Below are 108,080 nucleotides of genomic sequence, written 5' to 3' on the forward strand. Positions count from 1 at the left end.
TAATCAGTCAGTGTAGAGCAGCGGTTCTCAACCTGTGGGTCGCGACCCTTTGGGGGTTGAGCGACACTTTCACAGGGGTTGCCTAAGACCATTGGAAAACACATATACAATTACATACTGTTTTTGTGATGAATCACTATGCTTTAATTATGTTCAATTTGTAACAATGAAAATACATCCTGCCTATCAGATACTTACATGATGATTCATAACAGTAGCAACATTACAGTTATGAAGTAGCAACGAAAACAATTTTATGGGTGGGGGTCACCACAACATGAGGAATTATATTAAAGGGTCGCAGCATTAGGAAGGTAAGGTTGAGAACCACTGGTGTAGAGTCTGATAGAAGCTTTCTCACCTAATTAGCTCATAATAATTTAGTTCTCTGTCTAAATTTCCCCATCTGGAAAAGGGTGAGTTGTACTTGACTTCTAATGATTCTTTTCATGGCAGCATCATGTGATTTATGTATTTGTTGCTTACCAGTATCTATAGTCGACTATGCAAGTCACTCTGCCTTTCTGTATCTTGGTTCACTCCTTTGTCTTAGGTTAGGTTTCCTGAAAATAGACCCTGAGATACAGAGTCGGGGCAGAAAGTTTATTGAGGACAACTCCCAAGTACAGGGACGAGGAAGCGGAATTGGACAGGAGTTGACCTTCAAAACAGTTGCAACTGAGGCCTCAGCAGATCCTAAGGAGGAGCTGGGAAGGCCCTTCAGAATGACCCCCCACTGAGGCGAGGGGGTCTGGCCTCCACATCCCTTCCTTAGCCATCCTCTGCGGGGGTGAGGAACGGCAGCTGTGAACTGAGATCAGCTTGTATTCCCAGCAGCTGGGGACCCAGGGAGAGGCCCCCGCAGCATCCCCTTTACTGGCTGTGAGAACGTATGTTGCCCTTTCTCATGTAAAGGATGTTGTGGACTTGAGCTTTGGGTTTTATACATAGAATGGAGCTATCACCGTGAAACTGTCCCTGTTAGGTAAGGTAATTGCTTTTATTTTTTTAATTTAAATTCTTTATTGTTGAAAGTATTACATATGTCTCCTTCCCCCCCCCACACACTGACTTCTCCCCTGCGGTTCCCACCCCCCACTCATGCCCTCACCCCCTGTTGTCTGTGTCCATTGGTTAGGCTTATATGCATGCATACAGGTCCTTTGGTTGCTCTCTCCCCCTTACCCCCACCCTCCCTTGCCTTCCCTCTGAGGTTTGACAGTCTGATGGATGCCTCTCTGTCTCTGGGTCTGTTTTTGTTCATTAGTTTATGTTGTTCATTATTTTCCACAAGTGAGTGAGATCATGTGATACTTATCTTTCTCTGACTGGCTTATTTCACTTAGCATAATGCTCTCCAGTTCCATCCATGCTGTTGCAAATAGTAAGAGTTTTTTCTTTTTTACAGTAAGGTAATTGCTTTTAAAAGGTTGTATTTCTGGGGCTCTGGGTAGAGAAGGGAGGGAGTGGTGGCGCGGGGCTACAGGGGTCTCTTTGCCAGACATTTCTTCCTGCCCCCCCCCCCCCGCCTTGTCTCAGCCCTGAGTGCACATCAGAAGGGGGAGGGAATGTTCTGGGCTGGGACACACCCCGGACGGAGGGCACAAACTGGAGGAAGCGAGAAATGTCACCAAGGACCCAGGGCCCAGGGCCTTTTCTTCCAGTTCCCCAGCAGGGCCGGTCCCACTGGACACTCCTTAGCGCCCACTCAGACCCGGGCAGTCCCAGGGCTTACAGCCTGACCCCTTGCCCTGGACCAGTGGTTCTCAACCTTCCTCATGCTGCGACCCTTTAATACAGTTCCTCATGTTGTGGTGACCCCCAATTTCATTGTTACAAATTGAACACAGTTAAAGCACAGTGATTCATCACAAACACAATATGTAATGATATATGTGTTTTCCGATGGTCTTCGGTGACCCCTGAGAAAGGGTCGTTCGACCCCCAAAGGGGTCGCGACCCCCAGGTTGAGAACCACTACCCTGGGCACTTGCATGTTCCCTCTCCCGATGGCTGCTTCAGCCTCCACTTTGGGGAAGGCTCACTCCTACTTCCCTGGGGCGCCCTCCTCAGCTCTATGGCAGAGTTTGTGCCCCTCCTGGGACCTTTGGAGATGACAAACTTTTGAGTGGATAAGAATCAAGAGGAGCCGGTCCAGAGCAGCAAATCTTTCCTCACCTCCAGGCCTGCCCCAGCCCATGGGGGTGGAGTTGCTGTTGCCCCAAGGCCGTTGCTCTCACAGAGTGAGTGAGGGTCAGGAACTCACCTTAGTGCAGGGAGGTGAAGTCCGTGATGCCAGGAACAGCCCTGACCAGCCGCACCCACCGCCATCCACGTCTGCTCAGCAAATAAGGGAAGAGGCTCCCTGCAGGCCTTGGTGCAGCAGATGCCGAAGGCTTCCCAGAGCTGTTCCCTTGCCCCTCCCTGGCCTGGCTGGGCAGGAGGAACCCAGTTCACTTCTCCGGACCTGGAATGCCAGCAGAGCCCACAGCTGCAGCTGCCTCCTGGAGCCTCTTTGTTCAGTTTGCTGTGTGGTTTCTCCCTCACTTGGGGGTGGGGGTGAACAGGAAATGAAAGGTTGCCGTGCTCCTAACCCTTCCCCATTGCCCCCCAAGCCTTCAAGCTGCTGATGGCAAGGCCCGGCAGTTTCCAGCCCTGCTCAGAAGCAAGTTCACATTCTCTTCTGGGTAAGGGGGGCGGCAGATGCTCCTTCCTCAGGCCTCCCTTGCTCACTGACCCATTTCGAGGGCATCTGGGGGTCAAAACACTAGATTGCTTCCATTGGTGTATAACTAGCATTCCTGATCACACCAAAGACCGAGATTTCTCGCATCAAGGAAGAGGTGGGCCTCACCCCAACCTGCACTTCTTCTCTGGCCCTCAAACCAGTGATGATAAAGGTTTGGAGAGACGGAGGACTAGAAGGGGAACGTGCAGTTTGCTCCATGGAGAAATCAGTAGCTTCAGCTGGTCATGCCACCGATATTTATTTAGCATGTACTATGTGCAAAGCATGACCTCAGCCTCAGTTTGTCACGGCTGTCAAAAAAGATTCTTGCCAGTGTGAGGCTTCAATGAGTGTGGACAAATATATAAATAAACAAATGGGTGGCAAAAAATAAAAATAAAAGGTTGTATTTCTGCACTATTCTTTTTGTGACAGAAAAAAAGAATCGGAAGGAACTCTGAAAATGTTTCAAACTCTGTCTCAATAAAGGAGCCCTCCTCTACAATATCCTATATAATAAAGATGTAATATGCAAATGGTTATTACATAATGACCGACCAAGTAAGGACAGGATCACGGATCAGCAGGAGGGTGGGGCAGCAAGCTATGAAGGGTGGAGACGCAGGGGAGCTACAGGAGGGTGGGGCATCAGGTGGAGAGCTACTGGAGGGCAGCAGCGAGCTACTGGCTCACGGATTCGTGCCAAGGGCTACTAGTATTAGTAGAAAGATTAAAGTGGGTGAGGGAGGAGAATATGCATTTATAAGCTGGAGTCCAACATCTAAAGTCTTCAGGAGTTAGGCAGCCAAAAATGAGCAGCAGGCATGATACATCAAGAAGTAGTGGGGACTGTGGTTGACCTGGAGAGTATCTGTCCCTCAGAAAATCATTTATATTCAAATTCCTTTAAAAGATTGCTAACCAATCAAGACACATTTGAAGATTTTGCTCACATGTCCAAATTGTTCTCATCTCATAAATAAATGTAAGGCTTGTTTTTACATCACGTGAATAATAAAGCCTTTTCGTATGTCTTCGATTTCCTGAGAAACCAGCGCCAAGACCAGCAAGCATTTTGTAAAACTTCCTGGAGCAGGCAAGAAAGGCCTGGTAAAGGACAAAAAGAGAAGTGGGGGGAGACAGGAAAAAAACCCTCTTAGATCCGAAATCTCCCACAAGAAATAACCTGTCGCCCAGTGCTTGCCAAGGCAATGCTTATCTCCTACTATGTCAATGTCAGAATGGATGAGCAGTGCCGAAGTTTATTGGAAAAACTGCGTTCTCCCTACGAGGTAGAAATCACAACTTTCTTAGTGTTTAATCTCTGTTGACTATGACATAATTTCAGTAAGAAGGACATCAACATGGAATGAATTTTTTAAAACTATACTGATCACTACTCCGAGATGGTGATAAAATGCAAAGCATGTGCCTTAGCATAGAGCAGTGATGGCGAACCTATGACACCTCTGACACGCGAACTCATTTTTTGGGTTGATTTTTCTTTGTTAAATGGCATTTAAATATATAAAATAAATAACAAAAATATAAGTCTTTGTTTTACTATGGTGGCAAATATCAAAAAATTTCTATATGTGACACGGCACCAGAGTTAAGTTAGGGTTTTTCAAAATGCTGACACGCCGAGCTCAAAAGGTTCGCCATCACTGCCCTAGAGTCATTGGAGGAACTGGCAGGAAACAAAGGAAGGTATTGGGTAACAGGAACAATCCCCCTTTCCTCTATCAGAGCCCAGGGCTTGGTTTCCCCCCTTGACCAAGGCCATTCTCTTCGGAATTACAGTGCAGGTCTCAAAGTAACAGCTGGTGTGAACTAGTTGTCTTTGCCTGGATCCAGGTTTGCAAAGGCAGCTTAAGGGCCTCATGTGAACAAATTGGCTTGAGGGAACTTGGAATTCCTTCAAGGTGAGAGCAGGCCACTCAAGCAAGACTCCACTCCGTGCATGCATGACTCATACAAGACATTTATACTCCTTTATAGCCACACCTCAGTGGGAACCATGTTTGCCTATTTAATGGGCCTCAGATGTTTTCTAAGAACCACCAAGATCCGTAGGTGAAACTGGCACAGTGTAGTGGTGTGGGCGTATGCTTGGGTGGTGGGGTGGGAGCAAGAAAAAGAGAAGGGAAATGGCTGGGGAGGGGGTTGCTTAAATGTCCACAGAGCAACATGATGAGACATTTGATGGGTTGCTATCACCAAAATAAATAGGACACACCTGAACTTGCCCTTATCTAGTTGATAGGAAAATGAAGTAATTTGGGTTGTAGCAAACAAGCAGTTGCTCTTATTCATTGACCTTTTAGAATAGAAGCAGAAAGAAGGTACTTTTACATTTTTGTGAGCAGTGATTGCCCTGTATTTTTACAATCATTCAACAAATATTGAGCACCTACTATGTACTGGCAGGTACTACTGAGATTCAGCAGTGAAAAGACAGAAGTTACCTCATGGAGCACATAATCTACTGTAGATACCAAGCAACAAATTTGTTTAGGCTCTGGCCAGTGCTATCACAAACATAAAATACTATGAATGCAGGGGAAGTTTCTAGAAGGACATGAGATTTACGAGGAGGTTTCTAGGATCTGTCCTCAGACCTCTGTAAGTCACTGTGTAACAAGTTGGTAAGGACACTGCATAGGGCAGAGGAAGGAAATAAAAAGTGAGATGGTGTCTTGATCCATTTGGGCTGCTATTAACAAAATGCCATAAACTCCAGCAGATTTGGTGTCTGGTAAGGGCCCACTTTCTGGTTCATGGACTTCTAGCTTCCATCACATGATGGAAGGGGCAGGGGATCTCTGTGGGGTCTCTGTTATAAGGGCACTGATCCCATTCATGAAGGCTCCACCCTCATCCCCTAATCACCCCCCAAAGGCCCCACCTCTTAATACAGCGGTTCTCAACCCATGGGTCGCGACCCCTTTGGGGGTTGAACGACCCTTTCACAGGGGTCGCCTAAGACCATCCTGCATATCAGATATTTACATGACGATTCATCACAGTAGCAACATGACAGTGATGAAGCAGCAACAAAAATAATTTTATGGTTGAGTCACAACATGAGGAACTGTATTTAAAGGGCCAGAAGGCTGAGAACCACTGTCTTAATACCATCAACTTTGGGGTTAGAATTTCAACATACAAATTTGTGGCGAGGGACACAAACATTCAGATCATATCAGATGGCATGGCTAAATGTTAAAGAAAATCACAAGCATCATCAGTCAGTTCTGAATGTTAAATGCCATTTGCTCCATTGACCTTTGTTCACCCCTTTAGTTTCCTATTGTTCCTGTCTACTTAGCCCTTCTCTGCCATCTGAGATTTATCAACTGAGACTACCTCCCAGCCTCTTGTGTCAAGGAGCCGCCTAAATTTGTTTTAAAAGAGCGCCATCTTCTGGCCAAACACTGTTGTTTCCTTATGAAGGAAATCCTAAAGTATTCAAGTCCCTTTCATCCTTGAGGAAAGGAAACGAAGAGGTATCACCTCCACCCAGAATTTCCTCCAAACACATTTGCCTGTCCTTCTTACTTTCCAGTTGCAACATAAATAAAAACCTTAATATCTAATATCCACAGATTTTCCTCTGCCCTAATCTCCCAGGAAGATTTTTGTTGTTGTTAGAACTGCTTGGTTCCTCAGCTTCTGTTGCATCCAGCTGGGTAATGGGTGAGGGGGGAATCTGACATGCTCGGTCTATTCCAGTGATGGCGAACCTATGACACGCGTGTCAGAGGTGACACGCGAACTCATTTTTTTGGTTGATTTTTCTTTGTTAAATGGCATTTAAATATGTAAAATAAATATCAAAAATACAAATCTTTGTTTTACTATGGTTGCACATATCAAAAAATTTCTATATGTGACATGGCACCAGAGTTAAGTTAGGGTTTTTCAAAATGCTGACATGCTGAGCTCAAAAGGTTCGCCATCACTGGCTTAGGGGGACAGAAAGTTAGGAGGATTTTAGGCAAGTTTGGCTAGGAGGCATGTGGTGCAATAAAGGTCTACACTACTCTTTAAACTTTGGGCGTCAACATTGTATTTCTTTTAGACGCTATATTGTACTGGGACTATCCTAGATGTTCCACAAGCAGCCTATGTTATCCTGGGCTAGACAAATTCCGAAAACATATAGCTAATAGTTCCTGGCATCTTCCATGCTGCCTAAGAGTCCTGTAAGATTAGTTGAGGGATCTCAGTGGAACGAAGCAGAAAAGACCTCTGCAACTCTGCCCTGAAAAGACCCGCATCTAATCTGGGAAACCATGCGCCCCAAACTGGATAGACACGAAATAGGTCTGGTAGTGAATTTGATTTATTTTCAGAAAATGAGCAAAGGAGGTCTGCTTGTCCAGTATGTGTCTTCAGCCAGCTAGCATTTTATCAGCATCAACCAGTGGACATGGGAGATGCAGATGCGGGGCCCTTAGATGGGCCCAGTGAGGCTGCCAGTGTTAGATGGGCCTTGTATTTAGACTGGACAGAGCTGCAGTCCTAAAGGCAAGTTTACTGGCAGGTGGAAACAATTCAGACAGGCCAAAGGGAGTGAGGGCAGATCAGCTGCTTTCACAAGCAGCCCAACCACTTCTGCTATGTGAGCCATTTTAATGTATGGGCTGTATTAGTTTCCTATTGCTCCTTGTAACAAATTATCACAAACATAGTGGCTTAAAACAACACAAACTTTGGTATTTTATTTCTGGAGGTCTAAAAATCAAGGTGGCAACAAAGCCAGTTCCTTCTGGAGGCCCCAGGGGAGAATTCATTTCTTGCCTCTTCCAGCTTCTAGAAGTTCTGGCATTCGTTGGCTTGTGGCTACATCACTCCAGTCTCTTGCTACCATGGATGCCTCACCTGTTCCTCACTTTGACCCTTCTGCCTCCCTCTTATGATGACACTTGTGATTATGTTGGACCATTTGGGTAATCCAGGATCATCTCCCTATTTTATATTCCTTAATCATCCTGAAGAGTCCTGTTTGTCATGTCAAGTAATATGTTCATAGGTTCCAGGGTTAGGGCATGAACACCTGTGTCAGGACCATTATTCAGCGTATCACTCAGGCCTTGATGTTCTTGAAAACCAAGAGTTAAATGCCAGTATCAGCATGTCCTCAAATCCCTGTAATCACAGGCACCTAAACTTGGAGCAATAAGTATAATGTTTAATTATTTAAAACCATATAGGCTCTCCCCTGCTCCCACCAATAAATCCCATCTCCTCTACCACCACACACCTTAATAGAGCCTTTTAAAGTTTTGTCTGCTAGATACAAAAAGATTGAAATCTGATCCCCAGAAGCAAATGTATTTGTCTTACATAAGCAAAAAAGGAGACTCTAAATTTGCATCTAGAGAACAGAAATTTCTATTCTCTAATCCAAATTCCTTGGCACCCTGTACATGAATGTTGTGCTCTTTTTTTAAAAAATATATATACTTTATTGGTTTTTTACAAAGATGAAGGGAGAGGGCTAGAGAGTTAGAAACATCGATGAGAGAGAAGCATCGATCAGCTGCCTCCTGCACACTTCCCACTGGGGATGTGCCCGCAACCCAGGTACATGCCCCTGACCAGAATCGAACCTGGGACCTTTCAGTTCCCAGGCCGGCGCTCTGTCCACTGAGCCAAACCGTTAGGGCTATGTTGTACTCTCATATGAACCTTCTCAGGCTCCCCCTTTAGGAGTCGGAGCCTCAAAGTAAAGTATCCTATCAGACACTGGTTGGTTAATCCTTGACCTCCCAAAAGACTACCAGGAAACATGATCCAGGAAAGCTACTGCAATAAAGGGAACACCACATTGACCAAGTCTTAATAGTGGCTCAAACATTAGGAGAAATCAGCACAGGGTTTATAGGTTTATGAGGTTTCAACTTGGGCTGGGTGGTTTTTAAGGTCGGTTTTGCAAGGCAGAAAACTGGTCGGGATTGGCAAAATCTATGCCATAGTAAATAGCTCGGGGTCTTGAAGTGAATCTTGAGCAAGCAGTTAGTCTTGATAAATAATGAAGTTTTGTCAGTTCAAAGTTTTATATTCCGGAAGCAAGTATTTCTTGGTACATGTAGCCAAGTTATTTTGACTGGCTCCCATATTGTTTAGCTCAGGGATAGGAAAGTATGATGGTTTCAGTTCTTAGGCTCAGCACAGAACTAAAAATACTTATTATTGCTGCATCCACATTTACATTAGTCAGTCCTAAGAATTTTCTTTAGAAACAGATGATTCTTTGTTGTCATGCTCCTTTCTAAAAGAGCATACATGTTTTTTTTTTTTTAAATATATTTTATTGATTTTTTACAGAGAGGAAGGGAGAGAGATAGAGAGTTAGAAACATCGATGAGAGAGAAACATCGATCAGCTGCCTCCTGCACATCTCCTACTGGGGATATGCCTGCAACCCAGGTACATGCCCTTGACCGGAATCGAACCTGGGACCTTTCAGTCCGCAGGCCGACGCTCTATCCACTGAGCCAAACCGGTTTTCGGCAAAGAGCATACATGTTAAGAGCTCAGGTTTCTGAAGTCAGTTAGACCTGGGTTTGAACCTTGGTATTAAACATAAGATTTCTCAACTGTTAAGTGGAGCCTGCAGTTGTCCTCAGCATTCAGTAGGATAATGCAGGCAAAGCTGTCAGTAACAATAAATGTTGGTCTTAAAAAGGATTCAAGATCAGTTGATGGTCTACTATGACTCCTACTTCTAAAATACACCTCAAATTACTTCTCTCCTCTACTAATACCGTATATATTTGTTTAAATGATATTTCATGTCTCCCCAAATGATAGGCCCCACTGCAAAGGGGTTTTATGTGTGTGGAGATTTGGAGGCCATAGCTCTCTGGATAAAGGTACAGGGTCTTTGGTAGCTGGAGCCCCCAAGCTGCTCACTTCCAGGCATGGAGTAACCTTATCCAGTTACCCTTTATGCCATACAAATGAAATCCTGTTTTTTTCTGGGGAATCACTGCCTTAAGCCAGTATTTTTAGTGCACATGGAGATATTAGCAAATAAGGATCAAGGGTCGTTATTAATATTCTGCTCTTATATAAAACATCACTTGTAGGAGAAAATTAAAATCTACTGTCATTTCCCTGGACAACAATTTCATACAGTGCCCGGTATCCTAATGGTAATGACATAGCTTCAAAGGTATCCAACCACAAATTCAGGTTTGCTACTGTTTAATTATTTTCCTCCCATTGTAACATGTCCTCTAAAGAAGGAATGTAAATGAGCCAATTAGTAACCAGAGGTCAGTCTGGAAGAAGTAATTGACAGGACGAGTCCTCAGATCTCACCAGGGCTCCTTGGATTTAAATTGGAATCCAAGAGAGAAGCATTTATTCATTATTTATTTCACTCGATCATTTATGACATGCCCAGTCTCAAGGGGAAGCTGGAGATCAGGGCGAAATACAAAATTAACAAATCAGTATTAACAAGCACAGAAAGACAGAAATCCAGTCTCACTCTGGCTCACTTAAAGGGCTAGGACTGACACTGGGCACACCCAGGAAGGACACCCCTGGCTTCTCAAAGTTGGGCCAACTTTCTCCTCCATCCCCTGCACCCCTCCCTCTCAGCCACCCATATAAATCTGTCCACAGTAGAAATTTCAGGTTAGGTAAAGAGAAGACAGTATTGGGAAAAGATGAAGATTGTTTAGCATTAGATGGGTGATTTCAAGCACTTGGCAGATAACATCTTTCATGAATCAATGTCTAGGAAAACTGGGTCTGTGTGGTCAGTCCCTCTGAGACAGAAAGGAGCCTATGTTTGTCCCAATTCTGTTTCCTAGGTCAGTAGTCGGCAAACTCATTAGTTAACAGAGCCAAATATCAACAGTACTTCTTCAAAATAGACTCGGCCCAGGCCGAAAACTGACTTCTGTGCATGGGCCAGGAAGTTTCAATCGCACTGTACGTGTGTGCCCCCACGTGGTATTTTGTGGAAGAGCCACACTCAAGGGGCCAAAGAGCCGCATGTGACTCGCGAGCCACAGTTTGCCAACCACTGTCCTAGGGCATAGGCAATGCAATGTAGTTGGGTAGGCAGGGTGAGCAAAGGGTAACTATAGCCTAGGTCAGTGGTTCTCAACCTTCCTAATGCCGCGACCCCAACAATAAAATTATTTTTGTTGCTACTTCATAACTGTAATTTTGCTACTGTAAACAGTATGTAATTATATGTATGTTTTCCGATAGTCTTAGGGGACCCCTATGAAAGGGTCGTTCGACCCCCAAGGGGTCGCGACCCACAGGTTGAGAACCGCTGGCCTAGGTTGTCAGGGAATGTTCAGGGGGAAAGTTGGGTTAGCCATGCAAGAGTCCAGCCACCCTCGGTCTGGGTTTTCAGGGTGTTTCAGAGTATGGCAAAGGGTGACAGCAGGTCATCTGGATCAAGGACACTTTCAAGCTTAGGCAAGAAGGCCCCCCACCCAAGGAGCAGAGACTGGGCCTCTTCTGGAATTCCCAGGAGAATGCTGATGGCTACGGGACACTGAGCCTTATCCTATCCCCCTCAGGCAGACCCATCTTTGTGAGAGGATGAGGGCTGAGATGCAGTCCGTGGCTATTAGTCTGCATGGCTATTAGGGACCCTTAACTAAGCTGTTCTCACTACATCCCCCTATGTGGTAGGGATATAGTTGGAACCCAGGTGCTGTCAATCTCTTACCCTTTGCCCCCACAGCAACTAAATATGACTTTTCATACACCTGCCAAGGCCTAGGCCCCTGAATCCTCTGGACTAGTCTCCAGAGAACCTTGACTGAATCACCTGCCAACTTAACCTGGGATCCTGCTGGTTTGGTTCACTCACCTATCTGGGTTGCCCTATGAAGGCATGTATATTGTATGATTGGCACTGTGAACCTAGAGCAGTGATGGTGAACCTATGACACGCATGTCAGAGGTGACATGCGTACTCATTTTTTGGGTTGATTTTTCTTTGTTAAATGGCATTTAAATATGTAAAATAAATATCAAAAATATAAGTCTTTGTTTTACTATGGTGGCAAATATCAAAAAATTTCTATAGGTGACACGGCACCAGAGTTAAGTTAGGGTTTTTCAAAATGCTGACACACCGAGCTCAAAAGGTTCGCCATCACTGGGCTAGATGGATAGTGGTGGGGGAACAGCCTCGCTGGACCCAGCCGACTCTCCATTCCTTGGCTTCCTAAAGAAGGAAATTCTGGGGTTGAGTGGCTAATGACAAAACATTCAAAGTCTCCAGGCTGACAACAGGAGAGCATGCCCAAGGCCAAGGAAATAGTACTGCCTGCAGGTACAAATCCCAAAGGAAGGCTAGCAGGCCACAGTCCACCTTGGGCTTAAAAATGAGTTATATTCAGCCAATATCTGTCCTTGACCTGTGGACTGGGGGCCTGAGCGTTCGGTAACAATGGAGGTAGAGCAGGAGAAGAGAAGAGCAGGTAGAGAACAACATAGGACCAGAGAAGAGGTATGGGTTGTGGGGATGTGGGGTTTATGGCTCATGTCAGTTCTAACTCTCCTGAAACAGCTGGTGGTCTTCTTCCCACTGCTCCTACAAAACTGCGGAATTTTCTCCTTGGTTTTCTGTAACCTCGGTAAGATTCTTGTATTGAAAAGCTTTTGACAGCAGGTTAGGAAAAAGAAAATATAATACAATAAAATGGCCTAGAGGTAAGACAGATATGTCAAAGTAAAGAGCAAAAGTTCAGTACCACTCAGCATTTTGTCTTCCAGGGAAATGGATTTTCAAGGAGAATAAACTGAATCAGAATGCGTATGGAAGAAATGATTCATGGTTGAGATATAAAGAAAGCCGAAAGAAGTCAAAGAGATCATAGGTAGAGGCCAGAGTCTGAAATGTCATGGTATATGATTTGTCAGTGGCTCATTGTGTAGTCTCAGCAGAAATGACAAGAACAATTACATCAGAAAGTAGAAGCCAAGGGTAAGTTCAGGGTCTAATTAGATCAATTATTTCTAATACAGGAGCTTGGCCTCTAGCGTCCACAGACTAAAATGTCAGTAAGATCACTCTCTGGGAGAATTTTCAACTCAGATGAGTCTTCTTCAGTACCTAAAAATAAAACTTACAGGAAATAAACCACCACAACAAATCCATGACCACATTACACCAACTTGTCTATACAGTCCCCTAGACTCCAGAGCATTCTAAAATATTCTAGTGTGTGTGTGTGTGTGTGTGTGTGTGTGTGTGTGTGTGTGTGTGTGTGTATACCACAACTTTTATCCATTGATCCCTTGATGAAAACTTACATTGTTCCCAGGTCTTGGCTATTATCAATAACTAGAGGCCCGGTGCACAAAATTCGTGCCCAGGTAGTGTACCTAGGCCTGGCCAGTGATCAGGGCCAATCAGGGCCTTCCAGCTGGTGGTTGGGGCCTCCCTTCCCTGGCTGCCGGCTGCCCACCGGGCCTTCCTTCATTCCACGCCACCCCCTGGTGGTCAGCGCACGTCATAGTGAGCAATCGAACTCCCGGTCTCCTGGTCAAACTCCTGAGGGGACACTTTGCATATTATATATAGCCTTTTATATATATAGACTAGTGACACAGTGCACGAATTTGTGCACTTTAAAAGGGGATTAATTAGAGGAAATATTTTAATATTGCTATTTGCCCTTTCTCTATAATAGTAGTGCCAGAGATGAAAGAGAATTAGTAAAATGTATATGAAAATCTTCCTCCAGTCAGAGTCTGGGGTGCACCACAGGACACAGAGTCAAGTCCCTGCACACCCATGTGTGCCTTGAAATCACACGAGACCCCGAGCCAGCCAGCCCCACCCACATTGGGCTAGATCCAGACCTGGCTGGTCCCACCCTTGTCAAGCCCCACCGGGTGGGGGGCACAGCCTGAAGTCCCCCGTCAAGCTCTGCTGGGTGGGGGGAATTACCTGAAGTCCCCCGGCCTGGTGCCAGGGCAGGGGGTGTGGCCTGAGGCCCCCCATCAAACCCTGCTGCGTGGGGGGCACTGCCTGAGGTCCTCTGTCAAGCCCCATAGGGGAGGGGCGGGGCGCAGCCTCAGGTCCCTGCTGATTGCTTGTTAAGGCTCATTTCAGGAATTTGGCCTCTGCTGTGGGTACAGCCATCTTGTGTTACGGAAACCCCCGCCTCCGCTGTGGGTGCCTCCATATTTGTGGCAGCATGATGGTCAATTTGCATATTTCCTCTTTATTATATAGGATACTGACTTGAACATGGGGGTGCAGATATCTCTTCAACATGGTGCTTTTATTTCTTTTGGATATATTTTCACGAGTATAATTGCTTAATTACATGGTGGTTCTATTTTTAATTTTTTGAGTAACTTCCATACTATTTTTCATAGTGGTTGTACCAAATACACCCCCCCCCCCCAACAGTGCACAAAGGTTCGCTTTTCTCCATATCCTTTTCAGCACTTTTTTTCTCCCATCTTTTGGATACTACCCATCCTATCAAGTTTGATACCTCATTGTGGTTTTGGTTTAATTAATGTGTTAGAGTTAGTAATGTGACTACTTTAGGAAATTATTTTGGAGGGTAGCATGCTCAAGAAGACATCCTTATGTCAAGTTCATTACATTTAAAAATATATTTTTATTGATTTCAGAGAGGAGAGAGAAAGAGAGAGAGAGAGAGAGAGAGAGAGAGAGAGAGAGAGAGAGAGAGAGAGAGAAATATCAGTGATGAGAGAGAATCATTGATTGACTGCCTCCTGAATGCCCCTTATTGGGGATTGAGCCCGCAACTTGGGCATGTGCTCTTATGGGGAATGGAACCATGGCCTCCTAATTCATAAGGTGACACTCAACCACTGAGTCAGGGCAAGTTAATTGCATTTTTAGACAGATTCAAAACACAAAATTTAAAAAGAAAGTCTTAGTGGGTTATTTAATTTCCTCATTTTTGTCTCTAAAGTTCCTATAAATTCATGAATGTAAATGTCACTGTAAAATCAGAAACTCTATACTATGATTGATTAATTCTAAGACATTTCTTAAATTCCATTTATGCTAAGATTACTAAGCTTCATTTTCTAAGGGAGAGTGAAAGAATGGTCACTTATGGATTTAAAATATATCCTGATAAAAGCTGACTTTGGAAGTCAAGAGATATGAGTCCTTTGAAATAATATCATTTGAAGAGTAGTTCAAATAGACTCTAATGAACTGTGAAACTATAGTTTTAAATTAATAAGTGTACCTGGTAAAAAGCTTTGCACTGGTAAGTAATATGAAAGGTCAAATGAAATATTCTAATTATCTTAACAGTTAAAGCATCTTGCTTATTAATATGCCATTTATTTTGACAGTTCTTTTTTTTGGGGGGGGGGAAGATGAAAGTAAGGAACTGTGTTTTTTAGCATCCGTGTCATATCACTATAAATCATTTACCAAGTGCTCATAAACATACCATCCATGATGGATCACACAATCAAAATGCATCCATCATTTGGGCTTCAAGAAATTTTTGGCTAAATATGTTAAAGCCACAATTATATGCTGAATATTGTATTATGATTTAATCTGTCAAAACCTCAAAAAAGTCATTACTCAAAAAGAAAAAAACAACAGACATCTGGTGAATCAATTTTATTGCATAACAATAGTAGGAGTAGTATAGTAGTAGTGGTACATAACAACTTAGTACAAAGTAAACCCATTCAAGAAGGTGTCATCAGCAACCATGGCAGGGAGAGGGGAGGGTTATTGGGGGCATATAGACAAGGAGGTGGGAAAAGCAATGGACCTGCATTCTAGTCTCCAAAACATCAGGGTCTTATTTCAGACCTTGGATAATTATATTCCACCTCCCTCAGCTTTAGTTGGCTCAAGTCTAAAATAGAAAGTAGGGACTAGATGGTCTCCTAGGCCTACCACCTATAACAATACAGGATTCTAAGGACAAATGCAGAGAACTTGAAAGATGGGAATGGTACAGTTAAGAGGAAGGAGAAGCACAAAGCCACAGAGGTAGGGAAAAGCTATTTTTTTTGTGTGTGTGCATGGGCAATGTGTGTTGTGGGGCAACAAGGACCTTGAACAAGACTGGTTAACTACTGTGACATTTCTGGGGGCAATAAATTTGTAAAAGGGCAAGACAGAGTGCTAAGCCTAGCAGGGGACAATACGCAGGGACCAAATAGAGGAGGAGATACTGTTTCCTATGATCTGTAGTCTGACTTGTGTTGCTCCTCGCCTCACACTAGAGTCTGTATGTCTTCATGAAACTTTATTTCAACCCCATCCCCAAACCCACACACCAAGTAAAGTAAAGAAGATATGGTTACAGATGCCTCCTCTTTAGAGCCGCACAAGTAGCCCCCTTTTATGGGCCAGGAAGCCAAGAGCAGTTGCTGACAAGATGGTAGTCAATCCAATCAGCCTCAGCAGGCCTGGCACGGAGGGCAAATGTCTCTCCAAGAAGGTCGTGTGAATGGGCTGCACAGGAACATCCTGGGTGCAGAGAACATTTGGTGTCAGTACAGGGCTTGTGCACTTCACTCCAGAAAGTCTGCATTTCCTCCAGTTCTCTGAACATGACTCACTCTTACCAACCTCTAGACCAGTGGTTCTCAGCCTTCTGGCCCTTTAAATACAGTTCCTCATGTTGTGACCCAACCATAAAATTATTTCCGTTGCTACTTCATCACTGTCATGTTGCTACTGTGATGAATCGTCATGTAAATATCTGGTATGCAGGATGGTCTTAGGCGACCCCTGTGAAAGGGTCGTTCAACCGCCAAAGGGGTCGCAACCCACAGGTTGAGAACCGCTGCTCTAGACTGTTAAACATAACATTCCCTCTGGTCATAACACTCATCTCCCTCCTCCATTTGGCCCTTTCCTTAACTAATTCTGACTCATCCTTCAAGTCTCAGTTTATACTTCACTTCCTCAAGGAGCCCTTCCTGTGTCCCCAGGCTTTTAACATTCTCAGCATGTCATCTTCATCACAATTGTGCTTTCTGGTTATCATCTGTTCTCTCAACCACATGTTGAGCTCCATGAAAACACTGCTGTAGCCTTTTCACAACAGCTGGTGCAGAGTTGGTGCACCATAAATACTTGTTGAATTGAATAAATGTATGGTCCACTCAGCCCTCAATCCCATATGTGACCGGCAGTAAGAGAATAACTTGGACTGGTAGGGCTATTCGTTTTGACTTCATACTTAATAGAGGAATAACTTTGACCTTTTTGACCTTTGTCCTCTACAATGCATTTCATTCTATCTTGTATGTGTCCTTCCAATCAGGAAGACTTCCTGGGGTTTTATTATGAAAATAATAATGTATATATGAAAAAATAATTTTTTAAATCTAAATCTGCTCCATTTTATTCATCCCTTTGCCCCATGGATGGGGGATACTGCTATATCTTCCTTTCATTTTCTACCTCCTGTTGAGAATCACCAGATTAGAGATTTATTCAACAGGCATATGTTCAGTCTAGAACTCTCAGACCAAAAAGAAATATTTTTCCTAATAATATGTAATGACTGTGGCAGCTACAAATTTATAAAAGTTCTAAATCTCTCACCTTTGACCTAGCCCATGCCATTAAACATTCATGGGTTGAAACACTTAGGGAAAGGTATGTGAATATATACAAATGTACTCTTTTTGAAAATAATTGTTTTTATTTTTTTATTATTTTTTAATATTTATTTTTATTGACTTCAGAGAGGAAGGGAGAGGGAGAGAGAGAAACATCAATGATGAGAGAGAACCATTGATGGGCTGCCTCCTGCACGCCCCCTACTGGGGACTGAGCCCACCACCCTGGCATGTGCCCTTGACTGGAATCAAACCTGGGACTCTTCAGTCCATAGGCCGACGCTCTATCCACTGAGCCAAACAGGCTAGGGCGAGAATAATTGTTTTAAAGAACAGAGATTTGAATTCATGAAATAAAATATAACCTACCACAAACTCTGGTTCAGACTGCCAGATTTCATCCTCTGGAATCTTCCTCATGGCATGCAGGATCTGAAAAGAACGAATATCCTGATGAATAACAAAAGTAACACCATCTTTCTCCAAATCTGCTCTTTAAATAAAGGACTAAGTCTCAAGATATCTATAAAAAATACCAGAGTAACAGCTAACATAGTCCACTGAACCTTTAAAAGGTCCCAAAAAGCCTTTCATTGATGGCATAAGAGGCTCCAATCATCAGGCTCATCATAAATTGTATTTGTGAACATGACTTAATGCCGGGGTCCAGCCCCAGCGGGTCCAGGGGTCCCCAAAGGTGTGGACGGAGTCGGCGAAGAAGGAATGACACGGAGACAGCGTTCAGTTGATCAGCAGCCTAGCCAGGATCTCCAGCCAAGTTCTGGTCTTGATCTCCAGAGAGGCTCTGCTTCGGATCTCCAGCGAGGTTCTGTAGCCATGTTCCCTCGCTAGGTTCTCCAGCCAGGTTCTGTCCAGGCTCTCCAGTCAGGTTCAGTGTCCAGGTTCCAGTCAGGTTCTCCTGCCAATCTCTGTAGTCAGGTTCAGTCCAGGATCTGCTGCCATGCTCTCTCGCCAGGCTTTGCCTCCAAGCTCCGAGGCCAGTCCCTGTCCAGGATCCTCCGGCATGCTCTCGCCAGCGAAGTTCTTCTGTCTCTAGAGAACGTTCTGTGTAGGTTCTGTGCCTAGGCTCTGTCTCTCTTGGTCCTGTCTTCCAAGCCCTGTGTCCTTAGTTCTGTCTTATAAGTTCTGTGTGTTTCTGTCTTGTTACAACTGTATTTATACCAGTTGATTCAATCCTATCAATCTCTATTACAAAGGTTAGGGCGTTTCTTATCTCCATTCCAGGGAGAAAAGATTATGTAGTTTAAGCATGATTGTTCGTAGTTAAAGGGATTAATTACCCGCCTGGCACTTAGTTGAGGGTTTTATTCCCTCCCTAACTTCAGGGGAAAATCCCTACCTGGGGATTCAACCTTTCTCGGAGAGGTGACCTTGGTTAAAACACAGCGCCAAGAAGGTGAGCAAACATATTAAGAACCATATGCCATATATGCCAGGTCCCTTGAAACAGCAAGGATGGACCGGCTCCCGGCAAATTCCCCCTTTTTTATTTTTTAAAAGCAAGCATTAAAAAGAAAAACCTCAAATGCTCTCTTATATCCATTTTAAGCGTAGGATTGGCACTTTCTGCTATTACCTGAGTCCTGATCTATCACCCCAGGGAGAGCTTGCCAATCCTGCACTTTCCCAGGGTGGAAAGGCTGCAGTGGGGTTAAGGATAAGGCTCCTTGGGCCTACCTTCTCCCATGCCTCTACATTTACCTTTCCGGCACCTTTCCTTCCTCAGAAAAGCATGGACATATTTGTTGTACAAAACGTTCTGTCTGACTGGGAGTAACCTTAATTCCTCTGCTAGCAAGCATATGTGTTAAAAGATCAATACGGAGTCTTTTTTCTTTAGACTCAGTATGGCACATCTTCTTAATCTAAAGATCAATACAGAGTCTTCTTTCTTTGGACTCAGTATGGCACATCTTCTCAAACTAAGAATCAATACAGAGTCTTCTTTCTTTGGACTCAGTATGGCACATCTTCTCAATCTAAGTTCTGTACTATCCACCTTCTTACCCTACTTATCCTCTATAGGGGGGTCTGTAGCACCCTGGTGGAGTCCTATCCGTCCCGAGTGTGGGGGTTTTCAAGGGGGGGGGGCTTACCTAAGGGAATCCTGTTCCAGGGATTCCCAAAGGTGTGGACGGAGTCGGCGAAGACTATCCACCCTCTTCCTACGGTGGAGTCCTATCCGTCCCGAGTGCGGGGCGCTTACCTAGGGGTCCCTGTTCGGGCGCCATATGCCGGGGTCCAGCCCCAGCGGGTCCAGGGGTCCCCAAAGGTGTGGACGGAGTCGGCGAAGAAGGAATGACACGGAGACAGCGTTCAGTTGATCAGCAGCCTAGCCAGGATCTCCAGCCAAGTTCTGGTCTTGATCTCCAGAGAGGCTCTGCTTCGGATCTCCAGCGAGGTTCTGTAGCCATGTTCCCTCGCTAGGTTCTCCAGCCAGGTTCTGTCCAGGCTCTCCAGTCAGGTTCAGTGTCCAGGTTCCAGTCAGGTTCTCCTGCCAATCTCTGTAGTCAGGTTCAGTCCAGGATCTGCTGCCATGCTCTCTCGCCAGGCTTTGCCTCCAAGCTCCGAGGCCAGTCCCTGTCCAGGATCCTCCGGCATGCTCTCGCCAGCGAAGTTCTTCTGTCTCTAGAGAACGTTCTGTGTAGGTTCTGTGCCTAGGCTCTGTCTCTCTTGGTCCTGTCTTCCAAGCCCTGTGTCCTTAGTTCTGTCTTATAAGTTCTGTGTGTTTCTGTCTTGTTACAACTGTATTTATACCAGTTGATTCAATCCTATCAATCTCTATTACAAAGGTTAGGGCGTTTCTTATCTCCATTCCAGGGAGAAAAGATTATGTAGTTTAAGCATGATTGTTCGTAGTTAAAGGGATTAATTACCCGCCTGGCACTTAGTTGAGGGGTTTTATTCCCTCCCTAACTTCAGGGGAAAATCCCTACCTGGGGATTCAATCTTTCTCGGAGAGGTGACCTTGGTTAAAACACAGCGCCAAGAAGGTGAGCAAACATATTAAGAACCGTATGCCATATATGCCAGGTCCCTTGAAACAGCAAGGATGGACCGGCTCCCGGCAAATTCCCCCTTTTTTATTTTTTAAAAGCAGGCATTAAAAAGAAAAACCTGAAATGCTCTCTTGTATCCATTTTAAGAGTAGGATTGGCGCTTTCTGCTATTACCTGAGTCCTGATCTATCATCCCAGGGAGAGCTTGCCAATCCTGCACTTACCCAGGGTAGAAAGGCTGCAGTGGGGTTAAGGCTCCTTGGGCCTACCTTCTCCCATGCCATTACATTTACCTTTCCTTCCTCAGAAAAGCATGGACATACTTCTTGTATAAAACGTTCTGTCTGACTGGGAGTAACCTTAATTCCTCTGCTAGCAAGCACATATGTTAAAAGATCAATACAGAGTCTTTTTTCTTTAGACTCAGTATGGCACATCTTCTTAATCTAAAGATCAATACAGAGTCTTCTTTCTTTGGACTCAGTATGGCACATCTTCTCAATCTAAGGATCAATACAGAGTCTTCTTTCTTTGGACTCAGTATGGCACATCTTCTCAATCTAAGTTCTGTACTATCCACCTTCTTACCCTACTTATCCTCTATAGGGGGGTCTGTAGCACCCTGGTGGAGTCCTATCCGTCCCGAGTGTGGGGGTTCTCAATGGGGGGGCTTACCTAAGGGAATCCTGTTCCAGGGATTCCCAAAGGTGTGGACGGATTCGGCGAAGACTATCCACCCTCTTCCTACGGTGGAGTCTGATCCGTCCCGAGTGTGGGGGTTCTCAATGGGGGAGGGGGACTTACCTAGGGGAATCCTGTTCCAGGGGTTCCCAAAGGTGTGGACGGAGTCGGCGAAGACTATCCACCCTCTTCCTACGGTGGAGTCTGATCCGTCCCGAGTGTGGAGGTTCTCAATGGGGCGGCTTACCTAAGGGAATCCTGTTCCAGGGGTTCCCAAAGGTGTGGACGGAGTCGGCGAAGACTATCCACCCTCTTCCTACGGTGGAGTCCTATCCGTCCCGAGTGTGGGGCGCTTACCTAGGGGTCCCTGTTCGGGCGCCAGATGCCGGGGTCCAACCCCAGCAGGTCCAGGGGTCCCCAAAGGTGTGGACGGAGTCGGCGAAGAGGGAAAGACTCAGAGACAGTGTTCAGTTCATCAGCAGCCTAGCCAGGATCTCCAGTCAGGATCTCCAGCCAAGTTCTGGTCTGGATCTCCAGAGAGGTTCTGCCTAGGATCTCCAGTCAGGTTCTGTGGCCAGGTCCTGGTCAGGTTCTCTTGCCAATCTCCGCAGTCAGGTTCAGTCCAGGATCCCTGCCATGCTCTCTCGCCAGGCTCTGCCTCCAGGCTCCGAGGCCAGTCCCTGTCCAGGATCCTCCGGCATGCTCTCGCCAGCGAAGTTCTTCTGTCTCTAGGCTCCGTGTAGGTTCTGTCTTCTGAATTCTGTCTCCTGAGTTCTGAGTGTTTCTGTCTTGTTACAACTGTATTTATACCAGTTGATTCAATCCTATCAGTCTCTATTACAAAGGTTAGGGCGTTTCTTATCTCCATTCCAGGGAGAAAAGATTATGTAGTTTAAGCATGATTGTTCGTAGTTAAAGGGATTAATTACCCGCCTGGCACTTAGTTGAGGGTTTTATTCCCTCCCTAACTTCAGGGGAAAATCCCTACCTGGGGATTCAACCTTTCTCGGAGAGGTGACCTTGGTTAAAACACAGCGCCAAGAAGGTGAGCAAACATATTAAGAACCATATGCCATATATGCCAGGTCCCTTGAAACAGCAAGGATGGACCGGCTCCCGGCAACTTAATAGGCATGAGATCACAGGAATTGTCAGGAAATATAAAAATGAATTCTGAGTCCTAATAGAAACATGTTTGGTGCTATAATATTAGTCCTAGGTTATTTCTCAATGAGAGCCATAGTGATCTTTTGTCCAGTGGACTCTTTTATCTTGGCTGACATGATAGATATTTTCATTGTTACTTTTGGGTTAAAGTGTTCACTTCAACTGAAACTATTGTTTAAATTGTGTTTCGTGTGTCTACTGGAAAGTTGGGCTCCAAGATCTCAGACATCTTTAACCTACTTATCAGGCCCATGAGTTACCTCCTTCCCCACAACCCATGACTCCAGGCCCTACCTCTCGGGCTGCTCTCTCGCCAGCCTCCACAGCCCCCTCCATGTAACCACTCCAGTGTGTAGCAGTCTCGGTGCCTGCAAAATAAATCCTGCCCACCGGCTGGCGGAGTACCCTTGAAACAAAAGCAAAGAGGTAAAAGTGGTCAGTATCAGAGAACCAAAGAACCTTCCCATAATGACCAAGGCTGGTTGGTATCCTCAGATTCTATACATCAGTAAGTAGTACATTGTGAATTTTGGCAAAATGCTCACAGGTTCCTCCAGCTCTTGCATGATTCTTGTCGCAGACAAAGTCCACTCCTGTACCAAGAGCTTACAAGTAAAGGGACTAACATCAATGGAGCATGTATTTCCTTCACCTACATGAAGTCATGTGTAGCTCCTTCTATGGCTCACTAACTCTTTATAAGCTGACACATGCCCCAGTTCCTTACCTGGCAACTTTACCAATGAACTTGGGAAATCACTACTCTAGCTTCCCCATCTCTTCAAGGACACACTATGATGATATTTCTAAGACCTTTTCCATCAGTAACATGTAACAATATCTGTGAGTCCGAAACTACCATTCATGAGCACTCACCTCTACTAGCATTGAGTTTTATTGCTTTACATTACAAAGGTTAACAAATTTGGATGCCCAGCACTCTTCTAAGTGCATTAGCCCTTTTCAGAACCCTATGAGGTTGGTCCTATTTTTATCCCCATTTTGCAGATGACAATATAGAGGTACAGAGACTGTAGTGGACATTGTGATGCACTGCCCAGACCCCCTATCAAGAATGAAGGGCTTATTTTTAGCTGCTGGAAGTATTGCCAGAAGATGACCTTCTGATAGCAGTCCTCTTTGGAGATTGCCTCAGCTGAAGAAAATTGTCTTGCTCAAGGACATGCCTCCTTCCAGCAGCAGTTGCATTCAATGACTGATTATCATGGGGTATGAAGACTCTTGGAACAACTCTTAAGGGCCATCCCTAGCTCTAGAGCTCCCTGTGGGGACAGCTGAGGCCTTCATTGGAACTGTATCACAGGCCAACTTCTCCCTCTGCCCACTCCTGTTTCCTTCCTCTCTCACAGGTGTTGATACCAAATGCTGTCCCTAGCACATATCCTGTATGCTCTTTGTTTCAGAGTCTGCTTCCTAACCAGCACCAAAGACAAAGTAATTTTTTCTAGGTCACAACTAGTACGTGGGAGGTGGTATCTGACTGACCCTAGAGCACACAATCTTAACCACTTGTTTATATTCCCTTCCTTACTGAATTATTTCTTTAATCATTTCAATCAACTTTATGACATAGTGACTATTATCATTATCCCATTTTACACATGAATAAACTGAATATTGGAGAAATGTGTAGTGACTTGTCAAGAGCCACACTGTTAGCAAATAGCAGACTAACAAACAACAAAGACCTTGCTATCTGGCAGGCTTAGTTAACAAGTCACTATTGTTTTTTAAAATATATTTTTATTAGTTTCAGAGAGGAAGGGAGAGGGAGAGATAGAAACATCAATGATGAGAGAGAATCATTGATTGGCTGCCTCCTGCATGCCCCCTACTGGGGATCGAGCCTGCAACACAGCCATATGCCCTGACCAGGAATTGAACTGTGACTTCTTGGTTCATAGGTCAATACTCAACCACTAAGCCATGCTGGTTGGGCAAGGTCTCTGTTTTTATCCCCTATGTTTTGCTTAGTATGTCCAAAGCTAACACACATACAGTCATATATTGTGCACATCATAACACACTGTATACTACCAGGCCTTTTATCAGAAAACTAAACAGGCTGGCTTCATATAATACATTCAAGAATGCAATATCACTCAGAGCCTAGCCATGCAGAACCCTCCCCGCCCCCCGACATTCCATGAACTTGTAGGATTTCAAGCATTTGCTCATACAGTTCCTTCTGCCTAGAGTGGATTTCCCAATAGCCTTTCTCTGCCTTCTACAATCCTCAAATGAGGTGGGTATTATGAAGCCATTTTTATTTCTATAGGTAAGGCTAGAGTATCACTCCCTAGGTACCTCTGGTATTTGTATACTCCTCTACTAGAGTACTGACCATAGTAATTCGTGTCATTACCGTAGCATTAGAGCAATGTTTGATGTTCTCTTCGATCCCCATTCCCACCCCAGCCCCCAACACCATCAGCTCCTTCACAGCAGAGAGGGCTTTTCTTTGTATCAAAGTTTTTAGCACAAGGCTTGGAAAATGATTGGCACTTAGCCACTAAATGCTGAATGAACCTATTGCTATTCACATATTTTACACTCACCATATCAAAAAATTAACTTGTTGACCCAGTAACTAATCAGGTGTTCTCATAGATGATATTTGTTATCTTCAGAAAGATGATGAAAGGGCTAACCAAAATCATTATATACCTTCTCACAGGTATAGATTTTAATATTTCTTTGACTGGTTTTCATGAAGAGATCGATTAGTCATTTACATTTATTCACACTCTCTTTTAATTATACACTTTCAACAGCCTTTTACTCACTACTCTACATTTCCTATTTTGTTTAGATTGAGCTCGGCATTAAATTACTGCTTGGTTAAATATTACTCTCATATTCATAATAATTACTGCTATATCATTAATTCACACTTTGTTATCATCAAATACAATTAACTAAACTCCAATGAGTCATATTTGGATACAAAGCACTGTGAATGCTAATAATCATTGAATTATGCATTTTGTTTGTTTGGGTAAATTGTGGGGTATATGAATTAAATCGCAATAAAGATGCTAAAAAATAAAACTGATTATCAGTATACTGATTATTGTCTATTATATGCTATTTGTATTTTCTCACACACCCAATAAGAAAAGTGAGGTTCAAAGAGGTGAAGTGACCTATCCAGTATGACAAAGTCGGTTATTGATAGAATTAGGAGTGGAGCCCAAGTCCCTTCACTTTCAGTCTTGAACTCATTTTGCTTTTATAATGTACTCATGTTGGCACTTGTACAGTTCCATTTGAGGAAATTTTACTGAGCTGTAACCTCAGTATAAAGGTACTTTTTCTTACAATATAAGTGAACCCTCTGATTATCTAAGTTCCTATTATGATGCTGCAAACTTCTTTGGTTATATTGATTGGGGTTCTTTCTTCAAAGGACTTAAAGTGAAATGCAACCCCATGATGCAGAATTATGACTTCTTTCATGAGATTTACAATTTATGAACAAGATTATGGATTTTTAACATTCATAAGAAACAGAAGAGATACATGAACCTGTTTAGAATTTGGATTAAAATGAGCACACTTTTACTCTACCTTCCATATTGAGTCATGATCCCCGGGGGGAAGTAGGTCGTGTAGCAGCCTCCTGAGTACTGATCCTCACACCAGTTCTTCTCTTCATAGTGCACCGGCTGCATGGCAGAGTGACAAAAGCTCAAAGAAAACTCAAGGGAATCCACTCCCGAGTAAACCAAACACATTCTAATAAGCTTCATATTAAAGAACCATCACATGTCTGAAGTAGAGCCTTATTATCCTGATGTTTTTTAGAGATATGTCTTTGGGCAGGTAAATATCCTTGGTAATAAAATAAGAAATTTTGACTTCAGAACGTTTTCTCAGTTGGTTCATTCATATCTCAGGTACTGCTCCTAAGCTGCAACTGTTTAGTTCCATTTTAAAACTGGTCTTAACTATTAATAAGTTTTAGTGCTTATGGTTTCAAGACAAGTTTTAAAAAAGATTTTTGCTTCTGGAGTGGCTGGAGTAGAAAAAGCAGAAAAACATGTCTGTCAAGGAAAAAAGATGATTGGATTCATGATTTGAGCTTTCCTGAAGGAAGCTAGACAGACAAATTAATGTTTTCATGGGGTATAGGCAATTCTGTTGATGATACTTATTAACAACTGTTGGTCTAAAGAATGTCTGATGGCCAGCCCTCTGCCCTCTCTGCATCTGAGGGTGACAAGCACCACATAAACACCCTTCTCTGACTGTTTCCTGCCAATCAGAAGGAAGGGTGGACTTCATCTTCCACCTTTCCTTGCTCCCAGCACTTGCTTCTTTCTACACAATAGACAACAAAGCAAGCACAAAGCAGGGAAAACATGAGTTCTAGGGCCCTACTGATGGACAAAGCAAGATCTCTCTCTCTCTTAGGGAAAGGGTTGAGAAGCAGCCTTACCTGCAAAGCTTCTTGGGATCCCAGAACTTTTGCATAGAGCTCACAAAGCTTATTCAACCTATAAGAGGAGGAGTGAGAGCAAAAGTGAAAATGAAGGAAGTGAAACAACATGTGAAAGAGGCACCTATCCCCTCATTCAAAAAGACTGTGAGCCATTGCTTCCACTTGACATTTCATTTTAATTTTTTCAAAACAAGGCACTTGGTTCTATTTCAAATGTCTTAAATCAATGAGGTCACAAATAGAAAATAAAGTGAGGCATTGCCTGAACCACTGGGGGGCACACAGTAATTTGTTCATTCATTAAAAAAATGTTGTGTTCCTCTTAAGCAGTTGTTCTCAACCTTCTGGCCCTTTAAATACAGTTCCTCATGTTGTGACCCAACCATAAAATTATTTTCGTTGCTACTTCATCACTGTCATGTTGCTACTGTGATGAATCATCATGTAAATATCTGAAGTGCAGGATGGTCTTAGCTATCCCCTGTGAAAGGGTCATTCGACCACCAAAGGGGTCGCGACCCACAGGTTGAGAACCGCTGCAGTCTTAAGTGTCATTCAATCTGCTAAGCACTGGAGATTCTGGGAGGATGCAGATGTGATCCTTACTCATCCCTTTCCCACTCCACTGCAAAGCAATAGGCAGAGCGGAAAGAGAAGGGAGCAAGAAAAGCTTTAAATTCTGCTTCTATCTCTTATGAACTGTAAGGTCTTGAGCAGGTTACTTAAGGTCTCAGAATTTAAGTTTTATCAACAAACTCACATGATCTTTTCATTGATGATGTAAAACAATGTGATCCCAGCAGCAGCAGCAGCACCCAGGAACTTACTAGAAATGCATTCTCCCCAAGTAAATTTTTAGCTCCTGAGCTATATTCATTTTTGTATTCTCAGGTGATATGGGTATTATGTATTCTCCCTAACTTCTTTCATGGTATCTTATGTAAAATAAACTCAATAAATATTTATTTGAATACTTGATTCTTAAGTTATAAGCACTGTGCCCTTATACAAGATCCTTATAATTAACACAACAGACATGTAACATTGGAAACACGTATTTTCAGGCAGTATTTAAGTTAAAAAGTTAAGTAAAATGGAAAGGCAGTCAAGTAGACAGAAAAGAAGAGAGGGAGGCGAAAGGGAGGGAAGAGAGAGGAAGGAAGAGAGAGGCAGAGAAAGGAAGGAAAAAAGGAAGGAAGGAAGGAAGGAAGGAAGGAAGGAAGGAAGGAAGGAAGGAAGGAAGGAAGGAAGGAAGGAAGGAAAAGAGGGAAAAAGAGAAGCACGATTTTTCTTACCTTTCTTCTTTGGTAAGACGTGCCAGTTTTACGGTTTTGTGGGCAAGGATAAATCTAAAACATACAAACAAGCGAAAAAGGAGGAAATTAATTGCTGCTTTCATCTTGGCCTCATTTCTATAGCTACACATGTGCCTAGTGCACAAGTTAAAAGTAAAGCCAAAGAAACAAATTATACAGTAGTTATTTAATGTTTTGCTATTTACATGTTATATTCCAGACACTGAAATGCACCTTCCATTTTAGGGATTCGAGAGGCTCAAGATAGATGACTAGCTATAATTTCTGCCTATGGTAATACTATGGCTGACCCACTTCTCTCTGCATAGCTGGTGGCTAGCAAGAATGTCCAACGAAGTCATGTCTAAGTCTTTCCAATTTCATCCACCCCATTGTCCTTTGGTTCTATCTACCCAATGGTGTCTCCCTAGTGGCCACCCTTCTACTAGTAGAATCTGCCTCCATTTGTAGCTGTATGATCACTTTCCCCCTTGCAACTATCTTTGATGTCCCTCCTCCGATCCTAGACTAGTGATGGCGAACCTATGACACGTGTGTCAGAGGTGACATGCGAACTCATTTTTTTGGTTGATTTTTCTTTATTAAATGGCATTTAAATATATAAAATAAATATCAAAAATATAAGTCTTTGTTTTACTATGGTTGCAAATATCAAAACATTTCTATATGTGACACGGCACCAGAGTTAAGTTAGGGTTTTTCAAAATGCTGACACGCCGAGCTCAAAAGGTTCGCCATCACTGCCCTAGACTCTCTCTGAAATAAACTCATACATATTCTAGGGCTCATATTAATTTTGACTGTTCTAAGTGACACCTCTCTGGAACAGGTTCTGTCCCCCAAGATATGCTCTCATCTGTGCTGGTCTTCCCTGCCAAGATGGGGACTGGGCTGGTCTTGGCTCCTCTCTAGTGGGACTTGGAAAACCTCATCACTCCACATAAATACCATTGGTGTTCACATAATGGTAAAGTCTCCATAAGAAGCCCTCTTAATAAAAACCCTAAATCAGGTATTCGTATCATGCTTTCACAAAAGATAGCTTATGGAAATATATCAAGTCACAGCTTTACATAAGAAGCAGAAAATTACTATAGCAAATTTTAAAATGTTGCTGGTGTTATAATTTCTTTCTAAATATTTATTCATTGGAAGACAGTATTTATAAAAGAATTTTTCTGCCGCTGTATTGGGAGAATAGTGCTATTGGGTAAAAATTTATTTTTAGAAGTTTGGGACATTATCAATAGTATGGGAATACATTGTGAACATCCGATAGCATTCATACCACCATAACGGTGCCTTACCCCATTATGGCAGCATAGTTGCCATCAGGTTTGGTATCATCCAGCGTGTATGCAACTGGAGCTTCCTCTCCTTCAATAACCATGGTTCCACAATAATCTTGGAAGGACAGCAAAATGGAAAGACACTCATCACTCTATCAAGATCCCCATAGCAGTTACAATGAGCACACAGAGCTCCAAACCGTCATTTCAAACATGATCTCCAGAACAACTTGAGCAACAATTTCAGCTCATTCTGCACAAAGGACTTGTCTCATTCCCCTCCTGAACAAGATATATGCGATTTCAACAAAAGACTGTGAAATGGTGAAAATATCAAAGCAGAATCTAAAACGTTGTAACAATATCCTACTACAGTGCACCCTACCTCCTGGCCCATCATTTACTTGCAAATTGAGTTTCTTTGAACAAAATTATAGTAAAAAACTCTAAAACAAATGTACAGAAAATCCAATAAGATGGTTTCAAAATGAGAAAGAAAGAACAGAGAAGGAACTTTGAGGGTGTGCACCGCCTTGACCTGCATATGAGCAGACACTTGCTTCTCTCTCTCTCTCTCTCCTCCCACATCCCTTCCCACTGTGCATTCCTGAGAATCAACGTCCTCGTCAGCCACTGGTGTGCTGAGGCAGGAAAAACTCTGAGAAAAACTGAAAAGCTTAATGAAGTTCTTTACCAAGAGTAACAATGACAAAAGCAGTAACAAACTACAATCAAACAAACAGGAATGAGCTCTTAGAGGAAAATAGGTGACCTGAATCACAAGAGGAAGAAGTTTGCAGCATGTTCTTCATGGTGGGTCACTACACACTGTCCTTTGCAAAAAAATAGACTATTTGCTCAGCTAATTAATAGTAGCCCTAATGCACTAATTTAATAGTAGCCCTAAATAGGATCTCCTGCAAAGGTGGGGGAATTAGGAGACTATAATGTGGCTAGAAAAGGATATATACAGAAAGAACCACCCTAAGGTAAAACTGAAAATTTCTCTGCCTTCAGCATAATCTCTCCCTTTTCTGCAGTTTAGTTCCTATTTCAGTCCATCCTTCTCTTTACCCTCAGTCCCAGGTACTAACTGTTCATACGTGGCCTTCTCTCAGAAGAAAAATAGATGTGATAAGAGTAAATGTGATAAGACTCTAGCATTGTATTATCCAATACAGTAGCTGCTAACCGCATGTGGCATTTTACATTTCAATTTAAAGCAATTAAAATAAAATAAAATAAAAAAATGTGCCCAACCAGCATGGCTTAGTGGTTGAGCGTTAACCCATGAACCAGAAGGTTACAGTTTGATTCCTGGTCAGAGCACATGCCTGAGTTGTGGGCTCCATCCCTGTGTAGGGCGTGCAAGAGGCAGCCAATCAATGATTCTCTCTCACCACTGATGTTTCTACCTCTCCCACTCCCTCTCCCTTCCTCTCTGACATCAATAAAAATATATTTGAAAAAAGAGAAAAAGAAAAATGTGGTTCCTTAGCCTCATTAGTTGCATTTCATGTGTTCAACACCTACATATGGCTAATGGCTGTCATATTAAACAGAGCAGCTCTAGCACATTTCCATCATTCCAGAATCTAGCACTTTTAGTGAGCATCCCTGTAATATTTTTCCCAGTATCATAGCACACTTGCTGAATATATCTAAATGAATAAATTGATTTAATTTAATATAGTAGAATCTTGACACAAATGAGAACTTACCTGGAAATTTTCAGAATCTCCACTTTTGTGAATACCTCTATAAACTCATATTTTTTTAAAAAAATTCAATTACAATTTACATTCAATATTATTTTGCATTAATTTCAGGTGTACAGCATAATGGTTAGAATTTATAAAGTGGTGTCCTCAATGTTTCAAGTACCCATCTGGCACCGTATATGAAACTCATACTTTAAAAATCTGTATTAGACGATATTAATAACCTATTTTCACAAGATTTTGTGGGAGGATTAAATAAATTTTATATAGAATGAGAAAAAGACTTGGTCATATTCTAATGGAAGATAATTTTGAGTTTGTGCCAATATATTTTATCTGATAGAATTGTACTTAGAACCTGGACTAATGTTTTATGCCCAGCATTCTAATAAAAAGTTACATGCAAATGTGTGTCTTTGCACCAAGTTTCTTTGACCTTCTCCCCAAGGTCTTTATTTAAGGAAAGTACTCACTCTTTTTCCTCCAAAAGGGCTCTTTATAATAAACGATACACTTGATGACTGAACCCAAAGGCACACGAGTGATCAGCTGGTTTCTCATCATTGGCAGAGGAGGATTGAAATGAATCTTCATGCCCAGAGTAGGAGGAATAGCACTAATCACATACTTAGCCTGGAAAGGGGGTGGGGGAGTGGTTAAACATTGTTGGTGGGTTGTGCTTTTTTCCTAATGCTTCTCCCTCAATTAACTCCTCTCTCCACTTCATTCTCTTCTTAAGAGAAGAACTAAAAGGATATTGTTAAAACCAAAATGAGCCTTTATTGTTTCCTAGTTCAAAACCTCCAATGACTTCCCATCACACTTAGAGTCAAAACCAAGCTCCTCACGGTCACTTCCAAGACTTCCAAGACCATACAAGTCATCTCTGATCTCACCTCTTCTTATTCTTCCCCTCAATTCTCAATTCTGCCATTTTGACCAACTTGCAGTTCCTCCATCATGCCAGGCTTGTTTCTACCTCCGGACTTTGGCTCTGGCTGTACTGTCTATCCGGAATGCTCTTCCCTCAGAAAGTTATATGACTTACTGCCTCATCTCTTTTGGGTCTCTGCTCAAACATCACCTCTGAATGAGTCCTTCCTTGATGACTTATTTAAAATTACATGACTAGTTGTCCCACCCCACCTCAGGGCAGACTCTGTCCCCCTTCCCTGCTTGATTTTTCCACAGCACTTGGATATTTTAACTATATATTTGATTATGGACTTTCTCCTTCATGAGAATGTAAGCCACCTGAAGGCAAATACTTTTATCTGTTCTGTTCAATGTTCTGCTCCCAACTCCTAGAATATTGCCAGGCACATAGAAGGCACTTGGTATTGATCAAATAAATATTTTATTTGTTTTTCTAATTATGTAGGAGCCCAATACAGAGGGTTGATAATAAATGTTTTTATAACCTTCCTCCCCCCAAAATATTCTGGTTCTCTTTTTCTTTCTTTCAAATAGAGTTAGCTTTTCCACTTTCAGCAAAGGGATGATCTATAAAGTCTGTAACATTCTTGATTTTATTTAAGCTTTGGTTATCTATGGGACTCTGGCCTCTTTCCCTTAGTTTAAGGCTCTTGGTTACCTCATACACCTCATGATTTAGGGTCTCCACAAGGATATTTTCTCCTGTTTGGTCAATGTGAGTCACAGGCCTCTCCAGCTTCACTTGATCCCCAAGGAGGTCCATTATGCGCTCACACACTTGACCAGATCCACCCACAAATTTCCTCTCCTGCAAAGAAAACAAGGATTAAAAAGATAGGTAGGAAATATAGTAATGGGTATAAATTATTAGATTGGTAGTTTTTTCGCACATATCTTATTGTGAGATCATATATATATAAATTTTCATTTTGCTGTTGTGAAGTATCTTTCACCATTGCTGTCTAACTAGTGATAGCTGAATTTTGACAAAATTATAGGTTTTTCTAACAGTCACTTTCCAGGCTATGTTTTTGCAGATTTCCAGACTCCAACCTCAGCTGGACAACCTCACCCTGACCCCATGCCCTATCTGCCTGGTCACTATCCCTACTCTATGTATCATCTGCATCCTTTTATTGAGTTGCTGGGTCTGGTGAAGCTATACCTACAGCTGGACCATGACTTGCATGAGCCTATTTTTCCATCTTTGTTACTCAGGCTCAGAACCTCCCTGGCCCACTCATCCCCAGACCAGCCTACTCTCTGTTTCAAGCTGCCCATCTCATTCTGGGTCAGGTGCCTGCTGCTTCTGTGGCCACTGCACCATCTTTTCTGATCCCTGCTAAAGCTTCCAAATGTCCTACACAGTTGAACTGACTGCCTTCTCCCAAATTTTCAGTTCAATTAATTTTAATAAGTTTTTATTGACTTCAGATAGAGGAAGGGAGAGGGAGAGAGAGAGAGAAACATCAATGAGAGAGACTCATTGACCAGGTGCCTCATGCACGCCCCCTCCTGGGGATCAAGCCCACAATCCGGTCATGTGACCTGATTGGGAATTGAACCATGACCTCCCGGTTCATGGGTTGATGCTCAACCACTGAGCCATACCAGCTGGGCTCAGTTAATTTTTAAAAAGACTATTTCAAATAAGTTTAGAAAGAAAAGAAGGAGGAAAGGAGAAAGAAGAGGGGAATGAAGAGGAGGAAGAGGGTGAGGAAAAAGAAGGAAAGAAAAGAAAAATGACTACCAAGCAGATTATATAAGAATTCTAATCCACTTCTTACTATACCTAACACAGTGCCTTATACAATGCTGGGGCTCAGGAAATAGGCAATGAATGAATTAATGAATTCCACATGTGTGTGTTTTAAGTTAAATGCATTTCTGACTTTCCTTGTTGAATTTACCAAGAAGTGCTCATCATGTTCATCAGATGTCCTCCTATACATATATAAAAGAGAGAAGCTTAATCCTTTTAAAAATATATTTTATTGATTTCAGATAAGAAGGGAGAGAAATAGAGAGATAGGAATATAATGATGAGAAAGAATCATTAATTGGCTGCCTCCTGCATGCCCCACATGGGGGATGGAGCCTGCAACCTGGGCATGTGTCTTGATCGGGATCTGAACTGTGACCTCCTGGTTCATAGGTCAAAGCTCAACCACTGAGCCACGCCAGCCAGGCTGAGAAGCCTAATCTTAAAATTACATTGGCTGCTGGGTTCTTACATTGGGTACCTAACAGACTGTCCCTCATAAAAGTCACCTTGAGCTGCTATGATATAGTTCTGAGAGCCACACGACTGCCTCCTGATTCATCCCATCCATTCATGACTGAAGGGTGATGTCAGTCTTTCATTTTAGGCAGTGGTGATTTTCTGTTGAAATGGTGGAGGTATGGATAGGTACCTGCCCTCCATTGGTTGTTGAGATGATCCTGACTGTGCCTCCACACTGCTTCACATACCATAGGAACCACAGAGCAGAGACCTCATGGGTCTCTGCAGTGACACACAGGTTCACAAAGAGAGTAGCGAGCTTCTTTGCAGATCTACTCAGGAAGAAACAAGAGAAAAATTAGCAAATGCAAGAGAGCATCAACTTAATTCTCTGGAAATTATTCAAGAAATATATTTATTTGGCTAAGTTTGGCACAACTTAGCAAGTCACATAAAATTGTCACTAGAATCCTGTATTATTAAATACTAGAGGCCTGGTGCATGAAATTAGTACACCGGTTGGGTCCCTAGGCTTAGCCTGCAATCAGGTCCGATCTTTCCTGGTTGCCAGCAGCCGGCCCCGCCCCCTGCCACGAATGCCACTGGTTGCCCTCTGTGTGTGGGGCAACCAGTGGGGTGATCAGGGCCCTGCTTGTTCACACCCGCCTTGGTCTGGTGCCACCCGTGTCTGCCACCACCCACCCCTGGTTCCCCATTCCCCATTGGGTGATTGGAGCCTGCCAGCAAGGGGGAGGGATGGAGAGGTTGGGCGTTCCTGCCTGCTCGCCGGCCCCACCCACCACTGCCAGTCACTCTATGTGTGTGAGGAGACCAGTAGGGATATCAGGGCCCTGCTTGCTCTCACCCGCCTTGGCCTGGCACTGCCCACATCTACTGCCACTCACCCCTGGTTCTCCATTCCCCATCAGATGATCGGAGCCTGCTGGTGGTGGGGAGGGACTAAGAGGATGGCCAGCAAGCCCCGATTGGGTGATCGGGGCCTGCAGGCTGGGGGCAGCTCCTGCGTTGAGCATCTGCCCCCTGGTGGTCAGTGCGCATTATAGTGACCGGTCGTTCCACCATCCGGTCGATTTGCATATTACGCTTTTAGATATATAGATGATTGATTGATAGATAGATAGATAGATAGATAGATGACATCAGACATTTGGGGAATATGAGATTTACTTTCCCCTTAACCAAAATACCTTACACAGAATCAGCTTGTATTCCATTCTGTGCTGTCATGATTTCTCCCCACACAGTTGCTATGCTTCCAGTGATCCCCATCTCAGTAGAAGGCATCACCTTTCACCCAATTGATAAGGCCAACACTCTAGAAATCAACCTTAATTTCTCTCTTTCCATCACTCTCCCCTCATCTAATCCATCTGAAATTCTTATTGTCTTTCACCACATTACTCCACCTTCCTCACAATCAACTTAGCATAATTTCTTGCCAGGAGCATTGAAATGATCTACACCCAATCTACTCATTACACTTGAAGCCAGACGCTTTATGCCTCCCTCCATTCCACAGTCCTCTTTCAAAAGTGTAAGTCAAGTCATGACATTCCCTTGCTTATAACCCTCCAGTGGCATCTGATCATAATCAGAATAAGATGCAGATCTTTTACTGTGGCATCCAAAATCCTAAGTGATATAGCCCATGCCTACCTTCTCTATTTTTTTTCCTGTGCCCTCTCTACTTATTCTAATGTCTCCTCAGAAAGAAGAACTCTTATGTGTCTATGAAAGTGAGCATTAACTTCCATATTCCCAGCACCCTGGCATTCTCTATCATTTTACTATAGTATAGTTATCTTTATAACTCTTTTCATTGTCTTAAATTATCTTGTTATTTTATTATTTTTATTACTGTCTCCCCCTCTAGAATATCAACAATGACAATATAGATCTTAACTTTCTTGCTCACCATAGTATCCCCCTTAATAAAAGTACCTGGAACATAGTAACGTCTCAATAATTACTTGTTGGATGGCTGAATGAATGGTTGATGAGAAATATCAACTAAACTTTATTTTTAAATTACCTATAATACACAAAGAATAAACTAGGTGCTGTACCAAACAAGGAACTCGTCATAGTTATGTATTCATTCATTATACTGCTTAATGGGAGACAAGCTCAAAGAATGGATGAGGGGAGAATCAATTAATAGCATGTAGGTAGGTGAACTTTTGTTTGGAATTGTCAGGTAAATGTCAAGAGGTTATATCCTATCTGAAGGCATACCAGAAAGTGAATGGTTTCATATGATTCTAATGACCCAGTTATATCTAACACACCCGAAAATTAACCAGTAATATGTACTTTGAGATCTTTAAATAAGGACCAATCTTCTTTTTGACTTTTACATAAACTTTGTGTATTGCTAATCTGGTTATGTCCAACTCAGAATTTGCCACCTGGTTGTGCTGTTGACTATGGGTGGAATAAATAATACTGTGTTCTATTTATTGAACTCTTTCATGATTTTTAAACTCATTGTCTTATTGAATTGTCATAATACTATAAAATAGTTATTTTTGAATTTTTTTTTTACTATTTTTCCCCAGTTCATAAGTTCAAAACAGTCTCGGAGAGTAATATGTAGTACACAACTCATAAAATGGTACAACTTCAAACCACATTATGCCTGATTCAAACCTCATTATTTTAATACCTCAGAATGCTTTATTTGACTCATCAGGAGGCACTTCTCTATTCTAGTGTACCTTTACTTTGGAGATTTGTAGAATCACACATGACACATATACTAGTTACTGACAATGTTTGCAGCCGTAATAATCTGACAGAACTTTTGTGAAGTTCCCATCATTTAGTCAGCAAATAGTATAATACATATGTTGAAGTAACTTAGAGTTAGTTTTGTAAAATTCTCATGATAACTGGAGGGATGGAAATTGCTGACTTGTGGTTTCTTTGCAGAGGCAATTTGCGGCATCTATCTAAAGCAAATATCCAAATATTGGTTTAAAATTTTCAAAGTGAAAACACCCTTTGCTGTTTCCTGATGTCCTGTTTCTTGTATTCTTGTTTTATAGGTGAATTGAGGTGGCATAAGGTAAAGGGAATAATAAATAACTGAAACAATATTGGGCTAGCTAGACAGCCAATATTAAACATAAAAAATTGCTATGATTGCACTTGTTATTGCTGACAATTTGGTAAGAAAAAGTAATCCTGGTTTGAAATGGAGAGAGATCTAAAAGTAATTCTTTCTGGAGGGCCAGGCTATTTCTAATCCTTTATTTGATTTGCTCTGGAAGCTTTAGTGAGAAAAGAAATGAGAAGAACAATATTTGAGGAATAGAAGGTCAAGAAAGCTAGTGCAATAATTTTTGATTCTTTGTCTTGTTGACTTTTTAAAAGATAAATGTTATTATATTTTCTGCACGAAAAATGTATGCACATATAAAATTTGGAAAATTCACAGAATAAAAAATAAGAGAATGAGTATCTCCCATGTTTCTGCTTCCGTAAAGACAATCACTAGTCTCGGTCTGATGCATTTTTTTTCTAGTTATAGGTTTTAAAAAAGTTATTTACATTGCTGACCACATTGAAAATTTAATATGTGTTTCCAAAAAGCATTTTACAAATAATAACTCTAAGAATGAACAACATTGGTCTTTGAATATATGATTGTGCTTTTAAAACCAGAAAATATTTATCTTTTATATTTTGATTAGGAAAAGTTAGAAAATTACCTTGTTTTCATATATTACTAATATCTAGGCATGCTTTATTTTGTCAGACAGCCAACAACCTAGAATTTCACTAAGGGAAGGACTAGGCCAAGGACTATGATAGAAAAAGTCAGATCTCTATGATCTCAAAGGTACAAAATTAAACTGATCTTCAAAGAGTTTTGAAGCTCTCTGGGGAGAAAAGACTTAAATGAATTTATTGAAAGCTTTTCATAACATATATAGTCCCCAGCACTGCCAACCAGTTATAAAATGAATGCAGGTAATTAAATACCTGATTTTCTATGTTTAACATTAATATTTTGAAAATCTAGTGTATATAATCTAAAACAAATTCTGCAATTTCATTACAATCAAAATAAATTATATTACAAATTAAAATTTCAAAAAAGTGGTAAATAACATTAGATAAGTGTTTAAAAGATTATAATTAATAATAGACATTGACTTCATGACAATAAAAGGCTTTTACTATTCCAGAATTGGTTGCTTTCAAAGGTTAAAGACAGGAGAAGCACAGAGATTGTTTTCACAGGTAATTATATGTTAATAATAGTAACTAAAAACTAGAAGTAACCAAAATGCCCAACAGGGTGATATTAGAGAAATACATTACATTATGGTATTCCCTTTCCATGGAATATTATACAACCATGAAATATGATGTTTGATGAAGCATTTTTAAATATGTGGATAAAAGTTTATATTGTAATATTGTGTTAAAACATTTTGATGGATGCCTATTGCTTTTCAGTTCACATAGAATTTCTTTTTCAGAAACAAGAACATCCTATATAATAAAAGACTAATATGCAAATTGACCAACCAGCAGAATGATAGGTCACTATGATGTGCACTGATCACCAGGGGGCAGATGCTCAGTGCAGGAGCTGCCCCCTGGTGGTCAGTGCCAGAAGCTGGGCTCATGGCTGGCAAGTGCAATGGAGGTGGCGGGAGCCTCTCCTGCCTCCGCAGCAGCATTAAGGATGTCCGACTGCTGGCTTAGGCCCGAGGGCTCCTGGACTGTGAGAGGACACAGGCCAGTCTAAGGGACCCCCTCTCCCAGTGCGTGAATTTCATGCACCGGGCCTCTAGTATATTATATTGTATATACTCGATGACACCCTGATTTTCTATGTTTAATATTATGATATTTTTCAAGCCATTACATATTACTTTAACAACATAATTTAAAGACTGTAGAGTATTATATTTTTAGATGTCCATAATTAAAGCAATCTTCTATTATTAGACATTTACATTTTATCTTTTAAAAATAATGATTTGAATCCCCCTTTCTCTCCCTTCTTCCCTCCCTGTATGCCTGTCTCTCTGTATTCTTTTCTCTCTCTTTCTTGAAGCTAAATTCCAAGAAGCATGGAAGGACAGTCTCCTTGAACTTAACTTCCATTTTTCTTACTTCATTTACCACAAACTCACCAGGCCTATGAACTTATAACCCTTTCCATTTTCCTTGCTGTTCAAGAGCAGTGAGTGTCTTCAGTTGTCTACATAGATAGACTTCATAGTTCATATATAGTCCCCAGAACTGCCAACCAGAATTTAAAGCTTGGCTCATGAATAGTTGCTTTCAACACTACATGCTTTTCATTTAATAAAAGCAGTCAATCCAGTAATACATGTTTCCTCTACAGTTGTAAACTATACAGACATTCTCTAGAAATTCTTTTCAAATCCTTGAAGAATTGCACCCATTAGGTGTTTTCAACACATATGTTAATGCACCATCTCTACACTTGACCACAAGTAAGGAACACAAAAGTATTCCTACATCAACAACTTGATAAATCTTTAAGCTAATGGTCTTTAAGCTGTTCCAAGTAAAGGAGGTGGCACATTCTGGTCTGTTCTTGGTATTTTATGGGATAATACCAGGTTGGTGGTGCAAAACTCTGACAACTTTAGGGCAGAACCCATTTTCAATATTTTTCAGCATTCCACCTGGCCAAATGGCATGGTTTTAGACACAAAGTAGGTACTTGTCCCATTCGTGTTCAATAGGATTCTAAATTAACCTGAATGACAGTCACAATAAATTCCTGTGTCTAATGGAAAGTCTTACTCAGTCCAGCAGATCTTGTCTAGCAGCTCCTTCATTGTCATGTGGTCCCACTCTTCGGCAAGGGGTGCCTTCCATGGAGCATCACTGGGAATCTACATTCAGATGAGGATTCGGGAGGGATTTAATTTTATACTTTAAATAAATATTTCAATAGTATTAAAAACTCTAACTTAAAGAAGGAAAATGTAAGTTTTTCAAATCCCCCAATCGTGACTTTTGCTACAAATCCAATGCTGTCTGTGTAGCTTTTCTATTATTGATCTATATTTATGGATCTATATTTATGATCCAGATGATCTATATTTAATTTATGATAATACTTTCTGCACAGTAAATGAAGGCTATGTTGTAATCGGTTTGTTTCCAAATAGCAATTAGGAAGTTACTTATTTAGGGAGAACATTTATAAGTTCATCTCCTCAGTAAGGATTAGACAGCCATACCAAATCACATCTAAACCCGAGTTTCAGGTCAAGCTCTGTGTGTATTTTCTTGTGGGTTACCTGTTTGAACAGGGTGGTGACTCAAATACCTGGAATTCTTGTTTTGTTATGTTCTGAGGATTTTCTAGATTAGAAACATTATCCCAGGAAGGGAGAGTAATATATGATCTTCTCCCCTTTCACAAGAAATATACAAATAGCAATCTGTTGGGTATCTCATTCTTTAAGAGGTTAGAAACAAGTTCATGTTATTCATTTCACAAATCTTTACTGAGAGTTACTATGTGCTACACAATGTGCTAGGCATCGGTGATATGTTGCATCTCCTTTCTTTTAAGGATTAAACTTATGAAAAATACAAATGTAATCACAGAAGCTTTGAAAAGCTTTACCTCTTGTCCCATGTCATCAATTGTCCGCCAAAGGTTGTTATGGTCTAGGTAGGTAATTGGATTCCACATGGGTGGTAATGGGCCCCTGAATTTGTATGATTTGCCCTGTGAGATATAAAATATTTTTAAAGGAAACTGACTACAATGTAAAAGTAGTTAAATCTGCCAAGTAAAATGTCTGCAAGGAAATCATGTTATCAATATGTGATACACACTCCTTATGGCCTTAGAACTCTCCTTAACATTTTATCAGAGATTTCAAACAAAATTCTGTTAACTAAATAAACTTGAACCAGATGTGAAAGAGATACATAAAAATGCAGACCAATGCCACTCACTTGATTTTTTGTTTTAGAAACTTTTTTTATAAAAATATTTAAACGTGTAATAGAGCTATTACAGGAAAAGTATTCTCCAACTGTTCACCCAGCATCTCCTTGTCAGGGAAGGTGCTCATCCAGTCACCTTCTCTATCATGCCCTCTCTGAGCCTGCAGACCTGCACCCTAAACTCCAGCCTCAGAGAGCAACTCAGCTAATCCCAAACAACTGCACCCAAGTGTTAACAGAGGCCTGTGACTCCAGAGTTAGTCTGCCATTCTCTACAGAGAGATTCTCACAAAATGGCAATTTATATCCTTGAATTTATCCAACACAACATGTACTAGTTAGTATTCTACTCTTCATGAAATAACTCAACCAGTTCCATAGTTGGCCTCTGATTACCAGTAATACTAACTTTTCACTGCATATATTGTTTGGAGAAAATGTTTACTTTCTCTAATGGTACAAAAATGATGATTCACTTAGACGAGCTGGATAATTCCTCCCAAAGAAATTCAATGCTTTGAAATAAGAACTCCACTTTGAAAGAAATCAAAGAAGACTTTATGCATAAATAAAAAGGTTTTCTTGGCCTCAAAGGGAGCTTTGCTACTATGAACATTGATCCCTTGTGGTAAAATTGTGTTTATTTAAAGAAGAGTCCCTTGTTGAGGTGGTGAGAAAGGTGCTGGGCAGATCCCATTTAGAAGAACATTTTGTGGTCTAGTAGATAAATGACATAGCAGGATAAATCTTCATTGAGATCCAGATAAAGGAAAGGGCAAATCTGGCAAAAAGGCAACTTGTGAATTTTACATGTAAGATATCCTGGAGACACGTTAAGAGAATTCAAATTTTACCAACTGAACTAAGATGAAATGGATACTCCAGAGGCATCTGCTTACTTGAAACAATTATTTTTAGAAAGAAAGAGTTTTCAAAAAAATTCACTTAAGGGGTACTTTGGATTGATGCGCATATGCTTAAATTTTTTTTAAGGACACCATTCCAAAGGAGAAATAAAGATTGTAATAGGTACGCATCATATTCAACCATCATCAACATTACCACTACCACCTTCCCCATCACCATCAATGTCATCATCTTCATCATAGCTAACACTTTCTGAACATTTGCTCTGTACCAGGGACTTTTTCAAAGATTTTACAAATTTAATTCATTCATCCTCCTCGACAACCGTATGAGAAAGATTTATTATGTTCATTTTTAATATTAAGAAATAAAGGCACTCCTTGGTTAAGAATTGCGCTTTGAATCACACAGCCAGTAATTTGTAAGTTGTTGGAAATTCAAACCTAGGCCCTCTGGATTCTCACTCTATGATCCCAATCTCTATATTATTAAAAATGGACTAGTTGTTTTATCTTTTGACTTCCCCCTGTACATACACTTGATAATATATTTTTCAAGAGTATGAGGAGCTTTAAGATGATAATGGCAACAAGTTTTCCAGCTGCTGGAAGATATTACCAAAATACCATTGGGACAAAGGCTATTTCTTTCATAGTGAGGGGAGACAGTCTTTAAAATGTATTGTATAACAATTCATGGCTTCTCTTCAATTTATAAGCATTTACCTCTTTTTCCTTCTTAACATTATATTCAACTGTCTCACCTTTGCCATCTTCGAGTCTATATTTTATGTCCAGGAAGCCAGTTACGATACAAGTGTTTTCTTTTTCTTTGATCCGTTTCATTTAGACTCATTCAAAATTAATCTATTAACTTAGAAGGTTCCTAAGATACCTCCAACACCATTCTTATGCATCGCTTCAATTTTAAAATTCTATTCAAGGATATTATTTCCTATGATTGCTTTAAATTCTGAAATGTACATATATCAGTGTACATAGAATGCTATGAGCTTCAGAGCTGGAGAACAGAGCAGCATCCCAAGGATACTGTTCTCAACAATTAATAAAATGAAGCTATATAACTAATTGTGATGACAACTTAAGGCTTCACAACATGTGCTACATTTCACTTTTATGAGAAGCTCTAGGATTCAATGAACTATATATTCTTAAAAAATAATAGCATATGGCATTTTTATTTCAGCAGGTTTTTGATTAAATGCAGGAATGAAGAAAAATGATTGGTCCTTAATACAAAAAGATGTGTATTCTTCTTATGTATCTGCTCAAAAGAAAGAGCAGAATGATGTCTGGGGTGAATTGACATCTATGAAAAAGAAGAAATATACACATACTCATGTATTCAAGTGTGCACATGTACACAAGTATTTATTTACTCATGAGCAAACTTCCGTAGAATATTACTTTTAAAACAAAAGTCAGATCATGTTACTTCTCTATTAAAACCTTCCAGTAGGTTCCCATAACACCCAGAGCAAAAGCCTATAGGCCCCTGACATCTGGTACTGGATGTTCCCTCTCTGACCTTCCGGTGTTGTGTTGGGACTTGCACTTACTGGCTCTCAAGACCAATTTATTGTGCTCATCTCTTCTTAACTCTGCATTCAGTAATAATAAGTTGGTTGGTTGACATGAGCCATGGTGAAGTATTTATACCTTGCAAATCCTGCAGATGAGAGTTAGTTTTTTGGTGAAATGACACCTCTGTAGTGAGGTCCTACCTGACTACTCATTTGAATTTGGATCCCACTCTCTCATACCTCCACCCTCCCCCCCAATTTTCTATAGCAGTTAGGACCTTCTGATAATTGTTTATTTTTTTCAAATATGGCTGAAAAGATGTTTTGTTACACATTGCTTTCATGTATATGGGAGATTAAATAGGTCTGGTTCAAACCCTTTGTAAACATGGGAACTGTAACAGATTTTGAAAGCCAAAGCTTTTTGCATAATTCAGTAACATGGTAGTTAGTGGAATAATAATTCCAAAATATATTTGAAAATCAACTCATATATCCATTAGATTGAGAGTGTAAATTAAAAATTAACATTTTAAAATTTCAGGCAAAGTAATATATGAATGCTTGCTACATCTGAATTAACTTCATTTTAAGAAAATCCATATTTTATACCATTTTTTATTTTGCGTTTATCATATTTCTTGATTGTGTCTGTTACCACAAGTGGAAAGCAATATAAAATCAAACACGGTCAATTCCAATTCTATCTTAGGTATATAAATGTCTTATTAATATAATGTTTTATATTGATCACATGTTCAGATGATAACATTTTAGATATTCTGGATTAAATAAAATCTATTATTAGAATTAATCACCTGTTTCTTTTTTATTTTTCCATATGGTTACTAGAAAAATTAAATTACAAATGTGGCACATGTTATATTTCTGTTGAACAGTGCTGTTTTGAATTTTAATGGGTATTCCCAGATTTCATGTATATGTCAAAGGGGGGAAATGAATGCATTTTGATACCCTGAACTTAGGTCATTTTGAGATTAGTAAACTCTGACACCCCCACTATCTCCTGACAACTCTATGAGAGAGCCAGCACTGCCACTTAGTAACCAGGAAGAAATGGTCTCAATGAAGCTAAATAATAACCACTGTCCCATATGCAAGAGCTAAAGACATCAGAGTAGAGCTGAAGAGAAGGTAACACAACCAGAAAGGAATTTTTCTTTTCTCTTTTCTATTATCTGTTTACCCTGTTTGTCTGAGCATGTGAGTTTAGCTGCTGTCCTGCAATTTAAATTCTTACTTGGTAGTAAGAGTCCTCAGAGCCTGTTAAAATAGTTTTTTTTTCTAAAGAAAACAGACTAGCCTTCCTATAAAAAAATTCTTAGTATCTTCAATGTATCATAGCAGCCTTGGTAAGAATAATGTTAATGAATGTCTTCCATTATCATTTTTCTCTTTAAAAATTCAAAGCACTAAGCAGGAAAGGTACAAATAGCCTTCTTTTGCAAGTAAAGAAATCAGGACACAAAAGCATAAATGACATGGCCAAGGTCGTACAAAAAAAATCAAGGATGAAGCGCGGGCATGCGCCAGACAGGAAAAATTTTGCAGCTCAGTAATACCAGGATAAGAGCCTTTGAGGTTCTGCATTTGAACAGCTGCTTAGGGATATAGGCTGTCTAAACTCAAAGGGTCAGAGCTCAGTCACTAAGCCTGGCTGGAGGCAGTTTGGTTATTGTTAATAGATCTGTAATCAGGAGCCTGCTGCTCAGACAGGTGAGAATCACACAGATCTGCTGGAAACACTGGGCCTAATTTCTTCTCATAGGTCATAAATTCTCAAAAGTAAAGTTTGTATCTAATTATATTTTTTAATCTAAAAATGAGAGAAGCTTTCTATTAAAAAAAATGGAGCAGTACTAAAAACTACAAAGAAGGCAACAAATTGCCTTCTATTTCACCATCCAAGTTAAAAAAAAAAAGCTATAACATTTAGTGCATGACATTCCAGACCTCTTTTTTTAAAAAAAATAAAAAGATTTTTATTGATTTCAGAGAGGAAGAGAGAGGGAGAGAGAGATAGAAACATCCATGATGAGAGAGAATCATGGATCAGCTGCCTCCTGCATGACCCACACTGGGGATTGAGCCCACAACCCGGCCATGTGCCCTGACTGGTAATCAAACCTCCTGAGCCACACAGGCCAGGCATTCCAAACCTCTTTATAAGCATCTAGGAGATAGAAAGATGGATGGATGGATGGTATGGATGGACAACTGAACAAATGGATGATCAAAAGAGAGAGAAAGAAAACAGGAAGGAAGGAAGGAAGGAAGGAAGGAAGGAAGGAAGGAAGGAAGGAAGGAAGGGAGGGAGGGAGGGAGGGAGGAAGGAAGGAGAAAACAAATATCTGAGAATCAAATCATATTATATTTGCTCTTTTCAATGACCCATGAATGTCTTAATTTAATGGAAGAGACACGCTGAAGTGAAGAAGTGCTAAACTTAAAATAAAAAAGAGAAATATTTGTTCTTGTAAGAGTCCTATAGCATAAAGTCAAAAGATCATAAAAATCACTAATATATTTGAGTCTTTGTTTTTAAATTAGCTACAAGTTTGACTTTGGTATGGACTGATTCTATGCCATAAAAGAATATTTCAGTAGCATTTACCTTTCCTATACTTCTTCCCTTCTCACCTTCCATGCATTCTGATTTTATAGATTATATAATTTTACAACATGTAAAGTTTTTAAAAAATACATTCTTCAGTACATTATGTATTATAATCATAATTCTTTGAGTTCTTTATGGTTAAATCTTTATTTAAATGCATTTAATGTTTAACATCAATTCCACCAAAGCTTATCTATTTTTTAGTTATTTTGACTCATCATTTGATAATGCCTTGATGTGGAGTGCGGCTATGACAAAATTTTAAATGGTGTGCCATTGGCTTAGTGGACAGTATGCAGGTGGCCAGAAAAGAGATGTCACATGATTGAAAGGTGGAGAAATTGGTAAAGTGCTGGCAAAACTGTTGCCTGGCAGACCAAGTACTTACCAACCTTGAAGCTCTAAGAGAAATTGTTGGAATATTAGTGACTGTTGGCTTTTACTTGTACTATGTTTGCTTTCAGCAATGGTATAGCTCTGGGATTGAGCAGCCAGAGTTAGAAACCTTAAGTTTTCTTTGCCATCAATTTAAAAATTTTATTATCTAGGCTGCTGTCTTTTACTGGTTTAACTGTGGCATGGGAATCTTTACTTTTTAATTTAATTTTATTCAATAATTTCCCCTATTTTTGTTCATTTTCTTTTATATTGAGAAGAGGATCTTTGATCCCACAGTCCAACATCAAATGTACCCCAAATTGTCTCAAATTCAATTATCTAGTCCAGTGCTTTGCATAGTAGTAACTTATATTAAATGCTCAATAAATGTTGGATGATTTAAATAGGGTGTAGGTGTTTAACTAATAGTAACTGATTGGCAAAATATCCAATATGTTACAGTTTTCTTATAATGTTATATATCTATTTAAAAATGGTATCAATAAAGAATTTTAATGACTCTAGAAGATATTTTGCATACATAAAAAGCAGACATAATAGCTTTGTTTATGCAAAAGTATAAAAATAGGACTCCAAGAATGTTAAATATAAAGAAAATAAGCTATATATGTATGTGTGTTTGTATGTGTATAATCTTGAAGTACAAATAACAGAAGATTATGCACCCTACTTCTAAACAGGTTTTTACAAAATGTACTCAGGAAAGTGATGTGGATACAGGGGCCAGTGGTATAACTAGTCAATTGCAGAACATTTTAAGGAGAGGAGCATCTTGAACTGGGCCTTTCCAAGATGTAAGAGTGTACGTTTGGCACGGAGGAAGGAAGGCTGGTGCTCAGAAGGAAATCACAGAAAGCCTCCCATCCAGGGACAGTGAAAGCACTTGGAAGGTTCTAGATGTCGATCCCAAAATATTGTTACCATCGTTACAATTTTCTGTTTGCAGCAGAAGTCAAGAGAAAGGCCTGTGGCTCTGTGATCAACAGACACAGAATCATGTCTAAGCCTTTCCACGGGCTCCTGCTGCTTAGGGAGTGGCAAGATAGGCTGATACATTTTAGGCCACTTTGTACTCCCTGCCAATCCCTTGCTACTGCAAGCTGCTGAAGCTCTTTCCCTTATTAGTCACTCTCATTTGGTGACCTGGGTCCCTGTCATTGTATCTCCTTTGGACTACTTGGCCATCCCCCATGATAACATCGTGTAGACGCTGTAATAGTTGCACAAGATTTAAGCTACAGGCCTGTTCCTTTACTGAATTTCACTCTTATAACTGAATTCTATACATTCTTTGCCTTCCACCTCCAGCATAATTTAAAATTATTTCTGTTACCCAATGTACTCACTTTTAGGTTTATCCAGGTGTGTGTGTGTGTGTGTGTGTGTGTGTGTGTGTGTGTGTGTACAGAGACTATATTTACTGATTTTATCATAGTTTAAGTTCCAAATGGAAACTCTGGAGACCTAGAATAAATTCATCCTATATCCCAAAATATTTCTCCCAATCCAGCTATTTAAGCTTCAGAATATTCACGAGACAAGTGGATTTCACTTGCTAAAGAGGAAATTATTGTTCACATTTTTGGGGAGAAAATCCCCCATGATAATAAGACATATTTGTTTCCAACAAATAAGAAATGGAATGGGTGGGAGAACAAAGAAGGTTCATGAAGCTCATCTCAGCTAGGGCAGACTCTTGGAGACAGTTAGCTCTGTGTGGCATGTGGGAAGTTCATGTAAAATGGGCAGCTGTTCCTGGGTGAAATACAAGTGTTTGTCTAACCTGTTCCTGGAGACTCTGTCACCATGAGAGAAGCAAGTGCACCCTGTACTTTTGGATCCAGGCTCTGCTGGATTAATGGGATTGGAGAAGGAGATATTAAGAGCCTGAAGGATACTGGACGTTCTGGTCTCCTGATTTCTGAGACATATGAAGGTCGTGCATGACAAGACAGTATTCATTTGCCAAATGCGATGCTAATCTGAATATTTTATTTCTCAATATTTGGCTCCAATTTTGTTGCTGTTCCCCAGCTGCAAGAGACAGACTATCACTTGTGATCTCTCTCAGGAAGTTCACTGAACTAGTCTTGTCAACAGAGAGCTAGTTCCCATCGTTCTCTGAATTTATGTGCTTTTTGTGTACTTGCATTTCAGAGTTCTCAAAAACGGAGGGGTATGTCAAATGCTGCCTCTTCCCTCAGATTGTTTGAGCAATAGCAGTCATAGCAGCAACAAGTGGGCAATATATTTGAGAGGTGTCTCCTCGTTCAGATGCCTCTTCACTCATTGACTCTGACTGCGTATAACACAAAAAGGTCTTTGACAATAAGCTTGGCTTCTGTCTACTGAGAAGCACACTAAAACCAGAGCATCTTTTTCTCAGTTTCTCCAGATAGCAGAAGTTTCAAAACTATTATCAGCATGAAGTTGAACTCTTAATATTAAGTCATGATACATCTTCACATTACCACACTCTTAACAGTCTAGCCTTCATGCCTAAAGCAGTTTCATGCGTACTTATTAGACTTTAGTTCCAAATTTCAGACTGATAAAAGCTTCTGAGACACAGAAACTTTATTTGCCCATAGTCCACACTGCACTAAACTTCAGAATTTTCTCCAACTCCTTAAAATAAAAACCCAAAAGTGCAAAAAACAACAAAACAACCACATATATGCACATACACAAACACTCACACAGTAGATGAAAGAGGAAGAAGTGTAAGTCCACATATAACAATGTTTCTTAAGAATTTTTTAGTTTTTGTCTTTTTCTTTTAATTATGACATAGTGTCTAAACAGGAACAGTTTTTTACAAGTCACTTCCAAGGCATTTAAACAGCTGCCTTCTAAGCTATACTAGCAGAAATTATCATGACTATTTGTCAAACAGATTTAAAACTTCAGTAGATGCTTAACAATAACTATTAAGCACAAATGGCTGCATCACTATTTTAGAAGTGAAAAAAAAACACCTTCTAAATTACACAGATTTGAGATGAAGTGATAATTTTTCCCACTGATAATTAAATCCCAATATATCTTGGTATCACATCTTTTATTCACCAACAAGGCTTTGGAAAACCACATTTTAGGAACATAAGATAGAGCTACAGTAGCACTAAAAATGAATGCCACTCAGTCGATGTAAACATTTTTAACAAATAAGAGGAAGACTTATTTGTTAAGAATGCACATGACAGCACACCAGGAGGTTCCTATTATGGCGCTGGCATGAACACAAATACAGTGGGGCCTTGACTTACGAGTTTAATTCGTTCCCAGACCGAGCTCGTTAAGGAGCTTGTTAACTCAAATTACTCTATCAACTCAATGCAAGAAATCGGCTGAGAGACAGCTGGTATCTCAAAAAACTCATTAGTCTGGACACTCGTAAGTCAAGGCCCCACTGTACCAGGGAACCAGAGATACCAGAGTCATCATTTCTTGAGATAGACACCCTTCCTTTGTGTAGCTGTACTGTGAGCTGCTTGCTGTACCCTCTCCATTTTATGGGTAGCTTCATTTCATTACTTTCAATTCTGACCAGCATAACCAAGTTCTTTATCCTAATTTTATTAAGGCTGCACATAAAACTCTGTCTTCCATTTAAAAATCTAAAATATTCTCAGGCTCTGGGTTAAGAAATACATGCAGATCTGTTGAAAAAATAAGGCGCAAATATAATACATATTTGTATATACCATAGTAGTTATTAAAACTTGTTATAGTAATGTCAAAATCTCAAAAGTACTGCCTACATGACAGAGGAGACACATTTCTGAGCTACATTCTTTGCCAGGTAGTTGGAGATAGAATGTCATAGCTCTGGTCAATAATTCCATAAATGGATGTAGCCATCTGAGATGCTTTTTACAGGATAAAAATGAGAACAATGAGCCCAGCTGGTGTGGCTCAGTGGTTGAGTGTCGACCTATGAACTAGGAGGTCATGATTTGATCCCAGGTCAGGGCACAGCCTGGGTTGTGGGCTCCATCCCCAGTGTGGGGCAGGCAGGGGGCAGCCGATCCATGATTCTCTCATCATTGATGTTTCTATCTCCTTCTCCCTTCCTCTCTGAAATGATTAAAAAACATTTTTTAAAAAAGAGAACAATGATAAGTGAGCAAAGAAAGACATGGAAGCGGTGATAGTGGAGAACAAGTATTTAGTCTGAGGAGGACTTCTTAGCTACAAGGACTTTATCAATACTTGTTATTATGTAACTCTTCACTGGACATGACCATAAGGAGATCAAATTAGCACCTCTATCAAGTTTGGGGAAAAAAATCTTTGTTTCATATCCTCATTAATGTTTCAATGATCTCATTAGTAAGAATTCATTACAATAAGTTACTATATCAAACATGTACACATATGCATGTGCACATTTATACAATATTTTTAATATTTTATTGAAGGGAAAGGAGAAAGAAATAGAAACATCAATGATGAGAGAGAATCATTGATCGTTTTCTTCCTGCACAGTCCCTGCTGGGGATGGAGCCCACAACCCGGGCATGTGCCCTTGACTGGAATCGAACCCAAGACCCTTCAGTCCACAGGCCCATGCTCTATCCACTGAGCAAAACCAGCTAGAGCTGTATACAATATTTTTAACTTTATTTTTATTGTTAATACTATTGCATATGTTTCCATTCTCCCCCTTTGTCCACCTCCACCAAACTCCTGTCCCCCCTTCTCTCTGGTCATCAGCACATTATTGTCTGTGTCTATAGGTTATGGACATTTTTAAAGTGCATTGATATTCCTCCTTTCCTCCAGCAGAGGTCAGAAAATAGCAATACAGGAATATGAAACATCTCTGAACCATGAGACTATTTTAGAGTGATTTTCCCTAGATAGGATTATAGAGGGTTTTATTTTAGTTTTTCTTTACCCACATTTTCTAATTACATTTTTACAATAAATATGCTTTACTTTTGTAATAATTAAAAGAAATAACATTTATTTTAAAATTTATAAAGATACTGCTTATTTGCTTGTGTTTTCCTAGCTGCACCCACATTATTTGATATAGTCTAAGAAAGCAGCCCATTTGGCCATCACTCTGTAAAAGTATTGTGTAAGATCATTTCCACAATTAATGACTGTAAGCGATCTCTTTCAAACAAGGAACGTAATACCAGCCATAAGATTACCAAAAAAACAAACATCCTGATCATAGCTCCTGATTGCCAGGAAACCCTGCACAAACAAAGAAAGAAGAGTGAATATACTCTTTAGTCATCTACGTTGTCTGGAGAAAACGAAAAGAGATCCCAGTGTTCTGAGATATAAGTCTCTGTAAGTCTGACATGTTAACAGAGGTTCTCAACATGTGGGTGTGACCCCTTTGGCGGTGGAACGACCCTTTCACAGGGGTCGCCTAAGACCATCCTGCATATCAGATATTTACATGACGATTCATCACAGTAGCAACATGACAGTTATGAAGTAGCAACGAAAATAATTTTATGGTTGGGGGTCACCACAACATGAGGAACTGTATTTAAAGGGCCAGAAAGCTGAGAACCACTGTGTTAGGACAAGGAAGACAGAAGAAATCAGTCAATGTGATCTGTATTTAAAAGCAAGGAAGCCAGGGAAGGATGTTTACTAAGTGCTGCTAATTGATGTTCAACAAATTGCACCGTCACCATGCTACATTTTCATTTTTAAACGATGTGTCTCTTTTTCTACTAGACACATATAGAGACAAAGTGAAAAGGCTTATAAAACAAAATCTGAGTTCCACCAAAACATTTATGAATTAAGGAAATATTTTACCCACATTATGCCAAATTAGATAGATTTTTCTTTCCAGTTTTATTAAATGATTCACAGTGTACAGTCTGTTATCTGTCCTTCTTGATATTAGCAGTCACAAATAATATAAGTGTGTCGATGTATCAACATTGTTATATGAATCAAACTGACTTGCTAGTTTCTTCTGTCTCCTAAGGGGATGCCTTCTACCAGTGAGGAATATGCCTATACTGCTTACTTCCATCTGTGGAGGCCAGTGAGGGAGAGAGGAAAGACTGAAATTCAAAACCTCTGCCAGCTCTTCTGTGGGAGACCAGGGGATGGTGCCAGAGTAAGTGAGAGAACATCAGACTTTTTGGAGCAAAGCAATGATGCTAGAAAACAAGGATAAGGGAGAGGTGAGAAGAGTCTAAAGACTAGAAACATGGTGAGAGACTGGCATCTACAGAGAAATGTGGGCATAAGTCTAAGAACTTATTTAGAGTGTCTAATATTCAATTCTAAGGTATTTGTGTTTCTACAATTTAACGCGCCCCGCCCCCCCCCCCCCCCCCCCGCCCCCAGCCCTGCATTTGCTCAAAATTTCAGTCAAGTCTGATATACACAAACACTCGGGGTAGTCTGAGGGGAATCACAACGAAGAGGTGAATTTCAACCCAGGTTGGCATAGAGCAAAAGGAAGAAAAGAGCCACAGGCCATGTGATATGGATGAGCATAGGTGTCATGGAGGCAGGAACCGTAAACCACAATGATCATGAGAATGTAAGTCTCAGTAAACCCACAGAAATCTCAAGGGGTCAATGGAGCTTCCCCACAAAAAGAAATGGAATTTGGGACTTCAATCACTTTTATATAAATCTTAAAAGAAGAATAACTTTAGCTGTTAAATTAGATACGGATAAAATTTCAAAATACTACCTTAGACATATTGCAAATACTTTTTATAATGTGAAGTCTAGGGCAGCATTTGTAAAACTGCACACAAGCTTTTGTAGCACATGAAAGAGCCCAAGGTATTTAATAGATTAGCCACAAATGCTTTTTCTCTATTAGTTTCGTTAAACTTTTTACCAAATGGGCAATACTACTTGGTCAATTACCTTCCTGAATAGGCAGAGAATTCTCACTTACTCCCACTTTGATAACACTGAAAAATTCTGAGTGGCTGAAATACACTCATAAACTACATACCTTTGCAAACATTCTGGGTTGCAAGAGACTCTCTGAAAGAATGATCTTAAATTTGCATCAAGAAATAACCACAGAGTAGCTTTCAAATCCTTCAAAGGCTGGCCCAGGCTTACCTTTGTATGGTGGATCAGACACTCCACTTCATTCACTTTGTAGGTCTCTATTCCTAGCTCCTTGGCTAATCTTAAGATACGATTCTGGGTTGGCCCAACATAGGATCCACCAAGGTCCACATATTTAACCATTTGGTTCTATTTTTCCAAGAAAAAAAAATAAAAATAGTTGTGAAAATGTTATTACTAAGATGAAAAAGAGAGCCCTGAATTAAGCAAATTAGCATTTCATAGGTTATAGACATATCTGGTATATCCATGAAAAATTGGGTTCTATTCTCAACTCCATTCATGTAATTTAACAGTTATTAAATCATTTTTTAATTTAAGCAAAATTAATTGAACTTTGTATAGGCAACGGATTTCTGAACCCTATCATTCACAATGTTCCAACAACATGGTTTGGTTTTCAGTGCCTTGAGTTTATAATCTCTGAATTGTTGGCGAGTTCTCAATACTTAGTAGTTGAGGCTAATTTTGAGGCAGCTAATGCTAGAGGACAAACAAGAAAGAAAATAATCACTTCTTATGTGGTTTGGCAAACCATATGTTTGAAAGATAGCATCAAGGAATGTTTGGTCATAATTTGAATCTTTGAAATTGCTCTTATGTTCAATAGCAAGTTTTCTATATGGTTTTGAATTAGCTTCATATCCAATGACTAAAGATCAAACTCTGAACAAGAAATGAATAGAAAAGTTCCCTGTGTTTGAACGTGTCAAATCATAACTGGTTACCTCTTAGCGACACCAGAGAAGGCCCTTTTTTCTGTTTTTGTTTGTTTTCTATTATTTGGCTCCCTCCCTCCCCAAAAGAATATATATATATAACTAAGCAACCAGCCGACCAGCTGACAGGTAGCTGTGACGTGCACTGACCACCAGGGAGCAGACACTCAATGCAGGAGTGGAAACCACATGCATGGAAACATGGAACAGACTGATGAATCTCAGAGGTAAGGGGGAGAGGGGAGGGTGGGAAGAGATTAACCAAAGATCTTATATGCATACTAGAGGCCTGGTGCATGGAATTGTACTCTGGTGGGGTCCCTCAGCCTGGCCTTCACCCTCTCACAATCCGGGACCCCTCGGGGGATGTCAGAGATCTGGTTTTGGCCCAATTCCCATAGGCCAGGCCGAGGGACCCTACCACTGCACAAGTCCGTGCACTGGGCCTCTAGTATATTTCTTTTTTTTTTAATATTTTTTATTGATTAAGATATTACATATGTGTACCCTCTACCCCCCCCCCCGCTCATCCCCTCACCCCCCCCCCCGTTGTCCGTGTCCATTGATTAGGCCTATATGCTTGCATATAAGTCCTTTGGTTGATCTTTCCCCCTTGCCCCCACCCTCCCCTACCCTCCCTCCAAGGCCAGACAGTCCAATCAATGCCTCTCCATCTCTGGATCAGTCCTTGTTCATCAGTTTATGTTGTTCATTATATTCCACAAATGAGTGAGATCCTGTGGTATTTATCTGCTCTCCAGTTCCATCCATGCTGTGGCAAATGGTAAGAGTTCCTTTTTCTTCTTCCTCTTCTTAAAGAATACCTTTCAGCATTTCATATAATGCTGGTTTGGTGGTGATGAACTCCTTTAGCTTTTTCTTATCCGTGAAGCTCTTTATCTGACCTTCCATTCTGAATGATAGCTTTGCTGGATAAAGTAATCTTGGTTGCAGGTTCTTGCTATTCATCTCTTTGAATATTTCTTGCCACTCTCTTCTGGCCTGCATGGTTTCTGTTGAGAAATCAGCTGACAGTCGAATGGGTACTCCCTTGTAGGTAACTGACTGTCTTTCTCTTGCTGCTTTTAAGATTCTCTCTTTATCTTTTGCTCTTGGCATTTTAATTATGATGTGTCTTGGTGTGGTCCTCTTTGGATTCCTTTTGTTTGGGGTTCTCTGCGCTTCCTGGACTTGTAAGTCCATTTCTTTCACCAGGTAGGGGAAGTTTTCTGTCACTATTTCTTCAAAAAGGTTTTCAATATCTTGCCCTCTCTCTCCTTCTGGTACCCCTATAATTCTGATGTTGGTACGCTTGAAGTTGTCCCAGAGGTTCCTTACACTATCTTCATATTTTTTGAATCTCTTTTCTTTTTTCTTTTTCGGTTGGGTATTTTTTGTTTCTTTGTATTTCAAATCTTTGACTTGATTCTTGGGATCCTCTTGTCTGCTGTTGGATCTCTGTAAATTATTCTTTATTTCAGTCAGTGTATGCTTAATTTCTAGTTGGTCCTTTTTCATGTCCTCCATGGTCTCACTATACTCCTTGAGGGATTCATTAAATTTATCGGCGGTTTCCATAAAATTCTTGAAAAACCTTATAAACGTGGCCTTGAACTCTATATCCAGTCGTTTGCTTTCCTCCGTTTCTGCCATTTGTGACCTTTTTCTTTGTCTCCGCATTTTGGCTGCTTCCCTGTGTTGATAGAGTGGCCCTGCGCGCCAGGTGTCCTGTAGGGCCCAGTGGCTCAGCCTCCCCAGTTACCTGGGGAAGACACTCTTGGTGCACTCTTGGTGCCTTGGTTGTTGTAGGATCACTGGGAGGAATTGACCTCCAGGCCAATTGGCTGTGGGGATCAGCTGTGTCTGAAGTGGGAGAATGGTCCCCCTCTGACCACTGGGTGCAGTGGCTCCTGGATCTAAGGAGGTGCTAATTCAGCCCCTGCCTGAGGCCACACAGCAGGAGCCACGAAGAGGCTCAGCTGTGAAGCAATGCAAGCCGCTGCGGGGCCGCCTTGGGCCTTCTCTTGGAAGTTCCGGGTCTGCCTGGCTGGGCTGCAGTTAGGTACATTCACATGCAAAAGCCTCTGCCGCAGCCTGGGTGGGGCGGGGTCTCAGGGAGTCAAAGGGCGGTGAAAGCAGCTATGGTGATTCTCCGTGCCCGGAGCCGCGCGTCTCAGTGTCCCGGTAACGGCTGCAAGCACCTCTGAGGGAAAGCCGCCCTCAAGTTCGCCTGCTGCCGCCTGACAGACCAGCCTCTCCCTGTATGAGGCCTGGGTCCCCAGAGACCCGCTGGAACCGGAGTTCAGAGCAGTCGGGAGCTTGTGATTCAAAAAGACAGCCGCATCCTCAGGCGCCACCCCCTTTCCGCGCGCGCAAGCCGCCGCCGTACCTCTGCACTTCACCTCTGCACCTCTGCACCTCACCTCCGCAGCTCCTCTGGCTCTCAGCGTGCCCCTGTTTTCTTCTAGTTGTAGAAATTACACTCAGCCAGCCTTCCTGTTGTTCTGGACGATGTTTGCTCTGACCCTTGCGGCATTCTTCAATTGTTGTGTGAGGCAACAATTTCCCGGTGTTTATCTATGCCGCCATCTTAGTTTCTCCCCTCTAGTATATTTCTTAAGGGCAGGATTCTTTGTTTTAATCATTGATGTATTATTCCACACACCTATTTATTGGGGCAATACTTTACTGGGCTAGTGCCAAGTGTCATGAGGTGAGAAGAAAAAAGGTATGGAAGAGTTGAAAAGAAAAAAAAAATGGGAGCGAGGCTGTGAGAAATGTTTAGAGTAATTTTCACTCTCTTAGAGAGAGTAAAATGAAAAAAAAAATCAGTTTTTATACCATGGTTTTCCATTCCATCCTTAATGTCTTACCCGAATGGTGTACGTCCTGCCTCCCACACGGTCCCGGGCTTCCAGAACAACTACATTCAGGCCAGAATCATGCAGAAGTTTGGCTGCTGCCATACCTGGGAGAAAATAAAATAAGAAATCATAATCAAACACCTTATAAGGATTCCAGATAAGTTCTTCACACTAGCAGCCAACAAGAAAAGTCCATGTGGCTCACACACAGCCTAATGTTATATTTAACTTACAGGTGGCTAAGGTTTCTCAACAGAGATCCAAATTCCAAGTCAGAAAACCAATTGTTATTTGTAAAAAAAACAAAAGGGATATTATTTTTGGTAAATGTCTCAAATCTTAAAAACAGCTTTTGGTCACTATATCAAAATGTCCATGTTTGAGGAAAAAATTGAGTGATTTTACATCAGACAACACCGATAAAAACACAAGGCCCCTGGCTCAGCTGGTGTAGCTCAGTTGTTTAGAGCTTTGTCTTGTGCACTGAAGGGTCTTGGGTTCGATTCCTAGTCAGGGCACGTACCCAGATTGCAGGTTTGATCACAGGTCGAGGCATGTATGGGAAGGCCTCCAATCAATGTTTCTCTCTCACATCAATGTTTTTCTCTTTCTCCCTTTCACTTCCTTTTTCTCTCAAATCAGTGAAAAACATATCCTCAGGTGAGGATTAAAAAACAAAACAACAAAAAACACAACACCTCACTTAAGAGAAATATATACATCCTAGCAGACTCAGGACCAAATATGGAAGCAACCTAAGTGCCCATCAATAGACAAGTGGATTAAGAAGATATGGTACATTGCCCTAACTGGTTTGGCTCAGTGGATGGAGCGTCGGCCTGTGGACTGAAGGGTCCCAGGTTCGATTCCGGTCAAGGGCATGTACCTTGGTTGCGGGCACATCCCCAGTAGGAGGTGTGCAGGAGGCAGCTGATCGATGTTTCTCTCTCATCGATGTTTCTAAGTCTCTATCCCTCTCCCTTCCTCTCTGTAAAAAAATCAATAAAATATATTTTAAAAAAAAGAAGATATGGTACATATATACCAAATATGTTTTGACAATGTACAAGTTCATCCAGGATGTAGTATTTTTTTTTTAATCTCAGACAATAGCACTGTGATGCTCAGAATAATGAACTGAATTTGCTCAGTTCCAATTACCTTGCTCATTTGCTTTTATGAGACCAAATAAAATCAAGGAAATATTAAAGCACTGTGCCTTACCAATAAATGAAATAGTTTCAATCTTTTCTTTCAAAAATAATAGTTCTGGGACTTTTATACCCCACTAATACTAAGGGAAAGAAAGGTTCCTATTGAAATAGCCATATAGTGCTCATCACATGTGAAAAGCTGGTCTAAAGTTTTTAATATATTAATTCAATGAATTCTCACAGAAACCCAATAATTAAAGGAACTATTTATATTCTCATCCTATTGCTGAAGAAATTGAAGGACAAAGAGGTGTCCAAGGTCACATCAGGAGCCAGCAGGCAAAGTCAGGCCATCCTCTTTGTAGATCACATTTCTCTATTTTTGCTTCAGGGAGAAATTACATTTCAAAGATATTGTTCACTTTATTTGGATCAATGTGTTTTAAAAAAAACTTGTATCTTGTTTGATAAAAATCTGTGAAATGTAAGATATGAGTCCACCGTAAAAGCCGTAATGAAAAACCAAGGTTTCATTCATTGCCTATTGGTTAACCTAAAAAAAGAAACCTATTTTTTAAAGAGGCAGATTTGACACTTCATTATTTGAGTTAATCCATTCTCTCTCTCTCTCTCTCTCTCTCTCTCTCTCTCTCTCTCTCTCTCTCTCTCTCCTCCCTCTCTCCCTCCCTCCTTATGGGCAGGCCCAGAGCTTTTCAGTTGGTGGTGGGGTTAGGGTTACAAAGTCCACAGGCTTCCATGCTGTGTGCACGAGTATTGCACAACCCTTATTTAGGAATACAGGGCTTGGATTTCTAACTCTAGTTTCCTAATTTCACCTCCATAAGGGGAAAAAAAGAGAAAACATTTCTATTTAGATTCAACATTGCAGATAATTCAGTGCCATTTCTCTTATCAAGCATCAGTTCAACAAATAAAATATGAAATAAGATGCAACCATGGTAACAGCTGTTATCAGGACTATCAGAGGGATCTGCTGCACATGCTGCAGCTTAAACAAAAGGGTTCGGAACGAAATGCAACAGCACTCATATACACAACCATTTTATAGTCCACAAAAGGTGCTGTCTTTTAGTAAATGCAGTTACCCAATAGTATCTGATAGTAAACTAAAACAGTTATTAGAGCAGGCTGGGGTCTTATCAAAGAGTTGAATAGAGTTCTATATGCTCATGTGCCTTAAAAAGTTATAAATAGAAAATGCCAAAATATCTTTAAACACAGCGATTTGAGAATACGTTGTAAATATCTCACACTTTGTCACACTAATGTTCATAGGGGGTTATTCAAAATTCTTGTTTGATATCAATAGACAAAAGCTGATTGAAAAAAATAATTGGCCCAAGTATCAGTGGCTTAGTCACTGCAGTTTAGAAGGAGGGGATTTTAGAACACCTGAGAAGCTGAGGGGTTAGTCTGCTCAGGAAGTGATTAACATGAAGCAAGACTAAGCAAACATAAACTATACAAAGCCGCCCTGATTCACAACAAGGTTGTTTCCGAGTTCATTTCTATTTCGGTTGTTTGGAACTTTTAACACATTGCGCCACAGAACAAAAATATGAGAGATGGTGCATTCTCTGCAAAGTCCAGGAATTGTGAAATGCAATATTATTGTGGAAAAAAAAATCAGAAAGTAGCATAAGTTTATTTACCCTAAAACATGAAACAATGTAATTGGCACTGTTTAAACAAGCAATCATTTCCTGACTCAATGCAATAACAGTTTTTTAAAGAAAATATCTACATTAATAACAGCCGTTGTCAGAAAGCATTGAGTACTGGCTTTACTCTGTGTGATGTGGTTTACACACAAAGTGCTTCTGTCCTCACCACAATGCTGAGAGGTATCATTAGCCTTGTTTTAAAAAGAAAAATGGAGGGTTGGAGACATTCATTGATCTGACATAGAGTATACCATTAGTAAATGGCAAGGTCGGAGTTTAGCCCCAAAGCTGATCTCTTAGCCACCACCTGGTACCAAAAAGGAAAAAAAAATACAGTGGAGAGGCAGCCAGTATTGAGAGAGGCAGCTGTTATCAGGAGAGGCAGCAGCAGGGACAGGACAGTCTCAGACAAACATCTACCTATGTGGCCCTTTCTGTGATAGGTCATAATAATAAGGGAGAAGCACAATATGGTCTTGAATGGAAAGAGCCAAATTAAAAAAATACAATAACTCAATACACTGATGGATGTCAAGTGCCTTAAAACATTCTGCTCTCCAACTAAGTATAAGAATTTTAAAATAATGTTTTTCTCTTAAATGGATATTTAACTTTTGCAACCAATGTAGGATTAAGCTTATAATGACTTTGTACTTTTAAAAAGCTAGTTAAACCTCAGTTTAACAGGCAGGATCAATTAATATTTCACAAACAAATTATCATTTGCCACTTCCAGAAGCAGCCCCTATGTGCCTATGACAGGCTTCTGATAAAATTATCTATCTCATTTATTGCTTCCAAATGGTGCAGGGTCCATAGGATTTCAACTCAGTTCAACAAATTATTCACCTCAAGGAGTCTCCTTCAGGTGAATAATCATAGCATGGCACCCAGGAATAATGGTAGACTAATGCTTACTTCTTCCTGAGTAGTTTACTTGGAAAAAAATTATCAAAGTGATAACTATCTCAGTTATTTGGAGAGCTAAATTTGGGTTAGACATGCAAATTATTTTAAAGATTGGAAATCGGTGGATTGGTGTGTAGCATTCTTAGCCTTCTATGCTTCCAGTTTTGTTCCATGGAAAACAGCCCAAGCATTAGATGCCATAAGAGACTGAAAAGTACACAGTGCAGGTAACCAAGGTGCCTCTTCAAGGTGTCTTTAGAGCAGTGGACAAGTTAGGATTTAGAGGGAAGTGAAAAAAAATCAAAATTACCATCTGCCTCATCCTTTGCTTTGTTAATCTGTCGAATGTCCTTCATATCAAAATATGATATTTAACAAAATGTTTTAAAATGGAAATTTAATTGTCTTGAAAACATTATGAAACATCTGTAGTTTGCTGCTATGTAAATGATTCCATCCCAATTATAAAAAAATTTATGTTAACTAAAATTGACAATGAAATTCACTGTACCTCAAAGCATCTCTAACTTATAATATTGGTAAATAATATAGGCATTCCCCCAAGGAAGAAAAAAGCCAAAATATAGAAACAGCCCTCATCACGTTCTGGTCATTTCTGATAAAGCAATGGTTTTATGAAATAAAACAACCAAATGACCTTCTGATAGAAGAACTGGGATTCTTGATGTCTCTAAAGAAAATGCTTTTTAGTTATTTAACACAAATACATGCAAAAGAAGTCTGTGGTGAAAAGAAAACTATTTTCAAATTAAGTGTAATTCATTAAAAGAAAGTGGTATTTGTAGGTGGAATTCAGATAGTAATTGTTGAACTTCCAACACAGAATAGAGCGGCAGGTAAAGATGTCTCTAAAAACAGCTAACCTTTTGAGCACTGACTGTGTGCCAGCTTCTATTCTAAATGTTTTTCCATATAAAAATTTATTATTCTCCCAACAGCTCTAGGAAGTGCTCAGATTTAGAATGTGAGGCACAGAGAGGCAAGTCATGTGCCCAAGGTCACATAGCTAACAGGCGGCAGAGCCAGTATTCGAATCCAGGCAGTCTGACTCCAGATAACAAGCATGCGCAGCAGACTTGCTCATGCTAAACACAGTGGAACACCGAATGCCTTCCATAGAACACCACGGACCATACAAGCCGTAGGACCATAGCTAGAACATTCCATACCTTTGTGTAAATTATAAGAAGGTGCATGCTCTTGGCAGGTAAATTTCAAAAAGACCTCCTTCTTTCAGACAAATATGACTCATCTTGGTTCAAATGGCTTAGCTGGCAAAATGTGGGCTGGGTTGCATGCCCTCTTTCACTGCATCAGCCGGGCAACCTTGTGTAGGATACTGCCTAAACAGCTTATGTTGTAGCCTTGAAACTCAGAAATTTGTTTTCTGAACTAGAGGCCTGGTGCACGAAAGTCATACATGGGTAGGGTCCCTAGGCCTGGCCAGCGATCAGGACCTATCAGGGCCTTCCGGTTGCTGGCTGGGGCCTCCCTTCCCTGGCCTCCAGCCGCCAGCCAGGGCCTTCCTTTGTTTTGTGCCGCCCCCCTGGTGGTCAGTGCACATCATAGCAAATGATCGAACTCCTGGTCTCCTAGTCAAACTCCTGAGGAGACACTTTACATATTAGCCATATATAGATAGATAGATAGATAGATAGATAGATAGATAGATAGATAGATAGATAGATTATGAGAGTTTAATCATCTATTTATGTGTCTCCTCAATGCTACTTACAGTTTTATTAAATGGATTCATTTAACAACAAAGATGACATTTAATTACTTAATCAACCAATAAATAAATGGCTGCAATGATGTCTATATAAACATAGTATATTTAATCTATATATGTATGTAAGCCTAATATGCTAAGTGTCCCACCATTCAACCACTCACTATGACGTGCACTGACCACCAGGGGGCAGATGCTCCGACTGGTAGGTTAGCTTGTTGCTGGGGTCCTGCCGATGGGGACTGGGAAGACGGGCCAGACACACCCTGGAGCCCTCCCACTATCCCTCTCTGGCCCGATCATGCACAGGCGGGGTCCCTTGGCCTGGCCTGTGCCCTCTCACAATCCAGGACCGTTCAGAGGATGTTGGAGAGCCAGTTTCAGGCCGATTCCTGCAGGCCAGGCCTAGGGACCCCACCAACGCCCCATCTGTGCACCAAGCCTCTACTATAGTATAAGAAACGAAAATATTTATACACATTGAAACTGATTTTCTCCAATCACATCAGAAATGATAAAGGATACTCCTGACTTTTTCCAGGGGAAAGAGATGGGATGAAAGACAGCCAACCAATAATAACCACCTTACACATGTACAACACAGCGGTTTCCAATATTCCTACACGCATTCAGTCCTTAACAAAAATTCTGTGTGGCTGGCATTGTTGCTCCTATTTTTCATATCAGGAAATGGAAGCTCAGAGAGATTCAAGGGCTTGCTGAGCATTATACAGCTAGCGATGGCACCGTTAGTGCTAAAACCCAGTTCTGTTTCTGTGTCCTATGTGTTTTTCATGACTCACATTATTTTCTATAACATACAAAGATGTACGTTGTTAAAAAAATGTCTCAAAGCATGTCAAGTTTTAAAATTAGAATGTTTCTTTATTAACATTCTTGACAAAATATAACTGTAAAAACTGCCTGGAGCCTGTCAGTTCCAATCATTGGGAGCTACTCATCATGAGGTGCTTTGGCTGAACAGTTTCTTTCGCCTTAAGTACAGACTGACTCCTCTTTCCTGAGGACACACCAAGCATAACTTTTTGGAAAATTAAAACAACACATAGCATAAATCACACATACCAACGTGTACCATCACTGTTATTCTTGAGAAGCAAAGTCAAGAATTATGTTATTTGTATCTTGCCCCCAAATATGAAAAAGATGCCGCATCTTCTTGGAAGCCCTTTCCTCTCTTTTTCCCTAAGATGGTCAAAATATGTAACACGAAAATACATGGCAATAACTTCTCAAATAAAGACTTTTGCTGAACAAAGCCTCAGGCCACGGGGTGATGTATGTTCTGGAGTTGCTGCTGCTTTGAGATATGAGGAGATTGCCTTCCAATGCCTTTCAGAATCTATCTAAAGCCAAAAAAATGTTTCTTCATCATGCTTTCTATGCAGATCATTGCATTTTCCAAAAATGTTAGTAATCATAATGAGTCTTGTTCCATTTCCAAGCTTTTCATCTTTACCCTTTGTTGTTTGAAAAGAGTGGGGTATTTTCTGTGCATTGCAATTGTGGTAGACAACATTTATTTTGCTTTTACCTCGATATGGTCTCCCATCAAAACAGGATGCAAACCCAGCAATTACAGTTTGTCTTTTTCATGTTTGTGTGTTATATTCTTCATTTAAAAAACTGTTACATAAAACTAAACTTTTAATTCACCTGGTCCAAATTCTTTGGGGAATTTGGTGTAATATATGTAAATAAATAAAAACATACTCTTTTAAGAATACTGTTGTTTAAGCATAGAAGATAACCATATGATGCTATGGTAATTTGCTTGACTATGATCTGAGGATGAAATATCTCATTGTCATGATTGTAGCCCTCCTATGGATTATCAACATGATTTTTCAGACTCACAAACACCTTTAAGGTAGAATATAAAATCAGAGAGATACCACACTCCCTTTGACTCACCCAATTCCTAGATCCTAGTCCCTAAAAGAGCCAGATGTTACAAATGGCCTGAAGAGGGTCAGAGGCTGGCTGTAGAATACTTTCAATACTTCTCTGTTTCAACATCTTCTTTTACCAAAAATGAAATGATAAATTAGAGCTTCAAGAAGGAGGAGATAAAATGTGGCCTTTACGAAGGTAGAGTTTGTATTTAAATCCACAAGAACCCTTTGGGAGCTCTGTAATTTTAAGCTTTTAGCTAACATTATTTTTGGAAAGAAGTTTTTTCTGATATTTCATACCAACAAATCGGAGACAGGTTGAAAATTCTCCATGTCTGGCCAAAATCCTGCATGTAGTTTGATAAAAGATTTAACAGAAAGCCAAAACAAGCTGACAATGTTTGTGAAGACAAGGTCTCAAATGGAATTCAGATGAAATTACTTATATATTTATTAGGCTCAATTCTTTTAAGGGAAAATTATACTTTCTAAAAAGGATCATTTTAAATCTCAGTGAGAGGCTCTGGATTTAGTTGTCAGGGTTAGAAGACATGCCACACAAAAATGAACACTAGTGCAAAGACTTCCAGAAAAACAAAATATCTACTGCTGTCTGCAACTGGGATGCAGTTTTCCCATTCATTTTAGGACAGCTGCTGAGTTACCCCAAATAAAAAACAAATTCAGTCACTTTTAGCCAGAATATCTAGATTTCATGCTGAATGGTATGTCCCAACCCTTGCCAATACAACCATCTTAATTCCTTATGTTAAACGGACTATTACTTCAAGAAGGAAATTTAATATTTTCAAAAATTAGTCTCTCTCATATTCCTAGTCTGCCATTGGTTAGGCAGTCAAATTTCTCTCTTTCATTCAACCTCAATTTCCTGACCTGTAAAAGAGTGAAAACATTTACTGCCTATGTTATCAAACAGTTGTGAAAGAACGGAGGCAAAATATAAGCTACTGAGCATATTGCCCATTATAAGGTAAATACCCCCACAAATATCTGTTCCATGAATGAGTCCAATACCTTATGAAGTATTGGCTTTGAAATTGGAAGAATTAGGTTCCAACCCCATTTTGTCTCTTAGGCACTTTGGGATCCTGGGCAAGTAACTTCTGAACTCCTTCTGATTTCAGTTTGTAAAACAGGATGATACCTTGCAGGCAGAGTTGGTGCAAAGATTATGTGCCCAAAATTATTTGCATATATCGGGCCCACTGTTGCTATCTGGCGATAGGCAGGCTGGACTTGGAAATTAATCAGGCCTTTGCTTCTCTGTCACTTCCATCTCCCTACAAGTACTTATTAACAAGATATGGATTTTTGCAGGATCTCTCATCATTCTTTGATTCAGTGTAGGTGATTTATCTACAGATCATATCTTGTTCTAGCGGCATAATTTCCTAGGCTTTAATATTTCTTCAAGCTATGCATCAGAAAAATGAGTGGGTCTTAAACTACCTTCTTTCTAACCTATAACAAAATAATTGGATAAACTGTATCATGGACTGCTCAAATGCCCACCAACCATATCAGAGAAGCAATGTTTTCTCTGTCGATAATTTTTATGGACTTGGAGCACTCAAAGCAGTATCTTTTGATTAATCATCATCAAAAAGAATGCTTTAACATCTCTTTTCTACAATGAAGACCATTGTATTTGACAGATACCTTCATGCAATTAAATGAATAACTCCTTGGAACCTTAGTGTGTAATTTCCCACTGTTCAAATGACTATTTCACACCTTTTCTTCTAAAACGTCCTACATGACAACCCCCCAGCCTTCTTCAGCTGATGACTCTCATTTTTTTGAGAAATGAAAGAACTCATTTGTCTTTCCAAAATAAATCCACCTATATACCCTCACCTAAACCTGTATCTCCTATGATTTACACAAAGTGACATACTTTATTAGTTCATACCAAATAGAAAGCAAAAGCAGATTTTGTGGCTATCTTTTTTACGAGACTCAATTATTTTAACGACTCGGTATTGTAAGTAAACTAACTGGTACCCATTCTTAGAAATATTTTTAGGAATAATTAAAGATGGGTTTCCACAGTTTTGCCAAGTTTGAGTCCTTCCTTCCCCCACCCCTCTTCTCTCCTTTCCTTTTTCCATCCCTTACTTCCTTTTGCGTTATATCTGCTATTTTTATATGCATCAGACTGAGTTTGGTGCAAAACTCTTGCCTACATATCTTGCCTTACATGTACGGTTCATCTAATGCTAGCGCAGCAGACAGTCCTTCATGTGCATCCTTTCTAATCAGCAACAAATATTTTATTGAAGAAGTTTACATGCCAGATAGTCTCCCAAGTGTTGTGGATAAAGTAGTTTTTTTTTTTTTTTTTTTAAATCTCAGTAATGGTGCCACAATTCACCCAGTTTTACAGGCAAAATCCAGGAACTATCCTTTTCTCCTTTATTACTCTGCCCTCCAATCAATACATCAGTAACTCAATTCTACCTGCATACAAGCTTTTTTTTTTTTTTTTTACTTTAAAAAATATGTTTTTATTGATTTCAGAGAGAAGGGAGAGGGAGAGAGAGAGAAAACATTGATCAGCTACCTCCTGTACTGCACGCCCCCTGCTGGGGATCAAGCACACAACTCAGACATGTACCCTGACTGGGAATTGAACTGGTGACCTCTTGGTGGATGGGTCAATGCTCAACCAACTGAGCCACACCAGCCTGGGCTGCATACAACCATTTCTCAACAGCCTTACTACTATCACCATGGCCTAAGATGATGTCTTTCCTTTGGACTTTTGCAATAACCTTGCAACTACTTCCACTCTTGCTTCTCTAAGTTTTTAATTTACACAGCACAGAATATCTTTTCAAATAAAATTGAATTCATGACACTTCCCTGTTTCAAATCCTCCAATGAATTACATTGAAAACAAGTGAACCCACCCCTTTACTTAAATTATAGGGCCTTATATGACCTAATTCTTTTAAAGTATTTTATTATTAAAATTACTTTTACTGTGCTTATAATGTACATCAAATTATTTTTATTAAATGCAAGATTTATTTTAAATTTTATATTGATTTTATATTGGACTTAATGGCTGACATACTTTATTAGTTCATACCAAATAGAAAGTAAAAGCAGATCTTGTGGCTATCTTTTTAGGAGACTCAATTATTTGAACAACTCGGTATTTTAAGTAAACTAATTGGTATCCATTCTTAGAAATATTTTAAGGAATAATTAAAGATGGATTTCCACAGTTTTGCCAAGTTTGATTCTTTCCTCTGCCATAAAAGCATTCGAAATCTCATCTTAAAGGTAGGCAGAGAAGTCAGTTAATTCAGCTGTGAAAGATGAAGAGGGGTTCAGTTTGCAAAACAACTTACTCTGATGGGTTTATCAGAATGCAGTTCTCAAAATCTGATGTATCTCAAAACTCATTTTAATGTCAATGTGGCCATCTGATCACAAATGCCTATTAAATTTTCAACCACAAATTTTCTACTCCAAATATTTTCTCATTTATAAATTTAATACAAAAATTTTGCAAGGGAAAAATGTTTTAATATACAAATGGAGTCTCCCAACTGAGCAAGGATTCAAAGATATCTCCAAATATTGACAGTACAATGTCAGCTCCACAACCTTTCTGCCTCACATCTAAAGTCTATAGACTTCCTTTTAATTAATAGCACCATCTGGGCACTCGTTAGAAAATGGAACTGCTTCCTCTGCTGAAAATCATTTCAGCATCTGATATTTTAGAGATATTATAAGAGCTTAGTTAATTTTTAATTCATATCGAGTATTTAAATTCTGCGCTTGAAGCATTGGATTACAGAAGAGAAAGATACCTGGCCTATGTTGTGTTAGTTACTTACAGAAATTTATTGTATTTTTAATGTGTTTTAACATTATGCTCTAACTGAAATATGTCTCTGAGTGTGTTTGTTTATGTTTAAGTGCCTTAAACAAGCTCTCTGTACTCCCAAGCTTTGGGCATAGCCCCAAACTGTAAAATCAATCAGAATTCCAAATTGAAAGATGAAGCCACCTATAATGGCGGAGGTCAATTCCACGTTGTTGAAAGGAGGTGTAATCCAGACCTGGGGATCCTGTGACCCTTCACAAATACTTCCTAGATGAAGGAACAAATGAAACTGAAAATGTCAGTATCACCACTTACCCACATTGTTATAAAAATACATTTAAAATCCTTTAATAACAAATTCTAAATCTGGAAAATTATGCTGTGATGTTATGTCCTCCTGTGCCTCTTTGTCTCTCTGTTTGATTCCATGAGTTTTTATTTCTGGGGTTTCTTTACTCTGGGTGTCTTTGTGGGAATGGGGTGTCATGTACATTCTTACTAGTCCATTTGTATTCCAGACTCCCATAATTCCGTTGGTCTCTCTTAACTAGTCCACATATAAAGTCCATATTCATTTATTTATTTTCCCACTTGTTAACTTGGTTGAAAATATACAGAGATTTGTCAGTTATCTTAGTGCAGGTGAATTTTGAAGCCACTGAATTCTCCTGGTGGTTTGGAAAAGTAGTAGAATCACAATACAAATTTTTAAATATATTTGTATTGATTTCAGAGAGGAAGGGAGAGAGAGAGAGAGATAGAAACAATGATGAGAGAGAATCATGGATTGGCTGCCTCCTGCACACCCCCTACTGGGGATCGAGCCCACAACCCGGGCATGTGCCCTTGACTGGAATCGAACCCAGGACTCTTCAGTCTTCAGGCCAATGGTCTATCCACTGAGCAAAACCAGCTAAGGAAGATTTTACATAGAATAATACCACAAGGAAAACATGTTCCAGGAAATCAGTGTTTGGATTAGGCCATTTTAATTGCAGTATCACAATCATCCTATGGCTGTTGGCCATACATCTGAGTGTGAAATCTGCACACTGAAAATGGTTGAGAGGCTCACAGAAAACTACATGCACAGCAAGTGCATAATCATTGTCCGAGAGAGCATTTAAACATCTTGGCTAAAATGTTTCTAATATTAGTTACCTATCAGTTCAGAAACAAACTTAAATACTGCATTATGGTAGATTAGAGCCATAGCTGCAATCAAGTAACTGCTGAGAATCTGGATGTCAAAAATGGGATAAGAAAACTCAGGGAAAATGAAGACACTTGTTCATTAAAAATATAATTTTCCTAGCCAATCAGGTACTGTAATAATTATTAATGCATCATAACAACTACATTAAAGTCATCCATAAAACAGGGGCAACACAGAAGGGCCCAAATGCAATTTAAACCTAAAGTTGTAAATTTAGTTATCAAAAAAAGATTTAATAAGCCAAACAATATTTACTGTGAACCTACTAGCTGCAGGCACTGAATTAGGAGGTGAAGAACAGAGTGCCCCCACCCAGGAGCTTATAGTAGAGGAGGCAGAAAAGGTATAAAAACAAGTGCCAGAAGGTATAACTGGGAGGTGAAGTAGAGTTTGCAGAAGGCTATCAGAGAAGGAGACTGCCCCCACCCCCCCACCCTGCAAAAAGTGAGTTTTAAAAGAAATTCTGGAAGATGATCAAGAGTTACCAAAGTGATAAGTGGGAGAAAAAAGAGCTAGGAAGAGATTCCACATGGAGAAGGGCAAGTGCAAAGGCCAGAGATCATGAGATTATTCAAGGACATTAAAATGGGCCCTTATAGTTACAGTGTGAGTGGAAGAAAATGATGGGGAGTGAAGCTGCTGAGGTAGGCAGGGCTCAGTCTCCAGTGTGTCAGGACCACGGACATCACTTCAGACTTTATCCTGGGCTTTATGGAAGACCACTGAAGGGTTTAAAGCAAAGGAGTGACCTCATGAGATTTATATTTTTGGAAGATTGACCTACCAGGAAAAAAGTCTAGAATGATACATCTCAGGCTGTTAACACTGGCCACCCCAGGAGGTTTCGGATGGGGTGAGGCTCATGGATAATCAACTTTATCTTTGAACAACTTCATTGGCTTCATGTCCGCAATACATACTTTTGTGTAGCTTAAAAACATCAAAGGTAAATTTTTTCCCATTGAAAACAAATTATTCTTCCTTTACTGTAAGAGTAGACTGGGTGGATGAATCCTGAAGATATTATGCTAAGTGAAATAAGCCAGACAGAAGAGGACAAATCCTGTATGATTCCACCTATATGAAGTTCTGAAAGTGCTCAAATTCATAGAGACAGAAAACAGAATGGGTATTGTCAGGGGCTGAGGAATGCAAAAAATGAGGAGTTAGTGTTTAATAGGCACATAGTTTTACTTTAGGATGATGACAAAATTCTGGAGATGGATGGTGGCAGTGGTTGCACAACAATGTGAATGTAGTTGATGCTCCTGAATTATGCACTTTAAATTATTCCAATGGTACATTTTTTATTATATATTTTATCTCAGTAAAAGAAAAGAGTGGACTGGAGAGGGGCTGGACTGAATGATGGAATGTAAATGAGCAGGCTCTGAGAACTACAGTGGACCAAGTAAGGAACCCCAGATCAAGGAAACAGTGAGGTGGACAGATCAGAACTATATTTTGAACTGGGAGAATGTGGAGAAAAGAGGACCCTTGTACACTGCTGGTGGGATTGTAAATTAGTGCAGCCACTATGGAAAACAATATGGAGGTTCCTCAAAAAATTGGAAAGTATTTCCTATCTAATACTTAAAAGTAGACTCTGAAAGGGTGAGGAACATGCCTCCATGATTCCAACAAAGAGGTGAGGAAGCTGGGTTATTTATCCTGTCAGTCCTAAGTAATGGCTATTCCTGGCATTAACCACACCACACTGCTTGTCTGTCCTGGATGGGAGGCAAGAAGGGCTCCATTGGCCAGAGAAGGCCCTCAGGCAAATACTTGCAGAAATCAGAAGCCATAAGTCCCTGTGTATGAGAATGAGTGCCAAGGCCAGATGGTAGGACTCCTACGGTATCTACTACAAATGTCAAGAGTCTCATCTTGAAAACTGGTCTGAAGACGGTTTTGTTTCCCAAAAAAGGGGACAGTGGAGGCACAGTTAGTAGGCAAAGAAGACTAGAGGAGCAGCTAAAGATGTAGAAGGGAAGCAGGAAACTGTGGGATCCTGGGATGTTTTAAAATGCCTGGTTAAGACATGGCATAAAAAGCTGGGAAATCTTTTCTTAGGTCATGGAAACTATTTTGGAAAATAATAGTAGTTAAATAACTGTTTATAGGGTCCAATCTTCCTCTACCATAAGGCTCAGAGGCCAAACATGTATGAAACAATATTTAACTAGACAAATAATAGTGTGAGAGTAAAATGAGCCCTCAACTTGTGTTTCCACTCTTAATCTTTTTCTGACCTTTCACTTAATGTAAAACTATACAAATCAAGACACTGCACATGCCACCTTATAGAAAGGATGTATTTGCCGAGAAACAAAACCCTAATATTGCCTTTTTTATGTGTACAGGAATTACATGTAACCAAGGTCGTTTAGAAATATGAAGCAGATATTATTGTTACTCTATTTTGCATACGAATTTTGTTTGTTCTTCACACAGAGCTACAATTATTTTAGAAGCAAGACTGAATACTTAGTTTACAAATTACTCACAAACATCATTTTTCATTGTCATTGAAGTCTTCATCCACTGCATTTGGAAAATATTGAAAAACGATGCCAAGAATTTATATATAGAATTCATGATTTAAAGACTGCTTTAAATTCTAAGTGCTACTATTTTTTAATCCTTATTTTCTAAGAAAAGTTATTAAAACATCTTAACACACACACACACACACACACACACACACATATATATTCATTGGAAATTTAAAATTCACTAATGCTTTTAATTTTAAAGATTGTTTTAAAACTTATTCTCAAGCAATGTTTCTAAAATTTATTTTTATTGAATTTATTGGGGTGACTAGTAGTTAATAAAATTATATAGGCTTCAGGTACACAATTCTACAATACATCATCTGTATATTGTATTGTGTGTTCACCACTCCAAGTCAAGTCTCCTTGATCACCATTTATACACCCCCCCTTTACCCTCTACTACCTCCCCCAGGCCCCTTCCCTCCAGCAATGACCATACTATTGTCTGTGTCCATGAGTCTTTCTTTGCTTAATCCCTTCAGCCTTCTTATCAGCCCCCCCCCCAACCTTCTCAATCTTTAAACCTACAAACTCCTTTCAAAGGAATTCATCTATAGGGAATAAAGCCAGATTTAAAAGACATTGGTTTACTGAAATATATCTTTAAAAGGACACAATAGGAGAAAAATGTTTTCTCATTTTCATCAGCTTCTCATAGGTTTCTGTCCACAAACTAAAACCCAGAAATAAAGCAAGCATAAACCCCAAATCATTTTTCTCCTGCACACAAAATGGTTTTGCCTCCCTTAAGTTACAGTCATCTCAACCTCTTTGTACGTTTCTCCATTTCTCAGACCTGTCCACTGGAAGTTCAATATTGTGGACTGGCCGACTGATTTATTGACAGAAAACCCAGTTTCCCTGTGGACACATTCTCCTTGAAGTCAGTGGGAAAGGAACAAAGGGAGAAAAGATCACAGGCAGTGCATTTGGGATGTTCTGCCTTTTATCAATTAGGACCATGTGATGCTCTTTCAGAGTCTGACCACTCCTGCGTGCAGCCTGATTTCTGATAACAGAGAATGCAGGTATGAAATTCTACTTACCCCTCAGAAAGCCACGAATATCACACCATTCATGTGTGACTAAAAAAACTAGCAGAGGACGCAGTTGGAAACCAAAACCAAAATTATTTTAGCATCCATTCTTACTCCAAAGCAAAGAAACACAAAAATTTCTTCCATTCAAAAAGTACATCTTTTTTTTTTGGTAAATGAGCCAACAATTAATAGGCACAGGAAATGCAGTTTAACGTCATTGTTTGTGTGTGTGTGCATGTGTTAAGCTGGAACTGATTTCTTATTCCTAACACCTAGCACATAGGAGACACTCACATCATGTTTTCTAAATGAAAGACTAGCAGGAGACAAACAGATAGACTGGTATGCTGCCAGCAAATATTTGGGGTAGATAGTAAATGTAAGAGGCTGAATCACAGGATTAAAAACTAGCCCCCAATTTCCTTTCACAAGCATTTCTATAATTTGTGCTTTGTCTCGTACAGTTAGAGAACAGAATCCTCAAGTGTTAATGTCATCACAATGCTAGTAGTTCTAGCTCTACCAGGTTTGGTTTGACAGGCCTGAGAAGGCCAGGGTTCTCTCTCTCTCTCTCTCTCTCTCTCTCTCTCTCTCTCTCGCTCGAATGAGACAAAGTGTTGTCACCACTGGACTTTATATAATTGTGAATTATATATAGTCTTTTTCTATGCTTTGTAATCATCTTCAAGAAAATGAGCCGGTAGGGAAAGTCTCCCACAGTTGGACCCTAAGCACCTCGCTTTGAGTACCCTCCCCATTCTGATGCACATCAATCACACAAGTCAGCAGTGGAGGGGTTGCTTGTCCCTCCCACTGATGTCTTACAATTTGAATAAAAACGGCTGCTTAGAATCGTCAGGACCCAGAGCACAGGATTCCTGCCTTTCTCAATCATCCTAAACTTATATTAAATGGACAATTGTCTCCTCTGCGCAACTGTAAAACCAACAACAAATTACTGGGGGGGTGGAATTTATTTTCTGGCCCTTAAATCATCTGTTGAATTACACAGAGGATCATATCTCTCCACATGTCAATTCAAAATGTTGTGACTCGGCACACTCCCAGGCCCTTCAGGCTTGTTTTTGTATCCTAAAAAACAAAACAAAACAAAACAAAACAAAACAAAACAAAACCCAAAACCACCCAACCCTTTTAATGGCCTCCACCTCCAACTGACTGAAGCTTCATGGTTAGAACACCTTTTGACATGCATAACAAAAATGCTGTTCAATTATTGTCTGTCTATATTAGGGCCCCTGGTAAGAAGCTTCTGAGAGAAATTTCTATGTTGAAGTTCTATCAGGGATAAACACGAGTAAAGCAGTAAGGAAAACTGGATTGTGCAGAGGGAGGAGTTGAACTGAGTACAGTCATAATGGAGGCTTCGGTCAATCCTACAAGCAGCTTCAGGCAAGAGCGCCAGGCCTCTATACCTACATATCTGTTGCAGAGTACCCCCAGGATAAAGGAATGCCCTTGGGTGAGTCAGCTCCTCTCAGTGAAGGGCAATTTCCAGAGAGGGACACCTGTGAACCAGCAGCGTCCAACACTTTCCGGATGTGGGGGACTAACTATCCTGAAGAGGGCTGGGTAGCTCACTATGGCATGCACTACACTGCCATTTTAGGGCCAACATTAAAAAGAGTGAAACGGTGTATAATAGAGCACATATTTGAATCTCAACCACTTAAGCTATATTTTAAGGAGGAATATTTAAATTGGCTGATTATCTTTCCAATGATTTCTATCATCAAATCTTCCTTCAGGTCCTTTGATAAAGCTGTCATCCTCCTCTCTGTGTCATCTGAACCAAATGAACTTTGTTGGCATTAATTCCCCCCACCCCTCAGCATCTGCTTGTATGTAGCTGTATGTGCCTCCCTCTGCTTGATGTGCCCCTTCCATCTGTATATCCCCACGCCTAGCCCAATGTTTGGTAAATATGACATTTGATAAGGGTATAATGAATGAATGAAGCAATCAATCAATGAACAAATGAGCAAACATGATTTCTTTTTCTCCCCTGAAGAAAAAAGATAGGAAAACACATTCGATGAACTAGTATAACTCATTTGAGTATATGCCTTTGTGTGTGCTTATCATCAGTGCTGACCAAGGACTGTTTGATTTTGACTCACTGGCATAGCATAAAAGGGCTATTCTGAAAGTCAACTGTATCTTACAGGACTCCTAAATAAATTAAAATCTAACATAGGATTTGAATGAAAACTAGAGAGGAAATTAAAATTTAAACAGGAAACAGCTGTTTGATCAGCTGTTACAATAGACTTTGAACAAAGATTATATTTGTCTTACCCAAATGGGTAAAAATAATTAATCATAGATCATTAATTTTTACAGGGCTATTTTCTTTTCTATGCTGAAAGACAACAGAATTATCGAATTAGTGATGTTACACCTCTAGAAGCACAGGATGAATGGCATCCCAAAACTTTTAAAGTAGTATGAAAAAATATGTTTCTAATAAGTCATGGTAGGGATAAAATAGTACTTGCAAAAATCAGTTTGCCAACATATTGGAGAAAGCAAAATTTACTTGTCACCAGTGACATTTTTAAAATTAAAGGTATTTATAATTTCTAGACCTATAACTTCATTACATTACAACTGCAAACTGGTGGAGAACCATGGTTTTCTCTGTATTGCTGTGGAAGGGGAATGTGAGTTTCCTATGGAAGTAATTAAGAAGCCCATTATTAAAATTCCACCATAAAGTAAATTAGTAAAACTTTCATGGGGCAACCATTTTGCAACAATTATTAAATGCCTTCAAAGAATTACCAATATTTATCTCTAGGAATTTCCTAAAGAAATAATCAGAATTATGCACACTGGTTTAGGTATATATTCCTAACAGCTTTAAAATATCAGAAATTTAAAAATACAGATGTTCAACCAGAGGAGATTGGTTAAATAAATTAAATATAATCATATGAAGTAAGATAAAGTTATCAAGATCATAAAAAAGAAAAGCATCTAAGATATAACTAAACATTCATAATGTGTTATTACTTATTTTAAAAGGACTACCAACGATGCGGCAAATAGGATAGATGGTTTGCAAAAAGAAAATATACATGACATTAGTAACAGTAGCTAGTTTTTTGTAAGATCAATTATAGTTAATTTTCATTTTCTTTTTGCGCTTGTCTTTAATTTACAGATTTTCAAAGTAAGTACAGTTTCTGTAATTCATGTTATTAAAACAATATTCCCACCTCTCCAAAAAAATCTTGTACATTTCCTCTGATGCTATCACAGGGGACAGAACTTGATGTGCATCCTTTCTCATCCTCTGCCATAAAGGCATTCGAAATCTCATCTTCAAGGTGAGGGAACTTTCAAGGTGACACAATAGGTAAGTACAGGAAATGGAATTGACAAGGCATCTGTTTGACACCAAAGTACTAGCATATGGTCTTTTAACTTTGCCTATGGCCCCTCTCAACCCTCTCCTTGAACGGGACATCCAAATTACCAAGCACTTCTACACAATTATTGTTGTTTTTTTTAAAAAATATATTTTATTGATTTTTTACAGAGAGGAAGGGAGAGGGATAGAAAGTTAGAAACATCAATGAGAGAGAAACATCGACCAGCTGCCTCCTGCACACCCCCTATTGGAAATGTGCCCACAACCAAGGTACATGCCCGTGACTGGAATCGAACCTGGGACCCTTCTGTCCGCAGGCCGATGCTCTATCCACTGAGCCAAACCAGTTAGGGCAAATTATTGTTTTTTAAAACATTCCCAGGGATGTTCTTCATCTTTCTTCATCCAAGATGAGGAGGTGGTTTTGCTATTAACACACACATCATATCTGTCTATCATGTCCCTCATTCAGCTCATGATTCCTCGTCGACCATCTTTGACACTCCCTGCCCAGACCAGTCCTGGAAGCCTGCAGCAGGCTTGCTCTCCCGGGTGAACAGATCACCTGCCAGGTGTTGCTTACAAGGTTGAAAGCTGGCTCCAACTCTTTGAGGATCTTAGCCAAGTGCCTGCCACCCTCAGATGGGCGAATCTCCTCTCTCCAGCTTGGCAGACACTTTCTTCTTTCTATTTCAGCTTTCCCTTTTCAGCAGCTTTTATTTTGAAGACTGAGCAAGAGCCAGGCCAGAATTGCCAAAGATAGTTTCCATGGTTTCACCAGCCCAAACACTAAAACTGAGCCTTGAGACAGAAACAATCTGCTATGGTCAGTTCCTGGAAAATGCTGCTACTTTGCCAAGACTCCAGAGATGACTTGCTTCGTAGGTGACAGATATATCAGTAGGCATGTATCTAGAGACCACACAGATTGCTAAAAAGCTGTTTCACAATTGCCTTGGAATTTTTCAAACAGAATAAAAAGAAATTATATATTAACCAGCAATGCCCCCAGTGCTCTTCTATTTATCTCAATGGGAGTGACTAAAATCTGCTGACAGCTTAAAAAACTATCAGAGAATTATCAGAATGTACCAAGTTTAATAATTAACGACATTTAAAAATCAGAATCAAATTCAGGCACTTTTAAATGTAAATCATTGAGTCAGCCACCTAACTAATTCTAAAATCCTGATTTTACCATGTTTCTTATTCTTAACATGAGTTGGCAGGAAATGCAAAAGGGTTGGTAGTAAATGGAGGTGAATTTCTGATCAAATCAATCGCCACTTTGTTGGTGTAAAGTTCATTAATTCAACATATTCATTGAGTGCTAACTGGGCCAGGCAGAGCTCTGGGCCTGAGCTTTGGGGGTTCTCTGGGAAGGAAAAAAGATCCTTTTCAGGGTCCAGAGGCTTACAGTCTAGTGGAAAATAAAGATATTGAATCTAAAGGCATATCTCAGCTATATTGTGGGTTCAGTTCAGACTACCACCATAAAGTGGATGTAGTAAGAAAGCAAATCAAACAATTTTTTTGGTTTTCTAGTGTATATAAAATTTCTGTTTGCTCTATACAGTAGTCTATTAAGTGTGCAGTAGCTTTATATCTTTAAAAAACAATCATACCTTAATTAAAAAATACTTGATCGCTAAAAAAAAAATGCTAACCATCATCTGAACCTGTTGGAAATATGGCGCCAATAGACTTGCTTAACATAGGATTGCTATAAACCTTCAATTTGTTAAAGACACATTATCTGCAAAGCACAATAAAGCCAAATGCAATAAAACAAAGTATGCCTGTAATTACACTAATACATGAACGATTAAAAACTCATGGAAAAGAACAATGTGACAGAGGAGAGTTAAACAGAGGCATCTAATTCCATCTGGGGGGGATATTTAAGAAAGCCACCCTGGCCCTAACCAGTTTGGCTCAGTGGATAGAGCGTCAGCCTGCGGATTGAAAGGTCCCAGGTTCGATTCCAGTCAAGGGCATGTACCTGGGTTGCGGGCACATCCCCAGTGGGGGTTGTGCAGGAGGCAGCTGGTCTATGTTTCTCTCTCATCGATGTTTCTAACTCTCTATCCCTCTCCCTTCCTCTCTGTAAAAAATCAATAAAATATATTTTTAAAAGGAAAAAAAGAAAGCCACCCTGGGAAATGACATCGCAGCTAAGCTCTGAGATTAACAAAGTGTTTTCCAGTTTCTCAGTTTCCTCATCTCTCTCATCAAACGATGGAGAATGACTGGAATATCTGCCTTCACGTGGTGAAGATAAGCGCGCTCTCTTTCACTTCAACTAAAACTTCTCTGCAAACCCAACGTCTTCCCTGTATTTCTACCTACTAGACATCTCTCCCTGCGTGTCCTTCCAGCACCTCCAACTCCAGATGGCTCCTCTTTCCCCAACACCTGCTCTCCTCTTCCGCATGTCCCTCTTTTTGCTAATACTGTCCATTGACAGATGCCACTTTGTGAATGAAAAATCCTGTGTCCATTCAATCACCACAGAAAGTACTAACCCTTTTGAGGCTGACTTACAAGACTCCCCACAATTTATGCCAACGGACCTTTGTAGTTTGGAGCCCTACAAGACCCCCCAGCTCTCCACACTGAAGTTCTCAAGGTTTCCTAAGCATGCTACCATGTTCTTTCACATATTTGTGATTTTGTAAATTAATTATTTTTTAAAAGTCATAGCTGACATACAATATTATCTTAGTTTCAGGTATATAACATAGGGATTGACATTTATATACCTTCTAAAGTGAACATCATAATAAGCCTAGTAACCATCTGCTATTATACAAAGTTATAATGGCATTATTGACTATATTCCTTATGCTATACATTACATCCCCATGACTTATTTATTTCATAACTGGAAATGTGCCCTCCTAATCCCATTATTCTTTAAATTTTTTTTATTTATTGATGAGAGAGACAGAGAGAGAGGGAGAGAGAGAAAGAGAGAGAGAGAGAGAGAGAGAGAGAGAGAGAGAGAGAGAGAGAGAGATTTGTTGTTTCACTTATTTATGCATTCATTGGTTGATTCTTGTATGTGCCCTGACTGGGGATCAAACCAGCAACCTTGGCATATAATCAGGACGAGGCTCTAATCAGCCATGGTCCATTCACCTTTTTTTGCATATCTCTCCACTCCCCCTCCCCTTTGAAGCTGTTCTTTAGCTTACAATGCTTTTTTCATCTAGTCCTCTGGTAAATTCATATTCATTCTTTAAGACCTACTTCAACTGTCACCTCCTCTGTGAAGTCTGCCCAGATTTTCTCAGTTTGACATTCTCTCTAATCACCTTCTCTAGAACTTTTGCATGTGCTACAAAAGCATCTCTCATCATAGGTGATTAGTATTAATTTTTCATGACTCTGCCTGCCACATCAGCTTGTGAGCACCCCAGGGGCAACCGTCCTGTAGAATTCACCTTTCATTCTCTTGGGGATAAGATGTGAGACAGAAAGTAAATGTTCATTGAATGAATTAATAATGAATGAATCAATGAACAGACTCTTCTTGTGGCACATACCACTTTCTACTTTATATTGCCTTGTTTGGGTATCTCAAGTCCCTTCCTGGATGGACAAATCTCCAGGGCAATAATCATGTGATTCACTTGCATCCCTTACCACAGCCTACCCTAATGCCTATTGTTTAAATAAATGAGCAAAACCCTTGTAGGACATTGTGTCACATGTCAAAATTGCAAAGTTATCTTCACACTCATTGCTTCATTTGATCTTCACAGTGACCACAGCCATGACAAACTGATCTAGCCATGACAAATTGGTGTAATCCTCATGCAGCAGATAGAGCAGTTGAGTAAAGCCTTGAAACCCTGCTTTCTTGGTTTTTGGAACAATGCTGATTCCATGTAATGTTCTTGAGAAAAGGAAGATCTGCTGTAGAAGGTCCTTGTTTTGAGAATTTGGGGAGGGGTGAGTGTAGAGAGTCGCCACTGCTTGTAAAAATAGCTAAACCCTTATCTATCCTTCCCATATGAGTTTAACATAACTTCAGTGAGCTTGAAGGTTTGGAATACAAATCAGAAAGGGGAAAATCAGGGGATAGAAGAATCTGAACCCTTTAGACATACTTTGGGCAAGAAAAAGACTTTGGGGGCCTGGAAAGAGACCCTTCAGCTTCCATAAGATGGGGTGCTTTACAAGGCAGCATCAAGAAGCACTTGGTGATACTTCTAAAACACCCAGATAGATGTACTTTTAAGTCTAAGTTCTTCCAGGAGAGAAGATATCAAAAATGCTGAAAGAAAACTAAATTTGTATAGCCTTGGCCCACCTCAGCATGCTGTTGTGTTTATGCCTCTATGTACCTGCAGCCCTGGGCACAGAGTCTGGCATGGGTGAGCTCAGGAGGGCCCGGCAAGCTGCCCAGTATCAGGAGTGGCACCCAACATCCAATGCCTTGGTTTCCTCACCAGGCACAGCAGAGCCAGAGCACCTTCGCCCTGCCAGCCTCACAGGGAGCAGGCGAGGCCCTGCTCCTGGGATCTGCTCAGAGTCTTAACCCACACTCCCTGGGTGGCCTAATTATTCAAGCACCAGGAGGCTCTGTTAAGCAGGCTGTTGGGGAAGCATTGCTTATTCCCACTGACCCCCCCTCCCCCCCTATAATCCGACTGACCCTCCTCAGAGGGACGCTCCCCCACTGACCCCATCTCTCCTTCTGACTTCTGTCTTTTTTGGAGCCCCTCCTGTGAGAACGGCGCTCCCCTCCACCCCACCCCCTGTCTCTAAGAAGGTAGTCGCTGTCCCCATCCCTGCCAAATATGGGCTGGGCCAGAGAGCCTGCGCTAGTGGGGGAGGGGGGCAGGGCAAGAGGGGATGAAGGACAAGATGAGGGCAGAAGAGACACTTGCCGAGAAAGCCCTGCAGCCCATGGTAGACGGGTGACAATCATGGAACCACAGGGAATCGGGGTCAGGAAGGTCTTTGGCAATGGATTGCCCCAGAGCCCAACCCCTTTTCCTGAATGGGAGCAGGGGTCAGGAGAACAAACATTGTGGTGCATGCCTGCTCCCAACGTGGGTGTGGAGTGTCCGGGTCAGGTTGGAGCAAATGACTTAGCTTTGCTTGGGGGCAAGTGCCAGACCTTTGCGCTAACCTGAAGTAGGACTCTCTCTCCTGCCCTCCCCCTCCCCCTCCCCCCTTGCTTCAAAAGTGACAGCATGCATAGGCTTGGCAGCCTTCCCAGGGAGAAATGCAAAGCCTGGCCCCAGACCTTCAACAGACTTCCAGCCCCAGGCTGCTATCCCGGGGTGCACCAAGCCGTAGCCCTGAGGGAGGGCTCTCTACAGGGTGCTCTGGACACCCGATCCTCGCCAGTGCTTAGGGCATCTGGGGGCTCCTGGGCACAGCCCCCGTCCACGGCCGCCCCCCCCCCCCGCCCCGCACTGGGCCAGGATTGGCAAGGCGCTCAGTGGCGACTGACCTGAGATGCCGCCCCCCACCACGACCACGTCGCATTTGCTGCTCATGGTGCTGGCCCCTCTCCAGGCGCGGTGCCCGCTGCTCTGCTCCCGGGATCTCGTCCCCGCCCGGCCTGCCGAGCTGCCGCTGCCACTCACGCTCTGGCCTCTGCCGAGCCTTTATATCGCCCGCCCAGGACACCCCGGAGCGGAACCCCGCCCGCAGGTCCGCGCTGGCCGGGTGGAGCCCGCGGCCACTGACGCCGCCCGCCACTCCGCCACTCCGCAGGCAGCTGAGACCAGGGGGAGAGTGGGCTCTTCCCTGCAGCTCCCACCACCCACCCCTTTGCCTTCTGCGCAGTATTGGCCCATCAGCTCCCCTCGTGCACCATAGAGCTTGGGGGTTAGGGGGGTGGCAGATTGAGGTGTCTTCCTGCAGCACCCCAGTTACTTTCCCAATGGAGCAGCACAGACCATAGCAAATACTAACCCAGCTCTTTCCAGGGGCCAGGCACCGCACTAAGCGCTTTCCATTGCATGATTCCAGGTAAACCTTACAACCCATTTTACAGATGAGGCAAGTGAAATAGAGTAGTGAGGGGTGAAGGCCAGATAAAAAGCTAGAAAGAAAAAAAAAGCCAACAAGATTAGGAAACCCACTTGGACCCACCACACAGTATTGTCGTTATCTTGGCATGTACTTGAGTGGGAGTCTCAGACCTGCCATCTTCCTATCAAATAGACTTCTTCTCCCCCCTCCAGCCCCCCTCCCCCTTATGCCTACAAATAACTCAGGAAGCCTCCTCCATAGTATTGCAAGTACAGAACTTAAAGACAACCTTGAGCAAATAAATCAATATGTCAGTTCAGGAAACTGTTGTGTCAGGAACCCGGTTAAACTGGTGGGGGCAGAGGCAAGGACTTGGATGGGCAGGGTGGTATTTAGGCAACAAGGGTAGCTATTGATGGCCCTGGAATATGGGTCTGGGGACCTTGACATTGCCAAACATAGGGGTGATTCAACAAGATTACAGGTGTTTACTAATTCGAAAGAATATGTGCACCCCTATGTTCACTGCAGCATTATTTGCAATAGCCAAGCTATGGAAACCGCCCATCCATAGATGAGTGGATAGCAAAGTGGTGGTACAGCCACATCCAGGCAGTTGTCCAGGCCTGTTCAGGATTCTACGTTTTCCACGTGGAGTAGCTCCTGAGATCCATCTTCTCCCTTGGCACCATGTGGTCAGATGAAGCCTCTAAAAGCAGTGCTTCTCAAACTTGAATGTGCGTCACCCAGGTCTGGGGGTCAGTGAAGCTGCATTTCTTTTTTTCTTTTTATTGATTTCAGAGAGGAAGGGAGAGGGAGAGAGAGATAGAAGCATTGATGATGAGAGGGAATCATGGATCGGCTGCCTCCTGCACGCCCCCTACTGGGGATCGAGCCGGTAACCCGGGCCTGTGCCCTGACCTGGAATCAAACTGTGACCTCCGGCTTCATAGGTTGACGTTCAACCACTGAGCCATGCTGGCCAGGCTGAAGCTGCATTTCTAACAAGCCCCAGGTCGTGCTAGTGCTGCTGGTCCATGGACCACACACGTTGACCACACTCTGTTCTGTTGCAGTGCTCTGCTCCCCATCAGTTCCAGAGCTGGCTCCATTCTCCAGAACCTCTGACCTATCTCCACATGATCCTAATGGCAAGGTGTATGTTCAATATGCAAGCATTTGTGGAACACCTGCTTTGCTGGGCCCTGTGGAGGAAGTGAACAAGATGGAGGCTGCCTACCTTTAGGACTTGGTACAGACACCACAAAACTGATAGTAATAAAAGAATAATAATAGTAAAAATTTAACAATACACACAATAATAAGAAACATAATTTATTTTTGTGTGTGTTTGTGTCTTTTCTTCCCAAGTAGATAAATGAAATCCTTCAGGAAGAGATCATGTATTATTTTTTATTCACCCACTCAAGAACATTTTATTGAGCACCAATACTGTGTCAAGCACTGTGGTTGTTATTAGAAATAAGCTCTTATTAATAAGAAATTTTGGTAATCCTAGGAAAACAAAATATGAAAAGACAATTACAACAAAGCTAATTCATGTTCCAATGGAGCAATGCTCAACAACTCTTACCAAGAGGCACAGAGGAATACTCTTTGCCCCAAACAGTGTTTATTTGTCTTTCCAACTTGATGAAATCCATGTTTCTGTCATCAATTAAAATGAACTCACTTTCCTTTCATTTTCTTTTATTAAATGCCAAAGAGATACAAATCTCCTTAATATTTCTTCCTTGCTCTCCAGCTTTTCATGAACAGATATTTCAGTGAGTTTCTTGTGCAGCCACAGGAGGTTTCAATAAAGAGGCAAGCTGTGCAGAACAGAGTTCACCTGATGTTATCTAAGTTGTACATGTTACTTTTTTCTTTTCGTTTTAGTACTGGAAACTTGACAGGGAATGGAATTTTGAAAAAATATAATACATTCTTTAGAGCTTGCCAGTTTCTTTTTTCCAACTTCTCTGCTAATTTTTTTTCTTTTTTAAACATACACTGGGGGATCAAATGATGAAAGGGTCAGCCATGGCAGCCAGGACAGCTCTTTAACAATGTCGAATCAGAATTTTAACCATTTAACAATTGTAAATTTTAAAATGTAGGGCTTTTGATCCTGCCCAGTGAAGTATCCCTCATCAGCTTAGATCCTAATATGAGCGTGTCCAAATCCCCAGGCAGACAGTTGGGGAACTTTCAGTGGCCATGGACTTGATTTAGCTAGCCTCAAGGACTTGCTTAGCGGGGAATCACATCCTCAAACAACCCAAGAGTTGGATGGACCCAACTTCAATCTGAGTTAAAGCCCGTCATGGGACATTGGGCTAGAGAGACTGGATATCCATCTCAAAAGTTTCTAAGCTGGTTTAAGATGCCAAAGGGAAGACCTGCCCCAGGGCCAGAAACTGGATGAAAGTTGAGTTGACAGGAAACAAGCTTAACAGGTTGACAGCTATGTGAATGCACTGAGCTGACTTATAAACACAAAGATGAGATGGAAGTGAAATGACTCTTCCTGGCCAAAGAACCAGAGTATAGCTTTTTCTTCTATGACCTTATTGCCATAGCATGAGCAGGACAGGAACAAAGGGGTACAACACAGAGGAGCGGGCCCCACAACATATGAGTCAGGCAAGGACACTAAGCTATAAAGCCTCAGGAAGATAGAGGTCATACCTAGACATGCTATAGAGCATGCTGAAGAAAAACAAACTGCAGCTGAAACATAAGTGCTAAACACACTGTCCAAGGTGATTTTTGTTACAATGACTAATGTCAAGACTAAGAATATTTCCACAAGTCATAACAAGACTGGCAAAATAGAGATAGATGTTGAAGCTGGGCAATAGGTGCATGAGGAATATATTATACTCTGCTTACTACCTGTGTGCATTTATAAAAAATTTCTAGAATTACAGGTTCTTACATCTGTTGACTATCATTTTATTAAGCATATTTTATGTTCAAATGGTTTGAAAATTAATAATTGGTTCATAAGTTTGTTTTAATTTGAAAAGTATTATACAACTATATTGGGTGATAAAGAATTTGCGTATTCTAAAGAAAATAAAGTTTTTCCAGCTTTCTTATTTCCTATTTTAGTAAATCATTCAGTTTCTTTATTCTCCACCTGGAATTACATAGAACAAACACCAAAAAACAAAAACAAAAACAAAAACCAACCAACCAACAAACAAAAACCCCACCTTTCTGTTTCCTAAAGGCAGGTGAAAAGTTAATACCTTACAACCTTAAGAGGACTGATAATGTGAACCATAGAGCTGGAATAGACCTTTGGAGTTATTTGGTTTATATCTGTGCTGTCACCTCCCTATAGCAACCCATCTAAAGCCTTGGGAACAAGGAGCAAGGTCAGTATCAGGCAGGCCCTAACAAGGAGACATGGAACAGCCAAACATTTCTAAATAGGAACAGGGAGCAATCTCATCTCTGATATCCCTAACTGCTGAAAACAACAGTATCCATTTCCACAGTCAAGATTAGAACACAGGACTCCTAGCTATGAAATAAAAGTATAATAAAGCTCAAGTGTTGTGAGGTTGTCATGACATTTTGTATAATTGTAGTGCCTATTTGTATAATACTCTGCTGTATGTATGACATTTACCAACACATTCCAGATAGCAAGGTATGCTCAGCCTCCAAAAAGCAATACTTGTAGTTGGTATTGTAAATGGAAACTCTGCCCTGCTGGGCTGAGAAAGGGTTTATTTGGCAATGGTTGTTTATGCTTTCTGGCACTGAAGTCAAGTCATTTCATCAACGCTGAGATTTCAGGAGCAGCTTTGTGTATTTTCAGTCACAATGCTCATTATAGAAGTGGCATTATGTTCATTAATAGCAAAGTGCTAGGTGGAAAAAATACTTTTGGTGTTAAATTTCCATTATTAATTATTCAAATAATTGAGACTAAAACCAGTTGTTTCCCTACATTATCAATATACAAATTCCCTCTGTGTAACTCCGGTTTGGATTGTACAGGACTAAAAGACAAACTCTCACCCACTGTATCCTCCTGGAAAAAAATTCCTAGGGCTTAAATTATCTCCTCTTCCTTTTTAACATTTCAGAAGTTACATTTTAAGCTCTGTCATTTCTTTAGATCACAGCTGATTTAACTAAGGAAGTGACTATGAACTAGAATAAATAGTTCACTTTCCCTAACTTTGGAGGAAGACTATTTTAACTTTCTGTCTACCTCAAAGGAATGAGACAACTGCTTTTTTGAGTGCTTAAGTACTCACTTCACAGCCAGTCCTTTCTCATATGTCCTTGGAGATGTAGGGAAAATATTAGAGAATCCTTGCCCTAAACAATATTTCAAGATTTAGCTAATAAAAATACAAGATGCTCAGTTACATTTGAATTTCAATGAATGATATTTTGTAATATCAATGTGTTTCATGCAACATTTTCAATATAATCATACTAAAAACTATTCATTATTTATTTTAAATTTAACCAAATGTTCTATACTTTATCTGGCAATCTTAGTCCAAAGATATTTTGTTCTGGTTCAGGTGGAGAAATCAACACAAAGAAGTCAGTTTGAGAGTAATAAGAAGCAGGGTATGATCACATACTAAATTGTGAGGCTCAGGTAAAGGGAAGTGTTAAAATATGTCAAAATTCCTCCAACATTGAGATATTCAAAGAACTCTACCTTTGCAGGTTTCTTCTATGTCCCCAGCTGTTAGCATAGTGGTAATGATGTTCAGTAAAGTCTCATGTGTAATGAATTAACAAAGAAATGAATATATCAATCAGTGCATGAGCCCTGACCAGGGCCTGGGCCGAAGAGGACCCTGAAACCAAGGTACATGCCTTTGACAGGAATCGAACCCAGGACTCTTCAGTCCACAGGCTGATGCTCTATCCACTGAGCCAAACCAGCTAGGGCTTAAATGCTTTTTTAAAAAGTCAAAATCATCTGACACCAAGAAGGAATAAGATCGAATTTTAGAATTGCTTCAGGTTGGTCAGGGTTTCTCAACTTCTGCACAATTGACATTTTGGACAACAAATGTCTTTGTTATGGGGGCTGCTCTATGCATTGAAAAATGTTTAACAGCACTCCTGGTGTGATGGTCAATTTTATGTGTGAACATGACTGCCCATCATTTCTGGATATATGTGTCTATGAGATTCGCATTTGAATTAATGCACTTACTAAAGCAGATTGCCCTCCCCAATGTAGGTGGGCATCAGCCAACTTGTTGAGGGCCTAATAGAGCAAAAGGTGGAGGAAGGAGGAATTTGCCCCTTTTACTTCTTGCCTGCTTGCTTGACTTGGCACATCTCATCTTCTCCAGGCCTCAGACTTGAATTTAAGCCATTGGCTCCCTGGTTTTCGGATTTTCTGATTTGGACTGAATTATACCCCTGGCTTTTCTGATTCTCCATCTTGTAGATGGCAGATTATTGAACGTCTCAGTTTCCATAGTCATGTGAGCCAATGACTATATATCCATCCTACTGTTTCTCTGGAGAACACTAATACACCAGACTTCTACCCCATCAGTAATACCATCTCCCCCCCCATTTTTTGTGTGAAAAACAAAACAAAAATATCTCCAGACATTGCTAAATGCTCTCTGGGTGGGGGGTGGGGGGGGCGGGGAATCACCTTCTGTTGAGAACCATTGGTCCAGATGAAAGTATCCTGTACCAGTTGAATTAGATGTTTCAGAAGTCTCTAATGTAATTCTTTTCCTGCCCAACTGAGACAAATAAGGGACAATTTGAGCAAATGAAGCCTATGCATTTGAGAAGCTTGTGTTTAAGTTGAATAAAAGTGCTACCAGGCATGAATACTGGATAATGAAAAGGCAGATGATGAATTTTATCCATTGAGATCACACATATCCACTTCAAAGCTCCTGATTTCAGTGGTCCTGGGTCAACCTCAGCTAGGTCACTCATGGAAATCAGTGCACCTGACAAAGGCAAATCTTTACTAGCGAATAACAAGGATGATTACTTTTAATGAATGCTTCTGCACCTACAATTGGAGCAGAAGAAACTTGTCACATGGTAAAAGAAAAGAAGACAGACCCTTGACAATCTGGAGTCCCTCTTGAGAAGCATTTCTTCTCAATTAATAAATACAGTGTTCTCTCTGTCCAAACACCATCAGGAAATTTGCACATTTAAAATCATTCTACCAAAATAGGTAGATCCCATATTTGCCTCTGGCTATTCTTTTCTAGAGACATTACTTCATCACTTGGAGAAACAAATGCTACTTCCAGCTACTATTTGAAAGCTCATTAAGGTTTGATCCCTATGGGAGAGATGAGTAAGGAGATAGTATATTCACAATGTATGTTTTCCTGTTTTAATAAATTGGTGGAGTTAGAAAAAATACTTTTTCTGATAATTTATAAGTAAAATTTAGTCTGGGATTCAAAATATGGATCAAATGAATTTATGTTTTGAATGCCCACCATTTTAAGGAATTATTGACAAAATATTAGAAGAAACTCTCTTATTCTTGCTTTAAAAAAGGAAAGCATTGAGTGAAAGTTTCAGGACTCCAATAGATAAATGTCAGTCAAAAGAAATTTTCAATAAAGTCCCTTAATTTCCTACTCGTGGAAATATTAAATCCTATATAATAAGACATAGGACTTCTATTCCCAGCAACATTTTATATATATATATATATAAAATTCTCCCAATACAAATAGCTAAAAACTCTAGATAAACATATAACAGGCACCATATTTGGTTAAATAAAAGAAGCCAGACACAAAAGGTCACATATTATATGATATCATTTACATGAAATATCTGGAACAGTAAGACAGAAAGTGAGTAGTGGTTGCCAGGAGCTGGGGGGAGAAAGAAATGGTGTATTAACTGCTCAACAAGTTCAGGGTTTCCCTTTGGGGTAATGGAATGTTTTTGAAGTTGATAAAAGTGGTGGTTGCACAACATCATAAATGTGTTAAATGTCATTGAAATGTATCTTTCAAAATAGTTACTTTCATGTTATGTGAACTCAATAAAGGAGATAACAAACATCTTTTTAAAGTGCAGCCAAGTTAATAAGAAAGTTAGAGAAACCCACAAGGAGCCAAAACTCAGGAGTCAGCTGGAAATACAAGTGATCATCTGAAACTACAGCTACAGCTAGCCTTGGGACTTTGATAGTTTTCCTAATCAAAGGAACTGGCTTTTTAAAATATTGATTTTTAGAGAGAGAGGAAGGGAGAGGGATAGAGAGATAGAAACATCAATGAGAGAGAAACATCAATTGGCTGCCTCCTGCATACTCCCTACTGGGGATTTAGCCCAAAACCCAAGCATGTGCCCTGCCCTAACCGGGAATCGAACCAGTGACCTCCTGGTCCATGGGTCAACACAACCACTGAGCCACACCAGCCAGGCTGCGTGTAGCATAGGACAGAAGGCACTGCTTTGGACTCATGCTTCATGAGATGTTGGAAGTGAGACCCCTGAATGAAGCCCAAACACTAAAAGGAATGAGTCAGTGAAAGGGCTCATTGGACAAAAGCCACCAGCCTGAAAGGTAGAAGAAAAAAGAATATATCTTAGCTTGGGATCAGCATGTGGACGGGAAAAACAGTTTCTTCCTGAAAAACTGTAACAGTAGGTTACAATGAATGCTAGAAATAATAGGGAAAGGTAACAGTAGAAGACTTAAAATTAGAAAGGATATTTATTATATTAAACTATTAAATTAAATTAAACAAAATGGTAAAAAATGTAAGTAGCTGAAATCAAGAGTTTGTTAGTGCATGGGAAGTAAAAAGGAAAACAATGAAAACATATAAAGGTAATTTTGAAAATAGAATGTCATACAAAATAGATACTCAGAAGAGTTCTAAAAAAGATAAATCTTAGAGTCAGAGAATAAGAAAGAAAATGGGGTACTAATTCATAGAAAAATAATTTAAAACAGGCTAAACAGAGTAAGTGTACAAAGTCAACACAGAAACACCAAGCCAGCAAGGAACAAACTGACGAATTTCAGAGGGAATGTGGAAATGGGAGTTGGAGGCAGGAAGAGATTAACCAGGAAATTTATATTCATACTAGAGGCCCGGGGTTCCTATGGCAGGTGGGGTTCCTCGGCCTAGCCTGCGGGTATTGGGCCAAAACCAGCCCTCTGACATCCCCTGAGGGGTCCCGGATTGCGAGAAGGTGGTTCTCAGGTGACACACCCTGGAATCGGGCTCCCTCCTCTCTGGTTCTGGGTGCATCACCCAAGAACCGCTGCTGCCAAGTCACCACAGCTCGGCAGCTCCTGTTTTGAGCATCTGCCCCCCTGGTGGTCAGTGTGCATCATAGCTACTGGCCAGTTGGCAGGTTGCTTAGGCTTTTATATATATAGATATGCATAGCCCATCTACACAGACAATAGAGTGGTGAAGGCCTGGGAGGGGCGAGTGAGGGGGTCAATTGGAAAAAAAGGGAACATCTGTAATACTTTCAACAATAAAGATGAATTTTAAAAATTTAAAAAAGAGACACCAAGCTATGAATATTTTTAAAATAATGTAAATATATACCCAATCACTATGAGAACAAATAACAACTCTGAGAACAACACAGTTGGTGAGAATTTCTAAGTGAGTGGCCCCAGGACTGAGCCTGGGCAAAAGCCATCAATGTCAGAGAGGCAAGGGTGGCAGAGTCCTAATTCCAGAGGTCACAACCCCACCCTTTGGCTATTTACAAGAAGACTTGAACCCTAAGTCATCTCCTCTATAAACACCCCCCCCCACACACACACACACATACATGCACACATGCAGGCAAGGACACTATGACTCAGGGATGGGAGATTTTCCAACATCACACAACTGATAAATGTCAGGGCTGTCTGGTCTTCACCTCTGGTCTTCTGATGCCAATACATATATTTCTATCATTTCCCTGAATTTTCATCTTAAAAAACAACAGTGAAACAATTAAGCACAAAATAGCTTGGTTGTTGTTCTTTTTATTTTGCACTTATTTTGTTGGATTTGAAATTTCAGAAATGCTACGTCTAGTTAGGAGAAAGAATTGAATGAAACATATGCAGGTTCTCGTGCACAAAGGGAACGGAGCTGGGTGACAGTGCTGCGAGGGAGTGGGGGGACGGGGACACCAGGGGTAAAGAGTGTGAGAGAAGAGCAGCAGAGTGCACTTAGGACCCCAGAGGGAACAGGTGATGCCTGTGCTGACCAAATATTACCAAATTTTCTCAAAATGGAAAGACAAAGAACACTGCAATGAAATATTCAGCAAGCTAAGATTATGCTAATTTAGGGACCATCACCTAGACCAGTGATGGCGAACCTATGACACACGTGTCAGAGGTGACACGCGAACTCATTTTTTTTATTTTTCTTTGTTAAATGGCATTTAAATATATAAAATAAATATCAAAAATATAAATCTTTGTTTTACTGTGGTTGCAAATATCAAAACATTTCTATATGTGACACGGCACCAGAGTTAAGTGAGGGTTTTTCAAAATGCTGACACGTCGAGCTCAAAAGGTTCGCCATCACTGACCTAGACTGAGATTATATTCTTTTGGCTTTTTTGGTATTAACATGACCTGTCTTTTATAAAATGATGACAAACGTGGGATAATCTGTAGAATATCTTTATCTGGCACAATTAAAATTTGACATATGTATGCTAGTTAATCAATTTATTATAACTATTACTGTTAAGGAAATGATATCAATCTGTGAAATCACCAAGTCTTAGTATTCTGCATTTTTGAAACAAAAATAGCAGATTTTAATAAAAGAATACAGGCAGCTGTAGTGTGTATGTGTGAGTGTGCATGAAAGATAAAGAGAAAGATACACAAAAAGAAAAAGAGAGAAACAGGGAAAGCCCGTGTAGAACATGAGTTTTAGAGAGGAATTTTGGGAACAAGGAAGGGAGAGACTAAGACGGATGAGTCTGGAGAGAATCAATGTCTTGTCTCAGTTTTGCATAAATACGGTGCTTTCCTTAGCTTGGGTTGCCATGAAAAACAGAGTCTTGGACAAGGGTGTTCAAGCAGTTAGTTTATCTGCAGAAATGTTTCCAGAGAATAGTGATATGGACTGTGACAGGGAAATAAGGAAGCAGGGACACAACATGGGCCCCTGGGATTCAGGTGGACCTTCTGGGGAGCTGTATAGAATTTGGTTCACAATTGTCTGCCAATGGTACAGAAGGGGGGTGTATTTATCTACTGACTTCCATCCTTTGTTTATCAAGGGTTGCCCATGGACTAAGTCTCCCACACTTTCAGTTTATGCATATATGAGTGCTAACAGGGTTTCTGCAGGTGCTCCATACAGTGGTATCAGAGGAATTCTGGGGCATAAAGTGAGAAGTAAAAGATGCACTTGAGATGAGGAGCTATGAGGACCTATGCAAAGCTGATTGCCACTTCAATAGCTGGGGCAAAAGATCTGCTAGGATGATTGTGAGGCAAGATGCCTGAAATGTCTGGTCCAATGCTTTTGTCAAACAGAAGAATCCAAAAGCAGTTGCCTTATCATAAAAACACAAGCTTTCAGATGAAACTTCAGCTGGATGTGATGTTCTTCCCTTTAGCTTATAGTTTTTCTGGCTTCATCTGAGTGATAGCTGGGATGGGCAGGCAGTTGTTCTTTTAACACACCATGAACCCAAGTCCAGCTGAAATTATAGCTGATGTTTTAGGGTTTCTCCCTTCCAAGGTCCCTAATCTAATCTAACATTTATAATCTGATTAACATTTATAATTTTTTGCATGATTACTTAATAATTCAGTCTCGGGTGTTACTGCAATAGGAATCCTTAAATTCTCCATGACCTAAACTGGCTCAGTCCCAGCCTGGGTCAGGTATGAACTGGCACATTTGTACAGCCTTGATAAAGTTACAGGACATTTTCACATTTTCTTTTTTTTTTAATACTAGAAGCCTGTTGCAAGAAGATTCGTGCAATAGGCCTTCCTTCCCCTGGGTGCTGGCACCGGTTTTCCTCTGGCACCCGGGACCCAGGCCTTTGGTCTGGCCACAGCGGAGAAGCCAAGCCTCTTCAGTCTTCAGTCTTCACTTTGGCCGGGGCCTTCAGTCTTTGCTCCGCGCCTGCATATGCAAATTAACCAACATCTTTGTTGGGTTAATTTGCATAGTCGCTCTGATTGGCTGGTGCGCATAGCAGAGTGACACCAATTTGCATGTTTCTCTTTTATTAGTGTAGATATTCTTATTTATTTCAGAGTGAGAGAGAATTATTGATTGGCTGCCTACTGCACACCTTACACTGGGGATCGAGCCCACAACCCGGGCATGTGCCCTGACCAGGAATTGAACTGTGACCTCCTGGTTCATAGGTCAACACCCAATCACTGGGCCACACTGGCCGGGTATGTGTATGACATTTCTTATTCGACCTTCACACCAACCCTGGAAGACTAGGTTTTAAATGAGAGAAATGGCAGCTACATTCCAGAGGTAGCATAACTACCAAGCCATAAAATGTTTGGATTTTTAACAATTCTCTTTCTTCCTGGACATTGTATTTCTTGTCCATAATAATTTGGAAACAGATATTAAGACAAAATGATTCTTTTCTTACAAATTGAAGCTTTAACATTGCAATAACTAACTTTTGTCAGTTTTCAGTATACCTCTAGTGGGTCACTTAATATTCTTGGTAGTAAACAACTAAAATCAATCATATATTTTAAGAAAGAAAGAACTTGTTGAAAGGATATAGGTTGGCCCACAGAATCAGTGGGAGGACTAAAGAAGTAGGCTAATAAATACACGGGAACCAAAGTTACAAGGATTGACTAAGTTATTTTTAAGCAGCTTAAATCGATAGAGGCTTATTTCTTGCTCAATCCACATGTCCATCTTGGGTTGACAGAGGCCCTCTGCTCAACAAGTCACTCAGGACCCCTGATATGGCAGCCACCATCTCAAACCTTGCCAGTGGCCATGCTGGACAGAGATGACATTTCTGAAAGACCTCACTAGACCAATTAAAATCTCAGCCCTAAAGTAACATTCATCACTTACAGCCAATTCATTGACCATAATGGGTTATATAGCTCCACTCAATCACAAGACAGCCAGGAAATGAAACTGTAGCATGTAACCAGCAGAAAGAAAGAACTGGAAATATTTGACAAACAGCACTCAGTACTATCATACTCATGAAGAAAATCCCTGGACAGAGTGCCACCACCAGGCACTGTTGGCCACCACTAGCACTGCCAGCATAAATCCTAAATGGATTATTCATTCTGAATTCAAAGCCCTGAATGCATTCTGAATTCAAAGTCCATATTAATTGACTGGGCTTAGGTCACTGGATCATGCCCCAGCTACCAGCACCTGTCTCCCACCATGTCATTATGTAAATAAAATGGTATATTCCACAAATACAAGAAGGGATTTTTAGGTCCTGAGCAGTAAAAAGGGAGGAAAATATCCATTATATGATAAATGTATAATTCACTCAACTTGCAGAAGAAAATAGAAATATACAGGGTGTACTACAAAAAAAGTATACATACTTTAACAGCTGATAGCTCAATTTTGAAAATGAAATGTATTTTAATAAACACTATTTTTATAATTATTCAAAGTGTGTGTATACATTTTTTGGGACACCCTATACACACACATACACATACATATATATTTATATGTAAACTAGAGGCCCAATGCAAAAAATTCATGCAAGGGTAGGCCTTCCTTCCCCTTCCTAGCCGCCCCCCCCCCCCACACCCACCTTGGTCTGGCACTGCCCACATCCACCACCACCTCCCCTTCCCCCTTGATTGATCACTCCACTGTCTAGTAGCCTGGGCCTCCCTCTGCAGGGCAATCATGGGGCGATGGCGGGCCCCCCAACCAATCACATCACACCGCCTTGGCTGGCCTGGCGCCAGTGCGTGTCATAGCGTGGTTGTCCAGATGGTCATTCTGCTGTTTAGCTGTTTGGTCAATTTGCATATTACACTTTTATTGCTATAGATGGTCTTGTTCCAAGTGTTGCTCCTATTTGTCCTCTGATTAGTGTGAAAATCAGTGCTACCTGGACCATTCATTCATATCTGAATCCATATATTCATTTAGGCAACAAATTTTCATAAAGGTCTCATCTGTTTCCAGGCCCTCTGAACATATCAAGATGAGTAAGACATTGTACTCCAGATGCTTGTGTTATAATAGTAAAATAAACACTGAGTAAACAATGGCAATACAATGTGATAAGTTTTATTAGAGATATGAATATTAAGAGATGGTGTCGGCACAAAGTAAAGGGTAATTAACTTTAATGGAGGTGGGGCACACTAGTCAGGGATGGCCATTCTGGGAAGAAGCTATAGAAGGGAGAAAAGGAAGCTGTGCAATACTCGCCTTGGGGAGAGATGAGTAATATAGCATGTTGGTGCATAGAAAAGGAGATGCAGCTGAGGCTGGGCTTAGGGTTGCCAGATATAGCAAGTAAAAATACAGGGTGAACCACGTCCAGCACGGCCTGGGGTGAACCTGAGGAGGGGCGGTGAAGGATTAAAGAAGACAGACAAGAGAATACAGCTGGGGCCAGATGGGATCACTGTGCCTGGATGAGGACACAGTGACCCAGCCTGTAAGCCGAAGCTTTATTTTATAGTCAGATCACACAAAGCCAAACAAGAGGCATGGTCAACATGTTTACAGTGTTCTTGCGAATTTCAAATCTATTTCGTTACTCAAGCCTTGTTTTGGCAGCACTTACCTCCCACAGCCCATTAGCTACCTAGGAACAAGGGAGGACTATAATGTCAAGCTTAATTGTGCTAGGAGGGCTCTGCCCTCCAAGCTGGGACTTGTCTGTGGCTCTGCCACAAGTCAGTCAGAGGCTTGACGCTATAGCTGCTCCCTACACAGGGCATCCAGTTTAATTTGAATTTCAGATGAACAATGAATTTTTTTATAGTAAATGTGTCCCATACAATATTTAGGACATATTTACACTAAAAATTACATTAAAATGTGTTGCTTGTGTGAAATTCAAAATTAACTGTCTGAACTGTCTTATATTTGGCCACCCTACCTGGAATGCTTTCTTGCTCATCCTTTGGGACACATTTCAAATGTCCTGTCCTCCAGGAAGCGTTCCCTGGAGCTCTGGGTTGGTCTGAATATATTCTTATGGGCACTTCTGGCTCACTTGTGTGCCACTATCCTAACAGACAGCACATTTTCGTGAAATTATCTTTGGAGGTAGTGTTGTCCTCCATTAGTATCTAAGATTTCCCAGTGGAAAACTAGTCTAATGGCCAGATGAAACTCTGTATTCCCAGCTTTGTATTCCTCAGTGAATGTTGGTTGACCAACATCCCAAACATACCAGCCAAAGAGGCTTTAAAGATAAGATTGCCATTACTCATTCTGTTTGTCCTGTGATAAAAGAAAAAAAAATGAGAGACTGATAGCTGAACCCATACCTTATCTGAATGTAAAGGGCAGTTGTAAAGAAATCATATAATACTCTTTGCAAAACATCAAAGTTCAAATAATGTAAATGTGTTTGACCTTTGAGTGTAAATATGTATTTGACATAAAATGTTAAACAATAGGACTTTTTAAATTTTTCTATCTCAGAGTGTTAAAATGATGAGATGTGAAGGAATTAGTGTTTTAAGAGGAAGAGCATCATTGCCAGCCATTTAAATAGCCTAGCAAGAAAATCCAGCCCATTTCCTAGATTTGTGATAGGAATCATTCCAGAAAGATGAGAATCTAGCTAAGAATCAAGTGTCTTTTATTAGTCCATAGCTGTCCTTTTACAGATAAAGAAATTAGGACTCAGAGAGGCTAAGTAAGGTCATGAAACTTATTAGTTACTAAGGTTAAAGCTCTTCTGATCCCCAGACCAGAGCACTTGTAATTGTTTTCAGAAGACTTTTATTTATTTTTTTAAATATATTTTATTGATATTTTTACAGAGAGGAAGGGAGAGAAGAATAGAGAGTTAGAAACATCGATGAGAGAAACCGATCAGCTGCCTCCTGCACACCCCCTACTGGGGATGTGCCCACAGCCAAGGTACATGCCCTTGACCGGAATTGAACCTGGGACCCTTCAGTCTGCAGGCTGACGCTCTATCCAGTGAGCCAAACCACTTAGGGCCAGAAGGCTTTTATTAAAGCACTTTTAAAAAAATCTTTATTGTTGAAAATATTACATAAGTCCTCTTTTTCCCCCATTGACCTTTCCTAACCAACCACCACCCCCCACCCTAGGCCTTCACCACCCTATCATCTGTGTCCATGGATTATGCATATATGCAAGTAAGTTCATTGGTTGATCTCTTCCCACCCACCCAACCTCCCCTGCCTTCCCTCTGAGGTTCGACAGACTGTTTGATGCTTCTATGTCTCTGGATCTACTTTTGTTCATCAGTTTATGTTGTTCATTATATACCACATATTAGTGAGATCATGTGATATCTATTTTTCTCCAACTGGCTTATTTCACTTAGCATAATGCTCTCTAGATCCATACATGCTCTTGTGAATGGTAAGACTTCTTTTTACAGCAGCGTAGTATTCCATTGTGTAGATGTACCACAGTTTTCTAATCCACTTATCTGCTGATGGGCACTTAGTCTGTTTCCAAACCTTAGCTATGGTGATTGCGCTGCTATGAACATAGGGGTGCATATATCCTTTCTGATTGGTGTTTCCGGTTTCTTGGGATATATTACTAGAAGTGGGATCACTGGGTCAAATGGGAGTTCCATTTTTAATTTTTTAAGGAAACTCCATACTGTTCTCCACAGTGGCTGCACCAGTCTGCATTCCCACCAGCAGTGAAGGAGGGTTCCCTTTACTCCACATCCTCTCCAGCACTTGTCGCTTGTTGATTTGTTAATGATAGCCATTCTGACAGGTGTAAGGTGGTACCTCATTGTCGTTTTGATTTGTATCTCTCAGGTGATTAGTGACTCTGAACATTTTTTCATATGCCTTTTGGCCATCTGTATGTCTACTTTGGAGAAGTGTCTATTTAGGTCCTTTGACCATTTTTTAATTGGATTGTTTATCTTCCTTTTGTTAGGATGTATGAGTTCCCTATAAATTTGGAGATTAATGCCTTATTAGATGTATCATTGTCAAATATGTTCTCCCATGCAGTGGGCTCTCTTGTTGTTTTGTTGATGGTTTCTTTTGCTGTGCAGAAGTTTTTTATTTTGATGTAGTCCCATTTGTTTATTTTCTCCTTTGTTTCCATTGTCCTGAGAATGTTCAAGTTTCCCCTGCATGATCAGGTCACATAACCAATACCCAAGACAGAGCAGGAAAACACGCTCCCTTACATGGTTGTTATGACATACCAGGGGATGTGTTAATTATGTAGGCAAAATTTATAGGGTGACTTGACTCCCACAGGCCAGCTCCACACTTGAGCAGCTAAGATGTCACTGGCATGGTATATGGAGAGTGAGGTAGAAATGATATCTTGCCAACCACTGTAGGAACGGTAGTAAAAGACCTTGGACTTATCAAAGCCAGCCAGTTGCTCCCAGCTCACGTATTCGTAACCAGCCCTGGCGACCTAATACTGAGCAGCCACTAGGCTGCAGAAGCAGAGACTCTCCACAAGGCAGTGCGAAAGCACCAGCCCCAGCTAGGCAGGGATGGGGTTTGATTAAAGTTTTTTAAGATCATGGAGGAATCCATTCAAATGTTTATTAGAAGATTTTTATTATTTAAAAATCTTTCCTTCATCTTATCTAAGTTCTTTGTTCTGTTAAGCTCTTCCCTTTGGTTCTTCTTTCAATGAAAAGGAAAAGTAAGCCTCAGTCTCATCAACCTGGGCTTTGTATTTTTAGAGCACTATCCAGTTAGCCCCTAGGTCACTTCACTCTCAGACAAAAATGAAAACAGTTTTTTATGAGCTTTGTTATCCTCGGCAAAGTGACTCTCCTTTGAACTATTGCCAGGTTTTTGGATCCTTTCTACATTAGAGCTCATAGAATGGATATAGCATTTTAGTATGGATCTTCCCACTTTGAAAATAAAGGAAGAACTACTTCTATCTGTACATTTTCATACATCCCTATACGTTTTATAATTACATTTCTATTAAAGAAAAAACAGGTGGATAAAATGGCTTTTAATTACTGATTCATGACAACGCCATTCACTTCAAATACCAGATAATTTTACTACTGCCAATAATAAGTTCAAAGAGATCCCAAGACCTCTGTTCTGTCATTAGGCATTAATACGTCATGTTCCCTAACACCTTAAAGGGCTTCCTTTGCCAAAGATTGGGCTTAAACTCATTCTTTTTGCTATCCTTGTGATCTGCCTTAGATGTATTTTACTAAGATTGCAAAACCACACCACGTGAGCCAAAAAGCTTACCCAGGGCAAGGTATATTAAATGTCAAGAACTTAAATCTAAAGTTCTTTCTTGGCCAATTCTCATTGAATTTCCAATATCCACTTTACTTAATCTCTCTCAGCTCTTTATTGTGTATTGTCCTTATTTTTAATCTACAAAGTCTCTAATTTCCCTATGAACACCCAAGCTTTTCTTCTTAGAGACATTTCCTTGTAAGTTTACTTAATAAGTTTTAAAGGTAAATGATGCCTATACTTTAACTTTAAAAGGGTAAGCATGAATATCTAGCCTATCTAATAAAAGAGAAACATGGTAATTGGCATATGACCGCTACCCTTCCCATTGGCTAATCAGCGACATATGCAAATTAACTGGCAGCCAAGATGGCGGCCGGCAGCCAGGCAGCTTGAAACTAACATGAGGCTTGCTTGCTTCAGTGACGGAGGACTCCAATGTTCCCCGCCTGCCGCTGCAGGCCTCTGAGCTGGCAGTTTGAAACATAGTTACAAAAATAGAAGCTAAACAAAACCCCAGAAACCAGCTTTCAGCTAGCCGGGATCTCAGACCTGGAGTTGATACAGAGTTTCGATTGTAGAACCTAAACAAACCAGATACCTGCTTTCAGGAGCGGAGGCCTAAGAGCTGGAGCCTCAGAGCTAAAGCTGGCTCAGAATAAAAAAGAAAAAAAAATTAAAAAAGGAGCAGTTGGGAGCTTCAGTCCCAGCCTGAAAACAGCCCTCAGCCCCTCACTCAGACTGGCCAGGCACCCCAGTGGGGACCCCCACCCTGAAGGGTGTGTGACCAGCTGCAAACAGCCATCATCCCCTCACCCAGGCTGGCCAGGCACCCCAGTGGGGACCCCCACCCTGATCCGGGACACCCTTCAGGGCAAACCAGCCAGCCCCCACCCATGCACCAGGCCTCTATTCTATATAGTAAAAGGGTAATATGCCTCCCGGCACCGGGATCAGCATGACAGGGGGGCAGCGCCCAAACCCCCTGATCGCCCTGTGGCTCTGTGTGTGACAGGGGGCAGGGCCACAACCTCCCTATTGGCCCTGCTCTGTTCCTGACGGGGGAAGGCGCCCCAACCCCCTGATCGGCCCTGCTCTGTGCCTGATAGGGGGGAGCTCCCCAACCTCCTGATCACCCTGCAGCTCTGTGTGTGACAGGGTGCAGCGCCCCTACCCCCCCCCACCCACCCCACGGGCCCTGCTCTGTGTGTGATGGGGTAGAGCCATAACCTCCCCATCGGCCCTGCCCTGAGTGTGACAGTGGCGGCGCCCCAACCCCCTGATCGGCCCTGCTCTGTGGGTGATAGAGGGTGGCACCCCAACCCCCTGATCCACCCTGCTCTGTGGGTGATAGAGGGTGGCGCCCCAACCCCCTGATGGGCCCTGCTCTGTGCATGACAGGGGGGAGCTCCCCAACCCCCTGATTAGCCCTGTTCTGTGCGTGACAGGGGGCAACGCCCCATCCCCCTGATTGGCCCTGCTCTGTGCGTGACAGGGGGTAGCACTGCAACCTCCCCATCGACCCTGCCTTGAGTGTGACAGGGGGTGGTGCCCCAACCCCCCAATCGGCCCTACCCTGAGCGTGACTGAGGGTGGCATCGCAACCTCCCAATCCGCCCTGCTCTGTGCACGACAGGGGGTGGCGCCCCAATTCCCCAATTGGCCCTGCTCTGAGCCCGACCAGGGGCTGCACCTAGGGATTGGGCCTGCCCTCTGCCACCCAGGAGCAGGCCTAAGCCAGCAGGTCGTTATCTCCCGAGGGGTCCCAGACTGCGAGAGGGCACAGGCTGGGCTGAGGGATTCTCCTGAGTGCACAAATTTTTGTGCACTGGGCCTCTAGTCTGCTTATAAGCTTTAATATTGGGGAACAATAAATATTAAACTCATTCTGTTTATAATCTGGCATAAGAATCTTCTCTTCTGACACCTTTGTTTCATCCTTTCCCTCTTGCCTAAGAACATTTATTTGCCCCTTCTCTGATTATCCAAATCCTCCCTGTTAATGGTTTAGTTTAAAATCTCTCCTATGATGACTTGCTGACCAAAGCATGGTTCCCATACTTTTATTATTTAAATGATTTTACACCTGCTTTTCTTTCTTACAGCACCTGCAGTTTTGCTTCATTGTACTAATACAATTTGCAACTGATACTTGTTTGTTTACTTGTAATTATATGTCTCTCTTCCTTTTTCTAGTATGTCTCTATTCCCACCCCCTTCTATAATATATCCCCAGCATCTTGCACAATACTTGGTGCAACCTCATCATAACAACCCTGTAGGTTAGCATTATTATCCCCATTTCAACAATGAGTTTCAGTGTTGCCTGATAGAGCTGGATTTCTCTGGGGAAGGTTTTCTGACTTACTAGCTATAAAGCTTGATACAAATTTCTTACCTTTGTTATGTATGCTTCCATTTCTTACTGTAAAAATTTAAATTTGCTCATTTAATACTCATAGCAACCCTGTAAGATAGATTTAAATATAGATTTAGATTTAAATTATAAAAGGATGAGAATAATGCTTTTGTCAGCAAGTCATCATAGGAGAGATACTTTCAGTCAAATTTTTAAGAACTGGGAGGATTTGGATAGTTTGGGCAGACATTCTTAGGCAAGGGAGAAAGGTTCAGACAAAAGTATCAGAAGAAAAGGTATTTATGCTAGATTATGAACAGAATGATTTTAATATTCATTCTAATCTGCAACATTATAGCTTATGAACAATGAGTAAAGCTACCTATTTTAAAGGGTTGTTGTGGGGATTAAATGAGCAATGATAGCCTAAGTACAGTGTCCTTGAGGTCACTGTTGGACACACCTGGTTGACATCGATTCATCATCCTTTAGATAAAACTGTTCACATAGCTACTAATGCAACAATTTTGTCCACAAAGGTGTAATGGAAACCCTTGTCAAACACCTTGTTTAATTTAAGATTCACTAGGCCTCTGAAATTCCTTATCTACCAGTTTCATAACTCCATTAGCAAAGTAAGAAAGATTGGACTTGTTTGTTGGTGAACTCATTCCAACACAGTGTCTACCATGTCCGTGCATGTTCCAAACCATCCCTCTGACATCTGTTTCAGAATTTTGCTGAGGAATTCCATCAAGCACATTCTTCTCTAGTTTACAGAACCCACTTGGCTTCCCTTTTGGAAAATAGAGATATTCCAATTCCAAAATAGAATGATTTCATTTTATGTTTTGTTCCCAGAGACTGGTAAAATGCATTGTTAATTTTACTTTTGTGGATTGCTTAATTCAGTACTGAATTCTTATATGTCTTTGGAATTGATGAGAATGTATCCAGAACCTTAGTGTTCTAATGATCCATTTGTCTTAATAATATAACTAAATTTATTGAGTCCCCAGGAATGAGCAAAGCCCTTTACAAGCATAATTTCCTTTAGGGTTTACAGCATTGCTTCAAGTTAACTATTGTCATTACCCCATTTTACAGCTGAGAAATTGAGAATTATAGATTATATTTCATGCTCCATATTGACTAAAACTATGAAAAGAGTAATTGGCAAAGAGGAAGTAGGATAGATACACAAAGAGAAGTGAGGAGATGCCTGGACTCCCAGAGGTTTTAATGGCTTTCTAGGTCTTATTTCTCCAGTCCTTTTTTGGACTCCCTTAACCTAGCTCTAAATGGCATTTGTTACTTGAAAATTAAGTCTTAATTAGGGCAGCTTTAGGATAGAAATTAAGTCCTAACTGGGAAGGTTTTCTGGAAGATATCACAGACAAAAATTCACTTTTGAAGAACTATGAGTTTAAGAGACAAATAAAGAGTGTTTTATATACTCAGTATAGTGTAAGTAAGGTCTAGTAAGTAGCTTGACAGATGCAGCACAACATTCGGATGTCTCAATGTTCCCACCCCTCTAAAAAAGAGAACCTGAAGGGTGTGGTAAAGGGTAAGGTAGAGAGACATATAGGAGCATAACTTTGTTGTACTGTGCATATCAAGGATAGAAAATTTAAAATGTATCTGGAAAAGTAAGGGAAGCCACTAAATCATTTTAATCCGTAAAAAGAATTTGTATTTCAGACTGATCACGCAGACTTCAGCAATCAAATGGGATTTGGGGGACTCTACAATGTCAAGAGACTGTGGATTTTCATCATCCAGGAAAAGAGTAGAGGGATCTGAACCAAAGCAGACACAGTCACACTGTTGGCTGACTCAAAAGACGGAGTTTGAAATACCAATTCATTTATCCAATTAAAACTATTTTCTGAAATTTAGGACAGTCTAGAAAAAAAAAACAAAGAAAAAACATAATTGCAAACAAAAGAAATATGAGTTACCTGGAATGCCCAGAATTTGGAGGTATTTTGAGTGATGGTTTGAATCTCTCAAAATGTAGTTTTTAACTGTACGTTTTTGGTGAAAAGTACTCTTTGGAGTCGCTTGCATCTTCTTCCTGCTTCTAAGTGCGCTTGGTGGGCATAAAGATAAACCTCAATGTCCCACAATGAAGCAAGTGTATGTGTTTCTAAAGTTCACTAATGCAGCTGGGACCAGTTTGGCTCAGTGGATAGAGCATCGGCCTGCGGACCGAAAGGTCCCAGGTTCAATTCTGGTCAAGGGCATGTACCTTGGTTGCGGGCACATCCCCAGTGGGGGGTGTGCAGGAGGCAGCTGGTCGATGTTTCTCTCTCATCGATGTTTCTAACTCTCTATCCCTTTCCTTTCCTCTCTGTAAAAAATCAATAAAATACATTTAAAAAAAATAAAGTTCACTAATGCACACAATCCTGACACATTGAAATTTTTATCTTAGAGACAAATAAATACACAAAATTAATATGTAAGTTCCCACATATTTATATTCAAAGGCAAGTTATCCACTGCAGTATGATCAGAATTAGAGAGACAGAAACAAGTAAACTTGAGGTTAACTTTCTATAAAACTACTAGTTGCTTCCCTGGTTGGTGTGGCTCAGTTGGCTGGGCATCATCTCATGCACCGAAAGGTTGCCAGTACAATTCCTAGTCAAGGTACATGCCCAGGTTTTGGACTCGATCCCTAGTAGAGGGCAGGCAGGAGACAGCCTGTAGATGTTTCCCTCTCAGATCAATGTTTCTCTCTTTCCCTCTCCCTTCCTCTCTCTCTCAAAATATTAAAACAAACAAACAAAAACTACTCATTGCCAAGACTCAAATAATGTATATTAGTTTCAAATAGTAACAGGTTTCCAGGATTGTTAGATTTTTTTAAAAAGTGCTTGAAATATATCTTTATCTTTCTTGGCCACACTCTCCTCTCATTTCCATATAAAAACAATGGCAAGTAGTTCTTCCATATATTTAAACACCCTCAGATAATCTCACTTTCCCTAAAGAAGACTTCTGGTTTTGTTTGTTTCTTTGTTCACTTGATATTTAGGGGTAAAGAGCAGCAGCTACTATATTGTTCTGTGTACTGCAGACTTTAATATTCCTATATTTTTCCTGTGCTACTGAGCTAGTCCATTGATTCAAGACACAACCTTTGCTTTAGCAAGTGCCCTGTAAGTCATCCTGAATTACATTGGTGCCTAAGATGCTTCATATCTAGGATCTCTTTAAGTAAATAGCATGACAGGGCTTGATGCAACTGTCCTGAGAAAAGCAGGTGTTATTTAAATTCCAGTTACCTCAGGAACAGCCATAGAATATCTAATGCTGATCATAACAACAACAAACATTTTTTTTAATTAAGTTGTCCAGATGTCAATGTCTGAGACATGGCCATGGAGGGTGTGTGTGTGTGTATGTGGACATAAAACAAAGGATGAATTTCATAGATCAAGGTTCTGATATTTTCTTGGCAGTAAGATCAGAAGTTATGAACTACATGATCCTGAAATCCTTCCTAGAAGAAAACAATGCTTCCTTTATTTAGCTCAAGTCTCTCAAAACAAAAGACATCTGTAAGAGTCAACTTCAAATTCCAAAGGTGTTTTAAGTATGAATATAAATTTTGTTATTTATAACATTTGTTTTAAAATGTATTTTTAGATTTTATATGAATTCATATGGTTTAAATATGCATATATTTTCATAATGCCAACTTTTTGTTCCCTTTTCCATATTTGCTTGGCTTCTTAACCCACCTTCTCATTCTACTCTCACCACAATACCCCGCCAACATGCACACACACACTACACATACATACATGCACATACTAGTGTGTTCAGACACAGCATGTTGACTGCTTAGTATGTATCCTTCTATATTTAATGGTTCATTTTCATAGCAGAAGTTTTAATTTTATAAATTAAATGTATAAATTTTATTTATAAATTTTATCTTTTATGATTAACATTTTTTTTGTGTTCTTATTAAGAAACTAGTGGCCCATTGCATGAAGATTCGCACAATAGGCCTTCCTTCCCCTGACTGCCAGCACCGGTTTTCCTCTGGCATCTGGGACCCAGGCCTTTGGTCCAGCGGCAGCAGTGAAGCTTGGCTTCTCCCCCGGCGACCCAGGCCCCCAGCCCCTCCTTGAGCAGAGTCCAAGGCCGGTGGGAAGCTTGGCCTCCTCGGTCACTGGGAGCAACCCAAGCCTCCTGCTCGCTCCAGCTCTGTGACCGTAGCCATCTTCGGTCATCTTCAGTCTTCGCTCTGTGCCTGCATATGCAAATTAATCGCCATCTTTGTTGGGTTAATTTGCATAGTTGCTCTGATTGGCTGATGGGTGTAATGGAGTGACAGAGTGATGGAGTGATGGTTAATTTGCATGTTTCTCTTTTATTATATAAGATCTTTGATTAACCTAAAGTTGTGAAATATGCTCTTAGGTTTACTTTTAGAAACTGTATAGCTTTAGTTTTATGTTTAAGTCTATGGATATCTCAGATTAATTTTTATGCATGGTATGAGGTAGAAGATGTCATTCATTTTATTCCATACAGATATCATTATTCAACCACAATTTACTAAAAATACTTTATTTTCTCCATCACAAACTTTGTGCTTTTATTGAACATCAATTAATTGTGTAGGTATGAGTCTATTTCTGAATTGTATTATATCCCATTTATCTATCTTTATCTTAATATCACACTGTATAAGCTATATAGTAAGTCTTGAAATAAAACTTTCTTCTATATTTAAAAAAATCATTTTAGCTATTTTAGGGTCTTTGCATTTCTATGTAAATTTTATAATTTTTACCTGAAACAAAAATTATGATTGAGATTGCATTACCTTTATAATTAATTGAGCAGCAAACTAACCCAGTCATAAGGCTCAATTCATTTGTTTACCCTCCCTCAGTGATCACTGTATAATGTCCAATGTTTGAAAATTTTTGTTTTATATATTTTTATGCTAAAAACTTGTTTCCAGACCTTGTTATTCCATTTTTGAATGAAAGCAGAAGCCCAAAATAAACATTTTGATATACATTATAAAAATGGGGGCTGGGTGGAGGTGGTCAAAGGAGGGTCAATGGGGGATATATGTAATAGTTTCAAAAATAAAAATAAAGTTAAAAAAAATCAGTGACCAAAAAGAAAAATTAATCAGTAAAATAAGCTACAAAATTACTTAGCTATCTTAGAATAAAATTAATTTATGTATTCCCCATACAAAATGGTTATAATTGACACAAAAATGAGTATAACCAAACAAATAAAAATGAGTCCATGTTAGGAGTATATACCTATTTGTCAAAATTCTAAATTCAATTATTAACTAAGCTTGTTATTAACTACTAAAAATAGTACAAATCAGATAACTCCAAACTAAAAGTAGCAATAAGAATTTGTTTCTAACCCATTTATTCTATTAAAGAAGTTTTTATAAAAGATGAAACCCAACATTGGCAAGGCAAGGGAAAAATAAGTATTCTTGTTGTGAAGGCAATTTGGCAATATTTATCAGCAGTCTTAAAAGCGTTCCTCACTTCTGACTGTAATTCCACTTCTGG

General features: G+C 40.5%; 1 protein-coding gene across 2 annotated transcripts; it reads right to left on the minus strand.

Annotated features, from left to right (window-relative positions):
* Window positions 1–15,764: 15,764 nt before the first annotated feature.
* MAOB (monoamine oxidase B) lies at window positions 15,765–82,332 on the minus strand. 2 transcript variants are annotated; one of them, XM_059678462.1, is made up of 15 exons: window positions 82,203–82,332; window positions 57,249–57,343; window positions 53,648–53,785; window positions 40,795–40,899; window positions 39,960–40,051; window positions 34,333–34,474; window positions 32,577–32,726; window positions 31,456–31,615; window positions 29,280–29,376; window positions 27,952–28,005; window positions 26,654–26,711; window positions 25,783–25,880; window positions 22,486–22,597; window positions 17,693–17,755; window positions 15,765–16,220 (listed from the first exon to the last, which is right to left on the minus strand). In XM_059678462.1, exons 1-15 carry the CDS (start codon window positions 82,246–82,248, stop codon window positions 16,068–16,070), a joined length of 1,563 nt encoding a protein of 520 aa, XP_059534445.1. In that variant the 5' UTR covers window positions 82,249–82,332; the 3' UTR covers window positions 15,765–16,067. The 2 variants fall into 2 exon arrangements, with proteins under 2 accessions (XP_059534445.1, XP_059534446.1); XM_059678463.1 differs by lacking the exon at window positions 82,203–82,332 and adding an exon at window positions 73,342–73,397.
* Window positions 82,333–108,080: the final 25,748 nt, after the last annotated feature.

This window comes from Myotis daubentonii, chromosome X (assembly GCF_963259705.1).
Source record: "Myotis daubentonii chromosome X, mMyoDau2.1, whole genome shotgun sequence".
In the NCBI taxonomy this organism is placed as follows: domain Eukaryota; kingdom Metazoa; phylum Chordata; class Mammalia; order Chiroptera; family Vespertilionidae; genus Myotis; species Myotis daubentonii.

Excerpts from the sequence above, each read along its gene's own strand:
- MAOB (XM_059678462.1), bottom strand. The coding sequence starts at position 82,248 with ATGAGCAGCAAATGCGACGTGGTCGTGGTGGGGGGCGGCATCTCAG. Across the intron at positions 26,712-27,951 it reads CGTCTTACCAAAGAAGAAAG|GTTGAATAAGCTTTGTGAGC; the intron begins GTAAGAAAAATC and ends CTCCTCTTATAG. Across the intron at positions 25,881-26,653 it reads GATCCCAAGAAGCTTTGCAG|CCGGTGCACTATGAAGAGAA; the intron begins GTAAGGCTGCTT and ends TCTGCCATGCAG.